Consider the following 144,179-nt stretch of genomic DNA (forward strand, 5'->3'; position numbering starts at 1 on the left):
CTTCAGTGTGTCCCCCTCTCTATTCCACCACGTCTTCAGTGTGTCCCCCTCTCTATTCCACCACGTCTTCAGTGTGTCCCCCTCTCTATTCTACCACGTCTTCAGTGTGTCCCCCTCTCTATTCCACCACATCTTCAGTGTGTCCCCCTCTCTATTCTACCACGTCTTCAGTGTGTCCCCCTCTCTATTCCACCACGTCTTCAGTGTGTCCCCCTCTCTATTCCACCACATCTTCAGTGTGTCCCCCTCTCTATTCTACCACATCTTCAGTGTGTCCCCCTCTCTATTCTACCACGTCTTCAGTGTGTCCCCCTCTCTATTCCACCACATCTTCAGTGTGTCCCCCTCTCTATTCTACCACGTCTTCAGTGTGTCCCCCTCTCTATTCCACCACGTCTTCAGTGTGTCCCCCTCTCTATTCTACCACGTCTTCAGTGTGTCCCCCTCTCTATTCCACCACGTCTTCAGTGTGTCCCCCTCTCTATTCCACCACGTCTTCAGTGTGTCCCCCTCTCTATTCTACCACGTCTTCAGTGTGTCCCCCTCTCTATTCCACCACGTCTTCAGTGTGTCCCCCTCTCTATTCCACCACGTCTTCATACTGTGCTTGGTTTATGCTGTAGAAGAAGCCCTGCCTAGGTGCTATCCGTGCTCCAGAAGTGTGGCCGCAATGGAGGTGGTGAGCTGGATTTACTTCTGTGACTTTGTTTATGCTGTGCCTCCTCACTATACTGCCGTCTCTATATACCATATCTCCTCTCTACAGCCAAGTGTACAATGTTTGAAGGCTCCATATCCGCACCACACAAATATGATAGTGACCATAGCCCCACTGTATCCAGTGTGATGTCACCATAGCAGCTATGTACAGTATAGTGTCTCATAGCCCCCCATATACCGTACAATAGCATCATGGCCCTTTAAATATAGTGCGGTGGCACCATAGCCCCTATATACAGTATTATGTTGTATAGCCTTCATACAGTAGGATGCCCTATAACTCCCTATATACAGTATGTTGGTACCATATCCCTCTGTGCACAGTATGATGCAGCATAGCCCCTTATATACATCCCCTGAATGGCATTGTCCTCCAATCCCATGTCCTGCCAGAGTAAGTGGCGGAGCACAGAGCCAATGGCTCAGTGCTCGACCAGAGCTGTTAACAATATCAGCGTCCAAAAGACACGGATACTTTAAAAAGTGTTGCAGGCTGATGAAGCCCAGTACCAGATCGGCCATGCTTCTGAGGCGTGGCAAAATGAGAGTCACCTCAGACCGCCGCCTAAGGCGAGATTCTCATCTTGGCTCACGCCAGAAGCAGGCCTGTTTGGGACCCACAATATCTCTGGTAAGGCCAGTTATGTTCAGCACACCAAACTCCCCCAATGAAGCCTTCATAGACCTTGTGCACTGGGGACAGTCATTGGAAACAGAAAAGGGTCTTCACTAAACTGTTCCAACAAAGCTGGAAGCTACAATTCTCCACACTGTCTTGTATGCTGAAGCATGAACATTTACCTATCCTGATTCTCCCAAGAGGTAAGCGGCCAAGATGTGTGTACGTAACCTTCTTTCGGGGAAGTCAAGGAGAAGAAGGCTCTGGCATCTCTGTCCATCAATAAAAAGCCCCCGTACATTGTTAGTGAACCCTTCCATGGATGAGAAGCCCCAGCACATTGTGAGTGAGCTCCCTCCATGGATGAGAAGACCCCACACATTGTGAGTGACCCCCTCCATGGATGAGAAGACCCCACACATTGTGAGTGATCCCCTCCATGGATGAGAAGCCTCCGCACATTGTGAGTGATCCCCTCCATGGATGAGAAGACCCCGCACATTGTGAGTGATCCCCTCCATGGATGAGAAGACCCCGCACATTGTGAGTGATCCCCTCCATGGATGAGAAGCCCCCAGACATTGTGAGTGACCCCCTCCATGGATGAGAAGCCCCAGCACATTGTGAGTGACCCCCTCCATGGATGAGAAGACCCCACACATTGTGAATGACCCCCTCCATGGATGAGAAGACCCCGCACATTGTGAGTGAGCCCCTCCATGGATGAGAAGCCCCAGCACATTGTGAGTGAGTCCCTCCATGGATGAGAAGCCCCCACACATTGTGAATGACCCCCTCCATGGATGAGAAGACCCCGCACATTGTGAGTGAACCCCTCCATGGATGAGAAGCCCCCGCACATTGTGAGTGATCCCCTCCATGGATGAGAAGCCTCCACACATTGTGAGTGACCCCCTCCATGGATGAGAAGCCCCAGCACATTGTGAGTGACCCCCTCCATGGATGAGAAGACCCCACACATTGTGAATGACCCCCTCCATGGATGAGAAGACCCCGCACATTGTGAGTGAGCCCCTCCATGGATGAGAAGCCCCAGCACATTGTGAGTGAGTCCCTCCATGGATGAGAAGCCCCCACACATTGTGAATGACCCCCTCCATGGATGAGAAGCCTCCACACATTGTGAGTGATCACCTCCATGGATGAGAAGACCCCGCACATTGTGAATGACCCCCTCCATGGATGAGAAGCCCCAGCACATTGTGAGTGAGTCCCTCCATGGATGAGAAGCCTCCACACATTGTGAGTGACCTCCTCCTTGGATGAGAAGACCCCGCACATTGTGAGTGACCCCCTCCATGGATGAGAAGCCCCAGCACATTGTGAGTGACCCCCTCCATGGATGAGAAGCCCCAGCACATTGTGAGTGACCCCCTCCATGGATGAGAAGACCCCACACATTGTGAATGACCCCCTCCATGGATGAGAAGACCCCGCACATTGTGAGTGAGCCCCTCCATGGATGAGAAGCCCCAGCACATTGTGAGTGAGTCCCTCCATGGATGAGAAGCCCCCACACATTGTGAATGACCCCCTCCATAGATGAGAAGACCCCGCACGTTATCATACAATAAATTCCGTTCACTACAAGACGTCCCAGAAAAATGGTAGCTGAGAAGTCATCTGTGTATACGGCTCCTACCATCTCCAGACAGAGACGTGGTCCCTCACCTGGAAGAGGGCAGAGCGTCAATGTCTCTCCAAGACAGACGCAGTCAATAGTCCAGACATAGCTCCAATTTGTAGACATGACACTCAGTGACCCGGAAGACGGTGATGAACCTCAAGGAGACACAAGATGATAAAGGGGTGAGAATCATTACTTACATGTGTAGTTTCCTGGCTGCAGGATCCATGAGCTCAATCAGTAAGAAGGACGCCGGTCTATCTTATGTACTTGTACAATCTATTGTTCCCTGTTATCAACCAATTGAGCTGGAGACAGTTTATTGTAGTGTTTTTTTTTAATGGAATGATTAACAGAAAGGGCAGAGAAATCCTAGACCCCAAGGATTTATGTACCCCATAAAGGGTCAGCTCATCTTTGGCTTTCGTGAAGGTAATAAGTGATTTTAGGTCCCGACCAGCAGAGGCGAGGTTACGAAAACCATCGAGTGCAGCCGTGCTATGATCTTTCCCGAACTCCCATTCATTTCTAAAGGAGCTATGCAAAAAGCAGACGACGCAATAGGAGCAACAGGACTGAAAATCAAAGAACATAAACCTTTGTTTTGCCCCACTCCATCGTCTACAGCAGGGGCAGGGAACCTTTTTTCTGCCGAAGGCTATTTGTATATTTATACCGGAAATTGGATGTTTCGCCCCCAGCAGTTCGCCCCTGAGTACATTTCGCCCCCGCACATTTCGTCCCCAGCATTTGGCCCCCAGGATGTTTTGCACCCGCACATCTCACCCCCGCACATATCGCCCCCAGTTCGAAACGTCCGAGGGCGAAACGTGCGGGGGCGAAATGTGAGGGGGCGAATCTTCCTGGGGGCGAAATGTGCGGGGGCGAAATGTACCTGGGGGAGAACAGATGGGGGCAAATTGCTGGGGGCGGAACTTTCTATAACCATTTATACCATCATACACAATTATTAACTTAAACGTTACCCTGCTATATTTGGTCAAACATTTAATGAATTTCCCCCTGATGTAATGGCCAGAGCTGCTTCCCTTTGGTGCGGCTGTGATGTTAGGTGGTATGGATGAGGTTGTTATTCACAGCTGCTTTTCCAGGTTTGCGTTGGTCTGGAGCAAAGAGTCGACTCTTTGTGATAAGTTTTGTAAAGAACTCGCAGCAGTAAGTTGTTCCGAACGCTGATGTATATTACACATTGACATTGCAGGTCTCTTCACAGCGTTATATTAACCACTGCTGACATAACATTAATAAAACATAAGCAGTGGGAGGTCTAAAGTATATACATCACATAGGAGACACTGACACTGGTGTACATACATCACATAGGAGACACTGAGATTGGTGTACATACATCACATAGGAGACACTGAGATTGGTGTACATACATTAACATAGAAGACACTGACACTGGTGTATATACATTACATAGGAGACACTGAGACTGGTGTATATACATCACATAGACACTGAAACTGCTGTATATACATCACATAGGAGACACTGAGATTGGTGTACATACATTAACATAGGAGACACTGACACTGGTGTATATACATTACATAGGAGACACTGAGACTGGTGCATATACATCACATAGGAGACACTGAGACTGCTGTACATACATTAACATAGAAGACACTGAGACTGGTGCATATACATCACATAGGACACACAGACTGGTGTAATACATCACATAGGAGACACGGAAACTGCTGTATATACATCACATAGGAGACACTGAGACTTCTGTATACACAGGACATAGGAGACACTGAGACTTCTGTATATACATCACATAGGAGACCCTGAGACGTCTGTATATACAGCACATAGGAGACACAGACTTCTGTATATACACCACATAGGAGACACTGAGGCAGCTGTATATACATCACAAAGGAGACACTGAGACTCCTGTATATAAATCACATATTAAATACCAAGACTGCTGTATACATCACATAGGAGATGCAGACACTTATGTATACTTCATATAGTAGAAACCGAGACTGCTGTATATACATCACATTGGAGAAACTGAGACTGCTGTATACATCACATAGAAGACACTGACTGCCACATATATGACATAAGGTACACCAAGACTGGACTTCTGTAGATACATCACTTAAGATACATTGAGGCTGCTGTATACAATTCATATGAGATACTAAGACTCTGCGGTTTACATCACATAGGAGATACCGAGACTGCTGTATGTATGTGTGTGTGCATGTATATATATAATCACATAGGATACATTGCGACTCTGCTGTATACATCATATAGGAAAAACTTCTGTATATACACCACATAGGAGACACTGATACTTCACTACGTCACTATACACATCAAATAGGATACACCAAAACTGTGTTGCATACATCACATTGGATACATTGAGACTGCACTATATACATCGTATAGGAGACACTAAGACTGCTGTATATACATCACAATGGCCAGCATCGGACTGAATCCAGCTTGTGCTCTTTGTGGTGTGTGCACGCTCTACAGGAAAACTAAATGGCCAGTGCAGGGAAAGAAAGACACGGTGGCTCATCGAAAATCTGCCCCAGGGCCGGACCAAATGATATTGCTGGCTGTAAATGGCATTGTATGAGAACAGCAGACGTGTACCTTAGACTTTATGTGATGTGCGTTACTAACTCTCTTATCTGTTTTTTTTAATGAACTGCTCTCATCTGATTGATGACCATAAACCATATCAAAGGAGAGCCGAAGTTCCCTGTGATCATAAATCAGCAGAGAAAAGCTCTGAGAAAGTTACAAAATCTCACCTTTGAACAAGCTCACTGACAGATTCTTAGTTACCTCATTCTGACATGAAGGCAAATTTACACAACTTTTTTTTTAAGAAACCCAATAGTAAAAATGTATTTTTAGTCCAGAGTAGATAAAGTTAAAAAAAAAAATGCAAAAAGGCATCTATATGCATGTTCAGAAACAAAGGCCTGCCTGTTGTGGAAGTCCCATTCTGAAGGTCTAGATGTCACTTTATTGCCGGGATTTTATTTCCGACTTATTTCTACTGAAATGAGTCTGAGGATGATGTGTGAGCCGCGTAAATCCAGGGCTATTACTGTTGGTTACCGGCAATGCCCCTAATGCTCCGCAGCTTTGTGGCTGCCATATAACCTCACAATATCGAATCAGGCAGAAATTCTCTGCTCCATCCATCCCATACAGAGCTCGGCGCCTGGTGAGGCCACAGACTTCTCTCCCAGGAGGTAAAGTGTGTATGGTAGTCATACAAAGACGATAAACTGTGGGGGAGGGGAAAGGGGTCTCACTTACATAATGCAGAACACTTGGAAATCTTTACATAGAAGTAACAAAAGATAGGCTCTAGGCTCCACTATCGTGGTTCTCCACTTCTGATGAAGGCCGCGTCACCGGCCGAAAAGTCATATTATTTATACAGTAGATGAACCTGTACTAATCAAATCCACACTGCGCATGTTATAGGTGGAGTGCCGGACTTATTGACTTTTTACATAGAAGTAACCTGCGGGATTCTGCTTTTCTCTGGATTACTCTGGTGACTCTTTTGCTCCAGTGTTGAGAAGTTTGAAAAGTCTCCTGTGTAATATAAATGATATAATGTAAATGATGTGCCGTGTACAGCACAGGAGTCATGTACAAACCCGTGACCTCAGCGAAGTTCTCTCATAGCTCTCAGGTCACGTAACTTCCAGGTACCAGATTCCCATAATCAGAAGGCCATGCCGGGGGCTCCGGGGTGCGAAGGGTGGAATGTCCTCCATGTACATAAAAGATTCCTTATTCAAGGATTTAACATGTTCATCTTCCAGGACATTATAACCTGGAATCTAAACAGTATGAACACTGCCTGTATTATACTCCAGAGCAGCACTCACTATTCTGCTGATGCAGTCACTGTGTACATACATTACATTACTGATCCTGAGTTACCTCCTGTATTATACTCCAGAGCTGCACTCACTATTCTGCTGGTGCAGTCACTGTGTACATACATTACTGATCCTGAGTTACCTCCTGTATTATACCCCAGAGCTGCACTCACTATTCTGCTGGTGCAGTCACTGTGTACATACATTACATTACTGATCATGAGTTACCTCCTGTATTATACTCCAGAGCTGCACTCACTATTCTGCTGGTGCAGTCACTGTGTACATACATTACATTACTGATCCTGAGTTACATCCTGTATTATACTCCAGAGCTGAACTCACTATTCTGCTGGTGCAGTCACTGTGTACATACATTACATTACTGATCCTGAGTTACATCCTGTATTATACTCCAGAGCTGCACTCACTATTCTGCTGGTGCAGTCACTGTGTACATACATTACATTACTGATCCTGAGTTACATCCTGTATTATACTCCAGAGCTGCACTCACTATTCTACTGGTGCAGTCACTGTGTACATACATTACATTACTGATCCTGAGTTACCTCCTGTATTATACTCCAGAGCTGCACTCACTATTCTGCTGGTGGAGTCACTGTGTACATACATTACATTACTGATCCTGAGTTACCTCCTGTATTATACTCCAGAGCTGCACTCACTATTCTGCTGGTGCAGGTACTGTGTACATACATTACATTACTGATCCTGAGTTACATCCTGTATTATACTCCAGAGCTGCACTCACTATTCTGCTGGTGCAGTCACTATGTACATACATTACATTACTGATCCTGAGTTACATCCTGTATTATACTCCAGAGCTGAACTCACTATTCTGCTAGTGCATTCACTGTGTACATTACATTACTGATCCTGAGTTACCTCCTGTATTATACTCCAGAGCTGTACTCACTATTCTGCTGGTGGAGTCACTGTGTGCATACATTACATTACTGATCCTGAGTTACATCCTGTATTATACTCCAGAGCTGCACTCACTATTCTGCTGGTGCAGTCACTGTGTACATACATTACTGATCCTGAGTTACATCCTGTATTATACTCCAGAGCTGCACTCACTATTCTGCTGGTGCAGTCACTGTGTACATACATTACATTACTGATCCTGAGTTACCTCCTGTATTATACTCCAGAGCTGCACTCACTATTCTGCTGGTGCAGTCACTGTGTACATACATTACTGATCCTGAGTTACATCCTGTATTATACCCCAGAGCTGCACTCACTATTCTGCTGGTGCAGTCACTGTGTACATACATTACATTACTGATCATGAGTTACCTCCTGTATTATACTCCAGAGCTGCACTCACTATTCTGCTGGTGCAGTCACTGTGTACATACATTACATTACTGATCCTGAGTTACATCCTGTATTATACTCCAGAGCTGAACTCACTAATCTGCTAGTGCAGTCACTGTGTACATTACATTACTGATCCTGAGTTACCTCCTGTATTATACTCCAGAGCTGTACTCACTATTCTGCTGGTGGAGTCACTGTGTGCATACATTACATTACTGATCCTGAGTTACATCCTGTATTATACTCCAGAGCTGCACTCACTATTCTGCTGGTGCAGTCACTGTGTACATACATTACTGATCCTGAGTTACATCCTGTATTATACTCCAGAGCTGCACTCACTATTCTGCTGGTGCAGTCACTGTGTACATACATTACTGATCCTGAGTTACATCCTGTATTATACTCCAGAGCTGCACTCACTATTCTGCTGGTGCAGTCACTGTGTACATACATTACTGATCCTGAGTTACATCCTGTATTATACTCCAGAGCTGCACTCACTATTCTGCTGGTGCAGTCACTGTGTACATACATTACATTACTGATCCTGAGTTACATCCTGTATTATACTCCAGAGCTGCACTCACTATTCTGCTGGTGCAGTCACTGTGTACATACATTACTGATCCTGAGTTACATCCTGTATTATACTCCAGAGCTGCACTCACTATTCTGCTGGTGCAGTCACTGTGTACATACATTACATTACTGATCCTGAGTTACATCCTGTATTATACCCCAGAGCTGCACTCACTATTCTGCTGGTGCAGTCACTGTGTACATACATTACATTACTGATCCTGTACTGATCCTGAGTTACCTCCTGTATTATACTCCAGAGCTGCACTCACTATTCTGCTGGTGCAGTCACTGTGTACATACATTACATTACTGATCCTGAGTTACATCCTGTATTATACTCCAGAGCTGAACTCACTAATCTGCTAGTGCAGTCACTGTGTGCATACATTACATTACTGATCCTGAGTTACATCCTGTATTATACCCCAGAGCTGCACTCACTATTCTGCTGGTGCAGTCACTGTGTACATACATTACATTACTGATCCTGAGTTACCTCCTGTATTATACTCCAGAGCTGTACTCACTATTCTGCTGGTGGAGTCACTGTGTGCATACATTACATTACTGATCCTGAGTTACATCCTGTATTATACTCCAGAGCTGCACTCACTATTCTGCTGGTGCAGTCACTGTGTACATACATTACTGATCCTGAGTTACATCCTGTATTATACTCCAGAGCTGCACTCACTATTCTGCTGGTGCAGTCACTGTGTACATACATTACTGATCCTGAGTTACATCCTGTATTATACTCCAGAGCTGCACTCACTATTCTGCTGGTGCAGTCACTGTGTACATACATTACTGATCCTGAGTTACATCCTGTATTATACTCCAGAGCTGCACTCACTATTCTGCTGGTGCAGTCACTGTGTACATACATTACATTACTGATCCTGAGTTACATCCTGTATTATACTCCAGAGCTGCACTCACTATTCTGCTGGTGCAGTCACTGTGTACATACATTACTGATCCTGAGTTACATCCTGTATTATACTCCAGAGCTGCACTCACTATTCTGCTGGTGCAGTCACTGTGTACATACATTACATTACTGATCCTGAGTTACATCCTGTATTATACCCCAGAGCTGCACTCACTATTCTGCTGGTGCAGTCACTGTGTACATACATTACATTACTGATCCTGTACTGATCCTGAGTTACCTCCTGTATTATACTCCAGAGCTGCACTCACTATTCTGCTGGTGCAGTCACTGTGTACATACAGTACATTACTGATCCTGAGTTACATCCTGTATTATACTGCAGAGCTGCACTCACTATTCTGCTGGTGCAGTCACTGTGTACATACATTACTGATCCTGAGTTACCTCCTGTATTATACTCCAGAGCTGCACTCACTATTCTGCTGGTGCAGTCACTGTGTACATACATTACATTACTGATCCTGAGTTACCTCCTGTATTATACTCCAGAGCTGCACTCACTATTCTGCTGGTGCTGTCACTGTGTACATACATTACTGATCCTGAGTTACCTCCTGTATTATACTCCAGAGCTGCACTCACTATTCTGCTGGTGCTGTCACTGTGTACATACATTACATTACTGATCCTGAGTTACATCCTGTATTATACTCCAGAGCTGCACTCACTATTCTGCTGGTGCAGTCACTGTGTACATACATTACATTACTGATCCTGAGTTACATCCTGTATTATACTCCAGAGCTGCACTCACTATTCTGCTGGTGAAGTCGCTTAGAAATGTATTATACATGTGGAGAATGTGCGGTGTCTTTGAGAATTACATTTATTAATTGTGAAATTTCTCACTTTTGAAGGGACATGTCTTTCACATGACGATTCGTTGCATTGACCTGAGGACTGCGATGGCAAAAACCCGATTGGAGACATTAGCACTTCAGCGACAGCCTCTCCTCCACTTCTCCCACTGTAGAAATGAGGCCGTGGGCCTCCACAATCCATAGCAGCATTCAGCTTTCACAGCCGCTACCTGACATTGTGCTTCATGCCACACGTTCTCTGTCTCCTTCTTCTGAATCCAGACACCACAAAGGAGAAGGATGAATCAGTACATGGGCTGCCTCCTGCTGCTCAGCTTCCTATGGGACACCACCACCAGCTATGGACCGAACACCAGAGCCCAGAAGAAGGGAGACATCATACTCGGCGGCCTCTTCCCCATTCATTTTGGAGTTAATTCTAAGGATGAGATCCTGGAGTCCAGACCTGAATCCCTGGAATGTAACAGGTAATGGATGTGCAATATCAGGGTGAGGAGGTTACCCACTATTTCGGGTCACATGCTCAGGGCTGCCCAATAGGGAGATGTTTGAGCTTTTGCCTTCTATGGCTGGTGACCAGATACACAGGTGGAGAAATTTGTAACGACTGTCTTGAAATTTATAAAACAATTATGGCAAATATCAGCATTTGCTGGTGTAATAAGCGGTATGGTGAGCAAATTCCCCCATGTACCCCATTATTTAGAGTTCCTGGGGAGGTCCTGGGCGAGCCGGAGTTAAACATTATTATCTCAGGTGCATCTTAGTAAAGCAGAAGAATATAAAACGTGTCTCGCCTGCCTGATTGTCCCTGGTGTGTCTCTTCCTTATCGATTACAGCGCCAACATATCAATGCTTTACAGTGATTGACAGGAGGAGGAGGAGGTGAGCTGTGACATCACCTATTGTGAATGGTGGATCCTGTGTCATCTGCTGTATATAGAGGTGTTATTAGTCATTGAACAGGAGGAGGAGGTGAGCTGTGACATCACCTATTGTGAATGGTGGATCCTGAGTCATCTGCTGTATATAGAGGTGTTATCAGTCATTGTACAGGAGGAGGAGGTGAGCTGTGACATCACCTATTGTGAATGGTGGATCCTGTGTCATCTGCTGTATATAGAGGTGTTATTAGTCATTGAACAGGAGGAGGAGGTGAGCTGTGACATCACCTATTGTGAATGGTGCATCCTGTGTCATCTGCTGTATATAGAGTTGTTATCAGTCATTATAGAGGAGGAGGAGGAGGTGAGCTGTGACATCACGTATTGTGAATGGTGGATCCTGTGTTATCTACTTTTTGTATAATATACCTTTCATTGCAATCGTGAAACTGTTGAACAGTCTTCTCTACGAAACAAGAAGTGTAGTCTACTGTAAGAGCTAGAAGACGGTATGATTTTTTTATATATAGATCGTGATATGAAAAATTAGAAAAAAAAATTAAATATCAAACATACATTTACCATAAAGAAAACTGATTGAAGCAATAGATGATTTTTACGAGCTCGGTGGTTGGGCTTTCGACCAGGCGTTGGGCAGCCAGTCCTCACTATGAATGGTCCATCTCTCCAGCTGTCAGGTCGCTCTGTCCATGATACACGGACATTGGTTCCCCTATACCGCCCACTCCACACTACACTCACGCGTGTCCTGTCACATGACTGATAGCAGCGCCGTCACTCAGAATCATCCATCACTGCGGATCGTTTTCTGATTTATAGTTATATCAACCTATAGATACGTGTTTTCCTGTAATTACATTGAGCACTCATGTTAGCCAAGGAAAATGCCTTTCATTTTGAATAATTACTGATTCAGGCCGACAACCCTATCATGACTTCATGAATGCCAACTGACCCGGATTTGTCAGACCGGTCCTGATTTTTTTGGAAACGGTCCTGGAAAATTTGTACTAAAATGGCAGAGTTTACATACACGCTACCCCCGGTTGGTCTTTCAAGGTAGGATTTGTCTTGGTCAAGTAAAGGGACTGGGGTCCGGACTAAATCTGCTTGAAATTGCCAATTTAGTGTTGGTAACTCTGTGAATGCTGGACTTATTATGGGCTCTCTGCCCCATCAGGCTGTTTACACTCATTACAATATCTCCGGATTATAATTATAAAACCATTCAGGAAACCAGTCAAGGATGTGAGTTATGGAGCCGCTTCCTTCTCGGCGGCACATCAAGCGCAGATGCCCGGTGATCAGGTCTGCTTGTCTGACTTGGTGCCAGTTCCCGTGTTAAGATTTGTCCTCGGAAACCTTGAAACCTTGTCAGAAGCGTAACCCCTTTATCCCCGAGGGTGGTTTGCACGTTAATGACCGAGCCAATTTTTACAACCACTGTCACTTTATGTGGTAATAACTCTGGAACGCTTTAACGGATCCTCCTGATCTGATTCTGTGACATATAGTGATGAGCGAGCATGCTCGCTACTGCTCACTGCTGGAGATGCTCGGCGCTCGCCAAGTATTTCTGGGGTTGCTCGGCGGGAGCTCGGGTCCCCTCCCTGCATGTTTGTCGCTCTTTAGAGAGCCAATGAACATGCAGGGATTGTCTGCCACACACTGTAATGCTGCAGCCATGTTGGTTGTGGCGTTACAGTGATTAGCTGGCCGCACAGTGTCATCAGGTCTATATCAGACCGGGCGCCGCCATGCTCGTCACAGTCTACTCCGCAATGAGGCAGAGTAGGGAGAGGTGCTGCTGAGCTAAGGAGAGATTTGCTTGTTTCTAGTTAGTGTAGATAGAAGAGAAGTATATTACACATTTCCATCTCAACAAACAGTCCTTCTGAGGACTAATCCATCTGCAGAGATATCAGGCAGGCAGTGTATATAGCAGACTGCAGTGCATATAGCACAAGAGGCTCCATTCCAGTTCTGCCTTCTGCTGCTGCTGCTGTTAGATATTTCTAGACATAGCCCCAGGTCTCAGGGCCCAGGAGTAATTTTTTTTTTTTGGATCTTAATCCTCATTATTTGCTTAAAAAGCAATCCAGAGAATACTGTTTTTCTGCGCCATTTGCTTGTTGGCACTGCAGAATACAGCCAGGTCCTTTCCATATTACAGCGCTAGAAATCCAGCTATTTAAAACTGTGGTTTGTCCGTCACACAGATCACATATAATTGCGCTGAAAATACTGCCATTTCTGGCCTCCATCAAAATTTAGTTTCAGTGTGTCAGTGATGCAATTGACACCAGTTTGCTTTTAAAAATAGTTACCTGCAGGCCAGTTATTTAAAACTGTGGTTTGTCCGTCACACAGATCACATATAAGTTCGCTCCAAATTCAGCCATTTGTAGTGAGCGTGGAAGATATTGTCCTCCATTTAAAATGGGCAAGACGCGTGGCAAGTGATGGGGAACTGGACGTGATGGTGATGGTGCATACAGAGGCCGAGGCCCTTGGCAAGCTGAAATTGTGCCACAACAAACACCCACATCTTCTCACCTGACCTTCCTGTCCCAATTAATAGGGGACCGCAGAGCACTATTGAACACAGAGCAGTGTCAAAAGGTGGATAGCAGATAATGCTTCCAGTCACTTAGCCACCACCACCACCACCCCCCTGTCTTCCACATGGTCAAGTCTCAGTAGCCGTGAGTCTGGACTGCATATTCCTCACCCTGATCCTCCTTCCTCCCACCATGCCGAGTGCCCGGAGACAACTGATCCCACACTTGGACACTCCGAAGAGCTGTTTACTTTTCCATTTATAGATTTGGGTCTCTCGCCCGGTCCACTTGAAGCGGGGCACGAGGAGATCGCGTGTAGCGATGCCCAAATATTTGAGCAGCCATGGTCACACGAAGGCGACGGTGGGAAAGTGTCACACGAGGTGGACGATGATGAGACTCAATTGCCAGAAAGAAAGGAGGAGGACCAGCGTGCGGAAGAGGAAGACGAGGTGGTGGAAGATATAGTAACTGACCCAACCTGGCAGGAGGACACGCAGAGCGAGGACAGCAGCACACAGGGGGAGGGAGGCAGAGCACCCCAAGAGGCAGGATAGAAGCAGTGTGGTGACCGCAGACAGAAGGCGGGCAACCGTTCTCCGTAACACCAACACGAAGGAAGTTGCCATTACAAATGTTAGGTCTTCCCGAGTCTGGTTGTTTTTTAAAGACTCTGCCGATAACCCCAAAAAGGCCATTTGCGCCACCTGCCAGGCCAGCATCAGCAGGGGTGGCAAAACTACCAGCCTGACCACCACCAGCATGATCAGGCACATGGCAGCAAAGCACCCGACTTTGTGGGCCGAACCCCAGGGTCCAGGAACAGTGTCTGCGGGTGGCACCACTGCTTCTTCCGCTGTTGTGCATGCAAGCCAATCCCCTGTCCATGGTGCATGCGAAGATGCCTCCTGCCCTGCACCTGTCGTTGCGCACTCTCAAGTAGCAGCATCAGGAAGCACGTCCACATCCTTGTCCCAGCACCATTTAGTTGTCCATACCCCAGTCCTTGGAACGCAAGCGCAAATACGCAGCCAACGCCCCACAGGCCACACTACTAAATTCCCACACTTCGCAACTGCTTGCGCTCATAATGTTGCCTTTTAGGTTCGTGGAGACATAAGCATTCTGCAACCTGATGGCGGCGGCCGTCCCTCGGTACTCGGTCCCCAGCCACCACTGTTTCTCCCAGTGTGCCATCCCCGCATTACACAAGCACGTGTCCCAAAATATTAGCCATGCCATCAACAACGCAGTTACCGGGAAAGTCCACCTAACCACGGACACGTGGACAAGTGCTTGTGGGCTGGGGCGGTACATCTCGCTGACGGCACACTGGGTTAACATAGTGGAAGCCGGGACCCAGTCGGACCTTGGGACGGAACACGTCCTCCCGATGCAAAGAATTGCGGGCCATAGGTCAATCAGGGTTGCCCCCACAGTCTACAGCTCCTGCACCTCATCCTCCTCAGCCTCCTCCTCCTCTTCAGCCTCCATCTCTGAAATGACCACATCAGTCACAAGCTGGAAGCACTGCAGCACTGCCTCAGCCAAGCGGCAACAGGCTGTGCTGAAGCTAATATGCTTAGGTGACAGGCAGATCTGTGGCTCACACCTCTTAACCTACAGCCAGGCATAGTGGTGTGTGACAATGGCCGGAACCTGGTGGCGGCTCTGAGGCGAGGCGAGCTCACACACGTACCATGCCTGGCCCATGTGCTTAACCTCATGGTTCAGCAGTTTCTCAAATCCTACCCAGAGCTGCTGGATCTGCTTGCTAAAGTACGCCGCCTGTGTGCCAATTTTAGAAAGTCTCCTACAGCTTCTGTCGCCCTTGCAGTGTTTCAGCAGCGTTTGCAGCTTCCGGTTCACAGACTGGTGTGTGATGTCCCCACGCGTTGGAACTCTACACTGCAGATGTTGGGAAGGATTTGTGAGCAGAAGAGGGCAGTTGTTGAGTACCAGCATCAAGAAGACCGTCAGTATTCAGTACAGACTCCACACATAAGACCTCAGGAGTGGACATGGATGTCAGACATATGTACCATCCTCCAAAAATTTGAGGACTTCACCAAGATGGTGAGCGGCGATGACGCCATAATTAGCATCACCATCCCGCTCTTCTGTCTTCTGAAACGCTCTCTGCTCACAATCAAAGAGGATGCATTGCAGGTGAAGCATGATGAAATGGAGCAAGGAACCATACAGGTTGATTACACACAGCCCAGCCTCATCTCATCCCAACGTGGATTGGGTGACAATGAGAAGGATGAGGATGAGGAAGGACAGGAGCTAGTTTCATGCGCTATAGAGGGTACTACCTGCACAACTGTCATACCGTCTGTTCAGCGTGGATGACCTGAGGACAGGGAGGAGGAGGAGGAGGAGGAGGATGAGGAGGAGAGCATGGTCAGTCGTCCTCTTAGTGAGGACACGGAAGTTTTGCCTGTTAGTAGTCTGGCACGCATGGCTGACTTTATGTTACGCTGCCTTTCTCATGACCCTCGCATTCTCAAAATTTTGGGTGACAGTCATTACTGGTTGGGGACACTTCTAGACCCACGCTACAAGGAGAACTTTATATCTCTTATTCCTATGGCGGACACGTCTGGGGCAGTACCAGAAGACCCTTGTTGCGGAACTCTTAAAAAATTCCCATCTGAAAACGCTGGCGGCAGAGGGCACAGTTAGTTGAACAACCAAGGAGTACAGCCGAGAGAGACACAACTCCAATCCAGCAGAGGCAGGGGAACACCGTCAAAGTTCTGGGAGAGTTTTCTCAGCCCCTCCCATCGCACAGGCCCTGAGGCGCGGGGTACTCTCACAAGGAGTGCAAAGTTTGGGAAGATGCTGAGGGAGTACCTTGCCGACCGTACCAACATCCTCCGTGATGTTTTGCCACCCCTGCCTTATAATTGTTGGGTATCCAAGCTGGACACATGGAATGAACTGGCTCTCTATGCCTTGGAGGTCCTGGCCTGCCCTGCCGCTAGCGTTTTATCAGACAGGGTTTTTAGTGCCGCTGGTGGAATTATAACTGATAAACACATCCGCCTGTCAACTGAAAATGCTGACAGGCTGACTCTTATAAAAATGAACAAGGGCTGGATTGGGCCAGACTTCTCAACACCACCGAATGATAGCAGCGTAACATAAACTCAAATCCAGTGTCTTTTTTTGGGAGGTGTATTCCCATGTACCTTTCACACCCAGACATGGGTATATGCTTCCTGATTTTGGCTATTTGCTCTTGTCCTCCTCCTTCTCCTCATCCTCGTCCTCCACCACCATATCACCAGGGTGACCATGGTCCTTGATGCAACACCCACATAATTTGTTTAAAGGGTGTTTATGATGCCCGTAAAAAAAAAATTTGTATACAGTATGTTCATGTATACCCCCCAGGGGTAAATGTTTGTCAGCCCAAACACTTAGTGCATGGGCATTACAAGTATAGGACCCGCTCCTTTCTAATGGGAACATTTTTTTTTATGAGGTCCTCCTCATGTCTCTTCCAAGGGGCATTGGAGTGCCTCACAATTTTTGGCAGCCCTTGCATTTACTGCATAGGCAAACACTGTGGGAGACCCAGTTCCTAATAAGGGGACCATTTTTTCATGAGGCCCTCTACGTCTCTTCCAAGGGACATTGGAGTGCCTCACAATTTTTGGCAGCCCTTACATTCCCTGCATAGGCCAACACTATGGGTGACACACTTCCTAATAATGGGAACATTGTTTTCAGGAGGCTCTCTGACCTCCACATCTCTTCCAAGGGGTATTGGAGTAGGTCCAAATTTTTGGCAGCCCTTGCATTCACTGCATAGGCAAACAGTATGGGAGACCCACTTCCTAATAATGGGAACATTGTTTTCAGGAGGCCCTCCTCTTAGTCTCTTCAAAGGGGTATTGGAGTGCATCCAAATTTTGGGCAGCCCTGCCACTCACTGCATACGCAATAACAGTATAGGATACCCACTTTTAGTAATGGTAACAACAAAGCATAGGCGGCTGATGGCTCTCTAAGAATAGTGAGGGCCGACTGCTGGCCCTTTAAGAATAGTAAAGGCCGCCTGATGGCCCTATAAAAATAGGCTTTGTGACTTTCAGAGTCCCTCCTTCATAAATGAAACAGGATGTGTCTGATGATGTCGCACACAGCACATGGCCAGATAAAAAATGTTAAAATGACATTTCCCGGTGAATGCATTTGTTACGGTTGAAAGCAAGGCAAAAGTGCAAAAACGCATCAAAAACGCTATGTGTGAACATAGCCCAAGGTGTGGAGGAGTATTTTTGTTTTTGGTTATTTATTTTGCCTTATATACAAGTCATTACCCTGGAAAGGATGTAACATATTTCCCAGGAAAATCTATTTTGGTTTCCTTTTTGTAGGTTTTATTATGAGTCCGTAAAAGTAGCGTAATACCTCTGACATCGTTGTTGACAGCAGTGACCTGGGAGTCAGAAATGCTTCCAGGGTTCTTCCTCATGCTGTCTCCATGCCATTTGAGCACTGTTCCCATCGATTTGGGCAATTTGTAGTCCCTCAGCAGACCGCCAGGGGGAGCAGCCTGAAAAATGCTGGAGTTTCCCATAGACTTACATTGGGCTCGTTGCTTGGGTCGAGCACTCGAGCATTTTAGTGCTCGCCCATCACTAGTGACAATACTGTACTTCATGATAGTGGTAAAATTTCTTCGATATGACTTGCGTTTATTTGTGGAAAAAAACGGAAATTTGGTAAAAATTTTGAACATTTTGCAATATTCAAACTTTGAATTTTTATGCCCTTAAATCAGAGAGATATGTCACACAAAATAATTAATAAATAACATTTCCCACATGTCTACTTTACATCAGCACAATTTTTGCAACAATTTTTTTTGTTAGGAAGTTATAAGGGTTAAAAGTTGACCAGCGATTTCTCATTTTTCCAGCAAAGTTTACAAAACCATTTTTTTTTTTAGGGACCACATCACATTTGAAGTGACTTTAAGGGGCCTATATGACAGAAAATAAGGTGCTCAAAACCACATTCAAGAAGGTTCTTAACCCTTCACATGCTTCACAGGAACCGAAGCAATGTGGAAGGAAAAACTTAACACTTAACCTTTTTTCACAAAAATTTTAATTCAGACCCCAATTTTCTTGGTTTCGCAAGGGTAAGAAAAAATGGACCACAGAATTTGTTGTGCAATTTCTCATGAGCATGCAGATACCCCATATGTGGGGGAAAACCACTGCTTGGGCGCACGGCAGGGCTTGGAAGGGAAGGAGCGCCATTTGACTTTTTCAAGGCAAAATTGGCTGGAATCTAGAGCTGATGCCATGTCACGTTTGGAGAGCCCCTGATGCACCTAAACAGTAGAAACCCCCCACTAGTGACCCCATTTTGGAAACTACACCCCTCAAGGATTTTATCAAGGAGTCTAGTGAGCATATTGAACCCAGAGGTATGAGACAGAATTTGATAACATTAGGTCATCATATTGAATAAGTTGTCATTAGTCTTGAGTGCAAGTGCTCGCTACTTGAGTTTGCATTGGGTGCTCGAGTATGCATGCTCAAGTGACATGCTCGAGTCTCCGCCCCACATGTTTTGCGGCTGTTAGACACCCAAAAAAAAACATGCGGGGATTGCCACTGTATGGCAGGCAATCCCCGAGTGTTTTTTTTAGCTGTGGGGAGAGCACCTTAGTGTTGCACACGCTGGAGGTCACTGGAGCGGAGGTCACAGTGACTCGCCGGTGCCAGCGCACAAGATCCCTCCTGTATAATGAGCATAGAAGGGAGGAAGAAGTGCGCAGGCGCGGGATCTGGCCACGGTGGGGAGGGAGGAAACATTGTAATTAAAACAGTAGGCGGGATTTCTTGCAGGCCCCGGGACGGGAACACATCAGAAACCAGAATGAATAAAGAGACATTTCACACCAACAAGACTTCTAATATGAGGCATACAGGTAGGTATAGAGTTACATTTCTATCACCTGTATGCCCATAGTAGAGGTCAGATATCTCCCAGGGGGGACAGACCCCCATCAGACCTCTACTATGGACATACAGGTAGGTATAGAGTTACATTTCTATCACCTGTATGCCCATAGTAGAGGTCAGATATCTCCCAGGGGGGACAGACTCCCATCAGACCTCTACTATGAGCCATACAGGTAGGTATAGAGTTACATTTCTATCACCTGTATGCCCATAGTAGAGGTCAGATATCTCCCAGGGGGGAGAGATTCCCATCAGACCTCTACTATGGCCATACAGGTAGGCATAGAGTTACATTTCTATCACCTGTATGCCCATAGTAGAGGTCAGATATCTCCCAGGGGGGACAGATTCCCATCAGACCTCTACTATGGGCATACAGGTAGGTATAGAGTTACATTTCTATAACCTGTATGGCCATAGTAGAGGTCAGATATCTCCCAGGGGGGACAGATTCCCATCAGACCTCTACTATGGCCATACAGGTAGGTATAGAGTTACATTTCTATCACCTGTATGCCCATAGTAGAGGTCAGATATCTCCCAGGGAGGACAGATTCCCATCAGACCTCTACTATGGCCATACAGGTAGGTATAGAGTTACATTTCTATCACCTGTGTGCCCATAGTAGAGGTCAGATATCTCCAGGGGGGACAGATTCCCATCAGACCTCTACTATGGCCATACAGGTAGGTATAGAGTTACATTTCTATCACCTGTATGTCCATAGTAGAGGTCAGATATCTCCCAGGGGGGACAGACTCCCATCAGACCTCTACTATGGCCATACAGGTAGGTATAGAGTTACATTTCTATCACCTGTGTGCCCATAGTAGAGGTCAGATATCTCCCGGGGGGGACAGACTCCCATCAGACCTCTACTATGGCCATACAGGTAGGTATAGAGTTACATTTCTATCACCTGTATGCCCATAGTAGAGGTCAGATATCTCCAGGGGGGACAGACTCCCATCAGACCTCTACTATGGCCATACAGGTAGGTATAGAGTTACATTTCTATCACCTGTATGTCCATAGTAGAGGTCAGATATCTCCCAGGGGGGACAGACTCCCATCAGCCCTCTACTATGGCCATACAGGTAGGTATAGAGTTACATTTCTATCACCTGTATGCCCATAGTAGAGGTCAGATATCTCCCAGGAGGGACAGATTCCCATCAGACCTCTACTATGGCCATACAGGTAGGTATAGAGTTACATTTCTATCACCTGTATGTCCATAGTAGAGGTCAGATATCTCCCAGGGGGGACAGATTCCCATCAGACCTCTACTATGGCCATACAGGTAGGTATAGAGTTACATTTCTATCACCTGTATGTCCATAGTAGAGGTCAGATATCTCCAGGGGGGACAGACCCCCATCAGACCTCTACTATGGCCATACAGGTAGGTATAGAGTTACATTTCTATCACCTGTATGTCCATAGTAGAGGTCAGATATCTCCAGGGGGGACAGACTCCCATCAGACCTCTACTATGGCCATACAGGTAGGTATAGAGTTACATTTCTATCACCTGTGTGCCCATAGTAGAGGTCAGATATCTCCCGGGGAGGACAGATTCCCATCAGACCTCTACTATGGCCATACAGGTAGGTATAGAGTTACATTTCTATCTCCTGTATGCCCATAGTAGAGGTCAGATATCTCCCAGGGGGGACAGACTCCCATCAGCCCTCTACTATGGCCATACAGGTAGGTATAGAGTTACATTTCTATCACCTGTATGTCCATAGTAGAGGTCAGATATCTTCCAGGGGGGACAGACTCCCATCAGACCTCTACTATGGCCATACAGGTAGGTATAGAGTTACATTTCTATCACCTGTATGCCCATAGTAGAGGTCAGATATCTCCCAGGGGGGACAGACTCCCATCAGACCTCTACTATGGCCATACAGGTAGGTATAGAGTTACATTTCTATCTCCTGTATGTCCATAGTAGAGGTCAGATATCTCCCAGGGGGGACAGATTCCCATCAGACCTCTACTATGGCCATACAGGTAGGTATAGAGTTACATTTCTATCACCTGTATGCCCATAGTAGAGGTCAGATATCTCCCAGGGGGGACAGATTCCCATCAGACCTCTACTATGGCCATACAGGTAGGTATAGAGTTACATTTCTATCACCTGTATGTCCATAGTAGAGGTCTGATATCTTCCAGGGGGGACAGGCTCCCATCAGACCTCTACTATGGCCATATAGGTAGGTATAGAGTTACATTTCTATCACCTGTATGCCCATAGTAGAGGTCAGATATCTCCCTGGGGGGACAGACTCCCATCAGACCTCTACTATGGCCATACAGGTAGGTATAGAGTTACATTTCTATCACCTGTATGTCCATAGTAGAGGTCTGATATCTTCCAGGGGGGACAGGCTCCCATCAGACCTCTACTATGGCCATACAGGTAGGTATAGAGGTACATTTCTATAACCTGTATGCCCATAGTAGAGGTCTGATATCTTCCAGGGGGGACAGATTCTCATCAGACCTCTACTATGGCCATACAGGTAGGTATAGAGTTACATTTCTATCACCTGTATGCCCATAGTAGAGGTCAGATATCTCCCAGGGGGGACATACTCCCATCAGACCTCTACTATGGCCATACAGGTAGGTATAGAGTTACATTTCTATCACCTGTATGTCCATAGTAGAGGTCAGATATCTCCCAGGGGGGACAGACTCCCATCAGACCTCTACTATGGCCATACAGGTAGGTATAGAGTTACATTTCTATCACCTGTATGCCCATAGTAGAGGTCAGATATCTCCCAGGGGGGACAGATTCCCATCAGACCTCTACTATGGCCATACAGGTAGGTATAGAGTTACATTTCTATCACCTGTATGCCCATAGTAGTGGTCTGATATCTTCCAGGGGGGACAGATTCTCATCTGACCTCTACTATGGCCATACAGGTAGGTATAGAGTTACATTTCTATCACCTGTATGTCCATAGTAGAGGTCAGATATCTCCCAGGGGGACAGACTCCCATCAGACCTCTACTATGGACATACAGGTAGGTATAGAGTTACATTTAGGGGGGACAGATTCCCATCAGACCTCTACTATGGCCATACAGGTAGGTATAGAGTTACATTTCTATCACCTGTATGTCCATAGTAGAGGTCAGATATCTCCCAGGGGGGACAGATTCCCATCAGACCTCTACTATGGCCATACAGGTAGGTATAGAGTTACATTTCTATCATCTGTATGTCCATAGTAGTGGTCTGATATCTTCCAGGGGGGACAGACTCCCATCAGACCTCTACTATGGCCATACAGGTAGGTATAGAGTTACATTTAGGGGGGACAGATTCCCATCAGACCTCTACTATGGCCATACAGGTAGGTATAGAGTTACATTTCTATCACCTGTATGCCCATAGTAGAGGTCAGATATCTCCCAGGGAGGACAGATTCCCATCAGACCTCTACTATGGCCATACAGGTAGGTATAGAGTTACATTTCTATCACCTGTGTGCCCATAGTAGAGGTCAGATATCTCCCAGGGGGGACAGATTCCCATCAGACCTCTACTATGAGCCATACAGGTAGGTATAGAGTTACATTTCTATCACCTGTGTGCCCATAGTAGAGGTCAGATATCTCCCAGGGGGGACAGATTCCCATCAGACCTCTACTATGAGCCATACAGGTAGGTATAGAGTTACATTTCTATCACCTGTGTGCCCATAGTAGAGGTCAGATATCCCCCAGGGGGGGCAGATTCCCATCAGACCTCTACTATGGCCATACAGGTAGGTATAGAGTTACATTTCTATCACCTGTATGTCCATAGTAGAGGTCAGATATCTCCCGGGGGGGACAGATTCCCATCAGACCTCTACTATGGCCATACAGGTAGGTATAGAGTTACATTTCTATCACCTGTATGTCCATAGTAGAGGTCTGATATCTTCCAGGGGGGACAGGCTCCCATCAGACCTCTACTATGGCCATATAGGTAGGTATAGAGTTACATTTCTATCACCTGTATGCCCATAGTAGAGGTCAGATATCTCCCTGGGGGGACAGACTCCCATCAGACCTCTACTATGGCCATACAGGTAGGTATAGAGTTACATTTCTATCACCTGTATGTCCATAGTAGAGGTCTGATATCTTCCAGGGGGGACAGGCTCCCATCAGACCTCTACTATGGCCATACAGGTAGGTATAGAGGTACATTTCTATAACCTGTATGCCCATAGTAGAGGTCTGATATCTTCCAGGGGGGACAGATTCTCATCAGACCTCTACTATGGCCATACAGGTAGGTATAGAGTTACATTTCTATCACCTGTATGCCCATAGTAGAGGTCAGATATCTCCCAGGGGGGACATACTCCCATCAGACCTCTACTATGGCCATACAGGTAGGTATAGAGTTACATTTCTATCACCTGTATGTCCATAGTAGAGGTCAGATATCTCCCAGGGGGGACAGACTCCCATCAGACCTCTACTATGGCCATACAGGTAGGTATAGAGTTACATTTCTATCACCTGTATGCCCATAGTAGAGGTCAGATATCTCCCAGGGGGGACAGATTCCCATCAGACCTCTACTATGGCCATACAGGTAGGTATAGAGTTACATTTCTATCACCTGTATGCCCATAGTAGTGGTCTGATATCTTCCAGGGGGGACAGATTCTCATCTGACCTCTACTATGGCCATACAGGTAGGTATAGAGTTACATTTCTATCACCTGTATGTCCATAGTAGAGGTCAGATATCTCCCAGGGGGACAGACTCCCATCAGACCTCTACTATGGACATACAGGTAGGTATAGAGTTACATTTAGGGGGGACAGATTCCCATCAGACCTCTACTATGGCCATACAGGTAGGTATAGAGTTACATTTCTATCACCTGTATGTCCATAGTAGAGGTCAGATATCTCCCAGGGGGGACAGATTCCCATCAGACCTCTACTATGGCCATACAGGTAGGTATAGAGTTACATTTCTATCATCTGTATGTCCATAGTAGTGGTCTGATATCTTCCAGGGGGGACAGACTCCCATCAGACCTCTACTATGGCCATACAGGTAGGTATAGAGTTACATTTAGGGGGGACAGATTCCCATCAGACCTCTACTATGGCCATACAGGTAGGTATAGAGTTACATTTCTATCACCTGTATGCCCATAGTAGAGGTCAGATATCTCCCAGGGGGACAGACTCCCATCAGACCTCTACTATGGACATACAGGTAGGTATAGAGTTACATTTCTATCACCTGTATGCCCATAGTAGAGGTCAGATATCTCCCAGGGGGGACAGACTCCCATCAGACCTCTACTATGGACATACAGGTAGGTATAGAGTTACATTTCTATCACCTGTATGCCCATAGTAGAGGTCTGATATCTCCCAGGAGGGACAGATTCCCATCAGACCTCTACTATGGCCATACAGGTAGGTATAGAGTTACATTTCTATCACCTGTATGTCCATAGTAGAGGTCAGATATCTCCCAGGGGGACAGACTCCCATCAGACCTCTACTATGGCCATACAGGTAGGTATAGAGTTACATTTCTATCACCTGTATGTCCATAGTAGAGGTCAGATATCTCCCAGGGGGACAGACTCCCATCAGACCTCTACTATGGCCATACAGGTAGGTATAGAGTTACATTTCTATCACCTGTATGCCCATAGTAGAGGTCAGATATCTCCCAGGAGGGACAGATTCCCATCAGACCTCTACTATGGACATACAGGTAGGTATAGAGTTACATTTCTATCACCTGTATGTCCATAGTAGAGGTCAGATATCTCCCAGGGGGGACAGACTCCCATCAGACCTCTACTATGGCCATACAGGTAGGTATAGAGTTACATTTCTATCACCTGTATGCCCATAGTAGAGGTCAGATATCTCCCAGGGGGGACAGATTCCCATCAGACCTCTACTATGGCCATACAGGTAGGTATAGAGTTACATTTCTATCACCTGTATGTCCATAGTAGAGGTCAGATATCTCCCAGGGGGGACAGACTCCCATCAGACCTCTACTATGGCCATATAGGTAGGTATAGAGTTACATTTCTATCACCTGTATGTCCATAGTAGAGGTCAGATATCTCCCAGGGGGGACAGATTCCCATCAGACCTCTACTATGGCCATACAGGTAGGTATAGAGTTACATTTCTATCACCTGTATGCCCATAGTAGAGGTCAGATATCTCCCAGGGGGGACAGACTCCCATCAGACCTCTACTATGGCCATACAGGTAGGTATAGAGTTACATTTCTATCACCTGTATGGCCCATAGTAGAGGTCAGATATCTCCCAGGGGGGACAGACTCCCATCAGACCTCTACTATGGCCATACAGGTAGGTATAGAGTTACATTTCTATCACCTGTATGCCCATATTAGATGTCAGACACGTGCCAGGGGTGACAGATTCCCTTTAATTATGTTCATTAATGTCATATCGATGCATATTTTATTCCGTTGTACAATGTGAGGTGATAGATTAGTGACAGATCTATAATCTGAGAGCATGATTCGCTGCATAAGATGAGGTCATTGGTGGAGTCGATATCGGAGGAAACGAAAATTGATTATCGATGGGGTGTCAATGGTTAGAAGTTTAGATATGAGAGGAGCTGCTGCTAGCAGCAAGCTTTTTCCACTGTCCTTAAAGAGTTAATTTGAAATGCTGGCGCCGTGGCCGTGTCCTGGGTCAGCATGTGGTCAGTGCCATAAGTGTCCTGTCCTTATTTTTCTGAGGGCATAAAAGGAAGTGTTTTACCACCAATAGAGCAAACAGTCAGAAGAAGAGAAGCTGTGGAGCCAAACATAGAAAAGCCTGAGCTATAGCTAGCTAGCAAATGGGGGTGAGTAATATTAGATATTACTGATATTAACATGCAGTGCTCCAGGGCTATAAAGAGGGACACAGTGGAGCATTTAGGAAGTTCCAGCTAGCAGTGGGGTTGGTGCTGCTTGTCCCAGGTGCCGTAGACCAGTCCACCTGCATGAGAGTACTGCCATTAAAGAGGGATAAATGAGGGTTTAGTCATCCAAGATGGGTGAGAATTTGCATACTGTATTAGAAATGAGCGAATCTTCCAAAATTTGGTTTGGGCAGGTTCGCTCACATTCGGGCGGCAGATTCAATTTAGTCTGATTAAATGTAGTCCCTAATGAAAGAGCCCCAAATGCTGTAAGGGGTTAAAAATAAAAACAAAAAAAATGATACTCACCAGTGCTCACCTATTATTTATTATTATAGCGCCATTTATTTCATAGCGCTTTACATGTGAAAAAGGGGGTATACATAGCAAAAAACACAATAATCTTAGAACGAGTCAGCGACTGGTACAGGAGGAGCGAGGACCCTGCCCGCGAGGGCTCACAGTCTACAAGGGATGGATGAGGATGCAGTAGGTGAGAGCAGGGCTGGTCATGGAGCGGTATGGTGCAGCGGTGGTTACTGCAGGTTGTATGCTTGTCGGAAGAGATGGATCTTCAGGTTCCTTTTGAAGGTTTCAACAATAGGCGAGAGTCAGAAATGGAGGGTAGAGAGTTCCAGAGAAGGGGGGATGCACTGGAGAAATCTTGTATGAGATTGTCGGAAGAGGAGATAAGAGGGGAGAAGAGAAGGAGATCTTGTGAGGATCGGAGGTTGCGTGCAGGTATGTACTGGGAGACTAGGTTGCAGATGTATGGAGGAGACAGGTTGTGGATGGCTTTGTATGCCATGGTTAGGGTTTTGAACTGGAGTCTCTGGGTAATGGGGAGCCAGTGAAGGGATTGACAGAGGGGGGAGGCTGGGGAATAGCGGGGGGGACAGGTGGATTAGTCGGGCAGCAGAGTTTAGGATAGATTGGAGGGGTGCGAGAGTGTTGGAAGGGAGGTCACAGAGCAGGAGGTTACAGTAGTCAAGGTGGGAGATGATGAGGGCATGCACTAGTGTTTTTGCAGATTCGTGGTTGAGGAATGTGCGGATCCGGGAGATATTTTTGAGTTGGAGTCGGCAGGAAGTGGAAAGGGCTTGGATATGTGGTGTGAAGGAGACATCAGAGTCCAGGGTTACCCCGAGGCAGCGAGCGAGCTTGTTGGACTGGGGAGAGCGGGCAGCCGTTATTCTTATGCCAGTGATGCAGCTCCATTGTCCTCCATGGCAGTCTTCAGTTCTTCCTCCATTCCAGCACATGAGGTCAATTTGAAGCCTGTGATTGGACTCTTTTCATCACAGAGTCACGTGGAAGGGCAAAAGAACAGGGGAGCTGTGGTGGCAGTGAACGTGGCATAGGAAGCGGTGAGGAAAGAGTAGAGAGTTCTGTTTTTTTTAGTTTAACCCTGTCCTATCCCAAAACAATCCAGCAAAAAAGGCCACTATTCGAAGCCCAAAAATTTGAAATCTGGCAGAATTTTAATTTTTGGTGGAAATTTGTAGTGAAATTCAATATGCAAATTGCCTCTTCAGAGAAAAAGAGGACTTGAACTCTATAGCGCCACCTATTGGAAGCAGCAATCCTACAAGTTACAATCAACCCTTTAATGAGTCGTGCAATATGACTTAGGATAAAAGTGAAATTGAGTCATTTAGTATCACTATTACAGATGCCTGTAGGTGAAGGGGATTGCCACAACACAAGGAGACTGGTGCCTGTGTGCGAGAAACTGTAAAGGGTGGGCTACAAGAATGTCCAAAGTGCAGACCAACTATTGCAGGGCATTGCTTCCAGAAGGAGATAATCCAGAGATTTCCATCCAGGAGTTTTGGTGTATACTGCTAAGAAATTGACACAGAGACTGTGACAGAGGAATGGAAGTGCTGCTGAGGAAATTGCCGGCAGACCATTGCAAGTGTTTAGCTCTGTTCATCTACACCTGTTGTTGGATCATGTGAAACTGTAACCATAATGCTCATTGCCTCCATGTAAATTAATGTGAACCCAAACCATGAGCATCACGAATCAGAACCTGGTTGCATGATTGCAGCCAGGAATATTCTTCCCTGAAATTGTAAGGCATTTTACAGAAAATATAGTTTGTAAATGCAGCGGTGGACCATAGTCAGAGATGAGACTAGTCTGGCGCTACCCACAGCCATGCTAGGTGACTCGCTTGGCAGAGACCTGTCAATCACCTGGAGCGACGCTGGCAAAAACCTGCCCAGTGATGACGCTGGACTAGTATCGTGTAGGACTATGGTCCCCAGCTGGATCTCTATACAATATACCTGGCTGCCAGACTCTGACAACTCTATACTTCTGCCTGAGTAAGGAACTGTTCTGCTACCACGGACCACACTATCCTGTTATATTTAAAAGGTGACATGGTAAGCATGGGGTCAATGCCATCAGCTTGCCCACGTTCCCTGGTAAGGTTCGTGAGAGCATAAAAGGAAGTGTACAAAGGGGCATGCCATCCTTTATCACTTTTATAATGGTGCTCTGAACCACACGCATCAAGATGAACCAACGCCCTTACAGTTGATCAAACTTTAACTAATTACAGTGCTCTAATTAACTATTAAATAGAACGTTGCCCTAACCTCAAACAAATATTTATTTTTGCCTCTTAATTTCTCACGATTGCTTTGTCCCACTTTTCCTCTTTTTTTTGCAGATACAACTTCCGTGGTTTCCGCTGGTTACAAGCCATGATTTTTGCAATCGAAGAAATTAACAACTCCACCACGCTGCTACCTAACATTACACTGGGATACAGGATCTTTGACACTTGTAACACCGTAGCCAAGGCACTGGAGGCTACACTTAGTTTCGTGGCTCAAAACAAGATCGACTCCCTGAATCTGGATGACTTCTGTAATTGTTCGGAACATATGCCGTCCACAATCGCCGTGGTGGGAGCCACCGGTTCTGGAATATCTACTGCAGTAGCCAATCTGCTAGGACTTTTCCATATACCTCAGGTAAGAACAGTAAGGAGGATTCGATGCATGAAATCATTGGGTCAAGAGATGATGTGCAGCTTCAGTCAAAAATGTAGAAAATAATCCAGAAAAAAGTTCACAACCAACAAATTTACGTAATTAAACTTTGCAAAAAATTATGAAAATCTTTATGAATCTTTTATTTTACTTATACTACATTGCTACTCAAGGAGTTATCTGGGAGAGTCGGTTTTAGGGCGCAGTCAGACGGATAAATCAGACCGAGATCAGGTGGCAATGCACGGATTAGACGACGGCTCTCCCGACCCGAGCTTCACATATCTCTATGCAGCTGTCACGCTCGGGTTAGGAGAGCAGCCCGCCAGTCCATGAATTGCCGTCCGATTAAAAGTGATCGTTTACCATTAAGACAGATCACCAATATCAGATTGGTGTTGATCTTACTCTTGATACTCTGGGACTCTAAAAATTGATGGCATATTGTAAAGATGAACTGCCGATCAGTAGTGTTCTGACTCTCTGTATAGATCACATTTCAAAATTGATGGCGAATTCTTAGACCACCATAGACCACCAACGTTAAATCAATGGATAGTTGCCAACATTTGTTTTAATAGAATAGGCTTGTTTAAGTCCCACCTCCAGTTTGAAATGGGAACTGGACATCACCATTCACTTTTCTCAGGGTTTACATAAACTTTGCCCATTTTCAGCCACAACTTGGTCTCCGGAAAATCATTACCGTCCGAGAAAAGTCTATACTGTTAGCAACTGTGGGACAAAGTTCTGACTTGAATATCAGTTTTCAAGAATGAGGGTACTGTATCATTGGGATAGACCATTACTTTCAGGTAGATCATCGATTACGGAATGGTTGGGGTCCCCTTCATCACCACAACCTACCACTTCATTGGGTGCCAAGCACAACTCTGTACTGATGGGGGTGCGTACAGTTGGATTACTATCATTCTAATATTGAAAGTAATCTTCATAATTCATAATAAGACTTAGAATTAGTAGATTGGCGCACGGTTACAAATGCAGAACAGCAGGAGAGAAAACTCATTATAAAAGATATGTTACATATCTGACCCAAACTGAAGGTTTCTACTCCTATGGCCGATGGCAGCCATTATTGTCTGTCGGCTTTCGGACAAGGTCTCATAAATAGGCTTTTGCAGACTTTGCAAACGGTGATATAATTAACCACGAACCACAATGTAATCACAGATAATAATGAGGTAAGGAAAGAATTAAGGAGTCTACAAATAGAATATCCTACTGTATAATTATGGACCTAATTTCACAATTAAAGCAAATTTCCCCTGATGAAATCTAATTCTCCAAAAGGAAAGGATATCCAGCATTCCACCGGTTTCATGTCTTATAAATCCATATAGACTAGATAGGCTTTAGAAGTTGGGGATGTCTTGTCTTTCCCGCAGCAGCTGCGTCTTTCCTTGTAATGTCGGGGGATAGAGAACTACATCGTCTAAGTGTCCAAAAACAAGAAATTAGCGGCACTCACCGGTGAACATAAAAGATATTCTTTATTCAAGACCTTTAAAACATAGTGACTAAGAAAGTCCCGTGGAAGCGAACTCAGACACGAAACGGCCGTCGTCTGCACAGCCGCACCCGCTATTCCTCTAATTGCTACTTGCTTCGTTACTATGTCTTAAAGGACTTGAATAAAGAATATCTTTTATCTTCACCGGTGAATGCCGCTCATCCCTTGTTTTTGGGCGTATTGTTTTGGCTTTTTACACCTGGGACTTTTAGCTGAGCACCACCGGGTTTTTTATGTGTCGGACCCTATTGTTCAGTTCTCCACCCTACTTTAATGATAGAGCAGAGTCACTTCATTCCTTTTTTGTACATCGTCTAAGTGGTTTCCAGATGGAAGACGTCCATCGGTCACCCCATTCCACCTTCCCCCTCTGAGGATTTTGGGGTACCAATGGTCACTGTGACAGCCAGGAGCCTAACAGTGACCCCCAAGGCCATCTTATAATCGCCTTTAGTCCCTCATCACAGATCTAAGTACATAGTCCACTGTCAGTGCATTAAACAAGTGATGGCATATTATCTTCTTCCCCACCGCCACTCCAGTATATACATCGTGGAGGAATGCACTTACCTCTAAGCTGCTGTATATATAACTATTTTGCAGCAGCGGGTGAGGTTGCAGATCTCTTTTCGTGCTGTTTTACACCGCAGTGGTCACAGAGCAGTGCCTGCAGTGCTGCTGAACAGCTAATACATCAATGACCCCCCCTAAATGCTGTCAATGACCCCCCTAAATGCTGTGCTCAGCAGTGACTACAACATCAAAGCAATTCTTACCGTAAATGCAAAAATGAAAAAGAGGGCAGTGCCTGTAGCACAGATAATACGTCGTTAACCTCCTCAGATGCTGTGGTCAGTAGTAATTGCTGCATTGAAGGGGTTAGAAAGCCATTTTTACCATAACTGTAATGATAACAAAAATAAATAAAATAAAAATGACATTATAAAAGCCAAAACTGGTTGTGGCGGTAATAGTGCCCATTAGTGACCAGAGGGAAAATCTCTCACGTAAAACTAATCTTCAGCATCCTTCTAAAAGTCCTCAGAGGTTGCTGGTTCCCCTCCGAGCTCATTGTATACTTTCTGTACATACTCACTCACTCGTGTCTCCTTTCGCAGGTTAGTTATGCCTCCTCTAGTCGTCTTCTGAGCAACAAAAATCAGTACAAATCTTTTTTGAGGACCATGCCCAATGACGAGCAACAAGCCACCGCCATGGCCGACATCATCGAGTATTTCCAGTGGAATTGGGTGGGGACCATTGCTGCAGATGATGACTATGGCCGCCCGGGGATTGAGAAGTTTCGGGAAGAAGCAGAAGAGCGAGATATCTGCATAGATTTCAGTGAGCTCATCTCACAGTATTCACCGATCGAGGAGATTGAAAAACTGGTCGACCTCATCGAGAACTCGACCGCTAAAGTCATTGTGGTCTTCTCCAGTGGTCCTGACCTCGAACCCCTCATTAAGGAGATTGTCAGACGCAATGTCACTGGTCGCATCTGGCTGGCCAGCGAGGCCTGGGCCAGCTCGTCGCTGATCGCCATCCCGGAATACTTCCACGTCATTGGAGGTACAATTGGCTTTGCGTTGCGGGCAGGACAGATTCCGGGGTTTCGTGAATTCCTACAAAAAGTGAACCCCAAAATGTCCAACAGCAATGGTTTTCTCAAAGAATTCTGGGAGGAAACATTTAATTGTTACATGCCCGAGGGCTCAAAGAAGAATGTGGACAACGGTAACATTACGGCTTGTACGGGGCAGGAGAATATCACGAGCGTGGAGACCCCGTACCTGGATTTTATCCATCTGCGGATATCTTACAATGTGTATTTAGCTGTATACTCCATCGCTCATGCACTGCAGGACATGTACACTTGTACGCCCGGAAAAGGGCTCTTCGCCAATGGGTCATGTGTAGATATAAAGAAGGTGGAAGCCTGGCAGGTAGGTGCTGAAACGATCTATAACTTATAATAGGCATTGAGCTTTATGAAAACTGTGACAACCAATCACAGCGCAGCTTACATTTTTCCACAGCAGTCTAAGAAATGAAAGCTGAGCTCTGATTGGTTGGTTAGGACAGTCTCAGTTTTAATTAGCCCGTTCTGATAGATGAGTCCTTCTGTAGTTCATGTCTTTACTATTTTCTAGATCTCTGCTTGCGGTCAGTAACAAAGAATCTTGATTTTAACTATAATGTAACCATTTCCCCCCGTTTCTGGCCTGGAACATTTTTGTTTTTTTCTCATACAGCTTTAAGAGCGCTGAAAAGGTTTTCTCGTTTAGATATTGTAATATTTTTTGTTTTTTCTCATTATACGCGGGGCCTAACTCTTATGTTTTTTTGTTTTTTTTTGCCTATAGCGGGTGATATTAGGGAAAAAAAAGACATACATGTCTGTTTTTCCAATTTTTTTTTATGACCACAAAGGACCACTAGACTATAGCTTACATTTAGGTAGTCTTTTTGTAGCATTTATCTGTATATATCGGACATGTTTTTTTTTTTAATATATATTTGTGATGTTTGAGGTCGGCATTAAACGGTATATGCCAATGTTTCCTATGTGTCCGGGCTGCGGGGTGGACTTGTACTGTGTAGGATGTTTCTCTTCACTGTAAAAGGTAAATGATAATAGCGTGAACGCGACAAATGTCGTATTACTGGAGGTCAGGGAATGGCGCATAGCCTCGCAGACAGCCCCAGAGGGTCCCTTTAAGACCCTCTTAGACGATCTGACCATGGCCGCTGATTGGCTCTACCCATACTGATCGGCCGCCGTGTATTGTTCTGTATTCTTCTGGTTATACAATTGTTCTGTACGCATAGAATATCATCGTTCTCGGCAGCACATATCCTGTTCACTCGGGTCGCTGCGCTGCCGAGAACGATGATTTTCATGTCATCTCAGACTATCCAATCACACGTGTGTTTCCCTTGTTCGTCAGGTGATTGCCTTTAGTTGATAATTGGCGAGTGAACCGTCCAACGAAGCTCGCTCTCGATTATCGACTCCTCGAAACGAACCTTTACCCTCTGATTCGATGACTCGGCGGGATCTGCTGCTGCCGCCCTTGGACCTGTAGTTTGGACGAGAGCCGTCAGCCATGTTGGGACTCAGCCTGACAACAAGGCCTCAGCCAAAGACTAATATTACTGGTCAGTATTTTTTCTCAGGAGCCAAAACCAGGTGAGGAACAATCAGAGAAAAGGTAGAATAGAAACAAGTCACCAATTCTGCATTTATCACCCACTCCTGAGAAAAAATACTGACCGAATACTGATAGTGGGATATCGCCCCCTGATAATCCGCAGTCTGAGGCTCCGGACCACCTGGTCACTATGGATACGTCCTGTTGTCATCTCCCGACAGGTCGCACATGCTCAGTAGATCCCGACTCCTCTTACTTTCCGTCCTCTCTGCACAGGGTGGACATGGCCGCTGTGCGCCGCTCCTGTCAGAGGAGGAACAGGCGCCTCCTCCCCTCAGACTGCGCCGCTCGCTGTGTGATAGACGAGGCCGAGCAAGAGCAGAAGGGCCGGCACCAAACACCGGAGATTGTCTCATTACAAGCGTGAAGATGAGCGGCCATATCTACCGTCCTCCACGTCTCCTGCCGATAACTACAAAACACACAACCGGGCCTCATTTATATACTGTCTGACAGAGACGCAGCGACCAATCAGGCTCAGGATTCAGTTTACCACAGCAACCAATCACAGATCAACTTTCACTTTACCACAGCAACCAACCAGAGATCAGCTTTCACTTTACCAAAGCAACCAATCAGATTTCAGCTTCATTTAAACAGCTGTAGTAAAATGAAAGCTGTGCTGTGATTGGTTGCTATGAGCAACACAGAGTCGGGAGAAGACACATAGGGGCGGCTAATGTTATCTATACAGGGGGGAGAGCAGGGGGTTGTGGGAAATGTAGTTTTCAGCAGTCACATGGGCAGCACTGAAGGACCGCCCACTTCACACTAAGGAGACACAATGAGGGAGGAGCCAGAAAAAGATGGCGGAGATTAGTCAGTGAGGCTGAGCAGAGGCGGCCGGTTACTATAGAGATTATTACACTTCAGGGAGTCAGAGAGAATTAGGGCCAAAAAAATACTGCAGTAGATTGCAACAAATGTATTAAGAAAATCCCAGGTAATAAAATTGGTCCATTTTTGAGTATTCTGAAACAGAAACGAAACTACGTCTGACCTGCGCCACAGTGTCCATCATTATCGGGTTTTAGATTTTAGGGGGTCTCCACTTTTTATAAAAGTGGTCTCCAAGAGTTTTCTGCCGTTTAAAATAATAAAGCCAGTTAGTGCTCACCCTCCCCCGGTCCGGGGTCGGCTCCTGCTGCTGCTCTGGGTCTCTGTGTTGTGGCTACAGCTGGATCACGGCATCTACATGAGTACAGTCACTGCGCGCAGTAATTGTCTGCAGTGGTAACGTGCGCTGTACTCATCACATCACCGCTGCAGCTGAAACAAAGAACCGGAGCAGCAGCGAGGACCCAACACTGAACAAGGGACAGTGAGTACTAAGTGCTTTATTATTTCACATGCTAGGAAACATTTGGGGACCACATTTCTGAAGGTGAAAAACCGTTTTAATAAATCTTGACTAAAAGTTTTTAACTATGTGATCACAATCTAACTTTGATCCTGAGTTACATCCTGTATTATACTCCAGAGCTGCACTCACTATTCTGCTGGTGCAGTCTCTGTGTACATACATTACATTACTGATCCTGAGTTACATCCTGTATTATCCTCCAGAGCTGCACTCACTATTCTGCTGGTGCAGTCACTGTGTACATACATTACATTACTGATCCTGAGTTGCCTCCTGTATTATACTCCAGAGCTGCACTCACTATTCTGCTGGTACAGTCACTGTGTACATACATTACATTACTGATCCTGAGTTACCTCCTGTATTATACTCCAGAGCTGCACTCCCTATTCTGCTGGTGCAGTCACTGTGTACATACATTACATTACTGATCCTGAGTTACATCCTGTATTATACTCCAGAGCTGCACTCACTATTCTGCTGGTGCAGTCACTGTGTACATACATTACATTACTGATCCTGAGTTACCTCCTGTATTATACTCCAGAGCTGCACTCCCTATTCTGCTGGTGCAGTCACTGTGTACATACATTACATTACTGATCCTGAGTTACATCCTGTATTATACTCCAGAGCTGCACTCACTATTCTGCTGGTGCAGTCACTGTGTACATACATTACATTACTGATCCTGAGTTAAATCCTGTATTATACTCCAGGGCTGCACTCACTATTCTGCTGGTGCAGTCACTGTGTACATACATTACTGATCCTGAGTTACCTCCTGTATTATACTCCAGAGCTGCACTCACTATTCTGCTGCTGCAGTCACTGTGCACATACATTACTGATCCAGAGTTACATCCTGTATTATATTCCAGAGCTGCACTCACTATTCTGCTGGTGCAGTCACTGTGTACATACATTACATTACTGATCCTGAGTTACATCCTGTATTATACTCCAGAGCTGCACTCACTATTCTGCTGGTGCAGTCACTGTGTACATACATTACATTACTGATCCTGAGTTACATCCTGTATTATACTCCAGAGCTGCACTCACTATTCTGCTGGTGCAGTCACTGTGTACATACATTACATTACTGATCCTGAGTTACATCATGTATTATACTCCAGAGCTGCACTCACTATTCTGCTGGTGGAGTCACTGTGTATATACATTACATTACTGATCCTGAGTTACATCCTGTATTATACTCCAGAGCGGCACTCACTATTCTGCTGTTGCAGTCACTGTGTACATACATTACATTACTGATCCTGAGTTACCTCCTGTATTATACTCCAGAGCTGCACTCACTATTCTGCTGGTGCAGTCACTGTGTACATACATTACATTACTGATCCTGAGTTACATCCTGTATTATACTCCAGAGCTGCACTCACTATTCTGCTGGTGCAGTCACTGTGTACATACATTACATTACTGATCCTAAGTTACCTCCTGTATTATACTCCAGAGCTGCACCCACTATTCTGCTGGTGCAGTCACTGTGTACATACATTACATTACTGATCCTGAGTTACATCCTGTATTATACTCCAGAGCTGCACTCACTATTCTGCTGGTGCAGTCACTGTGTACATACATTACATTACTGATCCTGAGTTACATCCTGTATTATACTCCAGAGCTGCACTCACTATTCTGCTGGTGCAGTCACTGTGTACATACATTACATTACTGATCCTGAGTTACATCCTGTATTATACTCCAGAGCTGCACTCACTATTCTGCTGGTGCAGTCACTGTGTACATACATTACATTACTGATCCTGAGTTACATCCTGTATTATACTCCAGAGCTGCACTCACTATTCTGCTGGTGCAGTCACTGTGTACATACATTACATTACTGATCCTGAGTTACATCCTGTATAATACTCCAGAGCTGCACTCACTATTCTGCTGGTGCAGTCACTGTGTACATACATTACATTACTGATCCTGAGTTACATCCTGTATTATACTCCAGAGCTGCACTCGCTATTCTGCTGGTGCAGTCACTGTGTACATACATTACATTACTGATCCTGAGTTACATCCTGTATTATACTCCAGAGCTGCACTCACTATTCTGCTGATGCAGTCACTGTGTACATACATTACATTACTGATCCTGAGTTACATCCTGTATTATACTCCAGAGCTGCACTCACTATTCTGCTGGTGCAGTCACTGTGTACATACATTACATTACTGATCCTGAGTTACCTCCTGTATTATACTCCAGAGCTGCACTCACTATTCTGCTGGTGCAGTCACTGTGTACATAAATGACATTGCTTGGCTTCCCGGACCTGAAGTGAAAGCTTTTACTGTTACTCAGTCTCACTTCCTGTAGACACACAAATACCCAACATTGTTAAACGTAGAGGCAAATACCTGTAAAGTGCTGCAGAGTAGTAGTCGTGACCGAGCTGCTGTCCGGCTTCGCTCTGGCACTTTACGACAATGGGTGTCCCAGTCCCCAGTATGCTGTGGAGTGTTGGGTGCATCACACTCACTTGTTGTCACGGGTGTGTCAGAGGTGACAGACAGTCGCCCTGCTGTGGTTTGCAGGAGATCTCCACGTTTGGCAATGCAGACAGCTGCCTAGATAGGAGGCTGTGTTTAGGACCCAGCGACTACCTCCCTATAGTCTGGGTGTATATATACCTGGTGTGTCTAGGTGGGCGTCGCCGGTTATACTCATTTCTATTTCGAACGTGGCTGAAGCAGCATCATGTCCTCTCTGGAGTCTTGGGGCCGTGTGCCCTGTTGGGAGTTCTTCTAAAGCTGAGTTGCTGTTCCCCTGTGTTGTCTTCCCCTTTTGTCTTTAGAGTGCTAGAGGAGGTTGACTAGTGCTCATCTCCTTCCACCCCAGCTATAGCCTTATGCCAGGGATAGTAGGGCGAGGCATGTGATCGGCGACAGCTGCGGAGGCTGTATAGGGACGTTAGGGGGAGACATGGTGACGCTAGTCCAGATTAGGAGGTCACCTCTTCCCTCTTTCCCTAGTGTCTGTGATCCCTTTCGCTTTCCCCTCTGTGTTGCACTCACACCTGGCGTGACTCTCTGTGTTGCACTCACACCTGGTGTGACACTTGTAGGCTCCTGTTCTCAGGAGCCGCTGCGCACAATGCATGGGAAACCAAGTTCTTTGTAACAGTCAAAACTTTACCAAACAGTCCAAGTTGATCAGGTGGATACAGGTGGGATAGGGCACAACAATTCGCACTTCCTTGCTCCTCGGTACAACTCCTCTTATGTCTTGCCACCCGTTCGTTCTGGACTACCCCCCAAGCCCGCTGACTCCTTCAGCCTCAGGGATTCGTTGTCCACTTCGGCAGTGCACTCGGGACCGGCCACTTGCCCCCCATGTAATTTCACATCCACCGACCTTGTGATGTCAGAAGACCAGGCCCGCTCCTTGGAACGAGCCCTCGGCTATGGACACTGCAGGAATGTCAATCAGGAATCTCCATTTGGCCTCCCACTGCCTCGAACGGTTGGCCCATGCTGCCCCTAGCAGCCTACCGCACCTGAACTAGACCCTCAGTATGCACTTCACTGGTATTAACCTCCTTCTAAACAGGAAGTGCCCCCTTCTTATCAGACTAGTGCCCACCCACTGGGCTCATTCTAACCTTAACCATTTCCTATCTTACATGCTAAACCCATTATCCTTATTCTATACCTTATGCTTATCCTATGCTATACTCACATTACGCATTAACACTTTACATACCATACATCACCATAATACATTACATTGGACACACATCTATATATATAATTATATAATTGTCTTATCCCGTCTGTCTGTCTGTCTGTCCAGGAAATCCCGCATCGCTCATTGGTCCGGCCGCTGTCTGTCCAGGAAATCCCGCGTCGCTCATTGGTCCGGCCGCGGCCAATCAGCAACGCAGGATTTCAGAAAAAAGATGGCGGCCGTTAGCGGCTCATCTGCCGGACGGAGATCAGCGGCGATGCAGCCGGGAGATAAGCGGCGCTAGCAGCAGAACTACCCCGACCGGCGGCGCCGCTGACCTCCATGCGGCTAACGTCGGGAGATCAGCGGCTAGGACCACTGATCTCCCGACGGCAAGTGTGAACGGAGGATCGGGGAGAGGCGCCGCCGGTCGGGATGCTTCTGCTGCTGCTCATCTCCCAACTGCTCGCAGCGGAAGTACCCGCACAGGCATCGCCGCTCCCCGGTCCTCGCTAATACGACGCTGATTGGTCGCAGCCGCCGGACGCGACCAATCAGCATTATTGGCGCCAAATTTAAACACCCCCCTGCTGATTGGTCGAGGTCGCCGGATGCGACCAATCAGCGATATTGGCGCCAAATTTAAACACCCCTCTGCTGATTGGTCGCGACCGCCGGCCACGACCAATCTGCATTATTGGCGACCGCCAGCCGCGACCAATCAACGATATTGACGCCAAATTTAAACACCGTTTTGCTGAGTTGTCACGGTCGCGACTAATCAGCGATTTTATCGCCAAATTTAAACAAGCTCTCCGGTCCTCACTAACAGAGTTCGCTGATTAGTCGCGGCCGCCACCCGTGACCAATCACCGATATTGCTGCCAAATTTAAACACCGTTTTGCTGATTGGTCGCAGTTGCCTACAGCGACCAGTCAGCGATTTTGGCGCCAAATTTAAACAACGTTCTGCTGATTGTGCCCGGTCGGCCGCATACATATTCTAGAATACCCGATGCGTTAGAATCGGGCCACCATCTAGTTACTTCTTTATAAAACTGCAAGATAGTATTCACATGACGCGTCTTTTGTCTTCAGTGGCAGGAACAGGGTAAGACAGTCCACATCCCTCCATACCTGCACCCACTTCCTGTAGCCTTACACCGTCCACTTCCTAAAGAGAGATAAAGACCTGTCATCACTTCCCTGTAGAAAGGCAAATACAGGCCCCCAACTATCAAACCCTACCTCCCCTTCCTATGGAGAGACAAGCACCACTCACAGTGACTATGGAGAGACAAGCACCACTCACAGTGACTATGTAGAGACAAGCACCACTCACAGTGACTATGGAGAGACAAGCACCACTCCCAGTGTCTATGTAGAGACAAGCACCACTCCCAGTGACTATGGAGAGACAAGCACCACTGCCAGTGACTATGGAGAGACAAGCACCACTGCCAGTGACTATGGAGAGACAAGCACCACTCACAGTGACTATGGAGAGACAAGCACCACTCACAGTGACTATGGAGAGACAAGCACCACTGCTAGTGACTATGGAGAGACAAGCACCACTCCCAGTGACTATGGAGAGACAAGCACCACTGCCAGTGACTATGGAGAGACAAGCACCACTCACAGTGACTATGGAGAGACAAGCACCACTCCCAGTGACTATGGAGAGACAAGCACCACTCCCAGTGACTATGGAGAGACAAGCACCACTCCCAGTGACTATGGAGAGACCAGCACCACTCCCAGTGACTATGGAGAGACCAGCACCACTCCCAGTGACTATGGAGAGACCAGCACCACTCCCAGTGACTATGGAGAGACAAACACCACTCACAGTGACTATGGAGAGACAAGCACCACTCCCAGTGACTATGGAGAGACCAGCACCACTCCCAGTGACTATGGAGAGACCAGCACCACTCCCAGTGACTATGGAGAGACAAACACCACTCCCAGTGACTATGGAGAGACAAGCACCACTCACAGTGACTATGGAGAGACAAGCACCACTGCCAGTGACTATGGAGAGACAAGCACCACTCACAGTGACTATGGAGAGACAAGCACCACTCACAGTGACTATGGAGAGACAAATCCCCTGTGGATTACACCTCTCACCAGGCATTGACGGCACTTTACACAGGAGGGAGACACCTAGTGGCTGCACAAGGGAGGGATTGTTTGGGCTCAAAACATAACTTTGGATAATAATAATAATATTTTTTTTATTTGTAAAACGACAACATATTCCACAGTGTTTCCTATTTAGTTTATTGGAAAGTCAGTGACCGTAGAGCTTCTTACGTAGATCCTATTTATGTCATAACTGTAGAGAAAGCCCCGGAGCAAACCTCCAGGAATCACACCCTGATCTAAAGCCGCCTGGAGAAAATGTGCAAATGTGAGTCTGAGTGTAACATCCTGACGCACCGCTATGGCAGATCACATCTATGCATTGCTTCATGGTTGCCCACAACGGATCCTGGTTGCCACACAGGGGTAGAGCCAGGGATCTGGGGTATTGGAGCTCCCGGGTCACATCTGGCTGAGATCAGCCCCCGTCTCACTATTGAGACCTTCAGATTCTGCAGAACATAATGACCTCGAGCATCAATGATCGGTGACGCGTTTCTTCCTGTGTTCAGAACACTTGATGTTATTAATCCTCCATCTCTTTCCTGATTATTCCCCGGATGCCGGACAGAGCGTTATAATGAGCAAGTGCAGAACACCCTGTATACAGGAGCGCAGTATACAAGAGGACAGTATACAGGAGGACAGGATACAGGAGCGCAGTATACAAGAGGACAGGATACAGGAGCGCAGTATACAGGAGCGCAGTATACAGGAGGACAGTATACAGGAGGACAGTATACAGGAGTACAGTATACAGGAGTGCAGTATACAGGAGTGCAGTATACAGGAGGACAGGATACAGGAGGACAGTATACAGAAGCGCAGTATACAAGAGGACAGGATACAGGAGCGCAGTATACAGGAGGACAGTATACAGGAGGACAGTATACAGGAGGACAGTATACAGGAGGACAGGATACAGGAGGACAGGATACAGGAGGACAGTATACAGGAGCGCAGTATACAGGAGGACAGTATACAGGAGTGCAATATACAGGAGTGCAGTATACAGGAGGACAGTATACAGGAGCCCAGTATACAGGAGCGCAGTATACAGCAGGACAGTATACAGGAGGGAAATATACAGGAGTGCAGTATACAGGAGTGCAGTATACAGGAGGACAGTATACAGGAGCGCAGTATACAGGAGCGCAGTATACAGCAGGACAGTATACAGGAGGGAAATATACAGGATGACAGGATACAGGAGGACAGTATACAGGAGGACAGTATACAGGAGCGCAGTATACAGGAGGACAGTATACAGGAGGACAGTATACAGGAGTGCAATATACAGGAGTGCAGTATACAGGAGGACAGTATACAGGAGCCCAGTATACAGGAGCGCAGTATACAGCAGGACAGTATACAGGAGGGAAATATACAGGAGTGCAGTATACAGGAGTGCAGTATACAGGAGTGCAGTATACAGGAGTGCAGTATACAGGAGCGCAGTATACAGGAGCGCAGTATACAGGAGCGCAGTATACAGCAGGACAGTATACAGGAGGGAAATATACAGGATGACAGGATACAGGAGGACAGTATACAGGTGGACAGTATACAGGAGCGCAGTATACAGGAGGACAGTATATAGGAGGACAGTATACAGGAGTGCAATATACAGGAGGACAGGATACAGGAGGACAGGATACAGGAGGACAGGATACAGGAGTGCAATATACAGGAGTGCAGTATACAGGAGGACAGGATACAGGAGGACAGGATACAGGAGGACAGGATACAGGAGGACAGTATACAGGAGCGCAGTATACAGGAGCGCAGTATACAAGAGGACAGTATACAGGAGTGCAATATACAGGAGCGCAGTATACAGGAGGACAGTATACAGGAGTGCAATATACAGGAGTGCAGTATACAGGAGTGCAGTATACAGGAGTGCAGTATACAGGAGGACAGTATACAGGAGGACAGTATACAGGAGCACAGTATACAGGAGGACAGTATACAGGAGCACAGTATACAGGAGAACAGTATACAGGAGGACAGTATACAGGAGCAAAGTATACAGGAGCACAGTATACAGGAGGACAGTATACAGGAAGACAGTATACAGGAAGACAGTATACAGGATTAAAGGAGGACAGTATACAGAAGCACAGTATACAAGAGAACAGTATACAGGATTAAAGGAGGACAGTATACAGGAGGACAGTATACAGGATTACAGGAGGACAGTATACAAGAGCAAAGTATACAGGAGCACAGTATACAGGAGGACAGTATAGAGGAGCTCAGTATACAGGAGGACAGTATACAAGAGGACAGTATACAGGACGGCAGTATACAGGAGGACAGTATACAGGAGGACAGTATACAAGAGGACAGTATACAGGAGGACAGTACACAGGAAGACAGAATACAGGAGCACAGTATTCAGGAGGACAGTATACAGGAGAACAGTATACAGGATTACAAGAGGACAGTATACAGGAGGATAGTATACAGGATTACAGAAGGACAATATACAGGAGCACAGTATACAGGAGCACAGTATACAGGAGGACAGTATACAGGAGCACAGTATACAGGAGGACAGTATACAGGAGCACAGTATACAGGAGAACAGTATACAAGAGGACAGTATACAGGAGCAAAGTATACAGGAGGACAGTATACAGGAGCGCAGTATACAGGAGGACAGTATGCAGGAGCACAGTATACAGGAGAACAGTATACAGGATTACAGGAGCACAGTATACAGGAGCACAGTATACAGGAGCACAGTATACAGGAGGACAGTATACAGGAGGACAGTATGCAGGATTACAGGAGGACAGTATACCGGAGGACAGTATACAGGAGGACAGTATACTGGAGCACAGTATACAGGAGCACAGTATACAGGAGGACAGTATACAGGAGCGCAGTATACAGGAGGACGTATACGGGAGGGCAGGATCCTGTGTTATCTACTGTATATAGAGGTGTTATCAGTCATTATACAGGAGGAGGAGGAGGTGAGCTGTGATATCACCTATTGTGAATGGTGGATCCTGTGTTATCTACTGTATATAGAGGTATTATCAGTCATTGTACAGGAGGAGGAGGTGAGCTGTGACATCACCTATTGTGAATGGTGGATCCTGTGTAATCTACTGTATATAGAGGTGTTATCAGCCATTGTACAGGAGGAGGTGAGCTGTGACATCACCTATTGTGAATGGTGGATCCTGTGTTATCTACTGTATTTAGAGGTGTTATCAGTCATTGTACAGGAAGGGGAGGAGGTGAGCTGTGACATCACCTATTGTGAATGGTAGATCCTGTGTTATCTACTGTATATAGAGGTGTTATCAGTCATTGTACAGGAAGGGGAGGAGGTGAGCTGTGACATCACCTATTGCGAGCTGCTGTATATAGAGATGCCTATAAACCTCATATCCAGCCTATATTATTGGCAGATACCTAAATCAGGTTGTAGACTGCAGATCGGGGGTCTGAATATGGCTGAAGGAATGAAGATTACAGATTTAAACATATGTAATAATGATTTTTTGCACAACAGAAGAGGCCGAAGCCTTTAATTGTCTTTACAGATAAAAAATTGAAGCGTTCCAGAGGGAGGTTTGTGTCTTACTCACAGCTGCTGCGTTTATTCTGAAGTCTTAAAAGGGTTAAATGTTTCCCGGTATTTGCCCCGTGACAGCCGTATACTGTATACATAGCAGTCAGTATAACAGGATTGATCCGCTGGGTCCTGAGCGCCGGGTCCCAGGCTTCCATATAACCAGACACGTGACCTGTGATATATGTTGCTGCCCATCAGTGTCATGGCTGCCCATCAGTGTCATGGCTGCTCATCAGTGTCATGGCTGCCCATCAGTGTCATGGCTGCTCATCAGTGTCATGGCTGCTCATCAGTGTCATGGCTGCTCATCAGTGTCATGGCTGCCCATCAGTGTCATGGCTGCTCATCAGTGTCATGGCTGCCCATCAGTGTCATGGCTGCTCATCAGTGTCATGGCTGCCCATCAGTGTCATGGCTGCCCATCAGTGTCATGGCTGCTCATCAGTGTCATGGCTGCCCATCAGTGTCATGGCTGCCCATCAGTGTCATGGCTGCTCATCAGTGTCATGGCTGCCCATCAGTGTCATGGCTGCCCATCAGTGTCATGGCTGCCCATCAGTGTCATGGCTGCTCATCAGTGTCATGGCTGCTCATCAGTGTCATGGCTGCTCATCAGTGTCATGGCTGCCCATCAGTGTCATGGCTGCCCATCAGTGTCATGGCTGCTCATCAGTGTCATGGCTGCTCATCAGTGTCATGGCTGCTCATCAGTGTCATGGCTGCCATATGTGGGAATATCAATGATGAGACCCAGGAAAACGTATGGAGAGATGGACAAAAAAGTTGTGACATGACCCAAACACTGGGGACTGTGAAGCCGAATGTACGGAGCAATGTCTCCTGGTCTAGATTGGCTTTATAAAATGATCGGACGTTGCGTTGTCGGCAGCGTTTGGATAAATGTTGTGCCTCCGATGGTGCCTTATAAGTGATTCCTCGTTGATACTTTTCTGGAGGTCAATGTGCGTAAATACATGTGATATGAGAGATTTACGGGATTCACAAGGCACATTGCGCACATTTCTCTTACAGAAGGGGGCTGGCTTAGTTGGTTTGGCTCAAAAAACTGAGTAAGTGGCATCGTTCTCACTTTCCATGACCGTGTACGGCCAACCCGGGTTCCACCGTTTAACCTGTTCCTCCCATTTTCCAGCACTCACCTTTTCCCACAAATAAAAACACTGCACCTGTAATTTCTTTGGATAAATTTGGCCACTGCGGCCATTTTATTAACAAACAACATTAACACATTAACAGTGTTATAAATAAATAAGAAGGGAGGGTTCTTGGAGTTAAAAATTAGATCTGGCATAAATTAAACCGAACTGGAACCACCATATTACCCTCAGCCGTCCATCACCAGCTCGAGGGCACCAAAAGCTCCCAGGGTAAAACCCCGTCCAGAGCCCAAAAACCAAATGCCAGATCACCCCGCTCAATTAACCAATTGGCTGTAATTTTAACCAAATTATTCCCACCGACACTTCTGTGCCAACTCCAAGAACCCCACCCCCCGCCACAAACGAACAGCCCTGACCACCTCAGGCTCATGAGTGCCCCAAAAAAATCGGCAAAGCCCTCTCATTCCCCTCCTGTATAACCAATGCCCACAAATCGGTACCAATGTAATTCAAATGTACACCATCATTTGCCCAAAAATTTCCAACTCCCGCCTCGAGTTCAAAATGTCGAACGTTACTCCCCCGTTCCTGGACACAAAGGCTGATATGGCTCTATTTAACCTCACTCTCACCCTATTAATCCCCTTCAAAGATCTAGCCTCCCTCCACCTTTTTTTTTTTTTTTTGGGCACATTGTCAGACCAGACCGTCAACACCACAGGAAAGGATGTCCATAACCTTAAAAATTAAATCGAATGTCCCTCATCAGTTCCCTGACCGGGCGAGCCCCTAAGTCATACCCCCCCATATGCACCACCAAAATATCCAGCGTCCGAACCAAACGGGCTGCCTTATGAAATTCAGGCAGCACCCTTCTCCATGCCATGCCTCTGGAGACGAGCCACCGAACCACAACTTGCTCTCTCCTAAAACCCAACTGCCTCCCGTCCGCTCGCAACACCCCCAGTGGACGAAGGAATGTCCCAGAATCCACGCTAACAATGGGACACCATCTGCAACAAACAACCACAATGTATTCAATACTTAACAAGATGAAAAACAAACCTCAGCCCCCTGTACCTAATGCCGCACAAAGGACAAATAACGATCAGAACTCCACCTCCCTATCCGCTTTGTCACATCCTTGCCTAAGCCCAAGCCATTGGCTTCTGACGCCGCGCCAATTCTAAAAGAATGTGACCCGTACACCTCCGGGCGAAAGCCCCAACTCCCAAACTCCTTTCTTAAATACTGCTATTTAAGAAAAGTCCCCATTTTCATGACATAATAAGGAACCCACTCGCCCAGGCCAAAATTGCCAGTCTACAGACAATCTCAGCGCACCAAAAAACGCTAATGAAAAAGCTAACCTAAACAATGTAGCTTCACAACTGAACAACAAGTTTCGTCTAACACTAAACCCAAACGTTCCAAGATTTTAAAAGTCACCGGTCTTCTTTTATCCAGCACCTTATCTCCTCTCCTAAAGCCCCTAAGTGCTTGCTTCACTAAAAAGGACTTTGTAACATCTCTTATCCCCACTTTTGAAACAGACCATCCAATCTCCGCTGCCCTACCTACAAGAAAGAACACCGCCGTCTCCCCATCACCGACATTCTCCACCAAACCCCACTGCATTATCCAACATTTCCATACTCGCCACGATGCCTCGTATGAGGACCAGGTCTGCCTCGCAATGGACTCTCGTATTAAACGTCCCCACTCCTCCATAACCAGCTGCCATAAATGTGAAGGGCCTTCCTGTCCCACGTCCTCCGCCTCTGGTGCTAGCGCCCGAAAAACGATCCCACTGAACACGAGACAAGGCATCTGCGAAGGAATTTTTACACCAGCACCTCCTGCAGCATCTGTAAAAAATCTCACAATCACGACTGCTCAAAAACTCGTGCTGAATTAACGACCTGCCATTATAATTTTCCAAAAAACATTTTCCAAACCTTCAAATCCTCCTTGTGATCCTTATTTAAATGAATGAAATGATGGAGGGCGCGCACTCCTGCTGTCGCCCTTGCCAACCCGCGACAAAATATCCTGCCCATTGGCATAATGCTGCATGCGAAATTCAAATGACCTAACAGGGATTGGAGCTCCTTCAGCGTCACCTTACGCAACCTCCTGACTCTATCGACCTCCTGCTTGAGCAAACTCAATTTATCATCAGGTAACCGACACTCCATCCTCTCCGTATCAATTAGGATGCCCAAAAAATTAACAAGGTGCAAGGTCCCTCTGTTTTTTTTTTGTTTGTTTTTTTTTTAATTTCCTGCCAAAGGTATGCCAAAAATGCTCCGCTACCCACACCATAGTTCCTAACAAAGTCCTACACAACAACGATTGCTGAGGGCCTATAAACAAAATGTCATCCAAATAATGAATGACCGACTGAACTGATGCCAGGTCCCTCACCACCCATTCCAAAAAGGTACTAAACGTTTCAAACTGGGAACACGTAATTGCGCATCCCATATGCAAACACCTGTCCACGTAGTATTCCCCTTTCCAAAAACAACCTAACAATGGGAAGCTATCCGGATGTACTGACAGCAATCCAAAAGCCGATTCCATATCAGTTTTAGCTAGCAACGATCCTGGCCCATATCTCCACACCCATCCCACCGCCGCATCGAATGCTGAATAATCCACCGAACATAATTCCTGAGCAATGCCATCATTCACCGAAAAAACCCCTTAGGGTATGACAAATGCTGAATCAAATGAAACTTATTAGCCTCTTTTTGGGCACGACCCCCAACGGCGAAACAATCACCCTGCTGCTAGGTAAATCCTGAAACGGACCAGCCATCCTGCCCAATTCCACCTCCTTTGCCAGTTTCAAGCTAACCACTTCCGGATGAAGGGAAGCCGACATCACTTTTTTAAGAGAAAAGGGGACCTCATGATCAGGAGGAGGAATTCTAAAACCTTCCAAAAAAGACCATCTGAAATGGCCTTAGCCTTCAACTGATCTGGATACCTACTTCGAAAGGGGGCCATCTCGTGAACCCTCACCGGAGTCACCCCCTTGACCGGTACCCATTGGCATTTTTCCATTACCCTTCTTAAAGCATTTAGATGCTCCGTGTGAAATACCGTTGCAATGGGAGCACACATGTTTAAATTTGCAGGAGTTCCCGTACTTACACTGGCCATCATTAAATTGCCAGCAAGATCCCGCTTCCTTCTTTGTGCACTCTGACTACTTCCCCCGTGTCCTGCCGATTAGTTCCCACTACCGCTGCTCCCGTGAAAGGACTGCCCATACCTCACCGGAGCCACAACTTTCAGCCACAACCCGATGTCCTTTGATCCCATCTAATCTCCGGGCGGACTGCCTTCCTCTGCCGATATTGCTAGTCGTATCGTAACCATGTCTGGCCCCCCTAAGTGCGATGAGCCTCCCCTATAGCATCCAGGTAGCAAAATAAGCCTGAGGAATTATCTGGAGCTTTTTTCCCAATGACACTAGCCATTATTGCAAAAGCTTGCAACCAATTAACAAACGTCTGAGGAATGAACCTCCACCTACGCTTTTCTTCCTCCATTTTATTATTATTATTATTATTTATTTTTTTTTTTTATTATTATTTATTTATTTATTTTTTTTTTTTTGCTGTCGTCCTTTTCTCCCTTGTCCAAATTAAACTTTTCAAGAGAAAGTAGGGAAAAAATTTCTACAAATTCATCCCACCCAATTTTTTCTTTAACCTCTTTATTTATTTATTTATTTATTTTAAATGTGCCCAGCTGCCCCTCAAAGCACACGTATACCTCCCCTTTCGCCCTATCATCCAGTTTTACGGTATCCGCTTTATCCTTTTCTGTCTGTACAGATACCGATACCCCCTAAAGTCCCCCTCAGTACACACCGCCGCCCTTGCCGATTCACTCCCCACCTGCGACGCCACACGTCGACCGGGTAACCAAGCCCCCATCGGAGATAACCCTGCCTCACTGGCTCCACCAGTGCCTAAACTAGCCAGAATTTGTGACATGTTTGCCAAATTATCCCTGAGCCCCACGACATCTAACCACGCCTCCCCCTAACATTTACACCACAGGGCCCTGCCAACTGCCTATCCCCTACCCCATCCGCTTCAGACCCCGTGGGTGACAAAACATACATAGACGCATACTCACGGAGCTGCGCAGGTGCTGTGTCCCCGCCAGCCGTACGTCCTGAGTCCTGCCGATTCCTTGGGTCGTCCTGATCCTCTCCGTATTCCGATCCTCCCTCTCGCTGTTGCTCAAGGCCCGCGCCCCTGGCCTCCTCGTCACCAGGGGGGACCTGAGCACGTGCCGATGCCCCCGCAGCTCATCCACTGCACGTTTCTGCACCGATCCTTCCTGCCGTCCGTGATCCAGCAAGACCTCTGGACCTGGGCCCCCCAGCCCAGTCTGTGCTGATCTGTGGGGGGGGGGGGCTGCCAGGCAGCTCCATGCTGCTCCCCGCCGCTCTGCTACCGTGACTCCGGTGACTGGGGCCAGGCAACAGGTCTCCAAACTGCCGCTGCCTGCCCGAAAAACGCCATACTGTCCTCCACTGTCGATTTGACTGGCAGGCACCCCGACTGGTACATCGCCAGGTGTGCCTGCCGCGCTGCTGCTCCTCCTGGCCCTTCCTTTTTTTTTTTTTTTTTTTTTTTATAACGGCCATCCGCCGCCGTGAACCGCTGCTGGCCCTATTTACGGGGGCCAGCGTCATCGCTGCCCCACAACTTCCTGTCCGGCCCGGTCACGTGTACAGGAAGTGACGCGGGCCGAACTTCCGGCGAAGCCACGCCCCCGGACTGGTGACGCGGCTCTAGTGCGGGCCTTGCTTCCGGCGTGGCCCGGGCTCTATTACTGCGGCGCGCCGCCGGAGCAGGCCGCACTTCCGGTGGGGCCCTCGGTCCAGACCCTGCTAGCGATCCGCTGACGGAAGCGCCCACAGGCCGGCTGGGCGGATTCCTGCAGCGGCGGGCGCAGCGGCAGGGGGGTTCCGCCGCCGGGCTCACTTGGCTCAGGGACCCATGAGGGGCTCCGCAGCCTGCGTCTGCAGCACGTGGGAGTCTCTGGCAAAAGCCTCCAGCCACCCTCCACGCCTGGATCGAGCCGCATCCCACAGTCTGCTAAACAGAGATTCCACAGTCTCCATTACGCCCGGTCAGTGTCCAGAACAATGGGTGAGCAGATATTAAATTTTTTTTTTTTTTTTTTTGGTGAACTTTCTCCTGTAACTTCCCTGCCGGACTGACTAATTTCCCGCACTTTTTCTTGATATACTCACCCTCCCACCACCAACTGCCCGCCCCTCAGCTCTAATACCCAATCCTGATCCTTTATCTCAAAAAAATTCCACCCTCGTGGCCCATCCCAGTCATGTGGGGCTTCCATCCAGCTTCCCTTGCTTCCAGCCCCTTTCTGGAGAGAGGGAGGAGGGAGATGCAGCTGCAGCCTCTTTCCTTGTTTCTGTGAGGTTACAGCTGTGGGAGGGGAGGAGGCGCTGGATATAAAACACATCTGTTATCTATGGAGAGAGAGGTAGAAAGTGACCAAAAGATACAGAATAGGGTCATCTAATAAAAATGTACCCCTCCTGGGGGGTATTACATTATATTTTTTGTAATATTTAAAGCGAGTTACTTTTCTGTCTAAAAGAAAATTATCTGATGTAATTTTTTGTAAAAGGATTGACCAGAAGAAGACATCATAGCAGTATGACCTCACAGGAATATTACATTACATAATATGACATCACAGGAATATGACATCACATAAATATGACAACACATACAGTGAAGGAAATAAGTATTTGATCCCCTGCTGTCTTTCTTAGTTTGCCCACTGACAAAGACATGAAATGCAAATAAATGTATCTAATTTATACAATGAGATTTTCTTGATTTTTTGGGGGATATTCTATCTCTCAATGTTAAAATTAACCAACCCTTAAAATTATAGACTGTTCATGTGTTGGTCAGTGGGTAAACTTACAAAAACAGCAGGGATCAAATACTTATTTCCTTGACTGTAAATATGACAGCACAGAAATATAATGTCAAAGGAATAAGGACTGAGATACATATAAAAGCAATTAACATGAAGCCAATCAACACTGAAAAAGAAGAAATTTTGCGCCCTCATGGATTGTGGCTTCGAATACAATCGCCCCTGCCACTCCATGGTAATATAATGACATTGTCCAAAAAGGATGGTTGCATCACTAGTCCGACCTTAGAACACTGTTTAGCTTCTGCTGCTGCTGATTTTCAGTTCAGACTGCCATGGGTTGACCCCCGGATTATCCCCATTTAATCTGTGTGTCTCTCCACTGTCGTTACCTGCTCAATGAGTCACATGTTGCTTATTAATTTGTTTTTCAAACCTGCTGCAGAATCACATTCTGGCTTCTACCACTAGAGGGAGATGAAAAGCATGACATTTATACTATGATCTCAGCTATCTGTAATGCCTCTCGTGGTGTCTGCAGTGCTCCCTCCAGTGGTGTCTGCGGTGCTCCCTCCAGTGGTGTCTGCAGTGCTCCCTCTAGTGGTGTCTCTAGTGCTCCCTCTAGTGGTGTCTGCAGTGCTCCCTCTAGTGGTGTCTGCAGTGCTCCCTCTAGTGGTGTCTCTAGTGCTCCCTCTAGTGGTGTCTGCAGTGCTCCCTCTAGTGGTGTCTGCAGTGCTCCCTCTAGTGGTGTCTGCAGTGCTCCCTCTAGTGGTGTCTGTAGTGCTCCCTCTAGTGGTGTCTGCGGTGCTCCCTCCAGTGGTGTCTGTAGTGCTCCCTCTAGTGGTGTTTGTAGTGCTCCCTCCAGTGGTGTCTGCAGTGCTCCCTCTAGTGGTGTCTGTAGTGCTCCTTCTAGCGGCGTCTGCAGTGCTCCCTCTAGTGGTGTCTGCGGTGCTCCCTCTAGTGGTGTCTGTAGTGCTCCCTCTAGTGATGTCTGTAGTGCTCCCTCTAGTGGTGTTTGTAGTGCTCCCTCCAGTGGTGTCTGTAGTGCTCCCTCTAGTGGTGTCTGCAGTGCTCCCTCTAGTGGTGTCTGTAGTGCTCCCTCTAGCGGCGTCTGTAGTGCTCCCTCTAGTGGTGTCTGCAGTGCTCCCTCTAGTGGTGTCTGTAGTGCTCCCTCTAGTGGTGTCTGTAGTGCTCCCTCTAGTGGTGTCTGCAGTGCTCCCTCTAGTGGTGTCTGTAGTGCTCCCTCTAGTGACGTCTGTAGTACTCCCTCTAGTGGTGTCTGCAGTGCTCCCTCTAGTGGTGTCTGTAGTGCTCCCTCTAGTGGTGTCTGTAGTACTCCCTCTAGTGGTGTCTGCAGTGCTCCCTCTAGTGGTGTCTGTAGTGCTCCCTCTAGTGGTGTCTATAGTGCTCCCTCTAGTGGTGTCTGCGGTGCTCCCTCTAGCGGCGTCTGCAGTGCTCCCTCTAGTGGTGTCTGTAGTACTCCCTCTAGTGGTGTCTGCAGTACTCCCTCTAGTGGTGTCTGTAGTGCTCCCTCTAGTGGTGTCTGTAGTGCTCCCTCTAGTGGTGTCTGCAGTGCTCCCTCTAGTGGTGTCTGTAGTGCTCCCTCTAGTGGTGTCTGTAGTGCTCCCTCTAGTGGTGTCTGCGGTGCTCCCTCTAGCGGCGTCTGTAGTGCTCCCTCTAGTGGTGTCTGCAGTGCTCCCTCTAGTGATGTCTGTAGTGCTCCCTCTAGTGGTGTCTGTAGTGCTCCCTCCAGTGGTGTCTGCAGTGCTCCCTCCAGTGATGTCTGTAGTGCTCCCTCTAGTGGTGTCTGCAGTGCTCCCTCTAGTGATGTCTGTAGTGCTCCCTCTAGTGGTGTCTGCAGTGCTCCCTCTAGTGACGTCTGTAGTGCTCCCTCTAGTGATGTCTGTAGTGCTCCCTCTAGTGGTGTCTGCAGTGCTCCCTCTAGTGATGTCTGTAGTGCTCCCTCTAGTGGTGTCTGCAGTGCTCCCTCTAGTGGTGTCTGCAGTGCTCCCTCTAGTGACGTCTGTAGTGCTCCCTCTAGTGATGTCTGTAGTGCTCCCTCTAGTGGTGTCTGCAGTGCTCCCTCTAGTGATGTCTGTAGTGCTCCCTCTAGTGGTGTCTGCGGTGCTCCCTCTAGCGGCGTCTGTAGTGCTCCCTCTAGTGGTGTCTGCAGTGCTCCCTCTAGTGGTGTCTGCAGTGCTCCCTCCAGTGGTGTCTGTAGTGCTCCCTCTAGTGGTGTCTGTAGTGCTCCCTCTAGTGGTGTCTGTAGTGCTCCCTCTAGTGGTGTCTGCAGTGCTCCCTCTAGTGGTGTCTGTAGTGCTCCCTCCAGTGGTGTCTGTAGTGCTCCCTCTAGTGGTGTCTGCGGTGCTCCCTCTAGCGGCGTCTGTAGTGCTCCCTCTAGTGGTGTCTGCAGTGCTCCCTCTAGTGGTGTCTGCAGTGCTCCCTCTAGTGGTGTCTGCAGTGCTCCCTCTAGTGATGTCTGTAGTGCTCCCTCTAGTGGTGTCTGTAGTGCTCCCTCTAGTGGTGTCTGCAGTGCTCCCTCTAGTGGTGTCTGTAGTGCTCCCTCTAGTGGTGTCTGCAGTGCTCCCTCCAGTGGTGTCTGTAGTGCTCCCTCTAGTGGTGTCTGCAGTGCTCCCTCTAGTGGTGTCTGCAGTGCTCCTTCTAGTGGTGTCTGTAGTGCTCCCTCTAGTGATGTCTGCAGTGCTCCCTCTAGTGGTGTCTGTAGTGCTCCCTCTAGTGGTGTCTGTAGTGCTCCCTCTAGTGGTGTCTGTAGTGCTCCCTCTAGTGGTGTTTGTAGTGTTCCCTCCAGTGGTGTCTGCAGTGCTCCTTCTAGTGGTGTCTGCAGTGCTCCCTCTAGTGGTGTCTGTAGTGCTCCCTCTAGTGATGTCTGCCGTGCTCCCTCTAGTGGTGTCTGTAGTGCTCCCTCTAGTGGTGTCTGTAGTGCTCCCTCTAGTGGTGTCTGTAGTGCTCCCTCCAGTGGTGTCTGCAGTGCTCCCTCTGGTGGTGTCTGCAGTGCTCCCTCTAGTGGTGTCTGTAGTGCTCCCTCCAGTGGTGTCTGCAGTGCTCCCTCTAGTGGTGTTTGTAGTGCTGCCTCCAGTGGTGTCTGTAGTGCTCCCTCTAGTGGTGTCTGTAGTGCTCCCTCCAGTGGTGTCTGCAGTGCTCCCTCTGGTGGTGTCTGCAGTGCTCCCTCTAGTGGTGTCTGTAGTGCTCCCTCCAGTGGTGTCTGCAGTGCTCCCTCTAGTGGTGTTTGTAGTGCTGCCTCCATTGGTGTCTGCAGTGCTCCCTCTAGTGGTGTCTGTAGTGCTCCCTCCAGTGGTGTCTGCAGTGCTCCCTCTGGTGGTGTCTGCAGTGCTCCCTCTAGTGGTGTCTGTAGTGCTCCCTCCAGTGGTGTCTGCAGTGCTCCCTCTGGTGGTGTCTGCAGTGCTCCCTCTAGTGGTGTCTGTAGTGCTCCCTCCAGTGGTGTCTGCAGTGCTCCCTCTAGTGGTGTTTGTAGTGCTGCCTCCAGTGGTGTCTGTAGTGCTCCCTCTAGTGGTGTCTGTAGTGCTCCCTCCAGTGGTGTCTGCAGTGCTCCCTCTGGTGGTGTCTGCAGTGCTCCCTCTAGTGGTGTCTGTAGTGCTCCCTCCAGTGGTGTCTGCAGTGCTCCCTCTAGTGGTGTTTGTAGTGCTGCCTCCAGTGGTGTCTGCAGTACTCCCTCTAGTGGTGTCTGTAGTGCTCCCTCCAGTGGTGTCTGCAGTGCTCCCTCTGGTGGTGTCTGCAGTGCTCCCTCTAGTGGTGTCTGTAGTGCTCCCTCCAGTGGTGTCTGCAGTGCTCCCTCTAGTGGTGTTTGTAGTGCTGCCTCCAGTGGTGTCTGCAGTGCTCCCTCTAGTGGTGTCTGTAGTGCTCCCTCCAGTGGTGTCTGCAGTGCTCCCTCTAGTGGTGTTTGTAGTGCTGCCTCCAGTGGTGTCTGCAGTGCTCCCTCTAGTGGTGTCTGTAGTGCTCCCTCCAGTGGTGTCTGCAGTGCTCCCTCTAGTGGTGTTTGTAGTGCTGCCTCCAGTGGTGTCTGCAGTGCTCCCCGCTCAGATGTCAGTGCAGGGGATTTGGAGCTCCAGCTTCTATAAAGTCATGTTACTCTTTTCAGGGCAGAACGCTGGATCTACAATAATGACAATAGGATGGGGGGACGACCTTATCCCCCCAGCGCTCCGGACACACAGCAGCCGCCAGGCAGCAACGTCTCCAGGAAGCTCTGTATATTTATATCTCAAGGCTATCCTGGTATAGAAAGTAATAAGAGGTGTGAGCCGTGCGTGTATCGCAGTATATACCGTATCCTGTGCAGCGAGGGCGGACGCTTCCCTTCCACTTTAGTTTTTATGTTTTACCGGATCTGATACTTAGAGCTGTATTCATGGAAGCGAAGGCGGAAGACAAGAAACCTGACAACACGCAGTCATAAACGTCTCCATCCTATATGATACTGCTGTGTGTGATCTGACCGCAGCTAGAGCGCAGCTCTGAGGTCCACAAGTAAGAGAAACTGATTACCAAAGCCTGCTCAGCAAACAGCATACACAGTGATTGCACCAGCAGAATAGTGAGTGCAGCTCTGTAGTATAATCCAGTATGTAACTCAGGATCAGTAATGTAATGTATGTACACAGTGACTGCACCAGCAGAATAGTGAGTGCAGCTCTGGAGTATAATACAGGAGGTAATTCAGGATCAGTAATGTAATGTATGTACACAGTGACTGCTCCAGCAGAATAGTGAGTGCAGCTCTGGAGTATAATGCAGGATGTAACTCAGGATCAGTAATGTAATGTATGTACACAGTGACTGCACCAGCAGAATAATGAGTGCAGCTCTGTAGTATAATCCAGTATGTAACTCAGGATCAGTAATGTAATGTATGTACACAGTGACTGCACCAGCAGAATAGTGAGTGCAGCTCTGGAGTATAATACAGGAGGTAATTCAGGATCAGTAATGTAATGTATGTACACAGTGACTGCTCCAGCAGAATAGTGAGTGCAGCTCTGGAGTATAATACAGTATGTAACTCAGGATCAGTAATGTAATGTATGTACACAGTGACTGCACCAGCAGAATAGTGAGTGCAGCTCTGGGGTATAATACAGCATGTAACTCAGGATCAGTAATGTAATGTATGTACACAGTGACTGCACCAGCAGAATAGTGAGTGCAGCTCTGGAGTATAATACAGGAGGTAACTCAGGATCAGTAATGTAATGTATGTACACAGTGACTGCACCAGCAGAATAGTGAGTGCAGCTCTGGAGTATAATACAGGATGTAACTCAGGATCAGTAATGTAATATATGTACACAGTGACTGCACCAGCAGAATAGTGAGTGCAGCTCTGGGGTATAATACAGGGTGTAACTCAGGATCAATAATGTAATGTATGTACACAGTGACTGCACCAGCAGAATAGTGAGTGCAGCTCTGGAGTATAATACAGGCTGTAACTCAGGATCAGTAATGTAATGTATGTACACAGTGACTGCACCAGCAGAATAGTGAGTGCAGCTCTGGAGTATAATACAGGATGTAACTCAGGATCAGTAATGTAATGTATGTACACAGTGACTGCACCAGCAGAATAGTGAGTGCAGCTCTGTAGTATAATACAGGAGGTAACTCAGGATCAGTAATGTAATGTATGTACACAGTGACTGCACCAGCAGAATAGTGAGTGCAGCTCTGGAGTATAATACAGGAGGTAACTCAGGATCAGTAATGTAATGTATGTACACAGTGACTGCACCAGCAGGATAGTGAGTGCAGCTCTGGAGTATAATACAGGATGTAACTCAGGATCAGTAATGTAATGTATGTACACAGTGACTGCACCAGCAGATTAGTGAGTGCAGCTCTGGAGTATAATACAGGATGTAACTCAGGATCAGTAATGTAATGTATGTACACAGTGACTGCACCAGCAGAATAGTGAGTGCAGCTCTGTAGTATAATACAGGAGGTAACTCAGGATCAGTAATGTAATGTATGTACACAGTGACTGCACCAGCGGAATAGTGAGTGCAGCTCTGGAGTATAATACAGGAGGTAACTCAGGATCAGTAATGTAATGTATGTACACAGTGACTGCACCAGCAGGATAGTGAGTGCAGCTCTGGAGTATAATACAGGATGTAACTCAGGATCAGTAATGTATGTACACAGTGACTGCACCAGCAGATTAGTGAGTGCAGCTCTGGAGTATAATACAGGAGGTAACTCAGGATCAGTAATGTAATGTATGTACACAGTGACTGCACCAGCAGAATAGTGAGTGCAGCTCTGGGGTATAATACAGGATGTAACTCAGGATCAGTAATGTAATGTATGTACACAGTGACTGCACCAGCAGAATAGTGAGTGCAGCTCTGGAGTATAATACAGGATGTAACTCAGGATCAGTAATGTAATGTATGTACACAGTGACTCCACCAGCAGAATAGTGAGTGCAGCTCTGGAGTATAATACAGGATGTAACTCAGGATCAGTAATGTAATGTATGTACACAGTGACTGCACCAGCAGAATAGTGAGTGCAGCTCTGGAGTATAATACAGGAGGTAACTCAGGATCAGTAATGTAATGTATGCACATAGTGATTGCACCAGCAGAATAGTGAGTGCAGCTCTGGAGTATAATACAGGATGTAACTCAGGATCAGTAATGTAATGTATGTACACAGTGACTCCACCAGCAGAATAGTGAGTGCAGCTCTGGGGTATAATACAGGATGTAACTCAGGATCAGTAATGTAATGTATGTACACAGTGACGGAACCAGCAGAATAGTGAGTGCAGCTCTGGAGTATAATACAGGATGTAACTCAGGATCAGTAATGTAATGTATGTACACAGTGACTCCACCAGCAGAATAGTGAGTGCAGCTCTGGAGTATAATACAGGATGTAACTCAGGATCAGTAATGTAATGTATGTACACAGTGACTGCACCAGCAGAATAGTGAGTGCAGCTCTGGAGTATAATACAGGAGGTAACTCAGGATCAGTAATGTAATGTATGCACATAGTGATTGCACCAGCAGAATAGTGAGTGCAGCTCTGGAGTATAATACAGGATGTAACTCAGGATCAGTAATGTAATGTATGTACACAGTGACTCCACCAGCAGAATAGTGAGTGCAGCTCTGGAGTATAATACAGGTCAGGATGTAACTCAGGATCAGTAATGTAATGTATGTACACAGTGACTGCACCAGCAGAATAGTGAGTGCAGCTCTGGAGTATAATACAGGATGTAACTCAGGATCAGTAATGTAATGTATGTACACAGTGACTCCACCAGCAGAATAGTGAGTGCAGCTCTGGAGTATAATACAGGAGGTAACTCAGGATCAGTAATGTAATGTATGTACACAGTGACTGCACCAGCAGAATAGTGAGTGCAGCTCTGGAGTATAATACAGGATGTAACTCAGGATCAGTAATGTAATGTATGTACACAGTGACTCCACCAGCAGAATAGTGAGTGCAGCTCTGGAGTATAATACAGGATGTAACTCAGGATCAGTAATGTAATGTATGTACACAGTGACTCCACCAGCAGAATAGTGAGTGCAGCTCTGGAATATAATACAGGATGTAACTCAGGATCAGTAATGTAATGTATGTACACAGTGACTCCACCAGCAGAATAGTGAGTGCAGCTCTGGAGTATAATACAGGAGGTAACTCAGGATCAGTAATGTAATGTATGTACACAGTGACTGCACCAGCAGAATAGTGAGTGCAGCTCTGGAGTATAATACAGGATGTAACTCAGGATCAGTAATGTAATGTATGTACACAGTGACTCCACCAGCAGAATAGTGAGTGCAGCTCTGGAGTATAATACAGGATGTAACTCAGGATCAGTAATGTAATGTATGTACACAGTGACTGCACCAGCAGAATAGTGAGTGCAGCTCTGGAGTATAATACAGGATGTAACTCAGGATCAGTAATGTAATGTATGTACACAGTGACTGCACCAGCAGAATAGTGAGTGCAGCTCTGGAGTATAATACAGGATGTAACTCAGGATCAGTAATTTAATGTATGTACACAGTGACTGCACCAGCAGAATAGTGAGTGCAGCTCTGGAGTATAATACAGGATGTAACTCAGGATCAGTAATGTAATGTATGTACACAGTGACTCCACCAGCAGAATAGTGAGTGCAGCTCTGGAGGATAATACAGGAGGTAACTCAGGATCAGTAATGTAATGTATGTACACAGTGACTGCACCAGCAGAATAGTGAGTGCAGCTCTGGAGTATAATACAGGATGTAACTCAGGATCAGTAATGTAATGTATGTACACAGTGACTGCACCAGCAGAATAGTGAGTGCAGCTCTGGAGTATAATACAGGAGGCAACTCAGGATCAGTAATGTAATGTATGTACACAGTGACTGCACCAGCAGAATAGTGAGTGCAGCTCTGGAGTATAATACAGGATGTAACTCAGGATCAGTAATGTAATGTATGTACACAGTGACTGCACCAGCAGAATAGTGAGTGCAGCTCTGGAGTATAATACAGGATGTAACTCAGGATCAGTAATGTAATGCATGTACACAGTGACTGCACCAGCAGAATAGTGAGTGCAGCTCTGGAGTATAATACAGGATGTAACTCAGGATCAGTAATGTAATGTATGTACACAGTGACTGCACCAGCAGAATAGTGAGTGCAGCTCTGGAGTATAATACAGGAGGCAACTCAGGATCAGTAATGTAATGTATGTACACAGTGACTGCACCAGCAGAATAGTGAGTGCAGCTCTGGAGTATAATACAGGATGTAACTCAGGATCAGTAATGTAATGTATGTACACAGTGACTGCACCAGCAGAATAGTGAGTGCAGCTCTGGAGTATAATACAGGATGTAACTCAGGATCAGTAATGTAATGCATGTACACAGTGACTGCACCAGCAGAATAGTGAGTGCAGCTCTGGAGTATAATACAGGAGGCAACTCAGGATCAGTAATGTAATGTATGTACACAGTGACTGCACCAGCAGAATAGTGAGTGCAGCTCTGGAGTATAATACAGGAGGCAACTCAGGATCAGTAATGTAATGTATGTACACAGTGACTGCACCAGCAGAATAGTGAGTGCAGCTCTGGAGTATAATACAGGATGTAACTCAGGATCAGTAATGTAATGTATGTACACAGTGACTGCACCAGCAGAATAGTGAGTGCAGCTCTGGAGTATAATACAGGATGTAACTCAGGATCAGTAATGTAATGTATGTACACAGTGACTGCACCAGCAGAATAGTGAGTGCAGCTCTGGAGTATAATACAGGATGTAACTCAGGATCAGTAATGTAATGTATGTACACAGTGACTGCACCAGCAGAATAGTGAGTGCAGCTCTGGAGTATAATACAGGAGGTAACTCAGGATCAGTAATGTAATGTATGTACACAGTGACTCCACCAGCAGAATAGTGAGTGCAGCTCTGGAGTATAATACAGGAGGTAACTCAGGATCAGTAATGTAATGTATGTACACAGTGACTGCACCAGCAGAATAGTGAGTGCAGCTCTGGAGTATAGTCATTCATTTATTTATTATTACAGATTATCAGAGCAGGAAAGTATTTTCCATTACTGATATTTATTGCTCTTTATCTTTTAGGTCCTGAAACATCTTCGTCATCTTAATTTCACTAATAATATTGGGGAGCAGGTGGACTTCAATGATTTTGGGGACTTGGTGGGGAATTACACCATCATTAACTGGCACCTGACGAAGGAGGACGGCTCAGATGAAGTCGTGTTTGAAGACATCGGCCATTATAACGTCTACGCCAAGAAAGGCGAGCGCCTGTTCATCAACGAGAGCAAAATCTTATGGAGCGGATTCTCCCAAGAGGTAAGCGGCCATGATGTGTGTACATAGGCGGCCCCCTGATAACAGCCCGCAGCATTATCCCCCTCCACCATCTGTGCAGGGGGCACAATGCAGTCAGGGGGGAAAGTCCTCCTGGAATCACCAGACTCCTCCATCAGACGCAGATAGAGACGTGTGATCCGTCACTGCACAGAACACGTCTCCTCCAGAGCCCAGAGGTGGCAGCTTTACCCCACTCCATCCGACGCTCGGCATTGTGCTTGGTGATGTACGGCTGCTCGGCCATGAAGCTCCCGGCGGGGGCGCAGTGTTTATACCAGAGGAGGTCTGGACTCTGCAGTTATTGTGTCAGCAGAGCGGTGGTGACGTTTCTGCCCTCTGCTGCTAAGCACTCGGCCCCCCGCTCTGTAACATTACGGGGTCTCCACTTCGTTGCTGAGTTGTTGTGGTTCCTTCCTCTTCTCAGTAATATCACAGGTGATTGAGAAGATCCAGGAGGGAGAAATGTCATGGACGGACTTGTTCCCCCGGTGGTCCCTATTACAGGACCGCGCTGGTATCAGGGAGCTCTGCACCACCGGCCATAAAGGCAGATAGCATGTTGGAGGGGCCGGGTATTAAACACAGGGGGGGACGAGGGGCCGTAGGTTATACACTGAGGTCAGTGATATTGAAGGATAAGTCTGAATGTTGCCTTTGGTGCGCACTACCAGCCAGTCTAACTGTAAGGCGTTTCATGTGTACGTGTTGCCACCTGCTGGACATATTCACTGTGACAGCGCATGTTCATATATCGCCATCTTCTGGACATTTTCACTCATTACACTTGTCAGATAATGTTAAATCATTTTATTCTCTCCAGGTTCCTTTTTCCAACTGCAGCAGAATCTGCCAGGAAGGCACCAGGAAGGGCATCATCGAAGGAGAGCCCACCTGCTGCTTTAGCTGTGAGGACTGTCCAGACGGGGAGTACGCAGATGAGACAGGTAATAGGGAAAGGCTATGGTGCCGCTTTCTGGTGCTGGAGGTCACGTCCACCTTCCCCTGAGTAATTCATGGGGGAATACACGCACCAAAGGAGCTGGAAATAAAGAGTAGTTACGGCTGAATGGTGGGAAATGGCTCCAACTTATTAAATGGACGCACAGAAATAGTGGAAAAAAAAACAGTCAGTATAAGAATTTCAAGCAATTTTCATTATTATTTTAGATTTTTAAATTTTTTTTTTAATACATCCAGCACTGGAATTCTTGGTACAAAAAAAAACAAAAACTTTTTTATTAGTAAAATTCCATAAAAATAACCGCCATGAAAATGCCCATTATAAACTTAGACCTTTAGATAATAAAGAATTGTGGTCTTTAGCAATAATGTAATGGTCTGGATAGACGGCGGCGATCCCTTACTGCTCGTATTCGCCACTTCTGCCGTCTAAGGCCGTGTGCACACCTTGGTGAATTTACAGCAGCAAATTTGTGCGTTGGCAGGAAAAATTACCACCTAAAATATTTGCATTTTTTTTTATGCGTTTTTACATCTGCTTTTTCCAATTTATTAGAAAGGGTGAAAAACGCATTAAAAAATGCTGAATTGATAAGGTGCAGATTAAGATTAAAACAAAAAAAAACACTTTGCAAAATCCGCAAGAAAAAAAATTAAAATAAATCATTGTGCCGGAGATCTGAGATCTTTTACTTTGCTGCTACTGTAAAGTGCAATAAATGTGAAAGCCGTTAACCCTCCCGATGCCTCCAAATATTTTCCAGGTAGGACAGGGTTAAATCCCAGCTCTGCAGTTGTGGATTCGATCCACCCGCAGTGTTTTGTACAGATCCAGGAGAGAATCAGCGTCTGAGGGTGAGAGGTGGAAAGACCCTCGTAGGAAGGGTTCGCTCACAATGGTATATGTGAAATAATTGCTCCCGTTCTCATCCAGGAGAGTAGGACGATTTTTTTTTTTCTCAATCTGTATTTTTACTCTGAAGCTTTTAAACCATTTACAGTTTCTTATGTTACAAAATTTGTCATGTATCCGTAAATATCGAATGCCGTTCTGGTGGTCCGAATGGCAAGTGATATTTTTCTCGCACTGTGCGATTTTTGGAGTGAACATGTGTGACGCCTCTACTCGAAAGCCCTTTTCTTTACCCTGGGAGATGGGGGACTCGGAGTCGGGTCCTATGATGGAGAGATGGGGTGCAGCCGTGGCCCGGACCTGACCCGTGCTCAGGGCCGTCACAATTTAAAAAAAAAGGATGGTGTGGGCTTATCCGGGTTGAGTGTCTGATTACGACTACGCCACCTGTGGTGCCTGGTGAAGGGTCACCAGTGTCGCTGCAGTCCGCTGAGGCATGGTGTTATGGCGGCCGTCGTTTTTACTACTCCCCACAGGCGGAGCAAGGCCTCAGGGCAGAGGGACAGGATGGAGGGAGTAGTAGTAGAGGAGAACGGGCGCCGCGTCGTGCGGTGTAGCACAGAATAAACAGTCCGGAGGCCATAGGGGTGAACTTCCAAGGCTTTACTCACTTTAGAGATGGCAGAAGGAAGGCGACTCCCTGCTCCCCGCGGGGTTCTGCGGTCACCAGGGACGGGGGTCCGACTACCTCCGAGAAAGTCCAGCGTTCGGTCGGGACCCTACACCAGAGTGTTCCTGAACTACAGACCGAATCCTTTCCTGTCTGTGTGTGTAGATAGGTCGGGTCTCCCTCTGAGCTCCTCTCAGAACAAGGGTACGGGTGGCAGCTCCGCTCCTTCCGATACCCGGTGGGATCCTCAGGGCCTACTGGGCTTCCCCGACCAGGACATAGAGTAGCAAGGTTGGGTGTCGGGGGCCGGTACCCCTCTTGCAGCCGGACTCCCTCTGAATATATCAGGTAGGCGAGGACAGGTGGCGTACTCCGCTCCGTCTGCATCCTCCCTGGGATCCATTTGCTGTGGAGCTACACTCCTAAGCTCCGGGCCTTCTTGGTCCTGGTCCTTGGCCGGGTTGAGACATTCCTCATCTGCAACCTGCCCCTCGACCCAAGGCCGGGGTATGAGGGCTGTGTCCACCCCATCCCCTGCAGGTCCACACAGGGTCCACTATCAGGGTAGGAGGTCACAGTGCGTGACAGCCAGTAACCTTGACTCACAAGGACAGTCAAAGAACTAAACTACAAGGACCAAAAACCAAGATTGCTTTGTATTAAATATGAAATTTACAGTGTCACTAAATTGTGAGTCCTCCACCCTCACCCACTAACTGGTTCCCCTAACTCTTGGTTCCCCAGTCTCCCTGTAACCAGGAGGGGAGCACCTAGTGCATTCTAGCCCCCTCTGGTGGAGAAATGTGGTGTTGGATGTAAAGGTAGGGTCCCGATCATCACACTGTTCTTACCTCAGAGGAGGAACACTACACTCCATTAGAGAAGTGCAGTATCCCTGTGGCAGTCGAACCCTCAGGGGCGCCACATTCCCCCCTGGTAAAACACAGCACGTCCGCGAGCTGCAAAAGAAGTAGCACCCAGGAAATTTTCTTTTTATATAAACATAAACTATCTTCCCTTTATGGGAGGCACATCTTCTTAAACGTTGCAAATATAACAATACAAAAGTACACAAGTATAAAAGTGCTAGCATTTTCCAGAGACATTTTGTGCAAACAGACGGGTTAAGGTGCAAAGACGCAGAGTCAGTTCAGAAGTGCGAGGGACCTGTCCCAAACCCTCAACGTGGTCCCTGGGGTGTCTGCAGGGCATGAAGATCCCGAGTTGGACCTCCCGGAGAGCCACCCTGACAAGTTTACCTTCTGAGGTCTTGAGGTAGAAATATCCGCGGTTTTGCATAAAACCAATATGGAGCACCTTAAGAGATGCAAACTATATACAAGAAAGGAGTCTGTCTGCTGCCAGTCCGCAGGGACACGTGTCTCTAGAAACCGGGGTCAAAAGAAAATCAAAACTTAAATGTCAACATTTTAACTATAACCAAGTTGCAACAGCCGGGGCTGCTTAGATCTCGGGTTCCCTCCTGGGAAAAGGCTCGTTCCTCCCGACGGAGGCTGACCGGTCCCCTGAGGCTGAGCGCGAGGGGGCGTCGCTCCCGGATACTTTGTGGACATCCAGGGCGTACCACCCCCGCACCCCCTGGTGGCGAGAGTAAGTCACTATATCGCCCGGGAAGAGGTTCCGGCCCGGGTGTCCCTTCTTCAGCCGCGGTTCGATGTCCCGCCTGCTGACAAACACGTCGTCCTCGTGCTGGGGACTTCTGATGAACCCCCCACCCCGCCTCATGGTGGGAGCTGACGACTTTCCCTTCCACTCCGGGACTGGGACGGGTGGCCTCTTCCTGTCGAGCCCGGGATTTAGCAGCTTTGGCCCGTACCTCGAGGCGTTCACATCGGAGCTCCCGTTGACGTTGCTCCCGAGCGAGTTGGAGTATCAGGTCACTGCACCGCTGACTCCTCCTCTGCGCTTCAGCCCGGGTCTCCCGCGGGAAGCCCATCAGGTCCCCCCCCTGGTTGTCCCAGGCCCACTCCTCAGCCTCCGGCCAGGTGACTGTTGGCACGGGTAGCGGTGTCATTAGGGTCTGCTGAGGGTCCTCTACAAGCACGGAACAATCCGGGTTGGAGCCGGTGGACACCTCTGCAGCTTCAGGCACTTCGGGTTCGGGAGTAGGGCGGCATCGCAGGTCTCCACTTATAGCTGCCGCTTGCAGCTCCGGAGCCAAGACCTGCTCCCAAGTGGCCGCGCCGGGCAGGAGATACTCGGCCATGAGGTCCAGGATAGTCACGGTAGGCTCTGCAGCCGGGGCAGGGGTAGCACACTCACCCGCTTCTGGGTCGCTCACGGCCTCTGTCACTGTATCTCCTGGTCCTGGGACTTCAACTCCTTGGCGGCGGGCCCGGACACGTAGCAACATCTCTTCCCGCCACGCAGCCGTTGCCGCCTCCTGGGCCTCTGTCTGTCTCCGCATGAGACCCGGGGCTTCCTGTCGGAGAAACTCAAAATCTCCCGCTGTGAGAACACTGCTGCCTCGCTCCCTGCCGGGTGAAGGGCCTGAACCGGGTTCAGAAGGTTCGGTAGGTTGCGCTCCAGAAGCGTCCATGTCTGCCTCTGAAGATTGCCAACCTCCGACTGCAATGGCCGCACCTTGTGGCTTTTCTTCTTCCTCCTCTTTCGGGGTGGTTCCTGGGCGGTATGCTGACAGGCCCGCCTTCGTTCAGCCCATCCGGTTTGACGGGCATTACCCCGCGGATAGTCTCTGATGGAAGAGGCAGTCCACACTTTTGGCCCCAGCCCACGATGGGAGGTGTTTGAAGAGCGCCTTTTCACAGCATAATGGCGCCTGTTCTTCTTGGGCGGGCGCCATTTTAAGTGTAAAACGACAGTTCAAGGTGTAAGGCACACAGTACCCGGTAGCAATGGGTACTTCCTTCCTTTGCTGCGGGCACGCAATCCTGCCGACTACGCCAAGTTTGTGACGCCTCTACTCGAAAGTCCTTTATTTACCCTGGGAGATGGGGGACTCGGAGTCGGGTCCTATGATGGAGAGATGGGGTGCAGCCGTGCCCCGGACCCAACCCGTGCTCAGGGCCGTCGCATTAAAAAGGATGGTGTGGGCTTATCCGGGTTGAGTGGCTGATTTACGACTACGCCACCTGTGGCACCTGGTGAAGGCCACCAGCGCGCTGCAGTCCGCTGAGGCATGATGTTATGGCGGCCGTCGTTGTTACTACTCCCCACAGGCGGAGCAGGGCCTCAGGGCAGAGGGACAGGATGGAGGGGGTAGTAGTAGAGGAGTACGGGCGCCGTGTCGCGCGGTGTGGCGCAGAATAAACAGTCCGGAGGCCATAGGGGTGAACTTCCAAGGCTTTACTCACATAAGAGATGGCAGAAGGAAGGCGACTCCCTGCTCCCCACGGAGTCCTGCGGTCACCAGGGACGGGGGTCCGACTACCTCCGAGGAAGTCCAGCGTTCGGTCGGGACCCTGCACTAGAGTGTTCCTGAACTACAGACCGAATCCTCTCCTGTCCGTGTGTGTAGATAGGCCGGGTCTCCCTCTGAGCTCCTCTCAGAACAAGGGTACGGGGGCAGCTCCGCTCCATCCGATACCCGGTGGGATCCTCAGGGCCTTCCGGGCTTCCCCGACCAGGACATAGAGTAGCAAGGTCGGGTGTCGGGGGCCAGTACCCCTCTTGCAGCCGGACTCCCTCTGAATATATCAGCATGGCGAGGACAGGTGGCGTACACCGCTCCGTCTGCATCCTGCCTGGGATCCATTTGCTGTGGAGCCGCACTCTTAAGCTCCGGGCCTTCTTGGTCGTGATCCTTGGCTGGGTTGAGACATTCCTTGTCTGCAACCTACCTCTCGTCCCAAGGCCGGGGTACGAGGGCTGTGTCCCCATCCCCTGCAGGTCCACTATCAGGGTAGGCGGTCACAGTGCGTGACAGCCAGTAACCTTGACTCACAAGGACAGTCAAAGAACTAAACTACAAGGACCAAAAACCAAGATGGCTTTGTATTAAATATGAAATTTACAGTGTCACTAAATTGTCCTCCACCCTCACCCACTAACTGGTTCCCCTAACTCTTGGTTCCCCAGTCTCCCTGTAACCAGGAGGGCAGCAGCTAGTGCATTCTAGCCCCCTCTGGTGGAGAAGTGTGGTGTTGGATGTGGAGGTGGAGTCCTGACCATCACACTGTTCTTACCTCAGAGGAGGAACACTACACTCCATTAGAGAAGTGCAGCATCCCTGTGGCGGTCGAACCCTCAGGGGCGCCACACATGACGAATACAACTGAGAAAAAAATGCGCAGATCTGCACGGCCTCATTGAATAACATTTGGCCGAGTGCAATCCGATTTATACGCAAGTGTGAGCAAAGCGAGTATTTTTTTACAGCTCGGACGGGAGCTCGGGTTCCCGCCCTGCATTTTTTTGGTGCTTTGTAGAGAGCCAATGAACATGCAGGGATTGTCTGCAATGCACTGTAATGCTGCAGCCATGTTGGTTGTGGCATTACAGTGATTGGCTGGCCGCACAGCGTCATCAGATCTATATCAGACCTGGCGCCGCCATGCTCGTCACAGTCACTCCGGATCAGACAGAGTAGGGAGAGCTGCTGCCGAGCGAGGGAGAGAATTTTACCAGTGTATAGGCAGGGATTCAACACCACTTTTATTTCTTTCATCTGCAACAACAGCCCTTATTAGGGCTCATTATAATCAATATTAATACTGCTGTTAGGGAGAGATTGTGGAGGGATAGTGTAGGACAGGATAGGGTTCATTGCACCTCCTTTAATAGCTTTTCTGTGGGCTACTAATAATCTCTTTGCTCTAAATCCTGCAAATTCTTTTGCGAAAAGACATATTATACGCCATTTACACTGTTCAAGTTGTGCGTTAAAAGCATACAGCCAGACTTGGTTGATTGGAATAGCATTGCTATATAGTGCAAGCAGTGAAAAGAGTCCATCTGAGGTGTGCTAAATACTGCACAGTTTTATCAGCATCCAAAAATTCGACTCTATTTAAACTGCGCCAGTTGTGTGTTCAAAACATTAATCCAGACTTGGCCGCTAACCAATAGCATCGCTAGTCCATCTGAGGTGGGCAAATTTTACTGTCCTAAAAATACTGCAATTTTCTCAGCAGAGAAATATCATATGTACTTTGAAATGGGCAAGGTGCGAGACGGGGAAGTGGACGTGATGCTGATGGTGCACGCAGAGGCCGAGGCCGTGTGCAAGGTGAAACTGTGCCTGCTGCGGGAGCACAACATGTCGACCTAGCTTCCTGCTGCACTTTCTAGGGGGCCGCGGAACACCACTCTTGAAGCCAGACCAGTGTGAAAAGGTTGTTGGTTGGATAGCAGATAATGCTTCCAGTCAGTTTTCCACCACCACCCTGTCTTCCACACTGTCCAGTCTCAGTAGCCGTGAGTCTGGACCGCATATTCCTCACCCTGATCCTCCTTCATCCCACCATGCCGAGTGCCCGGAGACAACTGATCCCACACTTGGACACTCCGAAGAGCTGTTCACATTTTCATTTATAGATTCTGTCCTCTCGCCAGAAGGGCCAAGCGGGACATGAGGAGATCGCAGGCAGTGATGCCCAAATATTTGAGCAGCCATGGTCACAAGAAGGTGATGGTGGGAAAGTGCAATTACTGTCACAAGAGGTGGATGATGATGAGACACAATTGCCAGCAAGTCAGGAGGAGGACAAGGGTCCCGTATGTGGAAGGCGAGGTGGTGGACGATGAAGTCACTGACCCAACCTGGCAAGGTGACATGTAGAGCGAGGACAGCAGCGCAGAGGGGGATGTATCTGCTGCACCGCAAAAGGCAGGAAGAGGCAGTGGAGTGGCCACAGACACAAGGTGGGCAAGTGTTCCCAGAACACCAGCATGACGGAAGTTGTCAGTCCAAGGGTTAGGTGTGCCCAAGTCTGGCGCTTTTTTAAAGACTGTCCAGTTAACCCAAAAAGGCCATTTGCAACATCTGCCATGCCAGCATTAGCAGGGGCAGCAAAACTACCAGCATGCTCAGGCACATGACAGCAAAGCACCCGACTAGTTGGGCTGAATGCCAAGGTCCAGAAACTGTGTCTGCTGGTGACACCACTGCCTCTTCCCCTGTTGTATGTGCACGCCAATCCCCTGTCCAAGCGAAGATGTCTCCCACCCTGCACCCATCGTTGCACACTTGCAACGACCGTCAATAACCACGTCCTTGTCCCAGCGCAGCGTTCAGTTGTCCCTACACCAGTCCTTGAAACAAAAGCGCAAATATGCAGCCACCCACACACAGGCCATAATACTAAACTGCCACTTTTCAGACTGCTTGCACTGGAAATATTGCCTTTTAGGTTTGTGGAGATGGTAGCTTTCCACAACCTCATGGCTTCGGCCGTCCCTCGGTACTCGGTCCCCAGCCGCCACTATTTCTCCCGGTGTGCCGTCCCCGCCTTACAGAAGCACGTGTCCCAGAACATTACCCGTGCCCTCATCAAGGCAGTTACTGGGAAGGTCCACCTAACCACGGACGCTACATTTCCATAACGTAACACTAGGTGAATATTGTGGAACGGGGACCCAGTCGGACTCTGGAACAGATCACATGCTATCGATGCCGAGGATTGTGGACTCTGGTTCAATCAGGGTTTTCCGCTCCTTCTACAGCAGTTCCTGACATCCTCCTCCTCTATCTCTGGAATGTCAACATCAGTCGCAAGCTGGAAGCAATGTCTCGGCCAAGCAGCAACATGCTCTGCTGAAGGTAATCTGCTTAGGTGACAAACCGCAGACTGCTTCAAAGTTGTTGAAACGTCTAACAAACCAGACAGATCTGTGGCTCTCACCCCTGAACCTACAGGCAGGCATGGTTGGTGTGACAATAGCCGAAACCTGATGTCGGCTCTGAAGCTTGGCAACCTCGCACTCGTACCATGCCTGGCCCATGTGCTCAAGTTAGTGATTCAGCAGTTTCGCAAAACCTACCCTGATCTGCCTGAGCTGCTTGTGAAAGTACGCCTATTTTCAAAAGTCATCTACAGCTTCCGCCGCTCTGGCAGTGCTTCAGCAGCGTTTGCAGCTTCCAGCTCACCGACTGGTGTGCGATGTCACCACGCGTTTGAACTAAACATTGCATATGTTGGCAAAGCTTTATGAGCAGCAGAGGGAAGTTGTTGAATACCAGCTACAACACGCCCATCGGTATTCCGGTCAGCCTCCGCACATAAGAGTGATGAGTGACGATGGATGTCTGACATCTGTTCCGTCCTCCAAATCTTTGAGGACTCGACCAAGATGGTGAGCGGCGATGACGCCATAATCAGATAACCAATCAGGGAAGTCTTGGCTGTTGGCAGTCTGACACACATGGCTGAGTTTATGTTCTGCTGCCTTTCCTGTGACCTTCGCATTGTACGCATTTTGGACAACACTAATAACTGGTTGGTCACCCTTCTAGACCCACACTATGAGGATAACTTTCCATCTCTCCTTCCCATGGCAGAGAGGTCTACGAAAATGTTGCAGTACCAGAAGGCCCTAGTAGAAGATTTATTTAAAAAAAAATCCCATCTGACAACGCTGGCAGCAGAGGTCACTTTTCCTTGGACAACCAAGGAATAGAGAAGAGGGAGACACATACCGGATGCAGCAGAGGCAGGGGAACACGCTCAAAGGTGTTGGACAGTTTTCTCAGACCCTCCCAGCACCCAGGCCCTGATGCGCAGGGTACTCTGTCAAGGTGTAAGGTGGCAGCTGGACAGGTCGTGAACGGGAGGTATATGTCCCCAAGGTGCCAAGCCTTGGTAATGTAGGACCTGGAGACGTAGGCTCCAGCACACATAGTGTTGAGAGGTATTTTAATGGGCCCGGATTATGGGTCCAGTTTTTACGAGCAGCTGAAAGAGCTGGGTGGGATCGGCTGCTCACTGAGATCCAGTCTGGGTCTTGATTGAAAATAAAGGGAAAATAATCTTAACGTCTAACGCGAAAAAACCCTTTTACATAAAAGATAATGTTATGCACACGCCCGGGCTAAGCGGCGTGTGCGTGGGATTGGTAGTGATTCCACTGGACCGTGCCGGAGAGTGAATGCCTGGAGGGGCGTGACTAAGTATTCACCCGATCCGACCAGGGTCGCACGACGGCATACGACGCCAGTGCACCAAGGAGGAACCGAGCAGAGGGACCAGGTGCTACTCCAGGACAGACCCCGGACACGGCTGTTGACCCACACAGGGGAATACAGGAACAGGCTGGTAGGCTGGCACACAGACTGGTGGGTATAGGCAGGCACGACTGGTATGCAGGCAGGGGGGTAAAGGCAAGCACAGCTAGAGTGCAGACAGGGAGGCACTAGCAGGTAGGAACACAGGCGGGATAGGACCCAGTACACACCGGGACTCAGGAACAATACAGGCAGAGGGTTACAGGCAAGCACAGCTAGAGTGCAGACAAGGCTGAGCAGGGAGGACAGGGCTCTGTTCACACGGAACAGACAGGAAGGGAAAGACAGAGCCAGATACTCACACAGTACTTGCAGAGAAAACAAGCAGGAGTTAGGTACGAGTTCAGACTCTGCAGAAAAAGGAAGGGAACGGACATAGAGGCAAAACAGGTAAAGGACAGGAGAGTGTTCAGACTGGAACTGAGTGTACGGCGGAGACCGACACTGCAGCGGGATACAGGAGCGGGTCTGGGAATACGGCCCCCAGAGAGGCGGAACGAACAGGCAAGGAGCGTGTTCAGACAGGACAGACAAAAGAACACAGAAAGGACTCAGTTCAGACACGGGAACTAATACCGCAAAGCAGGAGACATACAGGACTCAGTTCAGACACGGGAACTGATACAAAAAGCAGGAGACATACAGGACTCAGTTCAGACACGGGAACTGATACAAAAAGCAGGAGACATACAGGACTTAGTTCAGACACGGGAACTAATACCGCAAAGCAGGAGAAATACAGGACTCAGTTCAGACACGGAAACTGATACAAAAAGCAGGAGACATACAGGACTCAGTTCAGACACGGGAACTGATACAAAAAGCAGGAGACATACAGGACTCAGTTCAGACACGGGAACTGATACAAAAAGCAGGAGACATACAGGACTCAGTTCAGACACGGGAACTAATACCGAAAAGCAGGAGACATACAGGACTTAGTTCAGACACGGGAACTAATACCGCAAAGCAGGAGACATACAGGACTAAGTTCAGACAGGCCTGGAAATACAGCCTCCAGGAAAGGCAGACAAGGAAACAAAGACGGGACCTGGCACCTTCAGAGTGCAAGCACACACTGAAGGAAAACACTATGCTCAGGCCGGGATAGAAGGGAGCTGCTGAGCTATATACCAAGTGTCAGACAGCAATAGGCTGAGGACGCACAAGGGGTGTGACCCACAGCAGGTACAAAAAGCAGGAAGTGATCGGGCGCCGCCCTTAAGCAGCAGAGACAGACACAAACAGACAGCATGGAGGGAAGCCAGAGAGACATTCCGGACAGGAGATCAAGTGCGCGCTCCTGCACAGTGGGAAATGGACCACTATGCAAGGACGCCGCCAGGTATGTTACAGTACCTCCCCCCTTACGCCCCCTCTTCTTCAGGCCTGCCAGAATCTTCCGCAGGGAATTCGAGGACCAGTCGTTCACTGGGTTGGAGGGGGACAGAGACTTGAGGGTAATCTCTGCTTCGAGGTACATCTTGTCAAGCTCACAGGAAAAAATAGACGGGTTATCAGGTACATAATGAGGAAAAGTCACTGTCTCTTTGTTATCTGGTGGTACCCCGGAGGATTCAGGAAACAACTGGAGGTCCTCCGCCGGGTCAGAAGAGTGCAGAGGCTCAGAGAAAACAACTGCTTCAGAGTACACTAGGTCGGACTCACTGGAGGAAGCAGGCGAGGTATCGGGTACCGAGTACAGGAAAGTCTCTGTCCATTCACCACCAGGTGGCACCCCGAAGGGTTCTGAACACAACTGGAGGTCCTCCGCCTGGTCGGAGGGGTGTAGAGACTCGGGAGTAACCTCTGCTTCGGAGTACACTAGGTTGGACTCACTGGAGGAAGCAGGCGAGGTATCGGGTACCGAGTATAGGAAAGTCTCTGTCCATTCACCACCAGGTGGCACCCCGAAGGGTTCTGAACACAACTGGAGGTCCTCCGCCTGGTCGGAGGGGTGTAGAGACTCGGAGGTAACTACCACTTTGGGGTACCCATTGTCAGGCTCACAGGACGAAGCGGACAAAGTATTGAGTACCGGGTGTAGAGAAGTCTCTCTCCATTTGTCATCGAGTGGTATCCCGGAGGATTCAGGAGGCAACAGGGGATCCTCCGCCAGGTAGTAGAGGTGCACAGACTCAGAGGTAACCACAGCTTTGGAGCATCCTTGGACATGCACACCGGTTAAAGAGAGAGAAGCATCTGATGCCGGGTGCAGGAAGTTCTCCTGTGTGGAGTCTGGATGGGCAGAAGTCTCTTCGGGCAGGAGAACTGATGCACTACCCACGCACATTACCCGTTGGGGTTTCTCCGGGATACAGGGAGATGAAGCTTCAGTAGGGACTTCAAGGTTGGGGTCAGGAGGTCTCAGGGAGGACAGACCCTGGCGTGACGGCTTGCCTCTACGTCTAGCACGTCTGGACTGCCTCTTGAGGTTGAGAGAAGTATTCCGGAAAGCGTAGTCACCCTGTGAGGATTCTGGGTGGGCAGTAGTCTCATTGGGCTGGAGGACTATTGCGCTACCCACACACATTACCCATCGGGGCTGCTCCGGGATATTGGGAGGTGAAGCTTCAGCAGGAGCCTCCGGGTTAGGATCATCGAAGACCATTAGAAAGGCCACCAGGAAGGCCATTAGGTCCCGGAGGATCGGATCCTGTGTTTCATATAGGGGGTTGATCCATTCCAAGGCATCACCCGCCAGGTAAGACATCATAAAGGCCACTTTAGCCCAATCGGAAGGAAAATAGAGAGGGTAGGCCTTAAAGTGTAGCATGCATTGCTCCACAAATGCACGACACTGTCTTGGATCCCCATAGTAACGTGGCGGATCCGCAGGAACGAGAGCTGATAGATCCATCTGGACGGTGCGTAATTTCGCCTGGAACTCAGCTAAGAGAAAAAAAATTTATTTATTTATTTTAATGCATATATTCGCTGGAAAACTTCTCAGAGGGCGAAGGCCGTGGGGCTCAACGGGAACCATGGCCTGAGCATGCTGTTGAGCATGCTGTTATGCACACGCCCGGGCTAAGCGGCGTGTGCGTGGGATTGGTAGTGATTCCACTGGACCGTGCCGGAGAGTGAATGCCTGGAGGGGCGTGACTAAGTATTCACCCGATCCGACCAGGGTCGCACGACGGCATACGACGCCAGTGCACCAAGGAGGAACCGAGCAGAGGGACCAGGTGCTACTCCAGGACAGACCCCGGACACGGCTGTTGACCCACACAGGGGAATACAGGAACAGGCTGGTAGGCTGGCACACAGACTGGTGGGTATAGGCAGGCACGACTGGTATGCAGGCAGGGGGGTAAAGGCAAGCACAGCTAGAGTGCAGACAGGGAGGCACTAGCAGGTAGGAACACAGGCGGGATAGGACCCAGTACACACTGGGACTCAGGAACAATACAGGCAGAGGGTTACAGGCAAGCACAGCTAGAGTGCAGACAAGGCTGAGCAGGGAGGACAGGGCTCTGTTCACACGGAACAGACAGGAAGGGAAAGACAGAGCCAGATACTCACACAGTACTTGCAGAGAAAACAAGCAGGAGTTAGGTACGAGTTCAGACTCTGCAGAAAAAGGAAGGGAACGGACATAGAGGCAAAACAGGTAAAGGACAGGAGAGTGTTCAGACTGGAACTGAGTGTACGGCGGAGACCGACACTGCAGCGGGATACAGGAGCGGGTCTGGGAATACGGCCCCCAGAGAGGCGGAACGAACAGGCAAGGAGCGTGTTCAGACAGGACAGACAAAAGAACACAGAAAGGACTCAGTTCAGACACGGGAACTAATACCGCAAAGCAGGAGACATACAGGACTCAGTTCAGACACGGGAACTGATACAAAAAGCAGGAGACATACAGGACTCAGTTCAGACACGGGAACTGATACAAAAAGCAGGAGACATACAGGACTTAGTTCAGACACGGGAACTAATACCGCAAAGCAGGAGAAATACAGGACTCAGTTCAGACACGGAAACTGATACAAAAAGCAGGAGACATACAGGACTCAGTTCAGACACGGGAACTGATACAAAAAGCAGGAGACATACAGGACTCAGTTCAGACACGGGAACTGATACAAAAAGCAGGAGACATACAGGACTCAGTTCAGACACGGGAACTAATACCGAAAAGCAGGAGACATACAGGACTTAGTTCAGACACGGGAACTAATACCGCAAAGCAGGAGACATACAGGACTAAGTTCAGACAGGCCTGGAAATACAGCCTCCAGGAAAGGCAGACAAGGAAACAAAGACGGGACCTGGCACCTTCAGAGTGCAAGCACACACTGAAGGAAACACTATGCTCAGGCAGGGATAGAAGGGAGCTGCTGAGCTATATACCAAGTGTCAGACAGCAATAGGCTGAGGACGCACAAGGGGTGTGACCCACAGCAGGTACAAAAAGCAGGAAGTGATTGGGCGCCGCCCTTAAGCAGCAGAGACAGACACAAACAGACAGCATGGAGGGAAGCCAGAGAGACATTCCGGACAGGAGATCAAGTGCGCGCTCCTGCACAGTGGGAAATGGACCACCATGCAAGGACGCCGCCAGGTATGTTACAGATAACCTTTAATAATCACAACATGACACATACAACATGAATAAAGTGCCCATAAAAAGGTGACTTAGTGCAGGTAGTTGTATAGATATTGACCCTATGCGGTCACTTCCCCCACACCCCACCAGAGGCGATGGAAAGATTTTTTTGCCACTGGATATACAATACGTTAGTGTGAGGTTAAACAAAAAACACCTGATCAAATCACTTGTCTTAAAAACAGCAGGAAAACGTAGCTTGGGGGTACATACTCATGTCTGATGTTGGTGGGTCATACTGATCCAATCCCCCAAACTACATTTAATGAATAGATGACACAAAAAACATATCAAGGGTGCAACCCGCAAGATAAGCCTAAAACAATATCAACATGCCCTATTTTGAATGCAGTACCCCTGTGGTTCTTAATATTGATAGACCCACAGCTATTGCTTTAGAATGGCGGACAGATATTTCTGCCACATCTGCCGTTACGTGGTAGTAACATGACATATAGGGAAACAAAATAGAACTTATCTTGCAAAAATGTTAGGTTGCCCCAAGTGCTCCTCGACGCGTTTCCCCGTTAATAATTAGTTCATCAGGAGACGATCCAGTCATCCTGCAGAGAACTCTTATAGTCCGCGCTGCTGCAACCGAAAAAAAAAAAAAGTGATTCTATTCCCTATTGATATTGCTATTAGCTGCGTTTAGTATAGGGATAGGTGCTAGGTATCATCTGCTGGAAATGAGTGTTGATTGTGGTTGCATACATCTCTTCCACTGTCTATAACTTGATTGCTTTTTTCTAAACACTCTGACAGATTCGTGTTCTTTACTGTGATCAGCACTCATTTGAAATTCATCCAAGCAGGCAGAGTTGCTTGAATTCCTCTACAGTTTGGTGCTGCCACGTACCAAAAAAAAACTCTTTTCCGGGCCGATTCAAATCTATTTTATATTCTACATTATTACCTCTCTTTTCTGCAATTCATGTATGGTGGGTGATCTGTCTCACTAGGGATATCGTATTACAGGCATCTAGTCAGGTATTATTGCCTTATAGTCCGTGCTGCTACAACCAAAAATAAAAAAAATAATTATATTCTATTCCCTATTAATACCGCTGTTAGCTGCATTTAGTATAGGGATAGGTGCTAGGTATCATCTGCTCGAAATGAGTGTTCATTGTGATCACATCTCTTCCACTGCCTTTAACTTGATTGCTTTTTTTTCTAAGCTGTAATTACAACTTCAGAACTCTCCAGTGTTTTACTCCCATCCATTTCTGGGGGCTTCTTGATGTATGTTTGAGGTCATTGTCCTGCTGGAAGATCCATGACCTAGGATGCAAACCCAGCTTTCTGACACTGGGCCCTACATTGCCACCCAGAATCCTTTGGGAATCTTCACATTTCATTATGCCTTGCACACAGTCAAGGCCCCCAGTGCCTTTACTGTAAATGTAATGAGGACTACAAATAAACCGTAGAATGATGTGCTTTAACAAAAAGCTCTAGCTTGGTCTCATCTGTCCACAAGACGCCTGCTGGCACTCTAAACATAGTGGAGGCCGCCTGCTGGCACTCTAAAAAATAGTGGAGGCCGCCTGCTGGCACTCTAAAAATAGTGGAGGCCGCCTGCTGGCACTCTATAAATTGTGAGGGCCGCCTGCTGGCACTCCAAGTTTCAAACTTTACAGAATGTATACAAAAGTTAAAATTTGACCAGATGTATACATTATATTGCAGTAGCAATATACGCCTATGCACAGCAAAGCATAGCTATCTGCTGGCCTTCCAAAAATGCTTAGAGAGAGCTGGCTGCTGGCCCTCTAAAATTAGAGAGAGGGACCGCCTGATGGCCCTCTGACAATAGTGAGGGCCGACTGCTGGCCCTTTAACAATAGTAAGGACCCTGAAAAAAATAAATGGGACTTTCAGAGTACCTCCTTCATAAATGAAACAGGATGTATCTGATCATGTCTCACACATCACATGGCCAGATAAGGTTGTAAAATGTTAAAATTACATTTACTGGTGAATGTTTTTTTCACCATTGAAAGCAATGCGAACGTGCAAAAACGCTACGTGTGAACATAGCCCAAGGTGTAGAGGAGCATTTTTTATTTATTTTGCCTTATATACAAGTCCTTATCCTGGAAGGAATGTTTCTTACCTCTTATCTCCGGCTTTGTATGTTTTATTGTCACTCTGTAAAAGTTTAACCACATTGTTCCCAGCAGCGACCCGGGATTCAGAGATGCTTCCCCATGCTGTTCCCATGCCATTTCAACGCTGTTTCCATCGGTTTGACGAATTTTTAGACCCCCTCAGACCTCCGGGGGTCCCGCCGGAAAAATGCTTGCGTTTCCCATTGACTTCCATTTTACTCGTTACTCAGATTGAGCACCTGAACATTACGATTTGCTCGACCCGAGTAACGAGTACCCGAGCATTTTAGTGCTCGCCCATCACTAGTTATGAACTTTAATAAACCTTCTTGTGTGCGATAAGAACTTTGTGCCTGACTACCAAAGAGCTGGTTCCCTACAATATATATATTATTTTATATGCATTTATATGTGAAATAAGTATTGAACACGTCACCAGTTTTCTAAGTAAATCTATTTCTAAAGGTGCTATTTACATGAAATTCTCACCAGATGTTGGTAACAACCCATCCAATCCACACAGGAAAATAAATCACCATAGATGTCCATAAATTATGTGTAATAATGAGAAATGACAGAGCGAAAAAGTACTGAACACATGAAGAAAGATAGGAGCAAAAAGCCCTGGAAAGTCCTGACACCGGCTGAGATCTATCAGTAATTAGAAAGCAATCCTGCCACGTAGTGACCAATAATATCAGCTGGTTCACCTGATGGCTGATAAAAAGGTGTCTCATTACCAAGGCGCCACACAAGAAATATCTCATGATGGGGAAATCCAGTGAGCTGTCTCACGACCTTTGCAACCTTATTGTTGCAACAGATACTGATGGCATTGGTTACAGAAGAATTTCTAAACTACTGAAGGTTCCAGTGAGCGCTGCTGGGGCCATAATCCTGAAGTGGAAAGAACATAATTTCACCCACTGTATCTTATCTGTGAAATCTCCTCCAGGACTGATCTTTCACTCTTAGTTCATGAGTAAAATCTGTTTTCAGTGAAGTCATATTTTCCTATTACTAAGATAGGAGATGACAGTTGGTGCTTTTAAGCTCTATGGAGGGGAAGAGCTAGAGGCAGACATTCTGCTGCAAGTTCTCCTGTTAAAAAAAATCTCAAAAAGTAAGCCAACTAAACACCTTAAGGATTGTTCTGTAAGGTTTCGGTAACTTTACGTTGGCCTGCATAGTGGAGGTTTCATTAGAAAAAAAAACCTGCGCAGCCTGATGTTACTGTTGTTTTTTTTTTGGGTCAGTGACTTTTTTTTTTTTTTTTTTTTAACGCAGCACGCTTTAGGTGTTATATTTGATTTTCTGCCTTTTACCATCTTAATAGGACTTCACAAATGTATGGAAAAAAATCACAGATGATAAAATATTTATGAATAAAAATTTAATGAAAAAATGTAAAAAATAAATTACAATTTTTATGAGCCCCCCCAAAAAAATTGCCTTAAAAACTTATTATGGCGGAAATCTTAGTCTTCTGTTTCAATCTATCTTGTTGTCGATGTCGACCATAATGCTGCCGTTTAGGAACCTGGGAAGCCGCCTATAAGCCGCGACGGGAGCCTTTTATTGGCGAGATTTATTACATTGCTTTTTAAGAATTTGGGTCTCATTTATTTGCCATTTTTGCCCGTATCAACCAATCAGAATTCAGCTTCCATTCCTGAAATGTGGTTGACGGCTGCGGACCACAGTGTAGGTCCATGAGGCCGCTGCCTTTCTGGTCTTATCAGTTGTGGTTTCTGATGGTTTTTCTCCTGTCACAGGTTTTTGACGTCATGACTAATTTGTCTCTCTTCTTTCTTACCAGATGCGAGCGCCTGTGAGAAATGCGCCATGGATTACTGGTCCAATGAAAACCACACGTCCTGCATCGCCAAAGAGATCGAGTTCCTGTCCTGGACTGAACCCTTTGGGATCGCGCTCACCATGTTTGCCATCCTGGGGATATGTCTCACCTCCTTCGTCTCCAGTGTCTTCATCAAGTTCCGCAACACTCCCATCGTGAAGGCCACTAACCGTGAGCTCTCGTACCTCCTGCTCTTCTCCCTGTTGTGCTGCTTCTCCAGCTCCTTGTTCTTTATCGGGGAGCCTGAGGACTGGACATGTCAGTTACGACAGCCGGCATTTGGGATCAGCTTCGTCCTTTGCATCTCCTGCATCTTGGTGAAGACCAACCGAATCTTGCTGGTGTTTGAGGCCAAAATTCCCACCAGCTTTCAGAGGAAATGGTGGGGCCTGAATCTCCAGTTCCTTCTGGTGTTCCTATGCACCTTCGTCCAGATTGTGACCTGTATTATCTGGCTTTACTCCGCACCCCCAAAGAGCGCCAAAAATCACGAAGATGAAATCATTTTTGTCATCTGTAATGAGGGATCGTTGATGGCTCTCGGCTTTCTTATCGGCTACACTTGCCTCCTTGCAGCCATTTGCTTTTTCTTCGCCTTCAAAGCCAGAAAATTACCGGAAAATTTCAACGAAGCCAAGTTCATCACTTTCAGCATGCTCATCTTCTTCATCGTTTGGATCTCCTTCATTCCAGCTTATGTTAGCACCTACGGAAAATATGTGTCTGCCGTTGAGGTCATTGCCATACTGGCTTCCAGTTTTGGCTTGCTGACTTGCATTTTCTTTAATAAAGTCTACATCATTTTGTTCAAACCGTCCAGGAACACCATCGAGGAGGTCCGATGCAGCACGGTGGCTCACGCTTTCAAAGTGGCGGCAAGAGCCACTCTGAGACGTAGCAACGTCTCCCACAAAAGGTCTAACAGCTTAGGGGGGTCATCAGGTTCTACTCCGTCATCTTCCGTAAGCAGCAAAAGCAACCACGACGAACACTCCTCGGCAGCAGAGCGAGCCAGGAGCTGCAAGCAGAAGGTCAGCTTCGGAAGCGGAACGGTCACTTTGTCTCTGAGCTTTGATGAACCTTCCAAAAATTCTGTGTCCAACAAGAGCACGAAACCCAAAAACTCGTTGGAGGCAAAGAACAGTGACGAGAGCCTGATGAGACACAAGGCCTTGCTCCCCTTGCAGAACAGTGATGTAGGCAGTGAATCCAGCTTCAGAACGGCCTCCAATATCGATGACTCCGAATCCCAGGATTACACCGGTCAGGCCAACATGGACAAACCGAGCATGGTGGCTTCTTCCATTCATGAGGAGAAGAGCGAAGCGGACGGCTCCATCACAGACAACATGATGAACTCCTAATAACGCCCAGTTGGATCGATGAGTTCTGCCCTTGAGGACAATCAAAGTGGTGATCAAAGACTTTCTTTCTTCTGAAAGACGAAGGACGGTGCTTCAAAGCGTTGGTGGGTCCTCAGTAGGAACGTGCACCACATGTAGAGGGGACTTCTCTCTCCGTCTGTATTAATGTGTAATGGACCTGTAGGATGACGTACTTGTAATGTTTCAGTAAACTTGTGTATCCCTCCTGCTGCCAACGTGATGGTCTGTAAGATGTGGCTTCATCGTGGGGGAAGCGTCTCCCTGTGACAATGTCTTATCCCTGGTGAGAAGAACCTGTTCCTGTCGTTGCGTTCGCCCTCCGGAGTAGGATGTACGTGTAACTGTCCGTAGTCTCCTCACCCGTATTATATATGATAGTCTAGTAGTCACTTTCTGTGCTAATTTATTGGTTTGCACATTTCACCGTGGCACAGGGGTCAGTGTTCCCTCAGCGTAATGCTGGGCTCTTGGGGATGATGCCAGGGCCCCATAGGGGCTTCCTCCGAGCCAAAACCCAAACATACTCCAGTTATTTTACCAAGTCTCCACCCCACAGGGGGCGACACTGAGGAGGAGCCACCGTCCTCGGCTCCAGACTCCTCTGCAGACAGTGTGGACTCCGAGAGATGCGGCCTTCATCATTGTATCTGTATCGAGACCCCGGAACTCGGATCCCAACGTCTCCTCATTGTGTTACTGCAGCGACATGATGACATTGAATAAAAAACATTGCTTCATCTTTCTGATTCTATTTCTTCACTAAATCTCCATTTGTGACATGAACCAGACCGAATCCTACACTCCCCTCATCCCACAAAACCGTGACATCCACAGTGCCCCCATAATAACAGCGATATCCACAGTGCTCCCATAATAACAGCGATATCCACAGTGCTCCCATAATAACAGTGACATCCACAGTGCCCACATAATAACAGTGACATCCACAGTGCTCCCATAATAACAGTGATATCCACAGTGCTCCCATAATAACAGTGACATCCACAGTGCCCCCATAATAACAGCGATATCCACAGTGCTCCCATAATAACAGTGATATCCACAGTGCTCCCATAATAACAGTGATATCCACAGTGCTCCATAATAACAGTGACATCCACAGTGCCCCCATAATAACAGTGATATCCACAGTGCTCCCATAATAACAGTGACATCCACAGTACCCCCATAATAACAGTGATATCCACAGTGCTTCCATAATAACAGCGACATCCACAGTGCCCCCATAATAACAGTGATATCCACAGTGCTCCCATAATAACAGCGACATCCACAGTGCTCCCATAATAACAGTGATATCCACAGTGCTCCCATAATAACAGAGACATCCACAGTGCTCCCATAATAACAGTGACATCCACAGTGCTCCCATAATAACAGTGACATCCACAGTGCTCCCATAATAACAGTGATATCCACAGTGCTCCCATAATAACAGTGACATCCACAGTGCTCCCATAATAACAGTGACATCCACAGTGCTCCCATAATAACAGTGACATCCACAGTGCTCCCATAATAACAGTGATATCCACAGTGCCTCCATAATAACCGCGACATCCACAGTGCTCCCATAATAACAGCGATATCCACAGTGCTCCATAATAACAGCGACATCCACAGTGCTCCCATAATAACAGTGATATCCACAGTGCCCCCATAATAACAGTGACATCCACAGTGCCCCCATAATAAAAGTGATATCCAAAGTGCTCCCATAATAACAGTGACATCCACAGTGCCCCCATAATAACAGTGACATCCACAGTGCTCCCATAATAAAAGTGATATCCAAAGTGCTCCCATAATAACAGTGACATCCACAGTGCCCCCATAATAACAGTGACATCCACAGTGCCCCCATAATAACAGTGACATCCACAGTGCCCCCATAATAACAGTGACATCCACAGTGCTCCCATAATAAAAGTGATATCCAAAGTGCTCCCATAATAACAGTGACATCCACAGTGCCCCCATAATAACAGTGACATCCACAGTGCTCCCATAATAAAAGTGATATCCAAAGTGCTCCCATAATAACAGTGACATCCACAGTGCTCCCATAATAACAGCGACATCCACAGTGCCCCCATAATAACAGTGATATCCACAGTGCCCCCATAATAACAGTGACATCCACAGTGCTCCCATAATAACAGTGACATCCACAGTGCTCCCATAATAACAGTGATATCCACAGTGCTCCCATAATAACAGTGATATCCACAGTGCTCCATAATAACAGTGATATCCACAGTGCTCCCATAATAACAGTGATATCCACAGTGCTCCCATAATAACAGTGACATCCACAGTGCTCCCATAATAACAGTGACATCCACAGTGCTCCCATAATAACAGTGACATCCACAGTGCCCCCATAATAACAGTGACATCCACAGTGCTCCCATAATAACAGTGACATCCACAGTGCTCCCATAATAACAGTGACATCCACAGTGCTCCCATAATAACAGTGACATCCACAGTGCTCCCATAATAACAGTGACATCCACAGTGCTCCCATAATAACAGTGATATCCACAGTGCCCCCATAATAACAGTGATATCCACAGTGCTCCCATAATAACAGTGATATCCACAGTGCTCCCATAATAACAGTGATATCCACAGTGCTCCCATAATAAAAGTGATATCCACAGTGCTCCCATAATAACAGTGACATCCACAGTGCTCCCATAATAACAGTGATATCCACAGTGCCCCCATAATAACAGTGACATCCACAGTGCTCCCATAATAACAGTGACATCCACAGTGCTCCCATAATAACAGTGATATCCACAGTGCTCCCATAATAACAGCGATATCCACAGTGCCCCCATAATAACAGTGACATCCACAGTGCTCCCATAATAACAGTGATATCCACAGTGCCCCCATAATAACAGTGACATCCACAGTGCTCCCATAATAACAGTGACATCCACAGTGCTCCCATAATAACAGCGATATCCACAGTGCTCCCATAATAACAGTGACATCCACAGTTCTCCCATAATAACAGTGACATCCACAGTGCTCCCATAATAACAGTGATATCCACAGTGCTCCCATAATAACAGCGATATCCACAGTGCTCCCATAATAACAGCGATATCCACAGTGCTCCCATAATAACAGTGACATCCACAGTTCTCCCATAATAACAGTGATATCCACAGTGCTCTCATAATAAAAGTGATATCCACAGTGCTCCCATAATAACAGCGATATCCACAGTGCTCCCATAATAACAGCGATATCCACAGTGCTCCCATAATAACAGTGATATCCACAGTGCTCCCATAATAACAGTGACATCCACAGTTCTCCCATAATAACAGTGACATCCACAGTGCTCCCATAATAAAAGTGATATCCACAGTGCTCCCATAATAACAGTGACATCCACAGTGCTCCCATAATAACAGTGACATCCACAGTGCTCCCATAATAACAGTGACATCCACAGTGCTCCCATAATAACAGTGACATCCACAGTGCTCCCATAATAACAGTGATATCCACAGTGCCCCCATAATAACAGTGATATCCACAGTGCTCCCATAATAACAGCGACATCCACAGTGCTCCCATAATAACAGTGATATCCACAGTGCCCCCATAATAACAGTGATATCCACAGTGCTCCCATAATAACAGCGACATCCACAGTGCCCCCATAATAACAGCGACATCCACAGTGCCCCCATAATAACAGTGATATCCACAGTGCTCCCATAATAACAGTGACATCCACAGTGCTCCCATAATAACAGTGATATCCACAGTGCCCCATAATAACAGTGACATCCACAGTGCTCCCATAATAACAGTGACATCCACAGTGCTCCCATAATAACAGTGATATCCACAGTGCTCCCATAATAACAGTGATATCCACAGTGCTCCCATAATAACAGTGATATCCACAGTGCTCCCATAATAACAGTGACATCCACAGTGCTCCCATAATAACAGTGATATCCACAGTGCTCCCATAATAACAGTGACATCCACAGTGCTCCCATAATAACAGTGATATCCACAGTGCTCCCATAATAACAGTGATATCCACAGTGCTCCCATAATAACAGTGATATCCACAGTGCTCCCATAATAACAGTGACATCCACAGTGCCCCATAATAACAGTGACATCCACAGTGCTCCCATAATAACAGTGATATCCACAGTGCCCCCATAATAACAGTGACATCCACAGTGCTCCCATAATAACAGTGATATCCACAGTGCTCCCATAATAACAGTGATATCCACAGTGCTCCCATAATAACAGTGATATCCACAGTGCCCCCATAATAACAGTGATATCCACAGTGCTCCCATAATAACAGTGATATCCACAGTGCTCCCATAATAACAGTGACATCCACAGTGCTCCCATAATAACAGTGATATCCACAGTGCCCCATAATAACAGCGACATCCACAGTGCTCCCATAATAACAGTGACATCCACAGTGCTCCCATAATAACAGTGATATCCACAGTGCTCCATAATAACAGTGATATCCACAGTGCTCCATAATAACAGTGATATCCACAGTGCTCCCATAATAACAGTGATATCCACAGTGCTCCCATAATAACAGTGATATCCACAGTGCCCCATAATAACAGCGACATCCACAGTGCTCCCATAATAACAGTGACATCCACAGTGCTCCCATAATAACAGTGACATCCACAGTGCTCCCATAATAACAGTGATATCCACAGTGCCCCATAATAACAGTGACATCCACAGTGCTCCCATAATAACAGTGACATCCACAGTGCTCCCATAATAACAGTGATATCCACAGTGCCCCATAATAACAGTGACATCCACAGTGCTCCCATAATAACAGTGATATCCACAGTGCTCCCATAATAACAGTGACATCCACAGTGCTCCCATAATAACAGTGATATCCACAGTGCCCCATAATAACAGTGACATCCACAGTGCCCCCATAATAACAGTGATATCCACAGTGCTCCCATAATAACAGTGATATCCACAGTGCTCCCATAATAACAGTGATATCCACAGTGCTCCCATAATAACAGTGATATCCACAGTGCCCCATAATAACAGTGACATCCACAGTGCTCCCATAATAACAGTGATATCCACAGTGCCCCCATAATAACAGTGATATCCACAGTGCTCCCATAATAACAGTGATATCCACAGTGCCCCATAATAACAGTGACATCCACAGTGCCCCATAATAACAGTGATATCCACAGTGCCCCATAATAACAGTGATATCCACAGCGCTCCCATAATAACAGTGATATCCACAGTGCTCCCATAATAACAGTGACATCCACAGTGCTCCCATAATAACAGCGACATCCACAGTGCCCCCATAATAACAGTGATATCCACAGTGCCCCCATAATAACAGTGACATCCAAAGTGCTCCATAATAACAGCGATATCCACAGTGCTCCCATAATAACAGTGACATCCACAGTGCTCCCATAATAACAGTGACATCCACAGTGCTCCCATAATAACAGTGATATCCACAGTGCTCCCATAATAACAGTGACATCCACAGTGCTCCCATAATAACAGTGACATCCACAGTGCTCCCATAATAACAGTGACATCCACAGTGCTCCCATAATAACAGCGACATCCACAGTGCTCCCATAATAACAGTGATATCCACAGTGCTCCCATAATAACAGTGACATCCACAGTGCTCCCATAATAACAGTGATATCCACAGTGCTCCATAATAACAGTGACATCCACAGTGCTCCCATAATAACAGTGATATCCACAGTGCTCCCATAATAACAGTGATATCCACAGTGCTCCATAATAACAGTGACATCCACAGTGCTCCCATAATAACAGTGATATCCACAGTGCTCCCATAATAACAGTGATATCCACAGTGCTCCATAATAACAGTGATATCCACAGTGCTCCCATAATAACAGTGACATCCACAGTGCTCCCATAATAACAGTGATATCCACAGTGCTCCCATAATAACAGTGACATCCACAGTGCTCCCATAATAACAGTGACATCCACAGTGCTCCCATAATAACAGCGACATCCACAGTGCTCCCATAATAACAGTGACATCCACAGTGCTCCCATAATAACAGTGATATCCACAGTGCCTCCATAATAACCGCGACATCCACAGTGCTCCCATAATAACAGCGATATCCACAGTGCTCCATAATAACAGCGACATCCACAGTGCTCCCATAATAACAGTGATATCCACAGTGCCCCCATAATAACAGTGACATCCACAGTGCCCCCATAATAAAAGTGATATCCAAAGTGCTCCCATAATAACAGTGACATCCACAGTGCTCCCATAATAACAGCGACATCCACAGTGCCCCCATAATAACAGTGACATCCACAGTGCCCCCATAATAACAGTGACATCCACAGTGCTCCCATAATAAAAGTGATATCCAAAGTGCTCCCATAATAACAGTGACATCCACAGTGCCCCCATAATAACAGTGACATCCACAGTGCCCCCATAATAACAGTGACATCCACAGTGCCCCCATAATAACAGTGACATCCACAGTGCTCCCATAATAAAAGTGATATCCAAAGTGCTCCCATAATAACAGTGACATCCACAGTGCCCCCATAATAACAGTGACATCCACAGTGCTCCCATAATAAAAGTGATATCCAAAGTGCTCCCATAATAACAGTGACATCCACAGTGCTCCCATAATAACAGCGACATCCACAGTGCCCCCATAATAACAGTGATATCCACAGTGCCCCCATAATAACAGTGATATCCACAGTGCTCCCATAATAACAGTGACATCCACAGTGCTCCCATAATAACAGTGACATCCACAGTGCTCCCATAATAACAGCGATATCCACAGTGCTCCCATAATAACAGCGATATCCACAGTGCTCCCATAATAACAGTGACATCCACAGTTCTCCCATAATAACAGTGATATCCACAGTGCCCCCATAATAACAGTGACATCCACAGTGCTCCCATAATAAAAGTGATATCCACAGTGCTCCCATAATAACAGTGACATCCACAGTGCTCCATAATAACAGTGATATCCACAGTGCTCCCATAATAAAAGTGATATCCACAGTGCTCCCATAATAACAGTGATATCCACAGTGCTCCCATAATAACAGTGATATCCACAGTGCTCCCATAATAACAGTGACATCCACAGTGCTCCCATAATAACAGTGACATCCACAGTGCTCCATAATAACAGTGATATCCACAGTGCTCCCATAATAACAGTGACATCCACAGTGCTCCCATAATAACAGTGACATCCACAGTGCTCCCATAATAACAGTGACATCCACAGTGCTCCCATAATAACAGTGACATCCACAGTGCTCCCATAATAACAGTGACATCCACAGTGCTCCCATAATAACAGTGATATCCACAGTGCTCCCATAATAACAGTGATATCCACAGTGCTCCCATAATAAAAGTGATATCCACAGTGCTCCCATAATAACAGTGACATCCACAGTGCTCCATAATAACAGTGATATCCACAGTGCCCCCATAATAACAGTGATATCCACAGTGCTCCCATAATAACAGTGATATCCACAGTGCTCCCATAATAACAGTGATATCCACAGTGCTCCCATAATAAAAGTGATATCCACAGTGCTCCCATAATAACAGTGACATCCACAGTGCTCCATAATAACAGTGATATCCACAGTGCTCCCATAATAACAATGATATCCACAGTGCTCCCATAATAACAGTGACATCCACAGTGCTCCCATAATAACAGTGATATCCACAGTGCCCCATAATAACAGTGACATCCACAGTGCTCCCATAATAACAGTGATATCCACAGTGCTCCCATAATAACAGTGATATCCACAGTGCTCCCATAATAAAAGTGATATCCACAGTGCTCCCATAATAACAGTGACATCCAAAGTGCTCCATAATAACAGTGACATCCACAGTGCTCCCATAATAACAGTGATATCCACAGTGCTCCCATAATAACAGTGATATCCACAGTGCTCCCATAATAACAGCGACATCCACAGTGCTCCCATAATAACAGTGATATCCACAGTGCTCCCATAATAACAGTGATATCCACAGTGCTCCCATAATAAAAGTGATATCCACAGTGCTCCCATAATAACAGTGACATCCAAAGTGCTCCATAATAACAGTGACATCCACAGTGCTCCCATAATAACAGTGATATCCACAGTGCTCCCATAATAACAGTGATATCCACAGTGCTCCCATAATAACAGTGATATCCACAGTGCTCCCATAATAACAGTGATATCCACAGTGCTCCCATAATAACAGTGATATCCACAGTGCTCCCATAATAACAGTGATATCCACAGTGCTCCCATAATAACAGTGATATCCACAGTGCTCCCATAATAACAGTGACATCCACAGTGCTCCCATAATAACAGTGATATCCACAGTGCTCCCATAATAACAGTGACATCCACAGTGCTCCCATAATAACAGTGATATCCACAGTGCTCCTATAATAACACCGATATCCACAGTGCTCCCATAATAACAGTGACATCCACAGTGCTCCCATAATAACAGTGATATCCACAGTGCTCCCATAATAACAGTGATATCCACAGTGCTCCCATAATAACAGTGACATCCACAGTGCTCCCATAATAACAGCGACATCCACAGTGCCCCCATAATAACAGTGATATCCACAGTGCTCCATAATAACAGTGTCATCCACAGTGCTCCCATAATAACAGTGATATCCACAGTGCTCCCATAATAACAGTGACATCCACAGTGCTCCCATAATAACAGCGACATCCACAGTGCTCCCATAATAACAGTGACATCCACAGTGCTCCCATAATAACAGTGACATCCACAGTGCTCCCATAATAACAGTGACATCCACAGTGCCCCCATAATAACAGTGACATCCACAGTGCTCCCATAATAACAGCGACATCCACAGTGCCCCCATATTAACAGTGACATCCACAGTGCTCCCATAATAACAGTGATATCCACAGTGCTCCCATAATAACAGCGACATCCACAGTGCTCCCATAATAACAGTGACATCCACAGTGCTCCCATAATAACAGTGATATCCACAGTGCCCCCATAATAACAGTGATATCCACAGTGCTCCCATAATAACAGTGATATCCACAGTGCTCCCATAATAACAGTGATATCCACAGTGCTCCCATAATAACAGCGACATCCACAGTGCCCCCATAATAACAGTGATATCCACAGTGCTCCCATAATAACAGTGATATCCACAGTGCTCCCATAATAACAGCGACATCCACAGTGCTCCCATAATAACAGCGACATCCACAGTGCTCCCATAATAACAGTGATATCCACGGTGCTCCCATAATAACAGTGACATCCACAGTGCCCCCATAATAACAGTGATATCCACAGTGCTCCCATAATAACAGTGATATCCACAGTGCTCCCATAATAACAGCGACATCCACAGTGCTCCCATAATAACAGCGACATCCACAGTGCTCCCATAATAACAGTGATATCCACAGTGCTCCCATAATAACAGCGACATCCACAGTGCTCCCATAATAACAGTGATATCCACAGTGCTCCCATAATAACAGTGATATCCACAGTGCTCCCATAATAACAGCGACATCCACAGTGCTCCCATAATAACAGTGATATCCACAGTGCTCCCATAATAACAGTGATATCCACAGTGCTCCTATAATAACAGCGACATCCACAGTGCTCCCATAATAACAGTGATATCCACAGTGCTCCCATAATAACAGCGACATCCACAGTGCTCCCATAATAACAGTGATATCCACAGTGCACCCATAATAACAGTGATATCCACAGTGCCCCATAATAACAGTGATATCCACAGTGCTCCTATAATAACACCGATATCCACAGTGCTCCCATAATAACAGTGACATCCACAGTGCTCCTATAATAACACCGATATCCACAGTGCTCCCATAATAACAGTGACATCCACAGTGCTCCCATAATAACAGTGATATCCACAGTGCTCCCATAATAACAGTGATATCCACAGTGCTCCCATAATAACAGTGACATCCACAGTGCTCCCATAATAACAGTGATATCCACAGTGCTCCCATAATAACAGTGACATCCACAGTGCTCCCATAATAACAGTGATATCCACAGTGCTCCTATAATAACACCGATATCCACAGTGCTCCCATAATAACAGTGACATCCACAGTGCTCCCATAATAACAGTGATATCCACAGTGCTCCCATAATAACAGTGATATCCACAGTGCTCCCATAATAACAGTGACATCCACAGTGCTCCCATAATAACAGTGACATCCACAGTGCTCCCATAATAACAGCGACATCCACAGTGCTCCCATAATAACAGTGATATCCACAGTGCTCCCATAATAACAGTGACATCCACAGTGCTCCCATAATAACAGTGATATCCACAGTGCCTCCATAATAACAGTGATATCCACAGTGCTCCCATAATAACAGTGACATCCACAGTGCTCCCATAATAACAGTGATATCCACAGTGCCTCCATAATAACAGTGATATCCACAGTGCTCCCATAATAACAGTGATATCCACAGTGCCCCCATAATAACAGTGACATCCACAGTGCCCCCATAATAACAGCGACATCCACAGTGCTCCCATAATAACAGTGATATCCACAGTGCCTCCATAATAACAGTGATATCCACAGTGCTCCCATAATAACAGTGATATCCACAGTGCTCCCATAATAACAGCGACATCCACAGTGCTCCCATAATAACAGTGACATCCACAGCGCTCCCATAATAACAGTGACATCCACAGCGCTCCCATAATAACAGCGACATCCACAGTGCTCCCATAATAACAGTGATATCCACAGTGCCCCCATAATAACAGTGACATCCACAGTGCTCCCATAATAACAGTGATATCCACAGTGCTCCCATAATAACAGTGATATCCACAGTGCTCCCATAATAACAGTGATATCCACAGTGCTCCCATAATAACAGTGATATCCACAGTGCCCCCATAATAACAGTGATATCCACAGTGCTCCCATAATAACAGTGATATCCACAGTGCTCCCATAATAACAGTGATATCCACAGTGCTCCCATAATAACAGTGACATCCACAGTGCTCCCATAATAACAGTGATATCCACAGTGCTCCCATAATAACAGTGATATCCACAGTGCTCCCATAATAACAGTGATATCCACAGTGCCCCCATAATAACAGTGATATCCACAGTGCTCCCATAATAACAGTGATATCCACAGTGCTCCCATAATAACAGTGATATCCAGAGTGCCCCCATAATAACAGTGATATCCACAGTGCTCCCATAATAACAGTGATATCCACAGTGCTCCCATAATAACAGTGATATCCACAGTGCCCCCATAATAACAGTGATATCCACAGTGCTCCCATAATAACAGTGATATCCAGAGTGCCCCCATAATAACAGTGATATCCAGAGTGCCCCCATAATAACAGTGATATCCAGAGTGCCCCCATAATAACAGTGATATCCAGAGTGCCCCCATAATAACAGTGATATCCACAGTGCCCCCATAATAACAGTGATATCCACAGTGCTCCCATAATAACAGTGATATCCACAGTGCTCCCATAATAACAGTGATATCCACAGTGCTCCCATAATAACAGTGATATCCACAGTGCCCCCATAATAACAGTGATATCCACAGTGCTCCCATAATAACAGTGATATCCAGAGTGCCCCCATAATAACAGTGATATCCACAGTGCTCCCATAATAACAGTGATATCCAGAGTGCCCCCATAATAACAGTGATATCCAGAGTGCCCCCATAATAACAGTGATATCCACAGTGCTCCCATAATAACAGTGATATCCACAGTGCTCCCATAATAACAGTGATATCCACAGTGCCCCCATAATAACAGTGATATCCACAGTGCTCCCATAATAACAGTGATATCCAGAGTGCCCCCATAATAACAGTGATATCCAGAGTGCCCCCATAATAACAGTGATATCCAGAGTGCCCCCATAATAACAGTGATATCCAGAGTGCCCCCATAATAACAGTGATATCCACAGTGCCCCCATAATAACAGTGATATCCACAGTGCTCCCATAATAACAGTGATATCCACAGTGCTCCCATAATAACAGTGATATCCACAGTGCTCCCATAATAACAGTGATATCCACAGTGCTCCCATAATAACAGTGACATCCACAGTGCTCCCATAATAACAGTGACATCCACAGTGCTCCCATAATAACAGTGACATCCACAGTGCTCCCATAATAACAGTGATATCCACAGTGCTCCCATAATAACAGTGACATCCACAGTGCTCCCATAATAACAGTGATATCCACAGTGCCCCCATAATAACAGTGATATCCACAGTGCTCCCATAATAACAGTGACATCCACAGTGCTCCCATAATAACAGTGATATCCACAGTGCTCCCATAATAACAGTGATATCCACAGTGCTCCCATAATAACAGTGACATCCACAGTGCTCCCATAATAACAGTGATATCCACAGTGCTCCCATAATAACAGTGATATCCACAGTGCTCCCATAATAACAGTGACATCCACAGTGCTCCCATAATAACAGTGACATCCACAGTGCTCCCATAATAACAGTGACATCCACAGTGCTCCCATAATAACAGTGACATCCACAGTGCTCCCATAATAACAGCGATATCCACAGTGCTCCCATAATAACAGTGACATCCACAGCGCTCCCACAATAACAGTGATATCCACAGTGCTCCCATAATAACAGTGATATCCACAGTGCCCCCATAATAACAGTGATATCCACAGTGCTCCCATAATAACAGCGATATCCACAGTGCCCCCATAATAACAGTGATACCCACAGTGCACCCATAATAACAGTGATATCCACAGTGCCCCCATAATAACAGTGACATCCACAGTGCTCCAATAATAACAGCGACATCCACAGTGCCCCCATAATAACAGTGATATCCACAGTGCTCCCATAATAACAGTGACATCCACAGTGCTCCCATAATAACAGTGATATCCACAGTGCTCCCATAATAACAGTGATATCCACAGTGCCCCCATAATAACAGTGATATCCACAGTGCTCCCATAATAACAGCGATATCCACAGTGCCCCCATAATAACAGTGACACCCACAGTGCACCCATAATAACAGTGATATCCACAGTGCCCCCATAATAACAGTGACATCCACAGTGCTCCAATAATAACAGCGACATCCACAGTGCCCCCATAATAACAGTGATATCCACAGTGCACCCATAATAACAGTGATATCCACAGTGCCCCCATAATAACAGTGACATCCACAGTGCTCCCATAACAGTGACATCCACAGTGCTCCAATAATAACAGCGACATCCACAGTGCCCCCATAATAACAGTGATATCCACAGTGCCCCCATAATAACAGCGACATCCACAGTGCTCCATAATAACAGTGATATCCACAGTGCTCCCATAATAACAGCGACATCCACAGTGCTCCCATAATAACAGTGACATCCACAGTGCCCCCATAATAACAGTGATATCCACAGTGCTCCCATAATAACAGTGACATCCACAGTGCTCCCATAATAACAGTGATATCCACAGTGCTCCCATAATAACAGTGACATCCACAGTGCTCCCATAATAACAGTGATATCCACAGTGCTCCCATAATAACAGTGACATCCACAGTGCCCCCATAATAACAGTGACATCCACAGTGCTCCCATAATAACAGTGACATCCACAGTGCTCCCATAATAACAGCGATATCCACAGTGCTCCCATAATAACAGCGATATCCACAGTGCTCCCATAATAACAGTGATATCCACAGTGCTCCCATAATAACAGCGATATCCACAGTGCTCCCATAATAACAGTGATATCCACAGTGCCCCCATAATAACAGCGACATCCACAGTGCTCCATAATAACAGTGATATCCACAGTGCTCCCATAATAACAGTGATATCCACAGTGCTCCCATAATAACAGTGACATCCACAGTGCTCCCATAATAACAGTGACATCCACAGTGCCCCAATATTAACAGTGATATCCACAGTGCCCCCATAATAACAGTGACATCCACAGTGCTCCCATAATAACAGTGACATCCACAGTGCTCCCATAATAACAGTGATATCCACAGTGCTCCATAATAACAGTGATATCCACAGTGCCCCCATAATAACAGTGACATCCACAGTGCTCCCATAATAACAGTGACATCCACAGTGCTCCCATAATAACAGTGACATCCACAGTGCTCCATAATAACAGTGATATCCACAGTGCTCCATAATAACAGTGATATCCACAGTGCTCCCATAATAACAGTGACATCCACAGTGCTCCCATAATAACAGTGATATCCACAGTGCTCCCATAATAACAGTGACATCCACAGTGCCCCCATAATAACAGTGACATCCACAGTGCTCCCATAATAACAGTGACATCCACAGTGCTCCCATAATAACAGTGACATCCACAGTGCCCCCATAATAACAGTGATATCCACAGTGCTCCCATAATAACAGTGACATCCACAGTGCCCCCATAATAACAGTGATATCCACAGTGCTCCCATAATAACAGTGACATCCACAGTGCTCCCATAATAACAGTGATATGCACAGTGCCCCCATAATAACAGTGACATCCACAGTGCCCCCATAATAACAGCGATATCCACAGTGCTCCCATAATAACAGTGACATCCACAGTGCTCTCATAATAACAGCGATATCCACAGTGCTCCCATAATAACAGTGACATCCACAGTGCCCCCATAATAACAGTGACATCCACAGTGCTCCCATAATAACAGTGACATCCACAGTGCTCCCATAATAACAGTGACATCCACAGTGCTCCCATAATAACAGTGATATCCACAGTGCCCCCATAATAACAGCGACATCCACAGTGCTCCCATAATAACAGTGATATCCACAGTGCTCCCATAATAACAGTGATATCCACAGTGCTCCCATAATAACAGTGACATCCACAGTGCTCCCATAATAACAGTGACATCCACAGTGCCCCCATAATAACAGTGATATCCACAGTGCTCCCATAATAACAGAGACATCCACAGTGCTCCCATAATAACAGTGATATCCACAGTGCCCCCATAATAACAGTGATATCCACAGTGCTCCCATAATAACAGTGATATCCACAGTGCTCCCATAATAACAGTGATATCCACAGTGCTCCCATAATAACAGTGATATCCACAGTGCCCCCATAATAACAGTGACATCCACAGTGCTCCCTTAATAACAGTGACATCCACAGTGCTCCCATAATAACAGTGACATCCACAGTGCCCCCATAATAACAGTCATATCCACAGTGCTCCCATAATAACAGTGATATCCACAGTGCTCCCATAATAACAGTGATATCCACAGTGCTCCCATAATAACAGTGATATCCACAGTGCCCCCATAATAACAGTGACATCCACAGTGCCCCCATAATAACAGTCATATCCACAGTGCTCCCATAATAACAGTGATATCCACAGTGCTCCCATAATAACAGTGACATCCACAGTGCCCCCATAATAACAGTCATATCCACAGTGCTCCCATAATAACAGTGATATCCACAGTGCTCCCATAATAACAGTGATATCCACAGTGCTCCCATAATAACAGCGATATCCACAGTGCCCCCATAATAACAGTGATATCCACAGTGCACCCATAATAACAGTGATATCCACAGTGCCCCCATAATAACAGTGACATCCACAGTGCTCCAATAATAACAGCGACATCCACAGTGCTCCCATAATAACAGTGATATCCACAGTGCTCCCATAATAACAGTGACATCCACAGTGCCCCCATAATAACAGTGATATCCACAGTGCTCCCATAGTAACAGTGATATCCACAGTGCCCCCATAATAACAGTGATATCCACAGTGCTCCCATAATAACAGTGATATCCACAGTGCACCCATAATAACAGTGATATCCACAGTGCCCCCATAATAACAGTGATATCCACAGTGCTCCCATAATAACAGTGATATCCAAAGTGCCCCCATAATAACAGTGATATCCACAGTGCTCCCATAATAACAGCGATATCCACAGTGCCCCCATAATAACAGTGATATCCACAGTGCACCCATAATAACAGTGATATCCACAGTGCCCCCATAATAACAGTGACATCCACAGTGCTCCAATAATAACAGCGACATCCACAGTGCTCCCATAATAACAGTGATATCCACAGTGCCCCCATAATAACAGTGATATCCACAGTGCTCCCATAATAACAGTGATATCCACAGTGCTCCCATAATAACAGCGATATCCACTGTGCCCCATAATAACAGTGATATCCACAGTGCTCCCATAATAACAGTGACATCCACAGTGCCCCATAATAACAGTGATATTCACAGTGCCCCCATAATAACAGTGATATCCACAGTGCTCCCATAATAACAGTGACATCCACAGTGCTCCCATAATAACAGTGATATTCACAGTGCTCCATAATAACAGTGATATCCACAGTGCTCCCATAATAACAGTGATATCCACAGTGCCCCCATAATAACAGTGATATCCACAGTGCCCCCATAATAACAGTGACATCCACAGTGCTCCCATAATAACAGTGACATCCACAGTGCTCCAATAATAACAGTGATATCCACAGTGCTCCCATAATAACAGTGACATCCACAGTGCTCCCATAATAACAGTGATATCCACAGTGCTCCCATAATAACAGTGACATCCACAGTGCTCCAATAATAACAGTGATATCCACAGTGCTCCCATAATAACAGTGACATCCACAGTGCTCCCATAATAACAGTGATATCCACAGTGCTCCCATAATAACAGTGACATCCACAGTGCTCCCATAATAACAGTGACATCCACAGTGCCCCCATAATAACAGTGATATCCACAGTGCTCCCATAATAACAGAGACATCCACAGTGCTCCCATAATAACAGTGATATCCACAGTGCCCCCATAATAACAGTGATATCCACAGTGCTCCCATAATAACAGTGATATCCACAGTGCTCCCATAATAACAGTGATATCCACAGTGCTCCCATAATAACAGTGATATCCACAGTGCCCCCATAATAACAGTGACATCCACAGTGCTCCCTTAATAACAGTGACATCCACAGTGCTCCCATAATAACAGTGACATCCACAGTGCCCCCATAATAACAGTCATATCCACAGTGCTCCCATAATAACAGTGATATCCACAGTGCTCCCATAATAACAGTGATATCCACAGTGCTCCCATAATAACAGTGATATCCACAGTGCCCCCATAATAACAGTGATATCCACAGTGCTCCCATAATAACAGCGATATCCACAGTGCCCCCATAATAACAGTGATATCCACAGTGCACCCATAATAACAGCGATATCCACAGTGCTCCCATAATAACAGTGATATCCACAGTGCTCCCATAATAACAGTGACATCCACAGTGCTCCAATAATAACAGCGACATCCACAGTGCTCCCATAATAACAGTGATATCCACAGTGCTCCCATAATAACAGTGACATCCACAGTGCCCCCATAATAACAGTGATATCCACAGTGCTCCCATAATAACAGTGATATCCACAGTGCCCCCATAATAACAGTGATATCCACAGTGCTCCCATAATAACAGTGATATCCACAGTGCACCCATAATAACAGTGATATCCACAGTGCCCCCATAATAACAGTGATATCCACAGTGCTCCCATAATAACAGTGATATCCAAAGTGCCCCCATAATAACAGTGATATCCAAAGTGCCCCCATAATAACAGTGATATCCACAGTGCTCCCATAATAACAGCGATATCCACAGTGCCCCCATAATAACAGTGATATCCACAGTGCACCCATAATAACAGTGATATCCACAGTGCCCCCATAATAACAGTGACATCCACAGTGCTCCAATAATAACAGCGACATCCACAGTGCTCCCATAATAACAGTGATATCCACAGTGCCCCCATAATAACAGTGATATCCACAGTGCTCCCATAATAACAGCGATATCCACTGTGCCCCATAATAACAGTGATATCCACAGTGCTCCCATAATAACAGTGACATCCACAGTGCCCCATAATAACAGTGATATTCACAGTGCCCCCATAATAACAGTGATATCCACAGTGCTCCCATAATAACAGTGACATCCACAGTGCTCCCATAATAACAGTGATATTCACAGTGCTCCATAATAACAGTGATATCCACAGTGCTCCCATAATAACAGTGATATCCACAGTGCCCCCATAATAACAGTGATATCCACAGTGCTCCCATAATAACAGTGATATCCACAGTGCCCCCATAATAACAGTGATATCCACAGTGCCCCCATAATAACAGTGACATCCACAGTGCTCCAATAATAACAGTGATATCCACAGTGCTCCCATAATAACAGTGACATCCACAGTGCTCCCATAATAACAGTGACATCCACAGTGCTCCAATAATAACAGCGACATCCACAGTGCCCCCATAATAACAGTGATATCCACAGTGCCCCCATAATAACAGCGACATCCACAGTGCTCCATAATAACAGTGATATCCACAGTGCTCCCATAATAACAGCGACATCCACAGTGCTCCCATAATAACAGTGACATCCACAGTGCCCCCATAATAACAGTGATATCCACAGTGCTCCCATAATAACAGTGACATCCACAGTGCTCCCATAATAACAGTGATATCCACAGTGCTCCCATAATAACAGTGACATCCACAGTGCTCCCATAATAACAGTGATATCCACAGTGCTCCCATAATAACAGTGACATCCACAGTGCCCCCATAATAACAGTGACATCCACAGTGCTCCCATAATAACAGTGACATCCACAGTGCTCCCATAATAACAGCGATATCCACAGTGCTCCCATAATAACAGCGATATCCACAGTGCTCCCATAATAACAGTGATATCCACAGTGCTCCCATAATAACAGCGATATCCACAGTGCTCCCATAATAACAGTGATATCCACAGTGCCCCCATAATAACAGCGACATCCACAGTGCTCCATAATAACAGTGATATCCACAGTGCTCCCATAATAACAGTGATATCCACAGTGCTCCCATAATAACAGTGACATCCACAGTGCTCCCATAATAACAGTGACATCCACAGTGCTCCCATAATAACAGTGATATCCACAGTGCTCCCATAATAACAGTGACATCCACAGTGCCCCCATAATAACAGTGACATCCACAGTGCTCCCATAATAACAGTGACATCCACAGTGCTCCCATAATAACAGTGACATCCACAGTGCCCCCATAATAACAGTGATATCCACAGTGCTCCCATAATAACAGTGACATCCACAGTGCCCCCATAATAACAGTGATATCCACAGTGCTCCCATAATAACAGTGACATCCACAGTGCTCCCATAATAACAGTGATATGCACAGTGCCCCCATAATAACAGTGACATCCACAGTGCCCCCATAATAACAGCGATATCCACAGTGCTCCCATAATAACAGTGACATCCACAGTGCTCTCATAATAACAGTGATATCCACAGTGCTCCCATAATAACAGTGACATCCACAGTGCCCCCATAATAACAGTGACATCCACAGTGCTCCCATAATAACAGTGACATCCACAGTGCCCCCATAATAACAGCGACATCCACAGTGCTCCCATAATAACAGTGATATCCACAGTGCTCCCATAATAACAGTGACATCCACAGTGCTCCCATAATAACAGTGACATCCACAGTGCCCCCATAATAACAGTGATATCCACAGTGCTCCCATAATAACAGAGACATCCACAGTGCTCCCATAATAACAGTGATATCCGCAGTGCCCCCATAATAACAGTGATATCCACAGTGCTCCCATAATAACAGTGATATCCACAGTGCTCCCATAATAACAGTGATATCCACAGTGCTCCCATAATAACAGTGATATCCACAGTGCCCCCATAATAACAGTGACATCCACAGTGCTCCCTTAATAACAGTGACATCCACAGTGCTCCCATAATAACAGTGACATCCACAGTGCCCCCATAATAACAGTCATATCCACAGTGCTCCCATAATAACAGTGATATCCACAGTGCTCCCATAATAACAGTGATATCCACAGTGCTCCCATAATAACAGTGATATCCACAGTGCCCCCATAATAACAGTGACATCCACAGTGCCCCCATAATAACAGTCATATCCACAGTGCTCCCATAATAACAGTGATATCCACAGTGCTCCCATAATAACAGTGACATCCACAGTGCCCCCATAATAACAGTCATATCCACAGTGCTCCCATAATAACAGTGATATCCACAGTGCTCCCATAATAACAGTGACATCCACAGTGCCCCCATAATAACAGCGATATCCACAGTGCTCCCATAATAACAGTGACATCCACAGTGCTCTCATAATAACAGTGATATCCACAGTGCTCCCATAATAACAGTGACATCCACAGTGCCCCCATAATAACAGTGACATCCACAGTGCTCCCATAATAACAGTGACATCCACAGTGCTCCCATAATAACAGTGACATCCACAGTGCTCCCATAATAACAGTGATATCCACAGTGCCCCCATAATAACAGCGACATCCACAGTGCTCCCATAATAACAGTGATATCCACAGTGCTCCCATAATAACAGTGACATCCACAGTGCTCCCATAATAACAGTGACATCCACAGTGCCCCCATAATAACAGTGATATCCACAGTGCTCCCATAATAACAGAGACATCCACAGTGCTCCCATAATAACAGTGATATCCACAGTGCCCCCATAATAACAGTGATATCCACAGTGCTCCCATAATAACAGTGATATCCACAGTGCTCCCATAATAACAGTGATATCCACAGTGCTCCCATAATAACAGTGATATCCACAGTGCCCCCATAATAACAGTGACATCCACAGTGCTCCCTTAATAACAGTGACATCCACAGTGCTCCCATAATAACAGTGACATCCACAGTGCCCCCATAATAACAGTCATATCCACAGTGCTCCCATAATAACAGTGATATCCACAGTGCTCCCATAATAACAGTGATATCCACAGTGCTCCCATAATAACAGTGATATCCACAGTGCCCCCATAATAACAGTGACATCCACAGTGCCCCCATAATAACAGTCATATCCACAGTGCTCCCATAATAACAGTGATATCCACAGTGCTCCCATAATAACAGTGACATCCACAGTGCCCCCATAATAACAGTCATATCCACAGTGCTCCCATAATAACAGTGATATCCACAGTGCTCCCATAATAACAGTGATATCCACAGTGCTCCCATAATAACAGCGATATCCACAGTGCCCCCATAATAACAGTGATATCCACAGTGCACCCATAATAACAGTGATATCCACAGTGCCCCCATAATAACAGTGACATCCACAGTGCTCCAATAATAACAGCGACATCCACAGTGCTCCCATAATAACAGTGATATCCACAGTGCTCCCATAATAACAGTGACATCCACAGTGCCCCCATAATAACAGTGATATCCACAGTGCTCCCATAATAACAGTGATATCCACAGTGCCCCCATAATAACAGTGATATCCACAGTGCTCCCATAATAACAGTGATATCCACAGTGCACCCATAATAACAGTGATATCCACAGTGCCCCCATAATAACAGTGATATCCACAGTGCTCCCATAATAACAGTGATATCCAAAGTGCCCCCATAATAACAGTGATATCCACAGTGCTCCCATAATAACAGCGATATCCACAGTGCCCCCATAATAACAGTGATATCCACAGTGCACCCATAATAACAGTGATATCCACAGTGCCCCCATAATAACAGTGACATCCACAGTGCTCCAATAATAACAGCGACATCCACAGTGCTCCCATAATAACAGTGATATCCACAGTGCCCCCATAATAACAGTGATATCCACAGTGCTCCCATAATAACAGTGATATCCACAGTGCTCCCATAATAACAGCGATATCCACTGTGCCCCATAATAACAGTGATATCCACAGTGCTCCCATAATAACAGTGACATCCACAGTGCCCCATAATAACAGTGATATTCACAGTGCCCCCATAATAACAGTGATATCCACAGTGCTCCCATAATAACAGTGACATCCACAGTGCTCCCATAATAACAGTGATATTCACAGTGCTCCATAATAACAGTGATATCCACAGTGCTCCCATAATAACAGTGATATCCACAGTGCCCCCATAATAACAGTGATATCCACAGTGCCCCCATAATAACAGTGACATCCACAGTGCTCCCATAATAACAGTGACATCCACAGTGCTCCAATAATAACAGTGATATCCACAGTGCTCCCATAATAACAGTGACATCCACAGTGCTCCCATAATAACAGTGATATCCACAGTGCTCCCATAATAACAGTGACATCCACAGTGCTCCAATAATAACAGTGATATCCACAGTGCTCCCATAATAACAGTGACATCCACAGTGCTCCCATAATAACAGTGATATCCACAGTGCTCCCATAATAACAGTGACATCCACAGTGCTCCCATAATAACAGTGACATCCACAGTGCCCCCATAATAACAGTGATATCCACAGTGCTCCCATAATAACAGAGACATCCACAGTGCTCCCATAATAACAGTGATATCCACAGTGCCCCCATAATAACAGTGATATCCACAGTGCTCCCATAATAACAGTGATATCCACAGTGCTCCCATAATAACAGTGATATCCACAGTGCTCCCATAATAACAGTGATATCCACAGTGCCCCCATAATAACAGTGACATCCACAGTGCTCCCTTAATAACAGTGACATCCACAGTGCTCCCATAATAACAGTGACATCCACAGTGCCCCCATAATAACAGTCATATCCACAGTGCTCCCATAATAACAGTGATATCCACAGTGCTCCCATAATAACAGTGATATCCACAGTGCTCCCATAATAACAGTGATATCCACAGTGCCCCCATAATAACAGTGATATCCACAGTGCTCCCATAATAACAGCGATATCCACAGTGCCCCCATAATAACAGTGATATCCACAGTGCACCCATAATAACAGTGATATCCACAGTGCTCCCATAATAACAGTGATATCCACAGTGCTCCCATAATAACAGTGACATCCACAGTGCTCCAATAATAACAGCGACATCCACAGTGCTCCCATAATAACAGTGATATCCACAGTGCTCCCATAATAACAGTGACATCCACAGTGCCCCCATAATAACAGTGATATCCACAGTGCTCCCATAATAACAGTGATATCCACAGTGCCCCCATAATAACAGTGATATCCACAGTGCTCCCATAATAACAGTGATATCCACAGTGCACCCATAATAACAGTGATATCCACAGTGCCCCCATAATAACAGTGATATCCACAGTGCTCCCATAATAACAGTGATATCCAAAGTGCCCCCATAATAACAGTGATATCCAAAGTGCCCCCATAATAACAGTGATATCCACAGTGCTCCCATAATAACAGCGATATCCACAGTGCCCCCATAATAACAGTGATATCCACAGTGCACCCATAATAACAGTGATATCCACAGTGCCCCCATAATAACAGTGACATCCACAGTGCTCCAATAATAACAGCGACATCCACAGTGCTCCCATAATAACAGTGATATCCACAGTGCCCCCATAATAACAGTGATATCCACAGTGCTCCCATAATAACAGTGATATCCACAGTGCTCCCATAATAACAGCGATATCCACTGTGCCCCATAATAACAGTGATATCCACAGTGCTCCCATAATAACAGTGACATCCACAGTGCCCCATAATAACAGTGATATTCACAGTGCCCCCATAATAACAGTGATATCCACAGTGCTCCCATAATAACAGTGACATCCACAGTGCTCCCATAATAACAGTGATATTCACAGTGCTCCATAATAACAGTGATATCCACAGTGCTCCCATAATAACAGTGATATCCACAGTGCCCCCATAATAACAGTGATATCCACAGTGCCCCCATAATAACAGTGACATCCACAGTGCTCCAATAATAACAGTGATATCCACAGTGCTCCCATAATAACAGTGACATCCACAGTGCTCCCATAATAACAGTGATATCCACAGTGCTCCCATAATAACAGTGACATCCACAGTGCTCCCATAATAACAGTGATATTCACAGTGCTCCCATAATAACAGTGATATCCACAGTGCCCCCATAATAACAGTGATATCCACAGTGCCCCCATAATAACAGTGACATCCACAGTGCTCCAATAATAACAGTGACATCCACAGTGCTCCCATAATAACAGTGATATCCACAGTGCTCCCATAATAACAGTGATATCCACAGTGCTCCATAATAACAGCGATATCCACAGTGCTCCATAATAACAGTGATATCCACAGTGCTCCCATAATAACAGTGATATCCACAGTGCTCCCATAATAACAGTGATATCCACAGTGCTCCCATAATAACAGCGATATCCACTGTGCCCCATAATAACAGTGATATCCACAGTGCACCCATAATAACAGTGACATCCACAGTGCTCCCATAATAACAGTGACATCCACAGTGCTCCAATAATAACAGTGATATCCACAGTGCTCCCATAATAACAGTGATATCCACAGTGCTCCCATAATAACAGTGACATCCACAGTGCCCCATAATAACAGTGATATCCACAGTGCTCCCATAATAACAGTGATATCCACAGTGCTCCCATAATAACAGTGACATCCACAGTGCTCCCATAATAACAGTGACATCCACAGTGCTCCCATAATAACAGTGATATCCACAGTGCTCTCATAATAACAGTGACATCCACAGTGCCCCCATAATAACAGTGACATCCACAGTGCTCCCATAATAACAGTGATATCCACAGTGCTCCCATAATAACAGTGACATCCACAGTGCTCCCATAATAACAGTGACATCCACAGTGCTCCCATAATAACAGCGACATCCACAGTGCTCCCATAATAACAGTGATATCCACAGTGCCCCCATAATAACAGTGATATCCACAGTGCTCCAATAATAACAGCGACATCCACAGTGCTCCCATAATAACAGTGATATTCACAGTGCTCCATAATAACAGTGACATCCACAGTGCCCCCATAATAACAGTGACATCCACAGTGCTCCAATAATAACAGCGACATCCACAGTGCTCCCATAATAACAGTGATATCCACAGTGCTCCCATAATAACAGTGACATCCACAGTGCCCCCATAATAACAGTGACATCCACAGTGCCTCCATAATAACAGTGATATCCACAGTGCTCCAATAATAACAGTGATATCCACAGTGCTCCCATAATAACAGTGACATCCACAGTGCCTCCATAATAACAGTGATATCCACAGTGCTCCCATAATAACAGTGATATCCACAGTGCTCCCATAATAACAGTGACATCCACAGTGCTCCCATAATAACAGTGACATCCACAGTGCTCCAATAATAACAGTGATATCCACAGTGCTCCCATAATAACAGTGATATCCACAGTGCTCCCATAATAACAGTGACATCCACAGTGCCCCCATAATAACAGTGATATCCACAGTGCTCCCATAATAACAGTGACATCCACAGTGCCCCCATAATAACAGCAACATCCACAGTGCTCCCATAATAACAGTGACATCCACAGTGCTCCCATAATAACAGTGATATCCACAGTGCCTCCATAATAACAGCGACATCCACAGTGCTCCAATAATAACAGCGACATCCACAGTGCTCCCATAATAACAGTGACATCCACAGTGCTCCCATAATAACAGCGACATCCACAGTGCTCCCATAATAACAGGGACATCCACAGTGCTCCCATAATAACAGTGATATCCACAGTGCTCCCATAATAACAGTGACATCCACAGTGCCCCCATAATAACAGCGACATCCACAGTGCTCCCATAATAACAGTGACATCCACAGTGCTCCCATAATAACAGTGATATCCACAGTGCCTCCATAATAACAGCGACATCCACAGTGCTCCAATAATAACAGCGACATCCACAGTGCTCCCATAATAACAGTGACATCCACAGTGCTCCCATAATAACAGTGACATCCACAGTGCTCCCATAATAACAGTGACATCCACAGTGCTCCCATAATAACAGTGATATCCACAGTGCCTCCATAATAACAGCGACATCCACAGTGCTCCAATAATAACAGCGACATCCACAGTGCTCCCATAATAACAGTGACATCCACAGTGCTCCCATAATAACAGTGACATCCACAGTGCTCCCATAATAACAGTGACATCCACAGTGCTCCCATAATAACAGTGATATCCACAGTGCTCCCATAATAACAGCGACATCCACAGTGCTCCCATAATAACAGTGACATCCACAGTGCTCCCATAATAACAGTGACATCCACAGTGCTCCCATAATAACAGTGACATCCACAGTGCTCCCATAATAACAGTGACATCCACAGTGCTCCCATAATAACAGTGATATCCACAGTGCCCCCATAATAACAGTGACATCCACAGTGCTCCCATAATAACAGTGACATCCACAGTGCTCCCATAATAACAGTGACATCCACAGTGCTCCCATAATAACAGTGACATCCACAGTGCTCCCATAATAACAGTGACATCCACAGTGCTCCAATAATAACAGTGACATCCACAGTGCTCCCATAATAACAGTGACATCCACAGTGCTCCCATAATAACAGTGACATCCACAGTGCTCCCATAATAACAGTGACATCCACAGTGCTCCCATAATAACAGTGACATCCACAGTGCTCCCATAATAACAGTGACATCCACAGTGCTCCCATAATAACAGTGACATCCACAGTGCTCCAATAATAACAGTGACATCCACAGTGCTCCCATAATAACAGTGACATCCACAGTGCTCCCATAATAACAGTGACATCCACAGTGCCCCCATAATAACAGTGACATCCACAGTGCTCCCATAATAACAGTGACATCCACAGTGCTCCCATAATAACAGTGACATCCACAGTGCTCCCATAATAACAGTGACATCCACAGTGCTCCCATAATAACAGTGACATCCACAGTGCTCCCATAATAACAGTGACATCCACAGTGCTCCCATAATAACAGTGACATCCACAGTGCTCCCATAATAACAGTGATATCCACAGTGCCCCCATAATAACAGTGACATCCACAGTGCTCCCATAATAACAGTGACATCCACAGTGCTCCCATAATAACAGTGACATCCACAGTGCTCCCATAATAACAGCGACATCCACAGTGCTCCCATAATAACAGTGACATCCACAGTGCTCCCATAATAACAGCGACATCCACAGTGCTCCCATAATAACAGCGACATCCACAGTGCTCCCATAATAACAGTGACATCCACAGTGCTCCCATAATAACAGTGACATCCACAGTGCTCCCATAATAACAGTGACATCCACAGTGCTCCCATAATAACAGTGACATCCACAGTGCTCCAATAATAACAGCGACATCCACAGTGCTCCCATAATAACAGTGACATCCACAGTGCTCCCATAATAACAGTGACATCCACAGTGCTCCCATAATAACAGCGACATCCACAGTGCTCCCATAATAACAGTGACATCCACAGTGCTCCCATAATAACAGTGACATCCACAGTGCTCCCATAATAACAGTGACATCCACAGTGCTCCCATAATAACAGTGACATCCACAGTGCCCCCATAATAACAGTGACATCCACAGTGCTCCCATAATAACAGTGACATCCACAGTGCTCCCATAATAACAGTGATATCCACAGTGCTCCCATAATAACAGTGATATCCACAGTGCTCCCATAATAACAGTGACATCCACAGTGCTCCCATAATAACAGTGACATCCACAGTGCTCCCATAATAACAGTGACATCCACAGTGCTCCCATAATAACAGTGATATCCACAGTGCTCCCATAATAACAGTGACATCCACAGTGCTCCCATAATAACAGTGACATCCACAGTGCCCCCATAATAACAGCGATATCCACAGTGCTCCCATAATAACAGTGATATCCACAGTGCACCCATAATAACAGTGATATCCACAGTGCTCCAATAATAACAGCGACATCCACAGTGCTCCCATAATAACAGTGATATCCACAGTGCCCCCATAATAACAGTGACATCCACAGTGCTCCCATAATAACAGTGATATCCACAGTGCTCCCATAATAACACTGATATCCACAGTGCACCCATAATAACAGTGATATCCACAGTGCTCCCATAATAACAGTGATATTCACAGTGCTCCAATAATAACAGCGACATCCACAGTGCTCCCATAATAACAGTGATATCCACAGTGCCCCCATAATAACAGTGACATCCACAGTGCTCCCATAATAACAGTGATATCCACAGTGCCCCCATAATAACAGTGATATCCACAGTGCTCCAATAATAACAGCGACATCCACAGTGCTCCCATAATAACAGTGATATCCACAGTGCCCCCATAATAACAGTGACATCCACAGTGCTCCCATAATAACACTGATATCCACAGTGCACCCATAATAACAGTGATATCCACAGTGCACCCATAATAACAGTGATATCCACAGTGCTCCAATAATAACAGCGACATCCACAGTGCTCCCATAATAACAGTGATATTCACAGTGCTCTCATAATAACAGTGACATCCACAGTGCTCCCATAATAACAGTGACATCCACAGTGCTCCCATAATAACAGTGACATCCACAGTGCTCCCATAATAACAGCGACATCCACAGTGCTCCCATAATAACAGTGATATCCACAGTGCTCCCATAATAACAGTGACATCCACAGTGCCCCCATAATAACAGTGATATCCACAGTGCTCCCATAATAACAGTGACATCCACAGTGCCCCCATAATAACAGTGATATCCACAGTGCTCCCATAATAACAGTGACATCCACAGTGCTCCCATAATAACAGTGATATTCACAGTGCTCCCATAATAACAGTGACATCCACAGTGCTCCCATAATAACAGTGACATCCACAGTGCTCCCATAATAACAGTGATATCCACAGTGTTCCCATAATAACAGTGACATCCACAGTGCCCCCATAATAACAGTGATATCCACAGTGCTCCCATAATAACAGTGACATCCACAGTGCTCCCATAATAACAGTGATATTCACAGTGCTCCCATAATAACAGTGACATCCACAGTGCCCCCATAATAACAGTGACATCCACAGTGCTCCAATAATAACAGCGACATCCACAGTGCTCCCATAATAACAGTGATATCCACAGTGCCCCCATAATAACAGTGATATCCACAGTGCTCCCATAATAACAGTGACATCCACAGTGCCCCCATAATAACAGTGACATCCACAGTGCTCCCATAATAACAGTGATATCCACAGTGCTCCCATAATAACAGTGATATCCACAGTGCCCCCATAATAACAGTGACATCCACAGTGCTCCAATAATAACAGCGACATCCACAGTGCTCCCATAATAACAGTGATATCCACAGTGCCCCCATAATAACAGTGATATCCACAGTGCTCCCATAATAACAGTGACATCCACAGTGCCCCCATAATAACAGTGATATCCACAGTGCTCCCATAATAACAGTGACATCCACAGTGCCTCCATAATAACAGTGATATCCACAGTGCTCCCATAATAACAGCGACATCCACAGTGCTCCCATAATAACAGTGATATCCACAGTGCCCCCATAATAACAGTGATATCCACAGTGCTCCCATAATAACAGTGACATCCACAGTGCTCCAATAATAACAGTGATATCCACAGTGCTCCCATAATAACAGTGACATCCACAGTGCCTCCATAATAACAGTGATATCCACAGTGCTCCCATAATAACAGTGATATCCACAGTGCTCCAATAATAACAGTGATATCCACAGTGCTCCCATAATAACAGTGATATCCACAGTGCTCCCATAATAACAGTGACATCCACAGTGCCCCCATAATAACAGTGATATCCACAGTGCTCCCATAATAACAGTGACATCCACAGTGCCTCCATAATAACAGCGACATCCACAGTGCTCCAATAATAACAGTGACATCCACAGTGCTCCGATAATAACAGCGACATCCACAGTGCCCCCATAATAACAGTGACATCCACAGTGCCCCCATAATAACAGTGACATCCACAGTGCTCCCATAATAACAGTGACATCCACAGTGCCTCCATAATAACAGCGACATCCACAGTGCTCCCATAATAACAGTGACATCCACAGTGCTCCCATAATAACAGCGACATCCACAGTGCCCCCATAATAACAGTGACATCCACAGTGCCCCCATAATAACAGTGACATCCACAGTGCTCCCATAATAACAGTGACATCCACAGTGCTCCCATAATAACAGTGACATCCACAGTGCTCCCATAATAACAGTGACATCCACAGTGCTCCCATAATAACAGTGACATCCACAGTGCTCCCATAATAACAGTGATATCCACAGTGCTCCCATAATAACAGTGACATCCACAGTGCCCCCATAATAACAGTGACATCCACAGTGCCCCCATAGTAACAGTGACATCCACAGTGCTCCCATAATAACAGTGACATCCACAGTGCTCCCATAATAACAGTGACATCCACAGTGCTCCCATAATAACAGTGATATCCACAGTGCTCCCATAATAACAGTGACATCCACAGTGCTCCCATAATAACAGTGATATCCACAGTGCTCCCATAATAACAGTGATATTCACAGTGCTCCCATAATAACAGTGACATCCACAGTGCTCCCATAATAACAGTGATATTCACAGTGCTCCCATAATAACAGTGATATTCACAGTGCCCCCATAATAACAGTGACATCCACAGTGCCCCCATAGTAACAGTGACATCCACAGTGCTCCCATAATAACAGTGACATCCACAGTGCTCCCATAATAACAGTGATATCCACAGTGCTCCCATAATAACAGTGATATTCACAGTGCTCCCATAATAACAGTGACATCCACAGTGCTCCCATAATAACAGTGATATTCACAGTGCTCCCATAATAACAGTGATATCCACAGTGCTCCCATAATAACAGCGACATCCACAGTGCTCCCATAATAACAGTGACATCCACAGTGCTCCCATAATAACAGTGATATCCACAGTGCTCCCATAATAACAGTGATATTCACAGTGCTCCCATAATAACAGTGATATTCACAGTGCTCCCATAATAACAGCGACATCCACAGTGCTCCCATAATAACAGTGACATCCACAGTGCTCCCATAATAACAGTGATATCCACAGTGCTCCCATAATAACAGCGACATCCACAGTGCTCCCATAATAACAGTGACATCCACAGTGCCCCCATAATAACAGTGACATCCACAGTGCCCCCATAGTAACAGTGACATCCACAGTGCTCCCATAATAACAGTGATATCCACAGTGCTCCCATAATAACAGCGACATCCACAGTGCTCCCATAATAACAGTGACATCCACAGTGCTCCCATAATAACAGTGACATCCACAGTGCTCCCATAATAACAGTGATATTCACAGTGCTCCCATAATAACAGTGACATCCACAGTGCTCCCATAATAACAGTGATATCCACAGTGCTCCCATAATAACAGCGACATCCACAGTGCTCCCATAATAACAGTGACATCCACAGTGCCCCCATAATAACAGTGACATCCACAGTGCCCCCATAGTAACAGTGACATCCACAGTGCTCCCATAATAACAGTGACATCCACAGTGCTCCCATAATAACAGTGATATCCACAGTGCTCCCATAATAACAGTGATATTCACAGTGCTCCCATAATAACAGTGACATCCACAGTGCTCCCATAATAACAGTGATATTCACAGTGCCCCCATAATAACAGTGACATCCACAGTGCCCCCATAGTAACAGTGACATCCACAGTGCTCCCATAATAACAGTGACATCCACAGTGCTCCCATAATAACAGTGATATTCACAGTGCTCCCATAATAACAGTGACATCCACAGTGCTCCCATAATAACAGTGATATTCACAGTGCTCCCATAATAACAGTGACATCCACAGTGCTCCCATAATAACAGTGATATCCACAGTGCTCCCATAATAACAGCGACATCCACAGTGCCCCCATAATAACAGTGATATCCACAGTGCTCCCATAATAACAGTGATATTCACAGTGCTCCCATAATAACAGTGACATCCACAGTGCTCCCATAATAACAGTGACATCCACAGTGCTCCCATAATAACAGTGATATCCACAGTGCTCCCATAATAACAGCGACATCCACAGTGCCCCCATAATAACAGCGACATCCACAGTGCCCCCATAATAACAGTGACATCCACAGTGCTCCCATAATAACAGTGATATTCACAGTGCTCCCATAATAACAGCGACATCCACAGTGCTCCCATAATAACAGCGACATCCACAGTGCTCCCATAATAACAGTGATATCCACAGTGCTCCCATAATAACAGTGATATTCACAGTGCTCCCATAATAACAGCGACATCCACAGTGCTCCCATAATAACAGTGACATCCACAGTGCCCCCATAATAACAGTGATATTCACAGTGCTCCCATAATAACAGTGACATCCACAGTGCTCCCATAATAACAGTGATATTCACAGTGCTCCCATAATAACAGCGACATCCACAGTGCTCCCATAATAACAGTGACATCCACAGTGCTCCCATAATAACAGTGACATCCACAGTGCTCCCATAATAACAGCGACATCCACAGTGCTCCCATAATAACAGTGACATCCACAGTGCTCCCATAATAACAGTGACATCCACAGTGCTCCCATAATAACAGTGACATCCACAGTGCTCCCATAATAACAGCGACATCCACAGTGCTCCCATAATAACAGTGATATCCACAGTGCTCCCATAATAACAGTGATATTCACAGTGCTCCCATAATAACAGCGACATCCACAGTGCTCCCATAATAACAGTGACATCCACAGTGCTCCCATAATAACAGTGATATTCACAGTGCTCCCATAATAACAGTGACATCCACAGTGCTCCCATAATAACAGTGATATTCACAGTGCTCCCATAATAACAGTGATATCCACAGTGCTCCCATAATAACAGTGATATTCACAGTGCTCCCATAATAACAGCGACATCCACAGTGCTGCCATAATAACAGTGACATCCACAGTGCTCCATAATAACAGTGATGTCCACAGTGCTCCCATAATAACAGTGACATCCACAGTGCTCCATAATAACAGTGATATCCACAGTGCTCCCATAATAACAGTGATATTCACAGTGCTCCCATAATAACAGTGATATTCACAGTGCTCCCATAATAACAGTGATATCCACAGTGCTCCCATAATAACAGTGACATCCACAGTGCTCCATAATAACAGTGATGTCCACAGTGCTCCATAATAACAGTGATGTCCACAGTGCTCCATAATAACAGTGATGTCCACAGTGCTCCCATAATAACAGTGACATCCACAGTGCTCCAATAATAACAGCGACATCCACAGTGCTCCCATAATAACAGCGATATCCACAGTGCTCCCATAATAACAGTGACATCCACAGTGCTCCCATAATAACAGTGACATCCACAGTGCTCCCATAATAACAGTGACATCCACAGTGCTCCCATAATAACAGTGATATCCACAGTGCTCCCATAATAACAGTGACATCCACAGTGCTCCCATAATAACAGTGACATCCACAGTGCTCCCATAATAACAGCGACATCCACAGTGCTCCCATAATAACAGCGACATCCACAGTGCTCCCATAATAACAGCGACATCCACAGTGCCCCCATAATAACAGTGACATCCACAGTGCTCCCATAATAACAGCGACATCCACAGTGCTCCCATAATAACAGTGACATCCACAGTGCTCCCATAATAACAGTGATATCCACAGTGCTCCCATAATAACAGTGACATCCACAGTGCTCCCATAATAACAGTGACATCCACAGTGCCCCCATAATAACAGTGACATCCACAGTGCTCCCATAATAACAGTGACATCCACAGTGCTCCCATAATAACAGTGATATCCACAGTGCTCCCATAATAACAGTGACATCCACAGTGCTCCCATAATAACAGTGACATCCACAGTGCCCCCATAATAACAGTGACATCCACAGTGCTCCCATAATAACAGTGACATCCACAGTGCTCCCATAATAACAGTGACATCCACAGTGCTCCATAATAACAGTGACATCCACAGTGCTCCCATAATAACAGTGACATCCACAGTGCTCCCATAATAACAGTGACATCCACAGTGCTCCATAATAACAGTGACATCCACAGTGCTCCCATAATAACAGTGATATCCACAGTGCTCCCATAATAACAGTGATATCCACAGTGCTCCATAATAATAGTGATATCCACAGTGCTCCCATAATAACAGTGATATCCACAGTGCTCCATAATAACAGTGATATCCACAGTGCTCCCATAATAACAGTGATATCCACAGTGCTCCATAATAATAGTGATATCCACAGTGCTCCCATAATAACAGTGACATCCACAGTGCTCCATAATAATAGTGATATCCACAGTGCTCCCATAATAACAGTGATATCCACAGTGCTCCCATAATAACAGTGACATCCACAGTGCTCCATAATAATAGTGATATCCACAGTGCTCCCATAATAACAGTGATATCCACAGTGCTCCCATAATAACAGTGACATCCACAGTGCTCCATAATAACAGTGATATCCACAGTGCTCCATAATAACAGTGATATCCACAGTGCCCCCATAATAACAGTGACATCCACAGTGCTCCCATAATAACAGCGACATCCACAGTGCTCCCATAATAACAGTGACATCCACAGTGCTCCCATAATAACAGCGATATCCACAGTGCTCCCATAATAACAGCGACATCCACAGTGCTCCCATAATAACAGTGACATCCACAGTGCTCCATAATAACAGTGATATCCACAGTGCTCCCATAATAACAGTGACATCCACAGTGCTCCCATAATAACAGTGACATCCACAGTGCTCCATAATAACAGTGATGTCCACAGTGCTCCCATAATAACAGTGACATCCACAGTGCCCCCATAATAACAGTGACATCCACAGTGCTCCCATAATAACAGTGACATCCACACTGCTCCCATAATAACAGTGACATCCACAGTGCTCCCATAATAACAGTGACATACACAGTGCTCCCATAATAACAGTGACATCCACAGTGCCCCCATAATAACAGTGATATCCACAGTGCACCCATAATAACAGTGATATCCACAGTGCACCCATAATAACAGTGATATCCACAGTGCTCCCATAATAACAGTGACATCCACAGTGCCCCCATAATAACAGTGACATCCACAGTGCTCCCATAATAACAGTGATATCCACAGTGCTCCCATAATAACAGTGATATCCACAGTGCTCCCATAATAACAGTGATATCCACAGTGCTCCCATAATAACAGTGATATCCACAGTGCTCCCATAATAACAGTGACATCCACAGTGCTCCCATAATAACAGTGACATCCACAGTGCCCCCATAATAACAGTGACATCCACAGTGCTCCCATAATAACAGTGATATCCACAGTGCTCCCATAATAACAGTGACATCCACAGTGCTCCATAATAACAGTGATATCCACAGTGCTCCCATAATAACAGTGATATCCACAGTGCCCCCATAATAACAGTGACATCCACAGTGCTCCATAATAATAGTGATATCCACAGTGCTCCCATAATAACAGTGATATCCACAGTGCTCCCATAATAACAGTGACATCCACAGTGCTCCATAATAACAGTGATATCCACAGTGCTCCATAATAACAGTGATATCCACAGTGCCCCCATAATAACAGTGACATCCACAGTGCTCCCATAATAACAGCGACATCCACAGTGCTCCCATAATAACAGTGACATCCACAGTGCTCCATAATAACAGTGATATCCACAGTGCTCCCATAATAACAGTGACATCCACAGTGCTCCATAATAACAGTGATATCCACAGTGCTCCCATAATAACAGTGACATCCACAGTGCTCCCATAATAACAGTGACATCCACAGTGCTCCATAATAACAGTGATATCCACAGTGCTCCCATAATAACAGTGACATCCACAGTGCTCCCATAATAACAGTGACATCCACAGTGCTCCCATAATAACAGTGATATCCACAGTGCACCCATAATAACAGTGATATCCACAGTGCACCCATAATAACAGTGATATCCACAGTGCTCCCATAATAACAGTGACATCCACAGTGCTCCCATAATAACAGTGACATCCACAGTGCTCCCATAATAACAGTGATATCCACAGTGCACCCATAATAACAGTGATATCCACAGTGCACCCATAATAACAGTGATATCCACAGTGCTCCCATAATAACAGTGACATACACAGTGCTCCCATAATAACAGTGACATCCACAGTGCCCCCATAATAACAGTGATATCCACAGTGCACCCATAATAACAGTGATATCCACAGTGCACCCATAATAACAGTGATATCCACAGTGCTCCCATAATAACAGTGACATCCACAGTGCTCCCATAATAACAGTGATATCCACAGTGCTCCCATAATAACAGTGATATCCACAGTGCTCCCATAATAACAGTGATATCCACAGTGCTCCCATAATAACAGTGATATCCACAGTGCTCCCATAATAACAGTGACATCCACAGTGCCCACATAATAACAGAGATATCCACAGTGCTCCCATAATAACAGTGACATCCACAGTGCTCCCATAATAACAGTGACATACACAGTGCTCCCATAATAACAGTGACATCCACAGTGCCCCCATGATAACAGTGATATCCACAGTGCACCCATAATAACAGTGATATCCACAGTGCTCCCATAATAACAGTGACATCCACAGTGCCCCCATAATAACAGTGACATCCACAGTGCTCCCATAATAACAGCGACATCCACAGTGCTCCCATAATAACAGTGACATCCACAGTGCTCCCATAATAACAGTGATATCCACAGTGCTCCCATAATAACAGTGATATCCACAGTGCTAACATAATAACAGTGATATCCACAGTGCTCCCATAATAACAGTGATATCCACAGTGCTCCCATAATAACAGTGACATCCACAGTGCCCACATAATAACAGTGATATCCACAGTGCTCCCATAATAACAGCGACATCCACAGTGCCCCCATAATAACAGTGACATCCACAGTGCTCCCATAATAACAGTGATATCCACAGTGCTCCCATAATAACAGTGACATCCACAGTGCCCACATAATAACAGTGATATCCACCGTGCTCCCATAATAACAGTGATATCCACAGTGCTCCCATAATAACAGTGATATCCACAGTGCCCCCATAATAACAGCGATATCCACAGTGCTCCCATAATAACAGTGACATCCACAGTGCTCCATAATAACAGTGATATCCACAGTGCTCCCATAATAACAGTGACATCCACAGTGCTCCCATAATAACAGTGACATCCACCGTGCTCCCATAATAACAGTGATATCCACAGTGCTCCCATAATAACAGTGATATCCACAGTGCCCCCATAATAACAGCGATATCCACAGTGCTCCCATAATAACAGTGACATCCACAGTGCACCATAATAACAGTGATATCCACAGTGCTCCCATAATAACAGTGACATCCACAGTGCTCCCATAATAACAGTGACATCCACAGTGCTCCCATAATAACAGTGATATCCACAGTGCTCCCATAATAACAGTGATATCCACAGTGCCCCCATAATAACAGTGACATCCACAGTGCTCCCATAATAACAGTGATATCCACAGTGCTCCCATAATAACAGTGATATCCACAGTGCTCCCATAATAACAGTGATATCCACAGTGCCCCCATAATAACAGTGACATCCACAGTGCTCCCATAATAACAGTGATATCCACAGTGCTCCCATAATAACAGTGACATCCACAGTGCTCCCATAATAACAGTGATATCCACAGTGCCCCCATAATAACAGTGACATCCACAGTGCTCCCATAATAACAGTGATATCCACAGTGCACCCATAATAACAGTGATATCCACAGTGCTCCCATAATAACAGTGACATCCACAGTGCTCCCATAATAACAGTGATATCCACAGTGCTCCCATAATAACAGCGACATCCACAGTGCTCCCATAATAACAGCGACATCCACAGTGCTCCCATAATAACAGCGACATCCACAGTGCTCCCATAATAACAGTGACATCCACAGTGCCCCCATAATAACAGTGATATCCACAGTGCTCCCATAATAACAGTGATATCCACAGTGCACCCATAATAACAGTGATATCCACAGTGCTCCCATAATAACAGTGACATCCACAGTGCTCCCATAATAACAGTGATATCCACAGTGCTCCCATAATAACAGTGACATCCACAGTGCTCCCATAATAACAGCGACATCCACAGTGCTCCCATAATAACAGTGACATCCACAGTGCCCCCATAATAACAGTGATATCCACAGTGCTCCCATAATAACAGTGATATCCACAGTGCTCCCATAATAACAGTGATATCCACAGTGCTCCCATAATAACAGTGACATCCACAGTGCTTCCATAATAACAGTGACATCCACAGTGCTCCCATAATAACAGCGACATCCACAGTGCTCCCATAATAACAGTGATATCCACAGTGCACCCATAATAACAGTGATATCCACAGTGCTCCCATAATAACAGTGATATCCACAGTGCACCCATAATAACAGTGATATCCACAGAGCTCCCATAATAACAGCGACATCCACAGTGCTCCCATAATAACAGTGATATCCACAGTGCTCCCATAATAACAGTGATATCCACAGTGCTCCCATAATAACAGTGATATCCACAGTGCTCCCATAATAACAGTGATATCCACAGAGCTCCCATAATAACAGCGACATCCACAGTGCTCCCATAATAACAGTGATATCCACAGTGCTCCCATAATAACAGTGATATCCACAGTGCTCCCATAATAACAGTGACATCCACAGTGCTCCCATAATAACAGTGACATCCACAGTGCTCCCATAATAACAGCGACATCCACAGTGCTCCCATAATAACAGTGATATCCACAGTGCACCCATAATAACAGTGATATCCACAGTGCTCCCATAATAACAGTGATATCCACAGTGCACCCATAATAAAAGTGATATCCACAGTGCTCCCATAATAACAGTGATATCCACAGTGCACCCATAATAACAGTGATATCCACAGTGCTCCCATAATAACAGTGACATCCACAGTGCCCCCATAATAACAGTGACATCCACAGTGCTCCCATAATAACAGTGACATCCACAGTGCTCCCATAATAACAGTGACATCCACAGTGCTCCCATAATAACAGCGACATCCACAGTGCCCCCATAATAACAGTGATATCCACAGTGCTCCCATAATAACAGTGACATCCACAGTGCTCCCATAATAACAGTGACATCCACAGTGCTCCCATAATAACAGTGATATCCACAGTGCTCCCATAATAACAGTGACATCCACAGTGCTCCCATAATAACAGTGACATCCACAGTGCCCCCATAATAACAGTGACATCCACAGTGCCCCCATAATAACAGTGACATCCACAGTGCCCCATAATAACAGTGACATCCACAGTGCCCCCATAATAACAGTGACATCCACAGTGCTCCCATAATAACAGTGACATCCACAGTGCCCCCATAATAACAGTGATATCCACAGTGCTCCCATAATAACAGCGACATCCACAGTGCTCCCATAATAACAGGGACATCCACAGTGCTCCCATAATAACAGTGACATCCACAGTGCTCCCATAATAACAGCGACATCCACAGTGCTCCCATAATAACAGTGACATCCACAGTGCCCCCATAATAACAGTGATATCCACAGTGCTCCCATAATAACAGCGACATCCACAGTGCCCCATAATAACAGTGACATCCACAGTGCCCCCATAATAACAGTGACATCCACAGTGCCCCCATAATAACAGTGATATCCACAGTGCCCCCATAATAACAGTGACATCCACAGTGCCCCCATAATAACAGTGATATCCACAGTGCACCCATAATAACAGTGATATCCACAGTGCCCCCATAATAACAGTGACATCCACAGTGCCCCATAATAACAGTGACATCCACAGTGCCCCCATAATAACAGTGACATCCACAGTGCTCCCATAATAACAGTGACATCCACAGTGCCCCCATAATAACAGTGATATCCACAGTGCTCCCATAATAACAGCGACATCCACAGTGCTCCCATAATAACAGTGACATCCACAGTGCCCCCATAATAACAGTGACATCCACAGTGCTCCCATAATAACAGTGACATCCACAGTGCCCCCATAATAACAGTGATATCCACAGTGCTCCCATAATAACAGTGACATCCACAGTGCTCCCATAATAACAGTGATATCCACAGTGCTCCCATAATAACAGTGACATCCACAGTGCTCCCATAATAACAGTGACATCCACAGTGCTCCATAATAACAGTGACATCCACAGTGCTCCCATAATAACAGTGACATCCACAGTGCCCCCATAATAACAGTGATATCCACAGTGCACCCATAATAACAGTGATATCCACAGTGCCCCCATAATAACAGTGACATCCACAGTGCTCTCATAATAACAGTGACATCCACAGTGCCCCCATAATAACAGTGACATCCACAGTGCTCTCATAATAACAGTGACATCCACAGTGCCCCCATAATAACAGTGACATCCACAGTGCTCCCATAATAACAGTGACATCCACAGTGCTCCCATAATAACAGTGACATCCACAGTGCCCCCATAATAACAGTGATATCCACAGTGCTCCCATAATAACAGTGACATCCACAGTGCTCCCATAATAACAGTGACATCCACAGTGCCCCCATAATAACAGTGATATCCACAGTGCACCCATAATAACAGTGATATCCACAGTGCCCCCATAATAACAGTGACATCCACAGTGCTCTCATAATAACAGTGACATCCACAGTGCCCCCATAATAACAGTGACATCCACAGTGCTCTCATAATAACAGTGACATCCACAGTGCCCCCATAATAACAGTGACATCCACAGTGCCCCCATAATAACAGCGACATCCACAGTGCTCCATAATAACAGCGATATCCACAGTGCTCCATAATAACAGTGACATCCACAGTGCTCCCATAATAACAGTGATATCCACAGTGCTCCCATAATAACAGTGATATCCACAGTGCTCCCATAATAACAGCGACATCCACAGTGCTCCATAATAACAGTGACATCCACAGTGCTCCCATAATAACAGCGACATCCACAGTGCCCCCATAATAACAGTGATATCCACAGTGCTCCATAATAACAGTGATATCCACAGTGCTCCCATAATAACAGTGACATCCACAGTGCTCCATAATAACAGTGACATCCACAGTGCTCCCATAATAACAGCGACATCCACAGTGCCCCCATAATAACAGCGACATCCACAGTGCTCCATAATAACAGTGATATCCACAGTGCTCCCATAATAACAGCGACATCCACAGTGCTCCCATAATAACAGTGATATCCACAGTGCTCCCATAATAACAGTGATATCCACAGTGCCCCCATAATAACAGCGACATCCACAGTGCTCCCATAATAACAGTGATATCCACAGTGCTCCCATAATAACAGTGATATCCACAGTGCTCCCATAATAACAGCGACATCCACAGTGCTCCATAATAACAGTGACATCCACAGTGCCCCCATAATAACAGCGACATCCACAGTGCTCCATAATAACAGTGATATCCACAGTGCTCCCATAATAACAGCGACATCCACAGTGCTCCATAATAACAGTGATATCCACAGTGCCCCCATAATAACAGCGACATCCACAGTGCTCCATAATAACAGTGATATCCACAGTGTCCCCATAATAACAGTGATATCCACAGTGCTCCCATAATAACAGTGACATCCACAGTGCTCCCATAATAACAGTGACATCCACAGTGCCCCCATAATAACAGCGACATCCACAGTGCTCCCATAATAACAGTGACATCCACAGTGCCCCCATAATAACAGCGACATCCACAGTGCTCCATAATAACAGTGATATCCACAGTGCTCCCATAATAACAGCGACATCCACAGTGCTCCATAATAACAGTGATATCCACAGTGTCCCCATAATAACAGTGATATCCACAGTGCTCCCATAATAACAGTGACATCCACAGTGCCCCCATAATAACAGCGACATCCACAGTGCTCCCATAATAACAGTGACATCCACAGTGCCCCCATAATAACAGCGACATCCACAGTGCTCCATAATAACAGTGATATCCACAGTGCTCCCATAATAACAGTGACATCCACAGTGCTCCCATAATAACAGTGACATCCACAGTGCCCCCATAATAACAGCGACATCCACAGTGCTCCCATAATAACAGTGATATCCACAGTGCTCCCATAATAACAGTGACATCCACAGTGCCCCCATAATAACAGTGACATCCACATTGCTCCCATAATAACAGTGACATCCACAGTGCCCCCATAATAACAGTGACATCCACAGTGCTCCCATAATAACAGCGACATCCACAGTGCTCCATAATAACAGTGATATCCACAGTGCTCCCATAATAACAGTGACATCCACAGTGCCCCCATAATAACAGTGACATCCACAGTGCTCCCATAATAACAGTGACATCCACAGTGCTCCCATAATAACAGTGACATCCACAGTGCCCCCATAATAACAGTGATATCCACAGTGCCCCCATAATAACAGTGACATCCACAGTGCTCTCATAATAACAGTGACATCCACAGTGCCCCCATAATAACAGTGACATCCACAGTGCTCTCATAATAACAGTGACATCCACAGTGCCCCCATAATAACAGTGATATCCACCGTGCTCCCATAATAACAGTGACATCCACAGTGCTCCCATAATAACAGTGACATCCACAGTGCTCTCATAATAATAGTGACATCCACAGTGCCCCCATAATAACAGTGATATCCACAGTGCTCCCATAATAACAGTGATATCCACAGTGCTCCCATAATAACAGTGATATCCACAGTGCTCCCATAATAACAGTGATATCCACAGTGCTCCCATAATAACAGTGATATCCACAGTGCTCCCATAATAACAGTGACATCCACAGTGCTCCCATAATAACAGTGATATCCACAGTGCTCCCATAATAACAGTGACATCCACAGTACTCCCATAATAACAGTGACATCCACAGTGCTCCATAATAACAGTGACATCCACAGTGCCCCCATAATAACAGTGACATCCACAGTGCTCTCATAATAACAGTGACATCCACAGTGCTCTCATAATAACAGTGATATCCACAGTGCTCCCATAATAACAGTGATATCCACAGTGCTCCCATAATAACAGTGACATCCACAGTGCTCCCATAATAACAGTGATATCCACAGTGCTCCCATAATAACAGTGACATCCACAGTACTCCCATAATAACAGTGACATCCACAGTGCCCCCATAATAACAGTGACATCCACAGTGCTCTCATAATAACAGTGACATCCACAGTGCTCCCATAATAACAGTGACATCCACAGTACTCCCATAATAACAGTGACATCCACAGTGCTCCATAATAACAGTGACATCCACAGTGCCCCCATAATAACAGTGACATCCACAGTACTCTCATAATAACAGTGACATCCACAGTGCCCCCATAATAACAGTGATATCCACAGTGCTCCATAATAACAGTGATATCCACAGTGCTCCCATAATAACAGTGATATCCACAGTGCTCCATAATAACAGTGATATCCACAGTGCTCCATAATAACAGTGATATCCACAGTGCTCCCATAATAACAGTGACATCCACAGTGCTCCCATAATAACAGTGATATCCACAGTGCTCCCATAATAACAGTGACATCCACAGTGCTCCCATAATAACAGTGATATCCACAGTGCTCCCATAATAACAGTGACATCCACAGTACTCCCATAATAACAGTGACATCCACAGTGCTCCATAATAACAGTGACATCCACAGTGCCCCCATAATAACAGTGACATCCACAGTGCTCTCATAATAACAGTGACATCCACAGTGCTCTCATAATAACAGTGACATCCACAGTGCTCCATAATAACAGTGACATCCACAGTGCCCCCATAATAACAGTGACATCCACAGTGCTCCCATAATAACAGTGATATCCACAGTGCTCCCATAATAACAGTGATATCCACAGTGCTCCCATAATAACAGTGATATCCACAGTGCCCCCATAATAACAGTGACATCCACAGTGCTCTCATAATAACAGCGACATCCACAGTGCTCCCATAATAACAGTGATATCCACAGTGCTCCCATAATAACAGTGATATCCACAGTGCTCCCATAATAACAGTGATATCCACAGTGCTCCCATAATAACAGTGATATCCACAGTGCTCTCATAATAACAGCGACATCCACAGTGCTCCCATAATAACAGTGATATCCACAGTGCTCCCATAATAACAGTGACATCCACAGTGCTCCCATAATAACAGTGACATCCACAGTGATCCATAATAACAGTGATATCCACAGTGCTCCCATAATAACAGTGACATCCACAGTGCTCCCATAATAACAGCGACATCCACAGTGTCCCCATAATAACAGTGACATCCACAGTGCTCCCATAATAACAGTGATATCCACAGTGCTCCCATAATAACAGTGATATCCACAGTGCTCTCATAATAACAGCGACATCCACAGTGCTCCCATAATAACAGTGATATCCACAGTGCTCCCATAATAACAGTGACATCCACAGTGCTCCCATAATAACAGTGACATCCACAGTGATCCATAATAACAGTGATATCCACAGTGCTCCCATAATAACAGTGACATCCACAGTGCTCCCATAATAACAGCGACATCCACAGTGTCCCCATAATAACAGTGACATCCACAGTGATCCATAATAACAGTGATATCCACAGTGCTCCCATAATAACAGTGATATCCACAGTGCTCCCATAATAACAGTGATATCCACAGTGCTCCCATAATAACAGTGACATCCACAGTGATCCATAATAACAGTGATATCCACAGTGCTCCCATAATAACAGTGACATCCACAGTGCTCCCATAATAACAGTGACATCCACAGTGCTCCCATAATAACAGCGACATCCACAGTGTCCCCATAATAACAGTGACATCCACAGTGCTCTCATAATAACAGTGACATCCACAGTACTCCATAATAACAGCGACATCCACAGTGCTCCCATAATAACAGTGATATCCACAGTGCTCCCATAATAACAGTGACATCCACAGTGCTCCCATAATAACAGCGACATCCACAGTGTCCCCATAATAACAGCGACATCCACAGTGCTCCCATAATAACAGTGATATCCACAGTGCTCCCATAATAACAGTGATATCCACAGTGCTCCCATAATAACAGTGACATCCACAGTGCTCCCATAATAACAGTGACATCCACAGTGCTCCATAATAACAGTGACATCCACAGTGCTCCATAATAACAGCGATATCCACAGTGCTCCCATAATAACAGTGATATCCACAGTGCTCCCATAATAACAGTGACATCCACAGTGCTCCCATAATAACAGTGATATCCACAGTGCTCCCATAATAACAGTGACATCCACAGTGCCCCCATAATAACAGTGACATCCACAGTGATCCATAATAACAGTGATATCCACAGTGCTCCCATAATAACAGCGACATCCACAGTGCTCCCATAATAACAGCGACATCCACAGTGTCCCCATAATAACAGTGACATCCACAGTGCTCCCATAATAACAGTGACATCCACAGTGCTCTCATAATAACAGTGACATCCACAGTGCTCCCATAATAACAGTGACATCCACAGTGCTCCCATAATAACAGTGACATCCACAGTGCTCCCATAATAACAGTGATATCCACAGTGCCCCCATAATAACAGCGACATCCACAGTGCTCCCATAATAACAGTGATATCCACAGTGCTCCCATAATAACAGTGATATCCACAGTGCTCCCATAATAACAGTGATATCCACAGTGCTCCCATAATAACAGTGACATCCACAGTGCTCCCATAATAACAGTGACATCCACAGTGCTCCCATAATAACAGTGACATCCACAGTGCTCCCATAATAACAGTGATATCCACAGTGCCCCCATAATAACAGTGATATCCACAGTGCTCCCATAATAACAGTGACATCCACAGTGCTCCCATAATAACAGTGACATCCACAGTGCTCCCATAATAACAGTGACATCCACAGTGCTCCCATAATAACAGTGATATCCACAGTGCCCCCATAATAACAGTGATATCCACAGTGCTCCCATAATAACAGTGACATCCACAGTGCTCCCATAATAACAGTGACATCCACAGTGCTCCCATAATAACAGTGACATCCACAGTGCTCCCATAATAACAGTGACATCCACAGTGCTCCCATAATAACAGTGATATCCACAGTGCCCCCATAATAACAGTGATATCCACAGTGCTCCCATAATAACAGTGACATCCACAGTGCTCCCATAATAACAGTGACATCCACAGTGCTCCCATAATAACAGTGACATCCACAGTGCTCCCATAATAACAGTGATATCCACAGTGCCCCCATAATAACAGTGATATCCACAGTGCTCCCATAATAACAGTGACATCCACAGTGCTCCCATAATAACAGTGACATCCACAGTGCTCCCATAATAACAGTGACATCCACAGTGCTCCCATAATAACAGTGATATCCACAGTGCCCCATAATAACAGTGACATCCACAGTGCTCCCATAATAACAGTGACATCCACAGTGCTCCCATAATAACAGTGACATCCACAGTGCTCCCATAATAACAGTGACATCCACAGTGCTCCCATAATAACAGTGATATCCACAGTGCCCCCATAATAACAGTGATATCCACAGTGCTCCCATAATAACAGTGACATCCACAGTGCTCCCATAATAACAGTGACATCCACAGTGCTCCCATAATAACAGTGATATCCACAGTGCTCCATAATAACAGTGATATCCACAGTGCTCCCATAATAACAGTGACATCCACAGTGCTCCCATAATAACAGTGACATCCACAGTGCTCCCATAATAACAGTGATATCCACAGTGCTCCCATAATAACAGTGACATCCACAGTGCTCCATAATAACAGTGATATCCACAGTGCTCCCATAATAACAGTGATATCCACAGTGCTCCCATAATAACAGTGACATCCACAGTGTCCCCATAATAACAGTGACATCCACAGTGCTCCCATAATAACAGTGACATCCACAGTGCTCCCATAATAACAGTGATATCCACAGTGCTCCCATAATAACAGCGATATCCACAGTGCTCCCATAATAACAGTGACATCCACAGTGCTCCCATAATAACAGCGATATCCACAGTGCTCCCATAATAACAGTGACATCCACAGTGCTCCCATAATAACAGTGACATCCACAGTGCTCCCATAATAACAGTGATATCCACAGTGCTCCCATAATAACAGTGACATCCACAGTGCTCCCATAATAACAGCGACATCCACAGTCCTCCCATAATAACAGTGATATCCACAGTGCTCCATAATAACAGTGATATCCACAGTGCTCCCATAATAACAGTGACATCCACAGTGCTCCCATAATAACAGTGACATCCACAGTGCTCCCATAATAACAGTGACATCCACAGTGCTCCCATAATAACAGTGATATCCACAGTGCTCCCATAATAACAGTGATATCCACAGTGCTCCCATAATAACAGTGATATCCACAGTGCTCCCATAATAACAGTGATATCCACAGTGCTCCCATAATAACAGGGACATCCACAGTGCTCCCATAATAACAGTGATATCCACAGTGCTCCCATAATAACAGTGATATCCACAGTGCCCCCATAATAACAGCGACATCCACAGTGCCCCCATAATAACAGTGACATCCACAGTGCTCCCATAATAACAGTGATATCCACAGTGCTCCCATAATAACAGTGATATCCACAGTGCTCCCATAATAACAGTGATATCCACAGTGCTCCCATAATAACAGCGACATCCACAGTGCCCCCATAATAACAGCGACATCCACAGTGCTCCCATAATAACAGTGACATCCACAGTGCTCCCATAATAACAGTGACATCCACAGTGCTCCCATAATAACAGTGATATCCACAGTGCTCCCATAATAACAGTGATATCCACAGTGCTCCCATAATAACAGTGACATCCACAGTGCCCCCATAATAACAGTGACATCCACAGTGCTCCCATAATAACAGCGATATCCACAGTGCCCCCATAATAACAGTGACATCCACAGTGCCCCCATAATAACAGTGACATCCACAGTGCTCCCATAATAACAGTGACATCCACAGTGCTCCCATAATAACAGTGACATCCACAGTGCCCCCATAATAACAGTGACATCCACAGTGCCCCCATAATAACAGTGACATCCACAGTGCTCCCATAATAACAGTGACATCCACAGTGCTCCCATAATAACAGTGACATCCACAGTGCTCCATAATAACAGTGACATCCACAGTGCCCCCATAATAACAGTGATATCCACAGTGCTCCCATAATAACAGTGACATCCACAGTGCTCCCATAATAACAGTGATATCCACAGTGCCCCATAATAACAGTGACATCCACAGTGACCCCATAATAACAGTGACATCCACAGTGCTCCATAATAACAGTGATATCCACAGTGCTCCCATAATAACAGTGATATCCACAGTGCCCCATAATAACAGTGACATCCACAGTGCCCCCATAATAACAGTGACATCCACAGTGCCCCCATAATAACAGTGACATCCACAGTGCTCCCATAATAACAGTGACATCCACAGTGCCCCCATAATAACAGTGACATCCACAGTGCCCCCATAATAACAGCGACATCCACAGTGCTCCCATAATAACAGTGACATCCACAGTGCCCCCATAATAACAGTGACATCCACAGTGCACCCATAATAACAGCGACATCCACAGTGCTCCCATAATAACAGTGACATCCACAGTGCTCCCATAATAACAGTGACATCCACAGTGCCCCCATAATAACAGTGACATCCACAGTGCACCCATAATAACAGTGACATCCACAGTGCCCCCATAATAACAGTGACATCCACAGTGCTCCCATAATAACAGTGACATCCACAGTGCCCCCATAATAACAGTGACATCCACAGTGCACCCATAATAACAGCGACATCCACAGTGCTCCCATAATAACAGTGATATCCACAGTGCCCCCATAATAACAGTGATATCCACAGTGCCCCCATAATAACAGTGACATCCACAGTGCTCCCATAATAACAGTGATATCCACAGTGCTCCCATAATAACAGTGATATCCACAGTGCCCCCATAATAACAGTGACATCCACAGTGCTCCATAATAACAGCGATATCCACAGTGCTCCCATAATAACAGTGACATCCACAGTGCTCCCATAATAACAGTGACATCCACAGTGCCCCCATAATAACAGTGACATCCACAGTGCTCCATAATAACAGCGATATCCACAGTGCTCCCATAATAACAGTGACATCCACAGTGCTCCCATAATAACAGTGACATCCACAGTGCCCCCATAATAACAGTGATATCCACAGTGCTCCCATAATAACAGTGACATCCACAGTGCTCCCATAATAACAGTGATATCCACAGTGCCCCCATAATAACAGTGATATCCACAGTGCTCCCATAATAACAGTGACATCCACAGTGCTCCCATAATAACAGTGACATCCACAGTGCTCCCATAATAACAGTGACATCCACAGTGCTCCCATAATAACAGTGACATCCACAGTGCTCCCATAATAACAGTGACATCCACAGTGCCCCCATAATAACAGTGACATCCACAGTGCTCCCATAATAACAGCGACATCCACAGTGCTCCCATAATAACAGCGACATCCACAGTGCTCCCATAATAACAGTGACATCCACAGTGCTCCCATAATAACAGTGACATCCACAGTGCTCCCATAATAACAGTGACATCCACAGTGCTCCCATAATAACAGTGACATCCACAGTGCTCCCATAATAACAGTGACATCCACAGTGCTCCCATAATAACAGCGACATCCACAGTGCCCCCATAATAACAGTGACATCCACAGTGCTCCCATAATAACAGTGACATCCACAGTGCCCCCATAATAACAGTGACATCCACAGTGCTCCCATAATAACAGCGACATCCACAGTGCCCCCATAATAACAGTGACATCCACAGTGCTCCCATAATAACAGTGACATCCACAGTGCTCCCATAATAACAGCGACATCCACAGTGCTCCCATAATAACAGTGACATCCACAGTGCTCCCATAATAACAGCGACATCCACAGTGCCCCCATAATAACAGTGACATCCACAGTGCTCCCATAATAACAGTGACATCCACAGTGCTCCCATAATAACAGCGACATCCACAGTGCCCCCATAATAACAGTGACATCCACAGTGCTCCCATAATAACAGCGATATCCACAGTGCTCCCATAATAACAGTGATATCCACAGTGCTCCCATAATAACAGTGATATCCACAGTGCTCCCATAATAACAGCGATATCCACAGTGCTCCCATAATAACAGTGACATCCACAGTGCTCCCATAATAACAGTGACATCCACAGTGCTCCCATAATAACAGTGATATCCACAGTGCTCCCATAATAACAGCGATATCCACAGTGCTCCCATAATAACAGTGATATCCACAGTGCTCCCATAATAACAGTGATATCCACAGTGCCCCCATAATAGTGACATCCACAGTGCTCTCATAATAACAGTGATATCCACAGTGCCCCCATAATAACAGTGACATCCACAGTGCTCCCATAATAACAGTGACATCCACAGTGCCCCCATAATAACAGCGACATCCACAGTGCTCCCATAATAACAGTGACATCCACAGTGCTCCCATAATAACAGTGACATCCACAGTGCTCCCATAATAACAGTGATATCCACAGTGCCCCCATAATAACAGTGATATCCACAGTGCTCCCATAATAACAGTGACATCCACAGTGCTCCCATAATAACAGTGATATCCACAGTGCCCCCATAATAACAGTGATATCCACAGTGCTCCCATAATAACAGTGACATCCACAGTGCCCCCATAATAACAGTGACATCCACAGTGCTCCCATAATAACAGTGATATCCACAGTGCCCCCATAATAACAGTGACATCCACAGTGCTCCCATAATAACAGTGACATCCACAGGGCTCCCATAATAACAGTGACATCCACAGTGCTCCATAATAACAGTGACATCCACAGTGCCCCCATAATAACAGTGACATCCACAGGGCTCCCATAATAACAGTGATATCCACAGTGCCCCCATAATAACAGTGATATCCACAGTGCCCCCATAATAACAGTGACATCCACAGTGCTCCCATAATAACAGTGATATCCACAGTGCCCCCATAATAACAGTGATATCCACAGTGCCCCCATAATAACAGTGACATCCACGGTGCTCCCATAATAACAGTGACATCCACAGTGCTCCCATAATAACAGTGATATCCCCAGTGCCCCCATAATAACAGCGATATCCACAGTGCCCCCATAATAACAGTGACATCCACAGTGCTCCATAATAACAGTGACATCCACAGTGCTCCCATAATAACAGTGATATCCACAGTGCCCCCATAATAACAGTGACATCCACAGTGCTCCATAATAACAGTGACATCCACAGTGCTCCCATAATAACAGTGATATCCACAGTGCCCCCATAATAACAGTGACATCCACAGTGCTCCCATAATAACAGTGACATCCACAGTGCTCCATAATAACAGCGACATCCACAGTGCTCCATAATAACAGTGACATCCACAGTACCCCCATAATAACAGCGATATCCACAGTGCTCCATAATAACAGTGATATCCACAGTGCTCCCATAATAACAGTGATATCCACAGTGCCCCCATAATAACAGTGACATCCACGGTGCTCCCATAATAACAGTGACATCCACAGTGCCCCCATAATAACAGCGATATCCACAGTGCCCCCATAATAACAGTGACATCCACAGTGCTCCATAATAACAGTGACATCCACAGTGCTCCCATAATAACAGCGACATCCACAGTGCTCCATAATAACAGCGATATCCACAGTGCTCCCATAATAACAGTGACATCCACAGTGCTCCCATAATAACAGTGACATCCACAGTGCTCCCATAATAACAGTGATATCCACAGTGCTCCATAATAACAGTGACATCCACAGTGCTCCATAATAACAGTGACATCCACAGTGCCCCCATAATAACAGTGATATCCACAGTGCTCCCATAATAACAGTGATATCCACAGTGCCCCCATAATAACAGTGACATCCACAGTGCTCCCATAATAACAGTGACATCCACAGTGCTCCCATAATAACAGTGACATCCACAGTGCTCCCATAATAACAGTGACATCCACAGTGCTCCATAATAACAGCGATATCCACAGTGCTCCCATAATAACAGTGATATCCACAGTGCCCCCATAATAACAGTGACATCCACAGTGCTCCATAATAACAGTGACATCCACAGTGCTCCCATAATAACAGCGACATCCACAGTGCTCCATAATAACAGCGATATCCACAGTGCTCCCATAATAACAGTGACATCCACAGTGCTCCCATAATAACAGTGACATCCACAGTGCTCCCATAATAACAGTGACATCCACAGTGCTCCATAATAACAGTGACATCCACAGTGCTCCCATAATAACAGTGATATCCACAGTGCTCCCATAATAACAGTGACATCCACAGTGCTCCATAATAACAGTGATATCCACAGTGCTCCCATAATAACAGTGACATCCACAGTGCTCCCATAATAACAGTGACATCCACAGTGCTCCCATAATAACAGTGACATCCACAGTGCTCCCATAATAACAGTGACATCCACAGTGCCCCCATAATAACAGTGACATCCACAGTGCTCCCATAATAACAGCGATATCCACAGTGCTCCCATAATAACAGTGACATCCACAGTGCTCCCATAATAACAGTGACATCCACAGTGCTCCCATAATAACAGTGACATCCACAGTGCTCCCATAATAACAGTGACATCCACAGTGCTCCCATAATAACAGTGACATCCACAGTGCTCCCATAATAACAGTGACATCCACAGTGCTCCCATAATAACAGTGACATCCACAGTGCTCCCATAATAACAGTGACATCCACAGTGCTCCATAATAACAGTGACATCCACAGTGCTCCATAATAACAGTGACATCCACAGTGCTCCATAATAACAGTGACATCCACAGTGCTCCATAATAACAGTGACATCCACAGTGCTCCATAATAACAGTGACATCCACAGTGCTCCCATAATAACAGTGATATCCACAGTGTCCCCATAATAACAGTGATATCCACAGTGCTCCATAATAACAGTGACATCCACAGTGCTCCATAATAACAGTGACATCCACAGTGCTCCATAATAACAGTGACATCCACAGTGCTCCCATAATAACAGTGACATCCACAGTGCTCCCATAATAACAGCGACATCCACAGTGCTCCATAATAACAGTGATATCCACAGTGCTCCCATAATAACAGTGACATCCACAGTGCTCCATAATAACAGTGACATCCACAGTGCTCCCATAATAACAGTGACATCCACAGTGCTCCCATAATAACAGCGATATCCACAGTGCTCCCATAATAACAGCGACATCCACAGTGCTCCATAATAACAGTGACATCCACAGTGCTCCATAATAACAGTGACATCCACAGTGCTCCCATAATAACAGTGATATCCACAGTGTCCCCATAATAACAGTGATATCCACAGTGCTCCCATAATAACAGTGACATCCACAGTGCTCCCATAATAACAGCGACATCCACAGTGCTCCATAATAACAGTGACATCCACAGTGCTCCCATAATAACAGCGACATCCACAGTGCTCCATAATAACAGTGATATCCACAGTGCCCCCATAATAACAGTGATATCCACAGTGCTCCCATAATAACAGCGATATCCACAGTGCTCCCATAATAACAGTGACATCCACAGTGCTCCCATAATAACAGTGACATCCACAGTGCTCCCATAATAACAGTGATATCCACAGTGCTCCCATAATAACAGCGATATCCACAGTGCTCCCATAATAACAGTGATATCCACAGTGCTCCCATAATAACAGTGATATCCACAGTGCCCCCATAATAGTGACATCCACAGTGCTCTCATAATAACAGTGATATCCACAGTGCCCCCATAATAACAGTGACATCCACAGTGCTCCCATAATAACAGTGACATCCACAGTGCCCCCATAATAACAGCGACATCCACAGTGCTCCCATAATAACAGTGACATCCACAGTGCTCCCATAATAACAGTGACATCCACAGTGCTCCCATAATAACAGCGACATCCACAGTGCTCCCATAATAACAGTGATATCCACAGTGCCCCCATAATAACAGTGACATCCACAGTGCTCCCATAATAACAGTGACATCCACAGGGCTCCCATAATAACAGTGACATCCACAGTGCTCCATAATAACAGTGACATCCACAGTGCCCCCATAATAACAGTGACATCCACAGGGCTCCCATAATAACAGTGATATCCACAGTGCCCCCATAATAACAGTGATATCCACAGTGCCCCCATAATAACAGTGACATCCACAGTGCTCCCATAATAACAGTGATATCCACAGTGCCCCCATAATAACAGCGATATCCACAGTGCCCCCATAATAACAGTGACATCCACAGTGCTCCATAATAACAGTGACATCCACAGTGCTCCCATAATAACAGTGATATCCACAGTGCCCCCATAATAACAGTGACATCCACAGTGCTCCATAATAACAGTGACATCCACAGTGCTCCCATAATAACAGTGACATCCACAGTGCTCCATAATAACAGCGACATCCACAGTGCTCCATAATAACAGTGACATCCACAGTGCCCCCATAATAACAGCGATATCCACAGTGCCCCCATAATAACAGTGACATCCACGGTGCTCCCATAATAACAGTGACATCCACAGTGCCCCCATAATAACAGCGATATCCACAGTGCCCCCATAATAACAGTGACATCCACAGTGCTCCATAATAACAGTGACATCCACAGTGCTCCCATAATAACAGCGACATCCACAGTGCTCCATAATAACAGCGATATCCACAGTGCTCCCATAATAACAGTGATATCCACAGTGCTCCCATAATAACAGTGACATCCACAGTGCTCCCATAATAACAGTGATATCCACAGTGCTCCATAATAACAGTGACATCCACAGTGCTCCATAATAACAGTGACATCCACAGTGCCCCCATAATAACAGTGATATCCACAGTGCCCCCATAATAACAGTGACATCCACAGTGCTCCCATAATAACAGTGACATCCACAGTGCCCCCATAATAACAGTGATATCCACAGTGCTCCCATAATAACAGTGACATCCACAGTGCTCCCATAATAACAGTGACATCCACAGTGCTCCCATAATAACAGTGACATCCACAGTGCTCCATAATAACAGCGATATCCACAGTGCTCCCATAATAACAGTGATATCCACAGTGCCCCCATAATAACAGTGACATCCACAGTGCTCCATAATAACAGTGACATCCACAGTGCTCCCATAATAACAGCGACATCCACAGTGCTCCATAATAACAGCGATATCCACAGTGCTCCCATAATAACAGCGACATCCACAGTGCTCCATAATAACAGTGACATCCACAGTGCTCCCATAATAACAGTGACATCCACAGTGCTCCATAATAACAGCGATATCCACAGTGCTCCCATAATAACAGTGATATCCACAGTGCCCCCATAATAACAGTGACATCCACAGTGCTCCATAATAACAGTGACATCCACAGTGCTCCCATAATAACAGCGACATCCACAGTGCTCCATAATAACAGTGATATCCACAGTGCCCCCATAATAACAGTGACATCCACAGTGCTCCATAATAACAGTGACATCCACAGTGCTCCCATAATAACAGCGACATCCACAGTGCTCCATAATAACAGCGATATCCACAGTGCTCCCATAATAACAGTGACATCCACAGTGCTCCATAATAACAGTGACATCCACAGTGCTCCCATAATAACAGTGATATCCACAGTGCTCCCATAATAACAGTGACATCCACAGTGCTCCATAATAACAGTGATATCCACAGTGCTCCCATAATAACAGTGACATCCACAGTGCTCCCATAATAACAGTGACATCCACAGTGCTCCCATAATAACAGTGACATCCACAGTGCTCCCATAATAACAGTGACATCCACAGTGCCCCCATAATAACAGTGACATCCACAGTGCTCCCATAATAACAGTGACATCCACAGTGCTCCCATAATAACAGTGACATCCACAGTGCTCCCATAATAACAGTGACATCCACAGTGCTCCCATAATAACAGTGACATCCACAGTGCCCCCATAATAACAGTGATATCCACAGTGCTCCCATAATAACAGTGACATCCACAGTGCTCCCATAATAACAGTGACATCCACAGTGCTCCCATAATAACAGTGACATCCACAGTGCCCCCATAATAACAGTGATATCCACAGTGCTCCCATAATAACAGTGACATCCACAGTGCTCCCATAATAACAGTGACATCCACAGTGCTCCATAATAACAGTGACATCCACAGTGCTCCATAATAACAGTGACATCCACAGTGCTCCATAATAACAGTGACATCCACAGTGCTCCATAATAACAGTGACATCCACAGTGCTCCATAATAACAGTGACATCCACAGTGCTCCATAATAACAGTGACATCCACAGTGCTCCCATAATAACAGTGATATCCACAGTGTCCCCATAATAACAGTGATATCCACAGTGCTCCCATAATAACAGTGACATCCACAGTGCTCCCATAATAACAGCGACATCCACAGTGCTCCATAATAACAGTGATATCCACAGTGCTCCCATAATAACAGTGACATCCACAGTGCTCCCATAATAACAGTGACATCCACAGTGCTCCCATAATAACAGCGACATCCACAGTGCTCCCATAATAACAGTGACATCCACAGTGCTCCCATAATAACAGCGACATCCACAGTGCTCCCATAATAACAGTGACATCCACAGTGCTCCCATAATAACAGCGACATCCACAGTGCTCCCATAACAACAGCGACATCCACAGTGCTCCCATAATAACAGTGATATCCACAGTGCTCCCATAATAACAGTGACATCCACAGTGCCCCCATAAGAACAGCGATATCCACAGTGCTCCCATAATAACAGTGACATCCACAGTGCTCCCATAATAACAGTGATATCCACAGTGCTCCCATAATAACAGTGATATCCACAGTGCTCCCATAATAACAGTGACATCCACAGTGCTCCCATAATAACAGCGACATCCACAGTGCCCCCATAATAACAGCGATATCCACAGTGCTCCCATAATAACAGTGACATCCACAGTGCTCCCATAACAGCGACATCCACAGTGCTCCCATAATAACAGCGATATCCACAGTGCCCCCATAATAACAGCGACATCCACAGTGCTCCCATAATAACAGTGATATCCACAGTGCTCCCATAATAACAGTGACATCCACAGTGCTCCCATAATAACAGCGACATCCACAGTGCTCCATAATAACAGTGACATCCACAGTGCTCCCATAATAACAGTGACATCCACAGTGCTCCCATAATAACAGAGACATCCACAGTGCTCCATAATAACAGTGACATCCACAGTGCTCCCATAATAACAGTGACATCCACAGTGCTCCATAATAACAGTGACATCCACAGTGCCCCCATAATAACAGTGATATCCACAGTGCTCCATAATAACAGTGACATCCACAGTGCCCCCATAATAACAGTGACATCCACAGTGCCCCCATAATAACAGTGATATCCACAGTGCTCCATAATAACAGTGACATCCACAGTGCTCCCATAATAACAGTGACATCCACAGTGCTCCCATAATAACAGTGATATCCACAGTGCTCCCATAATAACAGTGACATCCACAGTGCTCCCATAATAACAGTGATATCCACAGTGCTCCCATAATAACAGTGACATCCACAGTGCTCCCATAATAACAGTGATATCCACAGTGCTCCCATAATAACAGTGACATCCACAGTGCTCCCATAATAACAGTGACATCCACAGTGCTCCCATAATAACAGTGACATCCACAGTGCTCCCATAATAACAGTGATATCCACAGTGCTCCCATAATAACAGTGATATCCACAGTGTCCCCATAATAACAGTGATATCCACAGTGCTCCCATAATAACAGCGACATCCACAGTGCCCCCATAATAACAGTGACATCCACAGTGCTCCCATAATAACAGCGACATCCACAGTGCTCCATAATAACAGTGATATCCACAGTGCTCCCATAATAACAGTGACATCCACAGTGCTCCCATAATAACAGTGACATCCACAGTGCTCCCATAATAACAGCGACATCCACAGTGCTCCCATAATAACAGCGACATCCACAGTGCTCCCATAATAACAGCGACATCCACAGTGCTCCCATAATAACAGTGACATCCACAGTGCTCCCATAATAACAGTGACATCCACAGTGCTCCCATAATAACAGCGACATCCACAGTGCTCCCATAATAACAGCGACATCCACAGTGCTCCCATAATAACAGCGACATCCACAGTGCCCCCATAATAACAGTGATATCCACAGTGCTCCATAATAACAGTGACATCCACAGTGCCCCCATAATAACAGTGACATCCACAGTGCTCCCATAATAACAGTGACATCCACAGTGCCCCCATAATAACAGTGACATCCACAGTGCCTCCATAATAACAGTGACATCCACAGTGCTCCCATAATAACAGTGACATCCACAGTGCTCCCATAATAACAGTGACATCCACAGTGCCCCCATAATAACAGTGACATCCACAGTGCTCCCATAATAACAGCGACATCCACAGTGCTCCCATAATAACAGTGACATCCACAGTGCTCCCATAATAACAGTGATATCCACAGTGCTCCATAATAACAGTGATATCCACAGTGCTCCCATAATAACAGCGACATCCACAGTGCTCCCATAATAACAGTGATATCCACAGTGCTCCCATAATAACAGTGACATCCACAGTGCTCCCATAATAACAGTGACATCCACAGTGCTCCCATAATAACAGCGACATCCACAGTGCTCCCATAATAACAGCGACATCCACAGTGCTCCCATAATAACAGCGACATCCACAGTGCTCCCATAATAACAGTGATATCCACAGTGCTCCCATAATAACAGTGACATCCACAGTGCTCCCATAATAACAGTGACATCCACAGTGCTCCCATAATAACAGCGACATCCACAGTGCTCCCATAATAACAGCGACATCCACAGTGCTCCCATAATAACAGCGACATCCACAGTGCTCCCATAATAACAGCGACATCCACAGTGCTCCCATAATAACAGTGACATCCACAGTGCTCCCATAATAACAGTGATATCCACAGTGCTCCATAATAACAGTGATATCCACAGTGCTCCCATAATAACAGCGACATCCACAGTGCTCCCATAATAACAGTGATATCCACAGTGCTCCCATAATAACAGTGACATCCACAGTGCTCCCATAATAACAGCGACATCCACAGTGCTCCCATAATAACAGCGACATCCACAGTGCTCCCATAATAACAGCGACATCCACAGTGCTCCCATAATAACAGTGACATCCACAGTGCTCCCATAATAACAGTGACATCCACAGTGCTCCCATAATAACAGCGACATCCACAGTGCTCCCATAATAACAGCGACATCCACAGTGCTCCCATAATAACAGCGACATCCACAGTGCTCCCATAATAACAGCGACATCCACAGTGCTCCCATAATAACAGTGACATCCACAGTGCTCCCATAATAACAGTGATATCCACAGTGCTCCATAATAACAGTGACATCCACAGTGCTCCCATAATAACAGTGACATCCACAGTGCTCCCATAATAACAGTGATATCCACAGTGCTCCCATAATAACAGTGACATCCACAGTGCTCCCA

General features: G+C 46.1%; 1 protein-coding gene across 1 annotated transcript; it reads left to right on the top strand.

Annotated features, from left to right (window-relative positions):
• Nucleotides 1-10,661: 10,661 nt before the first annotated feature.
• On the top strand, nt 10,662-83,973 carry CASR (calcium sensing receptor). The gene is made up of 6 exons (XM_073668664.1): nt 10,662-11,088; nt 29,726-30,032; nt 32,703-33,530; nt 62,363-62,599; nt 63,441-63,564; nt 81,852-83,973. Exons 1-6 carry the CDS (start codon nt 10,901-10,903, stop codon nt 83,252-83,254), a joined length of 3,087 nt encoding a protein of 1,028 aa, XP_073524765.1. The 5' UTR covers nt 10,662-10,900; the 3' UTR covers nt 83,255-83,973.
• Nucleotides 83,974-144,179: the final 60,206 nt, after the last annotated feature.

The sequence above is a fragment of the Phyllobates terribilis genome, unplaced genomic scaffold, assembly GCF_046119375.1.
Source record: "Phyllobates terribilis strain yellow unplaced genomic scaffold, ASM4611937v1 Scaffold_2__4_contigs__length_985480577, whole genome shotgun sequence".
Taxonomy (NCBI): domain Eukaryota; kingdom Metazoa; phylum Chordata; class Amphibia; order Anura; family Dendrobatidae; genus Phyllobates; species Phyllobates terribilis.

Bases quoted from the DNA above. Each gene is read 5' to 3' on its own strand.
- CASR (XM_073668664.1), top strand. From the start codon at position 10,901: ATGAATCAGTACATGGGCTGCCTCCTGCTGCTCAGCTTCCTATGGGAC. The intron at 33,531-62,362 runs GTAGGTGCTGAA...TTTATCTTTTAG, and splicing joins AGAAGGTGGAAGCCTGGCAG to GTCCTGAAACATCTTCGTCA. The intron at 62,600-63,440 runs GTAAGCGGCCAT...TATTCTCTCCAG, and splicing joins GGAGCGGATTCTCCCAAGAG to GTTCCTTTTTCCAACTGCAG.